This window comes from Narcine bancroftii, chromosome 6 (genome assembly GCF_036971445.1).
Source record: "Narcine bancroftii isolate sNarBan1 chromosome 6, sNarBan1.hap1, whole genome shotgun sequence".
Classification (NCBI taxonomy): domain Eukaryota; kingdom Metazoa; phylum Chordata; class Chondrichthyes; order Torpediniformes; family Narcinidae; genus Narcine; species Narcine bancroftii.
In genome coordinates this window covers 193,724,380-193,853,654 of record NC_091474.1, presented here as the reverse complement: position 1 = coordinate 193,853,654, position 129,275 = coordinate 193,724,380, and the positions used below count along the sequence as shown (strand labels likewise).

The following is a 129,275-nucleotide window of genomic DNA, read 5'->3' as shown; positions in this document are numbered from 1 at the left end:
CTTCACTCAGAGAGTGGTCTCTGGATGGAATAATCTTCCAGAGGAAATAGTTGAGGCAGAGTCAATTCTTTCATTTAAGAGGAGGCCGGATATATAAATGGATAAGAGGGGGTTGGAGGGTTATGGATGGAGAAAAGGCAGGGGAATCTAGTGGAGTTGTTTGAGTAAACTGGTGTGGACTTGAAGAGCTGAGATGGCCTGTTTCCATGTCATAAACTGTTATATGGAGAGTTCATCTGGGGGGCCACTGACTGAAGTTCAAGTTGAAACTGAAAGAGAGGAAGCAGATCTGGATCTTGCAGAAGCACGTCATACTTGATAGACTTATGTTTGATTATGATATTTTGATTGGGGGGCAGATTCTTTTTTATTTCTGCTCCTTTCCTCCATGGATTTGTGCCACTAATGGCGAGGGTCACTTCTCGTTAACTAAGGGAGTTAGTGCCAACCTTATTGGCACTTTTGGGTTTTTTTTGTACTTTTTTTCTCTTTTTCTCCTTTTTTTATTATTATTTAGTGTTTCCTACTTTCTTTCTGGTAGATGTTGAGTTCTGTGGTTGGGTTGAGGAGTGGAGGCCTCTTGAGGTGGAAAAGGGAGCTCTTTATTTTTTAAATGTTTATCACTATGTCAAAACAAAGTCTGAATTATGTAACTTTTAATGTGAATGGACTCAATAACCCAATTAAAAGGAAGAGAGTTTTGGCTCATCTTAAGAAATTAAAGACAGATATTGCCTTTTTGCAAAAAACTCACTTAACAGAAAAAGAACTTAAAAAATTGGAAAGAGAATGGGTAGGTCAGTTGTTTCCATCTTCATTTAATTCTGAGGCCCGAGGTGTAGCTATTTTAAGAAGTAAAAATTTACTATTTAAGTTACAATCGATAATTACAGATCCTTTCAGAAGATTTGTAATGACAAACTGACAAATTTACTCAGAATCTTGGATTTTTATGAATATTTATTCTCCAAATGCTGACGATGATAAATTTATATCTGATGTATTTTTTTCATTTGGCACAAATTGATGGGAATATATTGGTTGGTGGAGATTTTAATTGCTGTTTAGATCCAATTTTAGATTTAAAAAAAATGACGTCCATGGTGCCTCCTTATGTCTGGCAGTCCCAGACCATCCGGTAGACTCAGTGCCCGATGTACAAAAATAACAGATGGAGCTTGTCTTCACCGTCTTTTATCACAGCTGCAGAGGCCATGAGGAATCTTTCTAAGCAGTGGCACCAGAGAGTGAATTTGTCGGCTGCTTCAGGTTCTGTCGGGTCGATTTCTAAGTATTTGTCTGTGTTTCGAGGAAAACAAAATCTTGCTAATAAAATTGATGAATGATCTCATATGACTCATTTACGCAGTAAATGACAATCGATATATTTTCACACCTGGTGGGGTCATGGGTTCCATCTAGTTCCAAAGTGTAATAGGTGTTGCCTACTTTCTCCACTAAACCCTCTGTCACCACACAGCTGAGTGACTTATGAGTTCACTTTGCATGTCGTGACAGGTGTATGTGTTGTGGCGAGGGATTGTTTACACAGCCTCAGCCAATTCAGGGTCCTTTTTAACTGTGTAGTCCAGTAAGGAGAGGAAAGGTCCACTTCCCCACTCCAACATATTATCAAAAGCCTCTATCTTCCCTCATAAAGGCAATTGGTTTTCCATTTTAAAATCTGAGAACATTGATGACAGAGGAAACAGAATACTACTTCTTTTGCAGTTGCTCTGAGATGATAAGTTTTGAAATCTCCTTTCCAGTAGTGATGTGCCTCTCCCACTCCTTCCACTGAGTATAGCAAGATAGATGCTCCTTTGAGGATGCATGTTAATGAAATCCCCAATTTCTTTCCACAGCATTTTCCTAGTTACGAAAGCCCGTACTCTCAAAGGCATCTGACCTCCGAGTAGGCCAGACAGGTGATAGCAAAAACAAAATGCTGCACCAGCCTTGATACTGTATTCAAGCCAGTCTCAGTTGTGATACCAAGCGAATGTGCTGAGAGGGTAATTCTGTAAGACCATCTGACGTCACGAGCGCAAGTAAAATTTTTCTGATCCTATTTTAGTTTGTGTGTTTTTATAAATTCATTTAGAGTTAGAGATTATAATGAATGTGTATTTTAATGAAAACTGTTTTGTGTGTTTTGCTGGTGGGTGCAGCAGTGCGTTGTTGGGGGGGGGATCATCTTGTATTCATATGTGTGAGTTCTTAAGACAACACATGGATGAAGGAAAAGGTTCTTTACTTTAAAGTTGTTGTAAACAGCATGAGGCATCTAACATTGTGGTGTAGATAAAAGCTCACACTCGACTGGAGGGAGAGCTAACGCTTTTATTAGCTTACAGCACAGGTAGGGTTCATGAACAGGCTTCAGAACCCGGGTTATATACGGGCCCTTGGGGCAGGAACCAGGAGGCGGGACCAGTCGTCAGTACAGTACACTTCTAGTGAATCCTAGTTCACTACATTCACCCCTTCCTTCAGAATTAAGGGTCTGTGGATGAAGAGAACAAGGATCAGAAACTGGTAATGGACACAGAAGAGAAATATTTACAATACTATTTACAGATTCAGGTGGTCCGAGGGTCTGGAGATCCTGGATGAGCGCCTTAGCACTGGGGGGCCTTGAGCTCCTCGAGTCTCCTGGTCCATCTGTAATAGGCTGGGACTCTGGCTCGACGATAGAGGGGGCTTCACTCTCCTCCTGAACTGGGTCCCCTGAGGCCCTGGGTGGGGGTGGGAAGAAAAGCTAGGTAGCTCATGGGGGCACCTGAGGCAACGGATCCTCTGTTTCGGCGGGTGCCAGATCCCTGATGGAGACTGTGTCTTCCTTGCCTTCTGGGTATTCCATGTAGAGGTACGTGGGGTTGGCATGGAACAGTTTCACCCTTTCCACCAGGGAATCGGTCTTGCTTCTCCTCATGTGCTTCTTGAGAAGGACCAGATCAGGACTAGTGAGCCAAGCTGGGAGTGTAGTTCCTGATGCCGACCTTCCGTCAAATGTAAATATGAGCTCATGAGGAGTAGCATTGGTTGCAGTGCAGAGTAGCAACCGAATTGAGTGGAGCGAGATGGGGAGTAAGGCCTTTTTGCTTCAGGGCAAGTTTGACAGCCTTTCAGATTGTGATGTTTTTTTTACAACCTGCTTGTTCCCCTGGGGGTTGTAATTGGTAGTCCTGCTGGTGCAATCCCCCTCACCAGCAGTTACTTGATGCAGCTCACAGCTCATGAAGGCTGAGCCCCAGTCACTATGAATATAGCTGAATAGTGTGGAAATAGAGTCTTGAGCCTTCGTAATGGATGAGGCGGACATGTCTGGGCACGGGATGGTGAATGGTAAGCAGGAGTACACATCGATGACTGAGAGAAAGTAGGTGTTCCTGTCTGTGGAGGGGAGAGGATCCTTAAAATCAATGCTGAACCATTTGAAGGACCTGGCAAGACCTGGTCATTTCTCTGATGTCTTCTATTGAGTAAGGCAAATTGTGGGACTTGAGGGTGACGCCTGGATGGCAGAGCTCATTGTGTATGGTTTGCAGTAGACTGGTGTATGCAGAGGCTGGAGGGTCATTAAGGGCTCCTAGCTGGTAGGGCATGTCACGTTCCTGGACATGAATGTGACAGAGGGCTCATCTGTGGAGGTGGAGGATAAATCGAACAATTTGCAATTATTAAATTAATCAAGGAAAGTAATTAAATTATGTCATTAATTGAAGGTCATTATACCCCTTGTAAGAATATTGTTAAATTTAAATGGTCCAATGAAATTAAAAAATTTACTTATTAAAGATGATAAAAAATGTAATAATTTACATGAATTATTTATCTTTATTTTATAAATTTGAGAATGATTTAAATTAATGGAAACTCAGATCAATTTATTTGTATTAAAATCAATATGTTTCCTAAATTACAATTTTTTTTCAATCTATTCCTTGTAAAGTACCTCAAAGGATTTTTATTGATTTCAATTTTATAGTTAGGAAGTATTTATTGAAAGATAAAATGCCTAGAGTATCTTTACAAAAATGATTATCTTTACAAAAATGATTTAGGAGGTTTACAACTTCCAAATTTTCAATATTATAATAAGGTAGCACAATTAAAGTTTGTTAATAGAAGGTTTGATTTGGAAACTCGATTGGTATGGGCAGATATTGAATTAGATCAAATTAATGAGAATAAGAAGGATTAATTTGTTTATAAATGGAATTTGAAGTTGTCATGTAAAAATAATTCAGCAATTTTGATGGAATAAGATAAATGAAGAGATAAGTACACGTTAGTAAAGTTTGTATCAGAATAAACATTTTCCTTTTATGGTTAATAATTATCTTTTCAAAATATGGGATCAAAAAGGTATTAAATTTGTACATGATTGTTATTAAACAGGTTATTTTATTACATTTCAAGGATTGAAGGAAAAGTATGAAATGCCATTAAATACTCTTTTCTTTGTTGTTATCAAGTTAGAGCTTTGTTGATGGATCAATTTGGGAACACTAAGAGGTTGCCCAAACAGACTAATTTTGAAATTTTAATTACGGATGGTAGGAAAAATTTTTTTCAGAAATGTATGCATTATTACAGATAAAATGTTTAAGCCAGATTTACAAAAATCTAGGTTAAAATGGGAAAAAGATTTAGGAATTACAAATTACTCAGGAGGATTGGAGAAATTTCTGTAAAGATAATATGACAAAAATAGAGAATGTAAGATTACAGATTAGTTCATTATAATTTTATAACCAGTTATATTTAACTCCTGTAAAATTAATGAGATAAAATTTACTTTCTATGGATTAATATTTGAGATGTCAGAAAGAAAAAGGAACATTTTTGCATTCTACATGGTCTTGTGAAGAGGTGAAACATTTTTTGGATGCGGTTTAAGGAACTTTAAAAAAATATTTTTAAAGTTAAATTCTCAATGGATTCTCAATATTTTTGTGAAATAATATTTAAAAATTTTTGTTTGGAATTAAGATTAAATTTCAAATAGCATTTTTGAGAATAGCATTAGCAGTTGTGAGAAAATGTATTGCGATTACTTGGAAAAATGATATAGAGTTGAATTTACTTCGATGGCATACAGAATTGAGATCTTGTATACCAGTTGGCAAAATAACATATACCTTGCAAGATAATTATTTTTTTCTATTGGGCAGTTTGGAGCCCATATTTGGATTATATGGGTTTAAGATTTTGAATACTCCTGCCTTGGTGTGGTGAGATGTCTCAATCCACGATACTTTATTATATCTTTTTTCTCTTCTTTTTCTGTCTTTTTAGAAGGTGTAGTTAGGGGAGAGTTTAGGGGTGGTTTTATGCAAGGGGTATATAAAGTGGAGGGTTTTTTGAGTAAGGAGGAGGGGGTTTTCATGTATTTTATATTTTGTATTAAGTTTATGAACTTTATGTATCATGGTTTAAAATTTTTTTTAAAAGTCTTTTTTTAAAAAAGTGAAGTGTGTGATTATTCCTCGCTAACCTCCAATGTGGGATTTTGTCAAAGGCCTTATTAAAGTCCATGTAGACATCATCCACAGCCATTATTTCATTAATTTTTCTGGTAGCCTCCTTGGAAAAAACACTTTAAGATTTGTTAAAAATGACTTACCGCGCACGAAGCCATGTTGACTATCCCTAATCAGTCCTTGACTATGCAGATATTAATATATCCAATCTCTTAGAATAGCCATTTCAACAATTTTTTGATGGTTTTGGCAACCTCAGACTCTGTTGAAAGTTTATGGGCCCCCTTCCCTGTGATGCAGTCAAATTTTCATTTCTTCCATACTTCTCTCCGACTGACAAAACAAAAATGAAAAAAAAAAATTATTCGGTGTGCTGGAAATAAAACAAGGTTTTCACATAAATGTGCTGTGTCCACCAGGAGAGCCTTAGGACTCCATTTGAGAATGCTGTCTTAGATCACCTTCCCTGCTAGTGATGTCAGGCTCTCCAGCCTATAATTTCCTGGGTTATTTTTGGAGCCTTTATTTAAACAATTTGGCAATATAAGCTACCCAACAATCCTCTGGCACCTTCAAAATAACATTTTAAATATATCTGCCAATGTTTGCACAATGTTTGCACTAGCCTCCCTCAAGGTCCAAGAGAATATCTTGTCAGGCCCAGGGGATCTATCCACCTTTATTCACTTTAAGACAGCAATCATCTCCTCATCTTCAATCTGGAAAAAGTTCCATGACCTCACTGCTTGTATGCCTGACGTCCATAGACTCTGTGTCAGTTTCCTGAGTAAATACAGATGCAAAAACTCCATTTAAAATTGCCCCCATCTATTCTGATTCCATGCACATCCAGACACTCTGATCTACAAAAGGATGAATTTTGTCCCTTACTATCCTTTTGCTTTTAACATACCTGTTGAAGCCCATTGCGTTGTCCTTCACCTTGTTGGCCAAACCAATCTCATCTCTTATTTTAGCCATCCTGATTTCCCTTAAATCTTTTCCTTGCATTTTTATACACCTTGTTACAAGCCCAAAGGATCCCAAAACCCAGCAGCAACAGATATTCACCAGGACAAGTAGTTACTTAAACAAAAGTTGTTTTTAATTATTTTTAAACATGAAAACAGAATCAAACTTTAACTTATCACTATTAACTTAACTAACCCAACTTAACCCCCTTTTAATTCTAAGTGCATGTGTATGTAATGTGTGTGTGAATTTAAGAAAGGTTCTTTGGTTTACAGTTCAGTCTCACTTCTCATTCTTCCAAGTTCTCTGGTTGCAGGTAATTCTTATACTGTGCACAGAGTTTAACATGTATAAAGTTCACCAGGCTTTGGTGCTTGAAAGGTAAATATTTACCACTCAGGAAGTTTTTTTGTAGATTTCCAGAGAGATTTGTTGTTCCATGATTTCCACAACTGAGGTACCATCATTAGTCACCTCAATGAATTGCTGATGAAACTTGCCCCATCAGGGTTCTCCAGATGATGACCTCTTTCTTTCAGGCTACCACAGAGTTCTTTTTTGTTCTTCTTTCCAAGAGAAACATCAGACAAATAGCACTTCCAGCCACCCGCCACTCTGGAGCTTCTGTTTCAGTTCCATCAAGCTTCTCCTGGCTTATTACAGCTTTCTGTGTCACGCACAGTGAAAGACTCACTTCTCCCTCTTTCTATCTGAGATTCAAACTGCCAGAAGCATGTCATTCTCTCTCTCACTTGCAAAATCCCTGATCTTCTCCAGCAAACAATAGGAGCCAGTCTTCTGGTCCATCTGTTGTTTTAGGTAAACAATAACCTCTGAATTACCTCTGAGTGAGCACTTTGCAGAGAGGTCAAAAGCCTTGCAAAAATGTCCAAAACAGACAACCTGGCTCTGGTTGTTCTTCCAAGACAATAGACCATTCATTTCATGACATATTCAATTAGCACCTACTTGTAAAATATGCATAGCATTCTCCATAGTTTCTGTAAAGTCACTGAATATGAATTCTTCAGTATTTCAAATAAGATCTGTTTTAAAGTGTGTGTATGTATGTAACCTACTCTAATTTTTAACCAATTTATCTCCCAAAAAACATTCCCAAATATTCCATCACAGCCCCAAGTACCACATTTGCTCCATTTTGTCAAAACCTGCTATGCACCTTTTCTTCTTTACTAGACCCCAAATATCCATTGAAAACCAAGGCTCCTTATGTCTATAAATTTTGCCTTTAATTTTGGCAGGAACAAACAAAATGCTGTACTCTTTAAAATGTCACCTTTGAAGGCCTCTCATTTTCTGAGCATCTCCTTGCCAAAAAACAATCAAGCCCAATCTATGTTTTCTCAATCCATTACCATTTCCTTAAAATTGGCTTTTCTTCACTTTAGAATCTCAACCCAATGACCAGACCTATCCTTATCCATAATTATCTTGAAACTAACAGTATTCTGATCACAGGACTAAAAGCGTTCCCCTACTCATACCTCTGTCACCTATCGTGTCTCATTCCCCAATAGGAAATCCAGTATTGCACTCTCTTCAGTTGGTACATTGATGTATTGATTTAGAAAATGCTCCTGAACACATTTGACAAAACTCCAAGCCATCCAGCACTTTTACATTATGGGAGATGCAGTCAATATGTGAAAAGTTAAAATCACCTACTTTCACAACTTTGTTTCCTGCAGCTGTCTGCTAGATCTTGGCAGATTTGCTCCTTCAATTCTCGCCAACTGTTGTGTGGTCTATAATACAACCCTATAAGTTTGGTCATACCTTTCCCATTCCTTAGTTGCACCCATTCAGCCTCATAGACTAGCCCTCTAGTCTGTCCTGACTGAGCAGAGCTGTGACATTTTTTCTGACAAGCAACACTATCCTTCCCCATATCATTCCTCTTCTCTATAAACTATGAAACAACAGAAGCCACGAAACACAGAGCTGCCAGTCCTGCCCCTCCTAATGGCCACAATGCCATAATTCCACATGCCAAGAATATTCCTTACATTGAAATAGATGCACCCGAGAACATTATTTCCACCACACCCAACCCTTTGACCTGCCTTTATACACAGTCTTAACATCATATTTTTCTTCCTCAACTCCACTTTCTACTCAGCACTCTGGTGGCCACCCCCGTGCAAAACTAGTTTAAACCTCTTGGAGGAGCACTAGCAAACTTTTACATAGGGATTATTAATCCCCCTCCAGTTCCGATGCAAACCTTCCCTGGAAGAGAGGCGAATGATGCAGAAACCTGAAGCCCTCCCTCCTGCACAATCTCTTTAGCCATGTGTAAAGCTGCACTATCTTCCTATTTCTAACCTCAAAAGTACGGCACAGGTAGCAATCCTCATCTTCCATCTGGGCACTCTCCAACCAGATGGCATTAGTTTCCATTAAGAACCTCCCCCCACCTCTTCTTCCCCGTCTCTTTCCCTCTAGTTCTATCACTCTCCTTCCTCTGTTTCCTTTCAGAGCCAAAATCAATTCTCACCCTTCCTCTTATATCCAATTAACACCTTTAACTGTTGGTCTGTACTCCTCCCCCTCTATTCTTCTCCCTTTCTCTTAAGACTTTAATTAAGATGCCTCTCTGCTTTTTGCATATACATTGAAGAAAGACTTAGGCCCGAAACGTTGGTGATATATCTTTATCTCAGATGGGCACTGCAAGGTCGGTTGAGTTCCTCCAGCATTTCTGTGTATTTTTACGACAACCTCAGTGTTTGCAGACTTTCGTGTTTCACAGCTATCCTGAGATCACAACCCTGGAGGTCCTGTGCTTCAACCTCACACCTGAATCCCTGAACTCTCTTTGCAGGACCACATCATCCTTCCTACCCATGTCATTGGTACCCACTTGAAGCATGACAACTGGCTGCTCATCTCCTGCTTGAGAATGTTGTGAACTCAATCTGAGATATCCTGGACCTGGCACCTGGGAGGGAGCATACCATCCGGATTCTCGATATCTTTTACAGAGACTCTTCTCTGTGCCCAATCCTCTATCATCACAGCTTGTCTTTTTTCCTCCCTCCCTTTGTTAACCTCAGGGCCAGAGTTTGTGGCAGAGATCTGTCCACTGTGTCTTATCCCTGGTAGGTCATCCCCCTCAAAAAGATATCTAAAATGGTCAACGTTATTGAGGGGAATGGCCACGTGAGTAGCCTGCACTGACTGCCTTTTCTCTTTCCCTCTTCTTATTGTCACTCAGCTGTCTTCCTCCTGCCTCCTTGGTGTGATTGCTTCACTGTAACCCCTTTCTGTCACCCTTTCAGGCTCTTGAACGATTTGGAGTTCATTCAACTCCAGCTTCAATTCCCTAATACAGTCTGCAAGAAACTCCAGATGGATACACTTCTTACAGATGAAGTCATCAGGGATACTATTGGTCTCCCAAACTGTCCACATTCTGCAAGAGGAGCATGTCCCTGCCCTGGCTGCCATTCCCACTGTCAATTAAATAGAGAGAAAATAAGTTGGAAAAACCTGTCCTTACCTGTGCCACCTTGCTGAATCCTTTTGTTCCTCAACAAAGTTGTCCTTACCTAAACTCCTGCACCACCACCTCTGCTCACCGAAACCTCTCAAACCAAAGCCTTTAACTCACCACTCCTACACTTGGCCACTCACACACTGGCCACTCCAAAAATGGCCTCTCCACATGAGCTTCCTTTCTTTTTATTTGCTGCTGGCTCTATCTGTATCTGTATCACAGACTCCAACCAATCACTGAGGTACTCCCTACAATTTATTTAAACTCACCTGAAACAAATCACAGCTCCTGTCATTCACCATTTGAAGTTCTTGTCTGCTTTTATTTAAACTCACCTGAAACAAAGCTCAGCTCCCGACACTTACCAGTTGCAGAGGTTCTTGCTCCTTTCTTTTTTTAAAACCCCATCTCCACAAAAAACTTTTAAAATGGCAGGGTATGCAAACCAATATCAGCTTACTCAGCTGTCCTAACATTTTCAGTTCTGAGGCCCAATTTACTTCAATCAGCTCTGAAGGGCAAATCATGTCATTTATCTGTTTGACACTGGACTCAAATCAGAGATCAGAATACTGTAACATACAATCTGTACAAGAAACTCCATGGGTTGAGCAGCATCAGTGGGGGACAAAAAAGGTCCACATTTCTGGTGAGAATCCTTCAGTCTGGTTGAAGTCCAGTGAATTCTAGAAATAGTGCCAAATTGAATACTAAGTACAATTTTCTGCTGTTATTAGTTATAACAATTAAAACCATAACTTGCCGTATTTGAACATCATAAAAGAACTAACCCCCCAACCCTCCATTTTTAGTGTGAGATTTCAAGAAAAAAATGTTAGTGTTTTTACCTCATTCAATTTGCTTGGGGTCCCATCACTCACTCCCACTTACTGCCACCTACCCCTGTGCCTCATTCAATCTGTTTGGGGAGCTGTGCTCATCAAACAAACCCTGAGTGACTGGAGGGAGAAAGTGAGCAGCAGGAGGGAGAGAGAGAGAGTGGCAGACTGGAAGGCAGGAGAGAGCAAGCCTTCTCACCAGGGGAAGTGAGCAGCGGCGACTCTGGAAAGCATGGGTGAGTAGCTTGAGCACTTTCCTCCTGTCACCATCTTGCAAAATAGTGGTACCAACATGTTACCTTTACATATAGGATCCGGGTGGTTTTTGAGGTGATTTCTTTGGGGAAAAAAGGGGTCTTATAAGCTGTCAAATACGGCAATTCAAAAGAACCAAATGTAGCTCAGTATAACAGCTTGCCAATCCTTATTTATACAAACTGATTTTTAAAGGCATACAATGAATGAAATTCAAGGCTCATGACATCTTAATCTAACTATTTTTTTTTAAACCTCAAGTATTGAAATTAATATCTTAGCATTCAATGTCTCAAAACATGGCATTCTTTGTAACTTTGAATCACAGGTTATGAAGGGAAGGGGGAGAAAATGAGAGTGATGGTGATGGGGGATTCAATAGTCAGAGATTCTGTGAACAAGATTGAAATTCCTGGGTGGTATGTTGCCTCCTGGGTGCCTGAATTAGGGTCTTCTCAGATCTATGGCATTCTTAAAGGGGAGAGCAAGCAGCCAGATGTCAAGATACACATTCGTATCAATGATATAGGTTGGGAATAGGAGGAAGCCCTGCAAAACGAATATAGGTGTTAGAACACACATGTTTTTAAAAAGAAATTGGACCTCTGAGGTCGTAATCTCTGGGTTACTGTCAGTGCCATGTGCCAGTAGGAGAATGAAGCAAAAGGACACATGGCTGAGCATTTTGTGCAGGAAGAGACACCCTTCAATCCAAACTATTGAGCTTTTTTTTCTGAGGTAGAGGTGACCTGTACAAGAGAGACAGGTTACATCTGAATTAGAGTGGGGCGGGGAGGGGGGGGGGATATTTTGCAGCTTCATCCAAGAAGCTTTAAACTAGTCTGGCGGGGGAGGGGGAAGTGGGGTTGGGATTCAAGATGGAGAAGGATTGTAAAGGTTGAAGAGAGTGAGGAAGGCAAAGGAAGTGGGTTGGAGCAAAATAGATGATGGGGGACAAGTGTTGAGGTAAGACAGGTACACATCACTATGCTTATTTTAACACAAAAAAGCCTGATGCAGGGAGCAGATGAGCTCAGGGCAAGGACAGGGACAGAACAACGGGATATTGTAGCCATAACAGAGACATGGATGGAGTTGGTCCAGGAAAGGCAGTTCAATGTTGTGCTGTTGCAAGTGTTATCAGAAAAGTGGGAAGAGAGGCGGAAGGTTGCAATATCAGTCACAGTAGTCTTTAGAGTGGATAAACAAGAAAATCTGCAGATGTTGGGGTTGGGTACAATCTATAAAAATGCTGAGGGATGGGGTGGGTGTGTGGCACGATAGTGTAGGTTGGAGATGTGAAAATATGCCTCTCCCGGTAGAATTAATTAAAACCTGAATTGAAAAAACTTAAAAAAAAAGATAGTGAGATTTGTTTTGAACTTAACTACAATGGCTACAAAGAAATCAAAGGCTCAAATTGCAAAGAAAATGACTATTAAAGAGGTCAGTATGATTGAAGAAACGGGGCCTACCTTATCGATGGAGCCTGCAGACTTGTCTTCTCTCCTTCCCAGATCGACCCAAGCTGTGATGGCTAAAATCAACATTACTCCTTTGCCGGTTCTCCGTCCGGGGAGCTGACGAAGATGGCGCTGGAGTTCAGAAGCGGATCCTTGAACTTCAGCATCGCAAGAACAACTGTGCACGTGCGAAACTTCACACATGCGCATAACAGAATCGACATCTTTGTATGAAGTAACTGAGCCAGCTAAGCCTGTGTCTGCTAGCGTTGCTAGCCAGACTCGGGCCAAACAGAATGCTCATATGCAAGAAAGACCGATCCCAAGGCCAAGTGAGAAAGAAGAGGGAAGATCAGAGGAGGAAAAAATGTTTGAAGAACTGGAGGGAGCAGGACCATCATATCGTGGAGAGGGGCCCCAACTTGTACAAGGTATGGAAGGAGAGAAATTTGAATTTTCTCAGACTAAACCCCAAAGTGCAGATCCCTCAGTTCAATTTTCTGTACTTTTGGATCAAATTAAAACAAGGATTAGCCATATGGATTTGCAGTTTATTTTCCTGCAACATCAAAATCTAATACACAATTTCAATACCTTAAAGGTGAAACAAATTTTATTATCGTTGAAATGGCAAAATATGCTAAAACTGTGGATAAAGTTAAAGCGAAAGTTCAGAAAATTGAAGAAGATATTTAAGATTATCATTTTGATGTAGAACAGTGTAAAGATACAGTTAATAAAATGGGGTTTATCCTTTCCTTTTGAAATGGATCATGCAAATAATTGTAATTTTAATACATTCAAAAGTCATACAGGAGATCCTGCTGTCTACCATGTCCGAGCTGTTGTGGCCTTAGACAACCTTTTTTTAAACCACATCATCAAATTATGTCACCACAAATAAACCTATCTGATTTCTCCTTAAAACCAAATTCTCCAATCCAGGCAACATCCAGATGAATCTTCCATCACGTTGTCAATTTACTTATCATGTCACTTACATTCTCATCCGAATTTTTAATGTATGTGACAAACAACAGTGGACCTAGAAATGATCCCTGCAGCTTACCACTGGTCTCAGCCCTCCAGACTGAAAACCACCTTTCCTCTCCTTCCACCAAACCAATTTTTCAAGTTCAAATTTATTGTCATCTGATGTACATTTTCAACCAGACAAAACAGTATTTCTCTGGTTCTCTGGATCACAGTGCGTGCGCACAGTTAAAAAAAAAAATACACCACATAAAAACAAATTATACATAGAAATATAATATGAACTATGTATAAATATTCTGGAATAATTTGCTCAATTTCATTAATAATAGGCCCAAGTTTACAGGATATCATTCATCAATCTCATAGCCTGCTGGAAAAACCTAATTCCCAGCCTGGAAGTCCTGTGGTTGGAACGATCCCCAATTTTTCTTGTGCCCAATTGGCATGTTCACCTTGGATCCTTGTGATCCAACTTTATGGACCAGCCAACAGGCAGGACCTTGTCAAACATCTTGATAGAGTCCATATAAACAATGACCACTACCCCTGTATTTAGTAAACCCTTGTGAGAGTATCTGCCTCCATCATCTACATTTTCTTAGATAGCATGGTTCAGGTTCTAACCACTGTGTGGAAAAGAGATTACCCCTTAGATCCCTTCTAAACCTCTCATCTTATTTCTATTACCTCATTTTAAGCTTTGGGGAAATGATGCTCACTCTCTACCCTTTCTATGCATTAAATAATATTGTTACCTGTCAGGTCATCCCTCAACCTCACTTGCTCCTGGGAAACTAAAGCCAATGTAGCAGCCCACGCACTGAGAAATTGACTAGCCCACAAAATGGCCGATGAACGTGGTGACTGCGCGGAACTAGGAGTGACACCAACCGTCATCCCAGGTGACCCATGCACGGCAATCCCCAGCCGGCACTCAGATTTCGTGGGCCCTGACATCAGCACCTGGGGCCCATGTAAGCAAGATGGCCAAAGCAATAAGCTAGTCTCCTTTTCCAAGGCTTTGGCGAGTGCGTTGTTCTTCTCCATGCTTGCATAGAGGAAATACTACATTGGTGACCCCAACAGGTCCAACCAGCAGTTGGACTTGAAGATGACGGATCAAGCAGAGCCAGCGACCATCCATGTGGTCTCACTCAGGCTCTCAACGTTTTTGGTGTCGCATCCGCACGTGTTGTTTGAGCAGGCCAAGGCTCAGTTCCAACTTTGAAACAGTGCCACCACCAACACCCGCTACTTCTACATTGTGAACGCTCTCTATCACGACACAGCAGCAAGTCATAGATTTCCTACGGCAGCCTCTGGAGAAAGACAAATATGTGGCCCTCAAAGAGCTGTTAAACTACACATTCGGGCTCTCGTGGTGCAAGCGCACTGTGCGATTGCTGCATATGAATGCACTGGGGACAGGGCCCTGTTCATGCTGAGTGAGATGCTCGCTCTAACCAAGGACCATAGCCTTGCCTGCTCTTAGAGCAGAACTTTCTGGAGCAGCTGCCCAAGGATATCTGACTCTTGCTCATGGATAAGGACTTTAGCAACCCCCCCCGCCCCCCGTCTACTGAAGGATCACGGCCCGGGCGAACATGCTCTGGAGAGTGAAGGTCATCTGCGCACTGTCATAGACCACATCAGCAGGCACACGAACAGGCGCAAGTCAGTGGAGATGCAAGTTAATACCCCAGAACAGTTCTGCTTCCACTACAAGCGATGGGGCGCGGAAGCCCGTCAATGTCGCCCATCCTACAGGTTTCTGGGAAATGCTCTGGCCAACTGTCATTGATGGCTGCACCGGTTGGCCAACATGATAACCTCATCTATATCTGGGATTCCTTGCCGAGCAGACATTTCCAGGTCGACATTTGTGCCGAGATGAGTGTCCTACCCCCCGCAGGCCTTGACACCCATATCGGAAAGTAGGGCCCAGCAGCCATCACCTCCTCCATCTGGGCTTTTGGGACCTGCACCATTCCCCTTCATTTCGGAAACACCTGCTTTACATGAACCTTTACCCTTGCGACAATGGCGCAAACACTCCTGGGGGATGACTTCCTTTGGGCCCATTGCTTGGTGCACACCAGAACTTTTCAGACTCTTCCTCTGGGGGAAGCCAAGCTACCTGGCCCCCACCTTGATTCTATAACACTTTCGGGCAATGAATTTGCTCGCATCCTGGTGGAGTTCCCCTCGATAGTGGTGCTACAGTTCTCTGCAGCAGAGCTAAAGTACGGGGTAAGGCCCACCCCCCCCCCCCCCCCCCCCCCGTTCCACACCAGGGTGTGCCGACTCCCTCCTGAAAAGCTCAGCCCAGTAAAGGAGGTGTTTAAGAAAATGGAGGAGCTGGAGATTGTGCAATGCTCTTACAGTCCCTGGGTCTCCCCTCTCCACAACAGACACTTGTCCAATGTGTCAAAACTTACCATATTCAGCACATCGTGGGGAAAAGCAACATGGTAGCTGATGCTCTGTCACGCACCGTGATCGAGTCAGTATGTGCCCTGTCCCAAGGGACCCTGAGATCCCCATGTATAGGACAGCCATCTCTGGCCTCTGGGTACTGTGCAACATCTCTATTGGAAGCCCCCACCCCATTGTTCTGACTTCATGGAGGTGACATGTTTTCGATGCCATCCACAACCTGGTGTACCCTGCAATCCATGCTATGGTCAAAATGGTGGCTAGCAGGTTTGTCTGGCATGGCCTCTGTAAACAGGTCAGCGAGTGGGCCAAAACCTGCATGAAGTGTCAGTCCTCCAAAGTGCAGGTTTACATGAGAGCGCCCACACACTCTTGAACCAGCGTGGTGTAGGTTCAGCCATGTACACATCAACATAGTGGGGCTACTACCAGTTTCCCATTGGATGAGATACCTCTTGACCATGGTTGACCGCTCCACAAGAAGGCTGGACACAATCCTGCTGGCTGATACAACCAAAGAAACCTGCACCAGGGCACCCATCGACACATGGGTGTCTAGACAGGGTGACAGAGCACCTAACCTCAGATGGGGGGGGGGGGGGGGAGAACAATTCTGGGCAGCACTGGCTAACAGTTTGGGGACACAGCTCCACCACATCATGGTGCATCACCTGCAGGCCCATGGGCTGGTGGAATGCTTCCACAGGCACCTCAAGGCAGTACTGATGGCCTACTTCATTGGGTTCCATCTTGGTGGAAAAACCGTCTTGGACCCAGTTGGGGATTCATACCACACCTAAGGAAGGCTTTAATGCTTTGATGGCAGAGATGGTCCACAGTGCCCTTTTAATAATTTCCAGGGATTTCCTGGCCCCCGATAAATGCCCAGAAGACCCTATGTCAACCCTTGAGAACTTGCAGTGAAAACTGAGATCCCTAGTCCTTGCAGCAACCCCCACCACACAGCCAGTACAAACATAATGTCCTCAAGGACTTAAAGACATGTCAGTATGTATTCGTGAGAAGGGGAGCACACTGGCTGCCTCTACAATGACCCTACAGGGACAACAGTTCCACCTTCATCCTCAACATTGGCAGTAAGGAGACTTTTACCATCGACTGCCTGAAGCCAGCATATCTGGACTGTAATGAGCTGGTCTCCATCATGATGCAGGGTCAGACAGCCATGTCAATGGCCCAATCCCCAGGTTTGGGGAGGGCTCGTATAGTGGCCCATGCAGAGACATAGCCCACAAAATGGCTAACGAATGTGGCAACTGCGCAGACCTGGTGGTGTGACACCGCCCATCATCCCAGGTGCCAGCAGGAAGATGGAAACTTGTGGGAACACCGGCCAATCACAGGCTGATACTTCTGATGACGCAGGGCCCTGACATCAGCACCTGGGCCCCATATAAACATGTCCAGAGCAATAAATCCATCTCCTTTTCCGCTTTGGTGTGCGTCCTTCTCCACGCTCGTGTAGTGATTGCTACACCAGCCTATTTTAACATTCTTCCATTGTGTTAAAACTCAATTACATGTAAAAATGTCAAGTAAAAATGAAAAAAAAAATTGGCTCACCTGCACCTGAGGAATGATGGATTTTCCTCCTAAACATTGTGAAAGTTTCTCACACATGCTCGGAGATCTACCAGATAATCATGCATGTCTAACCTGGGATTTCATTCCTTTTAGAAAAGTGGAATGGTGGCAAAAGAGAAGCAATTTACATTTGACTAAATTGAGTTGCATTCCTTTCATTTAAAAGAAAATGTGTAACTAATTTTTGAATGTCTGGCCATTGAGGAATTTCTGTGGCAGTCCTTATTCAACCCTGCCCTGTGCCAACATTTGCAGTTAGTGCAACACTATTACAATGCCAGTGTGCCAGGTTTGAACACAACCCTGTCGATAAGAAGTTTGTACGTTCTCCATGAGACTGTGTGGAATTTCCCTGTGTGCTTCGGTTTCCTCCAAAATATATGGGGTTAGTTGATGATGGGCAGCTTGGCTGGAGTTGGCTTCTACCATGTTGTAAATAAATTTAACAAAATGTATTTAATAATCTACATCTAGATGTTCCAATTCTGCTAGGGGTTGGAGATAGCTGTTCAAGAAGTTATCACATGAAGATGTTCCATGCAATCCACAGTGTTAATTACAAACTAGCAGTGAGTGAGATGGTTCCACACTGCCAGTACGTTCTGAGGCAATATAATGGAGATGGGAAATCTACAAGAAACTATAAAAATAAAGTGTATCAGATATAGTCATTATCACTTACATCATATATATTTAATGTTCTTGATTTGTCTGTGCGGTAAAGAAAATGGTTAAAAAAACACCATCAAACTTTATATACTGAGCTCCCAGGCTTGTAAACTGAGATTCCAGTTTCTTGCCCATTTTTTCAATTTCAACTCTGCAGTTGTACAGACTAGTTTTTTTTTCCAAATGGTACACCCATACTTTCATAAATAAAACCACAAAGAGCTGGAAATATTCAAGAAGCTAGACAACATCAGGGGAGACTGAAACAGAGTTAGCACTTATTTATGGGCCATTGAACTAAAATATTGATTTATGATTACATCATTAACCTTTCTCTCTTAAGTTTTTCATTTTAGATTTCCAGTATTTGCATTTTTAACCATTTCTCACATTTTTGTTCTTTTACATGTTTGTGTTCAAAAAATATGAAAGAACTATCTCATAATTTTACCTCTTTCACTCATCATAGAAATACATTAACCATGTCATTGCTCTCTAAATTTATTAAAATTGCCATGTCAATAGCCAGGAAATGTATAGCAGTAACATGGAAACCCGATTCCCTACTTCACATTTATCATTGGATCATGGAAGTCCCTGGATCTTCCCCTTGAGATTACTTATAGTCTTATATCTAGTCTTAGGAATAGATATAGCAGGTTTACTGAAAATTGGCAAGCTTATTTAGATTTCTTAAATGCCCAAATTGTATAATTTATTTTGATTTTTGTCAATTAGTATACTCATTAGAAATTTAATACTTTTAAAATGATGTGACTCTATGAGATGTTGAACCTTGCTCCTGTTGCTTTTTCTTCTCTAATTTTTTTTCTTTTTATCTCCTATTCCTTGCTGTCTATCTCCTTCTTTTGAATCTGGGAGAAGAGGGACTTTATGAATGTTTTTATGACTTTATATTTGATGCCTTATTGTTATATTAATGGAGCCCTATATTCTTTATTTTCTTAAAACTTTACTAAAATATATTTTTAAAAAAACCATGTCGTTTCCGACTTTTAACTTCCCTCTAAAAGTTGATCCCCTTGATCTTCTGCTTTGCTTGGGTCTATCCCATAGAAATCAGATTACACTTAGGATTCCAGTTTGACAAATGGGCTTGCAGTTTAAATAAAACTCTGATGAAAGGTCATCAAGCTGAAACATCCCATTTTGCATTGCACAGGAATAATTATGCCCATCTGTATCATGTATCCTCAGAAAATGCCAGTACTAATAAAAAAAAATCTGAAAAGTCTTATAAAAAAGCCAAGGCTATCAAAAGTTCTAACTATAATGATACAAACTAACTTAAAACAAAGCCTCTCCCCTTGCATTTTGGTTTCTTGGTTTGCAAATTAGAATGAACTAAGTTGTGAATGCCATACTGATAACTCATGTTATTATTTCTTCAATCCATCACATTTAATAATAGGTTTGCCTTCAACACCTTCTTGAGTGAGCAAAGACACTCAAACTCCTGATCAATTTCCGGAAGAGGTTACTCAAGTCAATAATATAAATGAGCATCTCCCACTGAAGTAACCAGTATCTGACCAAACTGAGAAATAGATATTCATACTCATTGTGCGAATTAAAAATCAGATTTGTAAGATTCAGAAAGCCTAACTTGAAACAGTTATATGCTATCAGATACAAGCACAGTGGAAACTAAAAGAGAAATCCCTTCAGTGGATTACTGAGAACAAGAGATACAAAATAAATTGATTTATTACTGCATGCAGGAATTTGAGCTATACCGTTTAACTTTTAAACATAATGTTACGACCCCAGAGGACTCCAAACGTCAACAGAACTTCACCAAGACAATGGTTACTTAAACAAAAATGCTTTGAAGTTTCTTCAAACATCAATTTTTAATTTATTACCATTAACAACTTAACCCCCTTCTAAGTGCACGTGTATGTAATGTGTATGTGTTCAGGAAAGTTCTATTTCACTGTCCAATCATTGACTTTTCATTTCTCCAAGTTCATTGTTATCAGGCAATTTTATAAACTGTGCACAGAATTTAACATTTATGATGCTCACCAGGCTCTTGTGGTTTAACTTAAATTGTTACTGCAAAAGGTGGTCTTTGGTGATTTCAGAGATATTAGTTGTTTGTTAGACACACACAAACTGATCTCCTTCAACCAACCACTTCAGTGTCCCCTCATGGGTTTTTCCACATATCCTCTTCTTCCAGTTACCACAAAAAGTTCTTAATTTTCCCCTTTCAGGAGAAACATATTAACCAGGCATATCCTCTTGTTAGGAACTCAAAACCTGTCTTCAAATGGGGTCTTTACTAAGTCTCTCAATTTTGCAGCCTTCATCTGCTGCAGTAAACTGACCATCTCTCCCTCTCTCCAAAAGAATAACATGTTAATTTTTCCTCTCTGCAAAACCAAGTGACCCCTCTTAAAATAGCAAATTTCAACCAGACTTGTATCGCTGGCACTGGCAAAAGATGAATCAGTTTCTGAACCTGGACATCCAGTTCCTTTAAAGACAATAGTCCATTTTGATTCCACATCAGTCCAATTAACACCTACTTGTGAAGTCTGCATTAGTGCTCTTCAAAGTCATTGTAAATATGGAGTCTCAAGCATGCTACAAGCATGGAGGGAAAATATAGAACTTACCTTTCATGGAGCAGCCTTAAAAAGCTGCTCCTGCGCCGCATTCATGTTGAGTGGTGCCTTGTAGTGCCCTCTGGAGCCGAGGCGACTGATGCTGCAGCGCTACCTGTCATAAATACACGCAAGCAATGGCTGTCTTCCTTACCCATAATCTCTCATGCAGCTGGAACCGCTCTGTTTCACAGAACAGTTCCAGCTGCATGGGGGCTTATGGGTAGGGAACACGACCATTGCTCTGCTGCATTTTGAGCTGCAGAGAGCGGCCCTGAAGGCCAAAGCGGCCCGGTGGGGCTGTCACAGCCCGCACAGGCTGCTCCCCTGAGGGTTCCTATCAGCCCCCACTACCCTGATGGCACCTGTCCACCGCCCCTGCCTTGAGGGGGTCATGGAGAGGGGTGAGTAGGGAGATGGGTCGCGGGCTGACGATGTCATCAGTCAGCCCCTAACCAGCTGCTTGCGCTCCGCTGATTATCCTTCCCCGAGAAGAGTTGCATTCAGTGCCTTGTAGCTGGCTACAGCATATTCAGAAAGATAAGTCTCCCGACGTAAGAGTGGAGAACCTCCGCCTTTACAGTTGGCCATTTTCTTTCTTGAAAGAGACTTCTGTTTAAGCATAGCTCTTGCATTTCAAATGAGATGTCTTTTGTAAAATGCTAATATTTGTTTGTAAATTGTACTGAAACTAATACCTAAACTAAACCCTCACAATCTGTACCTTTTTAATATATATTTTATCATTATTTAATTAATCCATTCTGTAACTCTATTATCTGCACTAGTTGATAATGCATGATAGCAGGGACTTCAGTGGAACTGAATATTTGAGCAAAGTATTAGATACTGATGCTATTGTGCCAACAGTGCCAACTGAGGATGATTTTCCAGGCATATATAACAAATTATGTGAGCTTGCAGGCGCCTCAGATTGAAGAGACTGCCATCCGTGCGGTACCGGATGTAAACAGCGTCTTCATTGTTGGGGTCTTTCATGGCTTGGTTCAGCATCATGCTGAAGAAGAGTGAAAAGAGGGTTGGTGCGAGAACACAGCCTTGCTTCACGCCATTGTTAATGGAGAAGGGTTCAGAGAGCTCATTGCTGTATCTGACCCGACCTTGTTGGTTTTCGTGCAGTTGGATAATCATGTTGAGGAACTTTGGGGGACATCCGATGCGCTCTAGTATTTGCCAAAGCCCTTTCCTGCTCACGGTGTCGAAGGCTTTGGTGAGGTCAACAAAGGTTGACACACCAAGAGACAAGAGAAACTTGTCCGTGAACTACTCTTTGCAGATGATGCCGCTTTAGTTGCCCATTCAGAGCCAGCTCTTCAGCGCTTGACGTCCTGCTTTGCGGAAACTGCCAAAATGTTTGGCCTGGAAGTCAGCCTGAAGAAAACTGAGGTCCTCCATCAGCCAGCCCCCCCACATCTCCATCGGGCACACAAAACTCAAAACGGTCAATCAGTTTACCTATCTCGGCTGCACCATTTCATCAGATGCAAGGATCGACAATGAGATAGACAACAGACTCGCCAAGGCAAATAGCGCCTTTGGAAGACTACACAAAAGAGTCTGGAAAAACAACCAACTGAAAAACCTCACAAAGATAAGCGTATACAGAGCCGTTGTCATACCCACACTCCTGTTCGGCTCCGAATCATGGGTCCCCTACCGGCACCACCTACGGCTCCTAGAACGCTTCCACCAGCGTTGTCTCCGCTCCATCCTCAACATCCATTGGAGCGCTCACACCCCTAACGTCGAGGTACTCGAGATGGCAGAGGTCGACAGCATCGAGTCCACGCTGCTGAAGATCCAGCTGCGCTGGATGGGTCACGTCTCCAGAATGGAGGACCATCGCCTTCCCAAGATCGTATTATATGGCGAGCTCTCCACTGGCCACCGTGACAGAGGTGCACCAAAGAAAAGGTACAAGGACTGCCTAAAGAAATCTCTTGGTGCCTGCCACATTGACCACCGCCAGTGGGCTGATAACGCCTCAAACCGTGCATCTTGGCGCCTCACAGTTTGGCGGGCAGCAGCCTCCTTTGAAGAAGACCGCAGAGCCCACCTCACTGACAAAAGGCAAAGGAGGAAAAACCCAACACCCAACCCCAACCAACCAATTTTCCCTTGCAACCGCTGCAATCGTGTCTGCCTGTCCCGCATCGGACTGGTCAGCCACAAACGAGCCTGCAGCTGACGTGGACTTTTTACCCCCTCCATAAATCTTCGTCCGCGAAGCCAAGCCAAAGTAATAAGTAAAGTAAAGTAAGTAATAACAAATTATACTTTTATGGTCAGATGAAGCTTCCTATCACATTGTATTACTTACAAAATATAATCTACATCACCAGAGATCTTTGGAAAGTTGGTCCTGTGTTAGAACAGGGCATGATGTACTATGGATACTATAATTAGCAATATAATTATTTACAACCTTGATCTAAGGAAATTTGTTAGTTTCCTTTTGGTTATTCATCAAGTGTATCTTTCACAATTTACAAATATACAGGAAATCTAAAACACTGTGCCTTAAACATGGTGAAGACTGGTTTGCATTTCCTACAAGTTGCCAAATGGCACTCAACAAAAAGTCAACCTTTCTCCCATTTCCTCCTCAAATTCACTGCCCCACATCCACCACTCCCACCCATATAATAGGTCTTTCTTAATCCAACAAACTCTCCTGCTCCCTTCAACTCCCCAAGTGCAGGCAACCTGGTGGACAAAGCAACAAGGACAGTCAAAGATGAGAGAAATGTGTGAGTTTCTTCATAACTCTAGAATTCAAACAAATATAAATATTTGTCTTTTGAATTCACCTATTATTATTTTGCTTCTATAATTTCCCTTTAACAGAACAGTAATCTCAGAAGAAACCTTTTGGTTGGATTTTCAGGAAAGATGTATGACATTGATTCCACAACATAGCCCTCAAAAATATAGGGAAACATTAATCAAATTTATGTTTTATAAGCAAACTATTTGGATTCCAAAACATCAAATGCTGGTAACAAGAAGTCTACATCATTTGTGGAAAGAACATTAATGGTGAAGATCAGTGTTTTTTTCCCAGATTTTTAAACTGCAGCTTTTTTTTGTTCTTCAATACTTTGTTGTGGCAAATATTTTTTAGTGATCTATCATCAGAACGAGAGGGGCCGAGATGGCCTGTTTCTGTATTGTAATTGATATATGGTAATTGGAAAAGTTCTTATGCATTTTAATATTTATTCTAGCTAGAAAACTGTAAAGTGCATTTTCAATTTTTATTTCAGATTTTCAGCATTCACAAAATGTTGCTTTTGTACATTTTTTTTTCTATCTACATTGGCTGCCAACAATTTATTTCAACTTTATTTATTTACTTCATTCAAACAGAAAGAACAGCATCTGAGAGGCTTTTAGTAGAATGGGGTTGTTTAAAGAAGTGCAGAAAATCAGATCTTATATTTTGTGAGAAAATTAGCTCATTTCTGTGCAGGTGCATTAACAGAAGTATAGCAATGCTTACAGCATTACCAGTCTACGTTATGATTATTTTTAAGAAATGCTTGACTAAGATACAAAGCAATTTTGCAATTTGGAATAATTTATTTCTGCAATAAAAAAGTGAAGAATATCCAAATAACTGTGGTAATATGAACAGATTAGTGAGAGTCCACCTGAGCAGATGTAGTAAAAATTTTACTCCTTTCTCTGGATCTTAAATATACTAGATCAGTGTTTCTCAATCTGTGATAAAGCAAACCCTGGGCAATCCATGGGTTTGTTACTGGTTTTCCAAGATGCAAAAAATAATTGAGAAACACTGTGCTAGACAATGATATTTCCAAGTATTACAGTAAAATCCCTGGTATATGGGACCTAAGGGGATTGGTTGATGCAGATAAGTGAATTTCTCGGTTACCTGAGACTGCATGTTGCGTGAATTGAGAACGGTGAGGCGCGCCAATTTTAAACTTCTAATTTTTTTTAAATTTATTATTTTCCGAATTTCTGGATAACACGGATTTTACTCTATTTGTTTCTTACAATTCAAAATAGATATGACACAATCATTTTATTAAACCAATTGTTGAAGTTAATCAAGATGGATGTGCAGCTGAGTGGCAGTTTATCTGTTGTTTAATATATAAATGGCATTTTAAAATATCGTAATTACAACTCTTTAATGCACAAATTAATTGGCAAATTTAGCCATTCTAGAAGATCCTACTTCCAAAATAATTTCACTCTTCTGTCACCAAAGTCTTTCTGGCTTTCAGTACAAGATCTTTCACAAATGGAGTTAATTCCTGCAGCTCCTTTCGAACCGCCTCTACGTCATATTCGGTATCTTTCTCAACGTTGCTGCATTCACCGAAATCCTCGTCTCCTCCTTTGTCTTTTCTGTGTTGATCTATGAGTTGTTTCACTACTAGACCTTGATACTTCACAAGGAGTTTGTATTGATCCTAAGGAGAAAAAAAACCACACCCACTTCGTTTGCACTTTTGTTTGGTTAAAGCTGCTTTCCTGACCAAACCTTCAAGGTGTCCTCTGATATGATTTTTGTGATCATAAATTTTAATAAACAAACTCATTTTCATTTAAGAATTGCATTGTATAACATTATAGGCTTTAGTGTTCAGAGACTTGAGAGAACTCAGGCGCAGGTACACCTGTCCCAAGGTGGTCTTCCAGTCCAGATCTTCCTCTCCTCTCCACCACCATCATCTCAGCCCTCACCCACATCCCTTCCTTTTGCTGCTCTTCTGCCATGACCCCCTCTGCCCCAGATGCAACAAACATAGAAACCCCCCATCCTCCAGAATTTCCAACACTTATTAAAGGATCCCACCACCAGACACATTTTCCCCTTTCCTCCCCTCTCTGCTCTCTCCATGATTCCCTCATACAACAACCCCCCCCCCCCCCCAACATCTTCCCCTGTGGCCGCAGGAAGTTCAATACTTGAGCCACCTTCTCCTTCACCATGGTCTGGGGCCCCAAACAGGCCTTTCAAGTGAAGTAACACTTCACTTGCATATCCACAGGACTGATTTACTGCATCTGGTGCTACTTTTACTTTGGAGAGACTGGTCGTAAATTGGGAGATTGCTTCGCTGAGCACCTCCGCTACAGTAACCTCCCAATAGCCAACCAGTTCAATTCTGAGTCACACTCCCATACTCACATGGCTGTCCATGACCTTAGGTACTATCCTATCAAGTCCACCTGCAGATTGGAGGAACACCACCTTATTTTCCATCTGGGCACTTTCCAGCCAGATGGCATTTACATAGACTTTTCTGGTTTCTGCTAATCTGCTCGCCCTTTTTCTCATCCCCCTTTCCAGTTTTTCCAGTTCTCCTCCCTCACCCAGCCATTCCTCCTCCCTTCTCTACCTATCACCTTCTGCCTCCCCCCCCCCACCCTTTTGTTTGGATACCCTGATGAAGGGCTCAAGCCCAAAACTTCAGTTGTGTATTTTTACCGTTGCTACATAAAGGTCACTGTTTGACCAGTTGAGTTTCTCCAGTATTTTGCATTTTTACTTCAACCAAGTGTCTACAGATTTTCGTGATTTACACCTGTCACTGGATTTTACCAAGTCTAATAGTGGAGCCTGATTATGCTTGTATTCTGTTGACTTCACCTCTCCAAACCTACATCAGCCAGCTTACATTTAAAAAATATTAAAAAATTTCCAAGCTTTGATGCAAGGCAAGATGCCAAATGATGACCCCTGCAGATTCACAAGAGAAGTGTTGCTTCACTTGAAAGGACAGTTTGAAGTCTCGAATGGTGGTGAGGGAGGACATCACAGATATTCTGGAATGGAAGAGCTCATCCTGGGAGCAGATGCAATGGAGACAGAGGAATTAGGAGAAAAGATTAAAATCCTTACAGAGGACAGGGTGTGAAGAGGTATACAGGTAGTCCTAAACTTACGACTGTGGTTCCTTCTGACTGACCAGTCGATTCTCAAAATGAATGTACGTCAGAAATTCACTGTATCCATTTTATCGTTTGTCAAAAACAACATGGGAGCCACAAAAGCCAGCTCTCACAAGAGGATGGCCACCAGCCAGCTTTCTTAAGAGATTGGCACTCCTGCTTTGTGTTATTTACCATAGATAGGCCCCTACTTTCACCCCAAAAGCATACATTTTATATAATGTATATTTTGTCTTTATTTTTTTTTAAAAAGAAAATTTTGATTGTATGTACGGAAGGCCATAAGTGTCATAGGATACAAGTTGGGGACTACCTGTAGCTCAGGTAACTGTGGACGTTGGTGGGTTTGTAGAAAATATCCACAGAGAGTTTGTCCTCAGAGATGAGACAGAGAGATTGAGAAAGGGGAGACAGTTGACAGAGATGGACCAAGTGAATAGGAGGTCAGGGTGAAACCTAGCAGCAGAATACATAAAGTTGATGAGCTTATCATGGAGCATGAGACAGCACCAAAGTAGTCATTAATGTAGTAGCGAAAGAGTTGAGGAGCCTTGCTATATAGGCTTGTAGCATGGATTGCTCCACATTGCCAACCAAAAGCCAGGCATAGATGGGACCCATTCAGGTACTCATGTCTACACCTTTGTCTTGGAAAAAGTTGAATGAGTCAAAGGAGAAGTTATTATAAGGGTGAGAAAAAGTTCTGCCAGGCAGAAGAGGGTGGTTGTGGAGGGGGACTGGTTGGGTAAGAAACAAAGAGCTTTGAGACCTTCAGTATGGGAGACAGAGGTGCAGAGATTAGGTGTCCATGGTGAAAATGAGGCCGAGTTCAGGGAACCCATTTTTATTGCTTCATGCCTGTAAACCAATTGTTAACCTTTCCTCTACCTATGCCAAAACTAAGAGAGGCATCTTGTTGCTGGTCAAGAATTCCTCAAAACATCTCTCATAAATGCTCCAGACAACTTCTCCTTCATAAAGCCACAATAACTTTGATTACATTTCAATTTTCCAAAGGTACAGTACTGCTATTATTTCTTGCATAATTAATTCCAAAATGTTTCCAAAAATAGATGTTAGACCAATTATCCTACAGTTGCCCACTTCCTTGCCTCTCTTTATCAATAGGGTTGTGACATTGACAGTTTCCAACTGTTTGGAACATCTCCAAAATTTAAGGACCTTTGGTAAATTACCAGTGCATTCACTATCCCAGTCGCTATTTCTTTTAGGATCCTAGGGAAATTAAAAACCTTTAGACATTTTGGAGTCAAAGACGTTCCCGATGAGCTGAACACCTTCTATGCCTGCTTTGAGAAGAATAATTGAACAGTGCTAACTAGAATCCTTGAAAAGGCTGAGGACCCTGTGATATCGGTCTCTGAAGGTGACGTCAGAACATCATTCAAGAGGGTGAATCCTCACAAAGCGTCAAGCCCTGACGGTGTACTTGGCAGGATACTGAAAATCTGCGCCAAGCAACTAGCTTGAGCATTCGTGGACATTTTCAAGCTCTCATTATGGCAGTCAGAGGTTCCTATCTGCTTCCAAGAAAAGTAATGTGAGCTGCCTCAATGACTACTGCCCAGTAGCACTAACTTCTACGGTGGTGAAATGCTTTGAGAGGCTGGCCAGAATTAACATGTACCTAAGCAAAGATCTGGTCCCACTGCAATTCACCTGTCAGCACAATTGCTCCATAGCAGATGCGATATCGCTGGCTCTCCACTCAGCTCTGGATCACCTCGAAAACAGCAATTCATACATACGGCTGCACTTCATCAACTCCAGCTTGCCTTCAATACCATTATTCCCTCAGTGTTGGTCAAGAAGGTACAAACTCTTGCCCTCTGTACCTCCCTCTGCAACTGGATCCTTGACTTTCTCATTGGAAGGCTACAGTCAGTACGAATTGGAAACAACATCTCCTCCTCATTGATTATCAACATAGGTGCACCGCAAAGATGTATGCTTAGCCCACGGCACTACTCATTATACTCCCATAACTGTGTGGCCAGGCACAATTCCAATGCCATCTACAAGTTTTCTGATGACACCAGTTATTGACAGAATCACAAACAGCAATGAAGAAGTGTACAGGAGGGAGGGAGATCAGCTCGTTGAATGGTAATGACAACAACAACCTTGTGCCCAAAGTCAGGAAGAAGTCAGGGGAACACAACCCAGACCTCATCGAGGGTTCAGTCGTGGAGAGGGTCAAGAACTTCAAATTCCTGGATGTCAACGTCTCGGAGGATCTGTCCTGGAGCCTCCACGTTGATACAATCATAAAGAAGGCTGGCCAGCGGCTATACTATGTGAGGTGTCTAAGGAGATTTGGTATGTCACCGAAGACTCTCATAAACATTTACAGGCGTACTGTGGAGAGCATTCCAGCTGGTGCATCATTATCTGGTTTGGAGGCACCATCTCTCAGGACAAGAATAAACTCCAAAGGGTTGTCAACTCAGCCTGCAACATCACAGGCACCAGACTTCATTCCATCGAGGACATCTACATGAGGTGGTGTCTTAAATAAGCAGCCTCTATCCTCAAAGACCCCCACCACCCAGGCCATGCCCTTCACTCTACTACCATTGAGAAAAAGGTACAGGAGCCTAAAGACGAGTACTCAACAGCACAAGGACAGCTTCTTCCCCACTGCCATCAGATTCGTGAATAATCAATGAACCAAGGACACGGCCTTACTTTTCGTGCACTTTTTTATAGAAATGTCATAAGATGCTTATAATATGAATGTTTACACTGTGATCCTGCTGCAGAAACAATGAATTTCAGGACTTGTTTATGACAATAAATTCTGATTCTTTTTCCAGAACCTAACTTGTAGAATATTTCTGGCATTTTCTGTTTCTACTTTTGATCCATTAGTTTATCTAATATTATTTCTCTTGTGATGTGAGAGTATTTAATTCTTTGCCAGTGTAATTCAAAATATGTTGAACATTTCTTTGTTCCTTCAACTATTTCACTTGCCTCATTCTCTCTGGAGTGTGTTCACATGGATTTCTCTCCTTTTACATTCTCTTGTCTGATATTCAGATCCTCAAAAACATTACAAATTGATTAGAAAGTACTCTTGCAACTTGCTGCTAAGAATTGTGACAAAAAATTAGTACCGACTTGATGAAATACACAAAAACGTTGTAGAAACTCAGCTGATCGTGAAGCATCCATCGAAAGCAAAGGGTAGTTGACATTTAGAGCCTGAGCCTTTCTTTAGGAGGGCTGAAAATCTGGCAGATGCCCGGTTTAAGAAGGATGGGGAGGAGAGGGAAGGGAAAGCGGGGAATACCGGCAGGAAGAGGCAAGAGCTAAGAGGTGATAGGAGGAGGGCAAAGGGCTGAGAAATTTTCTCTCTGAGAGAAGGGGTAGGAGCTGGAGGAAAGGAGAAAGGAGGATGGGGAAAAGAGAGAGAGATCTGGGAGGGACAAGTGACATTAGAGAGATCGATATTGATGCTGTCTGGTTGGAGACTACTGAGATAGAATACAAGGAGGGCCTGGTTTGATGAAATCTGAGTTATACTAGCAGCACTCAGATGCGGAAAAATTAATACATAAAAAAATAAAGAGCATCATGCAATACATACAATTGCAAAAAGAAATTAGCAATTTGAAAACATTCAACACTTGGTGAAGTTACCTCGGGAATCCTATTGCTGACAAAACTGATAATCTGAGGTACACATTTGCCAGGCGCATGGAGCATGTGCTGCGTTGAGAGCTGGAACAACAGAACTGATGTCAGGTGCAGAACTAGTGCTGGGTCCTCAGTGGCTTTGACTTGTTCAAGTAATGCTTGCCTGTGTTGGAACAAGACTTGCCTAGGGCAAGAGGGCATATTGGATGAGTCAGCTTGGATTTCAAAGTCATGTCAGCATAAAATTAAGATCTGGCCTTGTTCTGAGCAATTTGCAACACAGCCCAAATCCAAAATGGTAAATACTGATCACATTTTCAATTATAAACATTCCTAAAATATTAAGAGTTACGATTTGGAATAGTTGAATAATTGAGAGATAAATATATTTCCCTCCTTAAATAAATACATCTGAATCCAATGGAGATGTTCATTTAGGAGATTTTTAAAAGTTCCTAGAAATTGATTTTAGAGATTTTTAATGGATGCTATGCTTTGTGTTAATGCTGACTTGAAAAACGTTAGAAGAATTTCAGACTAAGAATTTCTTACTGAAGTTTTTCCTCCTTTAAAAGTATTAAAACATGACCTGAACATTACACTGAGTGCAATTGTTTACAGTATTCACACAATGAGCCTGACAACATAGGCCTATGCTTTTAGTGACATTTCTACATGATATAGGGGAGGTAGGGAGAGAAGTAAGATGTTAATGTGAATATTACATGCTGATGATAAAGGATATAGTTGTGGCATTTTGACCTAATTCTGTTATTAATTTTAAAGTGAACACCAAACACATTCATGATGTCATTATGCACAGGGAATCAGGAAGGCAAATGAAACGTGTGTGGGTGATTGACACCTAAATGTATCGAGTCCAATTTGCTAATGGGTGGGACTTCACAGGAAATGGATGCAAACACTTCAACAGGAAAATACCGCATTGATGAATGACATGTGCAAAAATGTCCAATTTCTAAGCAACTGATGTTATTTATTATTTTCTTCTAAAGAATTTACAGTCAGAATTACCCAAGTAAAATTGCTCCAAAATCATGGCAACATACATTTCTAGAATTCATAATTTTGTAATGTGAAAAATTTTCTTTGAATTTTACCTTTCTTTCTTTTTATCTCCCCGTCTGAGCATAATTCCACAAACTTCTGTTACATCATCCAAAATGGAAAGAAACTCTTCAATACACTGAAGGGGGGGGGGGGGGGGGAAACAGTCAACCAAAAGTCTTTATTAACTCAATCAGAAAATTTCATCTGAAGGAGTTGGTACGATGACCTACCAGGGCAAAGTCACAGTGACTAGATCTCTGGCACTGAGCCTGGCCCAGTGGCTCAGAAGGGAGAAAGGGAGAGCGGTAGTGAAATGGGATTCAATAGTTGGAGGAGCGGACAGGAGATTCCAGAGACACAAAAGAGATGGTTGTTCCCTCTGAGGTGCTATGGTCAGGAACATCTCAGATTGGACTACTGCATCTTGAAAAGGATGGGTGAGCAGCCAGAAGTCGTGGTACATATAATCAATGACATGTGAAAAATAGGACCTGAAGAGCAAATACAGTGAGGTAGGTAGGTAGGATGCAGAAAGACAGGACCACAAGGGTAGTCATCTCAGGATTGCTGCATGTGCCACACTCCAGTGAGCATAAGAATAGGATGATATGGCAGATGAATTTGTGGGTATATAATTAGTGCAGGAGGCAGGGTTTCAGGATTAATAGGATCTGCACAAAAAAGACAGGTTACATCTGAACTGGAAAGGGATCAATATCCTGGCAGAGAAGTTTGTGGGAGCTGTTGGAGAAGGTTTAAACTTGTTTGGCAGGGGAATGGGAACCAGAAATTATAGGTCAGGGAACAGAGGAATTGAAGGAAAGGTTGATACAATGTGCAGTGTGAATATGATGAAGGACAGGCAGTGAAAGGAGCATAAATGTCGTCAATTGGAAGGAATGAAATGTGTTTACTTCAATGCAAGAATTATTAGGAATAAGTGAGATGAACAGAGCATAGATCAGTACGTGGAATTACAATATTGTGGCCATTACATTTCCATCAATTCAGTGGCCGACACAAGGACAGGATTGGCTGTTGCAGGTACCAGGACTTCAATGTTTCAAGAGGGATAGGAAGGGAGTAAAGATGGCGGCAGTGGGAGGGGGGAAGAATGTATCATTACTAATGAGAAATAATATCACAGCTACAGAAAGAGGACACTGTGGAGGAAATATCTACTGCAATGGTTGTCAACCTTTTTCTTTCCACTCACATACCACTTTAAATATTCCCTGTGCCATAGGTGTTCTGTGATTACTAAGGGATTGCTTAAGGTGGTATGTGGGTGGAAAGAAAAAGTGTGAAAAGCACTGTTTTAATCGTACCTAATTGACTTCGTTATGTGCATGGTTTCATAACTCCAAAGGAAATGGGCCAATGACAATTTTTTCTCAAGCAAAATATTTCAGTATCAATTGGGTCTAGAGCAGTGATTCTCAACCTTCCCTTCCCACTTACATAGCACCTTAAGCAATCTCTTATTAATCACAGAGCAATGATGGCATGGGAATTACTTAAAGTGGTATGTGAGTGGAAAGAAAAAGGTTGAGAACCACTGGTCTACTGAGCCAGTGTGGTTGAACAACAGAAGCAGGAAGGGAGCAATCACTCTATTGGGAGTAGTCCATATATTGGGAGGCCCCGATATAGCCTTCAGACATTGAGGAGCAGATAAGTAGGCAGATTCTGGAATGGGCTGAGGACAGACACATCTGTGTGGGAATGGTGAGGGGAATTAAAATAGTTGCCAATTGGAAGTCCTAGTTTGGACCAACAGATGCACAGCATATGTTCAGCGATGGGATGTCTGTCTTCTTCTATTTATACAGGAGAAAGAGCAGAGGTGAAAGAAGAGGCCAGCAACAGGTAACCTCATTGTAATTTTGTAAGTACCTTCATGATTTCATCAGGGTTGCTATGATTACCATCTTAGATCGCTCAATGCTTTCTTCAGCACTTCCAATTCATTCACAAGCTCTCTATTCGTCTATCTGCATGTACCTCAAAATCCATCACTATTGTTAACACTTAACTGCCTCCTCAATTTTGAGGCAAATAGGGTTGGACAATAAATGCTGGTGTTGTCAACTTGTAAATGAATAATAAAATGATTTCGGAAAGAAAGACAAAATGCCCAACACCATCTCCCCATGATTGGGATAATCATCAGAATCATGGGAATAATGTTAGGTAGGGTATGCCTTGGCATCCTTTAGGATCCCTTATATTCTACCTAAATTTCACATTCATATATGGTGCGTTTTATACCATTTAACTACAGTTTTTTATGCATGCCCCGATAAAAAAATGTTAATTCTTATCTCTCCTGTCTACTTCAGGTAAAATGAAAGCAGAGTACAAAGCTCCAATGTAGAGATTGTGACCCCAGAATGTAACTAAACAATTAACAGCTCAGACAACACCACTACACATTCTTGACAAGGCAGCTAGATGATCTGACTTGACAGTCACTGAATGATATTGCACAAGGGCAAAAGCAAGGGCAGACAGGTGAAAACAGGATGACAGTGGAAACAATCTAATGGAGGGATTGCTTGCAGGCTTGCTCTGGCATTCAGAGGGAGATATAAATGGAACAATCTACACAAAACCCTACATATTAAGAGTTTCTTACTAAAGATTGCACACGACACAATACCAGCAGAGCCAGCTGCAAAATAAATGATTGAAAAGTACTTACTAAATAAAAGCAGCAGAAGAAACAAAACTTACTTTGCCATTCAGTGAATTATGAAGCTTCAAGAGAGGACCTCTCGATTCCTCAGCTAGTTTTGCCAAAATTTTCAATCTGAGCTGGACATGAAAAAGCATACAACTTTAGCTCCAGTAGGTGCAAAGAGTAAGAATGCTTTGTTCAAATAGTTGCCAATTTCTCCTTACCTCAGATGTTATTGAAGTGTAAGTTTCCACTGCCATCATTAGATCTCCAGCCATGAAATTGAAAAGGAGGTTGGATACATCAGTACAAATGGTCTTCAATAAATGTTTTTCTAGTTGAACTTGTGCATCATCTATGGCATAACCAACAAAGGATGCACAATTAGAGTAAATGGGATGAACAAGCCGATGAGTTTTATTGAGAATTTGAAAGTCAACATGTTTAGTAAACAACCACACTTGCTGTTTATATCATGCCAAATGGCCACATCAATAGTTCTTAGATGATAAAAAATTAGAAAGCATAATGTAGGGATTACATGATTAATAGGATAAATGGTAAATAGGAAAGGGAATCTCGCACACTAAATTCCTTCCTTTTGATAGGGTGTACATCATCTTAAAATACTTCAAAAGATATTGGAAAGTGTAAGGAAAGATTTGATAGTTGTGATCAAGAGTTATAAATTCAGAGACATACACAACGAGAATAGGCTCTTCAGCCCATCTCATACATGCCAACTAAGTTGCCTTCCTGAGCTGGTCATATTTGCCTTTGAACTTGCATAACCAGACGATAAGTGAACTCGGGAAAAAAAAGAATGGGTAAAGAAGTGGCAAATAGAATAAAGCATAGAGAAGAGTATGGTCATTAAGTTTGGTAGAAGGAATTTTTAATTTAAAAAAATTTAATCATACAGCATAACGACCCTCGAGCTAATGCCTCTCAATTACTCCAATTGATCTTCATACACTTTGAACAGTGGGAGGAAACTGCAGCCACTGTGGAAAAGCCTTGGAGACACAGGGAGAACATACAAACTTCTTACAGACAGCTAGTATTGCTGGCGCTGTAACAACATTACACTAACCTCTACACTAACCATGCAGAATTAAGTAATTATTTTCTAAATAGGGAGAAAATTCAGAAAGCAGGATTACCTAAAGATTAACTTACAGGTTGAGTCAGTAGTGAGGAAGGCAAATGCAATGTTAGCATTCATGTAGAGAGGACTAAAATGTAAAGGCAAGGATGGAATTCTGAGGCAGACCACAAATGGAGTATTGCGAGTTGTTGGGCTCTATATCTAAGGATGTTCCAGCATTGGAAAGGTTCCAGAAGAGGTTTACAAGAATTATCTTGGGGATGAGAGGGCTAATGTTTGATGGTTTTAAGCTTATACTCGCTAGGCCTGGATAAACGATGCAGAGAGCATGTTTCCAGTAGTGGGAGAGTCTAGGACTATAGGACACAGCCTCAGAATAAAGGGACGTCCCTTGAAAACAGAAATGAGGAGGAACCCTTTTTGCCATAGGATTGAAAATATATGGAATTTGTTGTCAGACAAATGGGAGAGCAGTCCTGATGACCAAATGTCCTAATTCTGCTCCGACGTCTTATGGTTATATGAAAAAGAAACTAAGTAGTTCCTTTCAGAGTGTGTACCAGGAGTAAGGAACAAAATTTAAAAAGTGGACCGCACAGTTGTAATTAATGATTAAACAATTTGCAAAGAGATAAGAACAGGGGTTCTATTTTTTACAGGAAATAAAAACAGAAAATTCTGGTTAGGCGACTTCTGTGGAAGGATGGGCCAGTGTGAGACAAAATGAAATGTTAACTTTTGTTTTTCAGACCTGCTATGTATTTGTAGCATTTTGAAGATTAAAAAATACAAATACTAGAAATCTGAAATTAATTAGAAATTGCAGTTCATAGATTCTGGAACTGTTTCCACAAGGGAGAAAGTAGCAAATGTAACTGTTATCTAAGAAAGGAGAGAGAGAGAGATGAGTGGGGCATTTTTTTAAAATAGAGTGGTAGGTGCCTGGAATAGGCTCCTAGGAGTAGTGACGGAAGCAGATAAAATAGTACCATTTAAAAGGCTTCAAGTCAGATACATTATTATGGCGCAGACCAACAGCAATAGAAATTCACCTAGTGTTATTTTTTAAAACAATATATTTATTAATAATTACTAATAATATTACATCTTACTTAAATCTACCTCAACTATGCATGAATATGCGAGTGTGTGTGTGTAAAATATGCAAACCATTACAGCTTTGGCACAATTCTGGAAAGTCATTCCCAAAGTTCAGTCTTAGAAATCCTGTATTGAAACTCAGACTTTTAAACTGATGCTCAGAAGTAATTATGAAGGAGGTGAAAAATTGAATTATCAGACAACTGAAAGCTCACGGATCCTTGTCGAGTTGCTTCCAGAGAAATGTTCTTTCATATGAAGGATTGTCACAATTCCCTTTATCCTTGCACAAAGGAAAAGAAACGTGTGACTTCAACGAGGCTTCCAAAACCCAGTCAAAATGACCATCACAATGGTCACGATCCAATGCAAGAATTCTCCCGTTTCCTTTATCCAGATATGGGTCGATCAAAATGACCATTACAATGGTCACGATCCAATGCAAGAATTCTCCCGTTTCCTTTATCCAGATATGGGTCGATCAAAATGACCATTACAATGGTCACGATCCAATGCAAGAATTCTCCTGTTTCCTTTATCTAGATATGGGTCGATCAAAATGACCATTACAATGGTCATGGTGTTCAATAATTCCCCAGACAAGGAGAATAGTAGAAATGCCCATTTCCACACAGAGTCATTCTGCCTCTGTGTTTATCAGATGGCTGGCTGATCAGTACTGAATTCTGTTTCTTTAATGTGTCCCAATCACATGACTCATAATTACATGACCCTCTCTCACCATCTGTTTCCCCTGAATAAGCAACCATTGTTGAGAGCATCAACCTTGTTTATAGTTTGGACCTGATGGTGTCATGCAGTCTGTAAATGTTGTGAAAACTGTGAATGTTTGCAGCCTGCTACAACACCCAAATCACTATATAAAACATGAGCTTGTAATAACATGAATATGTAGAGAATAGAGGCTTATGTATCATGCACAAGTATTTAATTTGGGCATCTTTGTTTGGTGCAGATATGATGGGCTGAAGGGCCTGTTCCTGTGCTGCAAATTGAAAAAAAATCAATCACATATTAGGAATACATCACCAAGATGTTTGGTGTTCCTTTACTTGTAGATTCAGAGATTAATAACCCTGTATTTATTGCACATGCAAAGATCAGTTATAACTATACATAATAGAAATGCTTAAAGGTCAAAGCAAAAGGTTTATCCATGATTCCGGGTTTTTTTTTTTAAACAACATTAAATTAGTCTGAAAATGACTGATCTGTCAGACACCGGCAAGTTTTCTATTATTAATTCACCAATCTTACAGCTTGTATATGTCCTCTAGAAGCCGATTACTATGTTCCTCAGTTTTGTCTATAGTTCCATAGTTTGGAAACTGTAAATTTAGAAACTGTGTAGACATAGCTACAAGATCATCTGAAATGTCAAGTATCACTTTGCCTTTACAAAAGTTGCTTAATCCAGAAAGGAGGTGATCTTCTAGTTCAATTAAGACAATCTAAAAGTGAAATCATTAAGTGATTTTTCAAAGAGTCATTCAAAAGCCCATGCATATTGGATCAAATTAAGGTGTCAAAAATAATTGATAGATTCATTAGGTATTCACAGGATATTATTAGTGTCATGAAATAGGAATTAATTTGTTCATTTTCAAAGGAGTGGTTCTTTGTTGATATTTTGTTGGGGTTAATTGGGCAGCATGGACTTGTGGCTGAAATGGCCTGTTACTGTGCTGTATGCCTAAATTTAAAATAAAATAGAAAAGTAGAGCAAGAGAAGGCATTCAGCCTTTTGAGCCTTTTCCACCATTCAATAAGTTCATGACAGATCGCATAATTCGAGTACCCAATTCCCGCTTTCTCTCCATGCCCCTCAATACCTTTATCCAATGGGGGCACATCCAACTCCCTTTTGAATATATCTGATGAACTGGCCTAAACAACTTTCTGTGACACAAGTCTGAGTGAAGAGATTTTTCCTCACCTCAATTCTAAATGGCTTACCCTCTTATCTGCAGACTGTGACCCCTTGTTCTGGATTTCTCCAACATCGGGAACAGTCTTCCCTTATTTAATCTGACTTGTCCTGTTATAATTTTATTTTTCAGTGAGGTCCCCTTCATTCTTCTAAATTCCAATAAATATAACCCTAATGTATCCAGTTTTTCTTCAGTCATCAATTCTGCCATCCCAGACATGAGGAAGATGAACCTTTACTGCACTCCCTCAATAGCAAGAATGACCTTAAGATTAGGAAACCAAAACTCAACACAATACTTATGGTGTGGTCTCAGCTAGGCCCTATACAACATTAGAATTCATAATTTAAAAAAAAATCACAATCATACAGTTTAAATACAAAATAATCCCATTTTCACTGGCTAATATTGCAGCACAAATCACCCACAGGACCACACCAAATTTTTGTATTATGTAAGCCGTTGCAAGAACATTTCCACAAATCCCCAGATTCCATTGGAACATCTTATTAATTTGATTGAAAGCACATCATAGAGCATTAATGCAGTTGGATTTTACCTGCAAAGAGTTTGGCTCCTTTCTCAAACAGCTTTATATTGTTATGGAATTGTGAGACCTCCTCCTGTAGTTCTTTTACAGTCTTTTTCCGTCTAGCCCCTGAAGTAGAGGAGGCACTGGATGTGAACACTGAATGTAAAACTTCCTGATAGCTTTTATTTAATGGTCTGTTAAAAGAAATGCATGGTAAATCTCAGTCTGGAAGAACATACGCAGAAATATATAAATTTTCATTAATAGTGCAATTTCACTTTATTATTATAACCAATATAGATAAAGTGTAATGAATTTCTCAAAACTGTTAACCAAAAGCCAAAACTGATAGTTAAAAATCACTGATTTGAGAGTCAAATCATCCAGACATATAAAAACAGACCCACAAATCATAGTGATTCTCTGTGAATACTTGAGAATTCAGTTTTTATTCTTTTATTATTAACCCCCTCCAACTCTCTCCTTTTTTTGAAGGCCTTCCTTAAAATCAAACATTTGACCACCTGTCTACCATCTTTTCACTTGGCTCAGTATCAGTTTTTTTCTGGTATTACCATGAAGCACCTTTGATGTGTGAATCTAACAGTATTCAATATTGTAAAACAAACTGCCCGGGTGGTGAGATTTCCGACACTTCCCATTTAAAGTGAACCACAGGATCATACAGAACAGAAATAGGTCATTTGTTTCATTGTGTCTGAGCTGGTTATTAAGCGCGCATCTTATAACTTATATGTCTGTAGTCTCCCATGCCATAGCATTTCAAATGCTCATTTAAATACAGTACATCCTGAATGTTGTGTGAGTTCTTGCCACCAGTGTCTCCTCAGGTAATATGGTCAAGATTCCGACCACCACTGGATAATAAAAAAATCTTCAAATCTTTTAAAATTCTGACCCTGGTTTTGCCAGGCAGAAATTTTTTTTTTTACCACTGTTTATATTAGCCATGACCCTCATGATTTTGTATACTTCAATTCAGATACCTGCAAGGAAAACAAACCCAGCTTTTCCAGTCTCTCCTCATAGCTGTAATGCTCCATCCTAGGCAATTCTCCATAAGTTGGCCGAAGGCTTGATAGTATGGCCAGGTAGTTAATATTGTTTGGGTCACCTTGAAGAAGGGCTCAGGCCTGAAACGTTGGTTATATATCTTTACCTCCTCGGAACACTGCGTGAATTGCTGAGTTCCTCCACCATTTTTTTTTTTTTACTACAATTATACTTCTGCAGACTTGTGTTTCACTTCATGGCTTACTTTTTACCATCTAGATCACACATGTCAAACTCTGGCCCGCGGGCCAAATAAATATTTAGTTCGGCCCTCGACTTAGTCCAAGTTTTTAATTTTGGCCCTCCGTGAATTTGAGTTTGACACCTCTGATCTAGATCATTTCAATTACAGAGTTAAAATCTCACATCTATTTTTTTGCTTCCCCCCAACCTTAATGACAGATATCAAAAAGTATATCTATAATGTTGTTCATTGTTGATCTGCAGCTGGGAGAAATTGCAAATGTATGAAAATAAAATACTATATTGCTTGCAAACTGACATGAAGGACACCCAAAGATCATGTATGGCACTACATGAATGCATATTTCTTTCTCTGATAATATCAGACTCTCTTTTTCACATTACATTCAGAAAGACCATGGTCACCTGCTGAGACACCAGTCAACAGTTTAGGACCTTCTACTTTCTTTCAGTAGATGAAGCTGACGTAAGCATTTGACAGCCAGCATGGGATGTTAAGAATTGAAAAAACTACAATTTCCATCTCAATCTTCCAGTAATGTCAATTTCCCTTTCAGGCTCCCAGTCCGTAATTCATTCCAATAATCACAGATCAAGTGCTCAAGTTGGTTTTGAATGTAGGTGAACAGTACATGCAAATGACACTTTGCCATCTGTTGTGCTTTTACCTGATTAAGTGCTCTGCGAGTTCACTTATCAGTTCCGCTGGACACTCCTGATTGTGGTTCTTCAAAATGTTTTCAATTTGACCTTTTGGCATGAAAGTCACTTCCTTTGGCTTGTGTTTACCTACAAAGCCAAGAAGAAAACCTAAATCATTAGTGCAAAGCTCAGCACCATCCTCCAATTGTTGCTTATATTTTCAGTTTCCTTTGCATGATAACTTCTACTTTCTGGTCAATAAAAACTGCACTTCCCGGGGCTAATACTGAAGTACTGTTACAGAAAGCTCTAGTGCAATGTCTAGAAACTGTCAGCATTCATTTGGGTGCATTAGTCTATCCTTATGCAACACCCCAATGATCAATTTGGCCATAGACTTCTTGTTTACATATTCACCAACGCCTGAAGCCCTGGCACTGGTTGTCATTGAGGGAACATCAGATGCTTCCTTTGCGTGTTGCACCATCCCAGAACATGCAAGACCAAGAGTAATGTGGAATCCATAAGACTGTAAGAAAAATAGTCCAATCAGACAGGTTATCAACTGAGAAAATTTGAGAGGTAATAATGGAAAGCAAAGAGGATCTCAAGATTAGTGGGAACTGGTGCTGATAATGAAATTTGACAGGTGAATTTAAAATAAACAAAGAATACAGAAAACACTGAAAAATATCAGGAGCAGGCCTTCAAGCATGCTCCCTCTTTCAATACGATTATGGCTATTCCTTAATATCAGTACCATATTAACAAGAGTTATTCTCTTCTGATGATCCTTGGGTCTAGAAATCTTTCTACCTCATCACATTCAAAGATTTAGCATCTAAAGCCTTCTGCAAATCAGAATTCCAGTTTCAGTGCTTCACTGAGTGAATAAATTCCTTTTAGCCTCAGTGCCAAATGTTTTACTGAGAATATGATCCTTGATTCAAAACTGCCTCCAACCAAGGAATGCATCCTCCCTGAATCAAGCCTTTTAAAATTTTTAAATTTTACTGAATACAGGTGAAGATGACTTCATCTTGTCACATTAATAAAATGATCTTCATCATGAACAATTTTAATTAAATTTTTATTCATCCTGAACAGGAAACCAACAGAAATCATTATCTTTAGTACTGAAACATTTAATAATTTGATATACTGGTTCCAAGATGAAGTCAACCTTTGAGATAGTAAATTTTCATTAAAAAAGTATAATAAATATTTGCAAATTAAACCTTAGAAAGCACCTAAAGGCAACTAAATTATGGCAAACCAAAGTAAATATTAGAAATTTAGTTGGTAATTCACTAGGATAACAAATAAAGAAGATTTGTTAATAATTAGATTTCACACACACAAACCTGGACTTGGTGTCTCTTCATCACTATCCTCATCTTTCTTTCCCCTCTTCTTGCTCTTTCTGGTCTTGATTTCTCTTGCATTGCCACCACCTCCTGCTCGGGTACTTCCAGTCCCTTCTGGTGGAGCATGATTGAAATGCAGATGTTAAATCAGCGTCAGCAGGAGAATGAACGTTTGTCTTCTCTGCTTTGGGGATCATATGAATTCAAGCAGCTTTGAACCATTCCTCCCATGTTACACCACCACAGCATCCCCAGATTGCTGTCCATTATGTTTTATGCTTGTTCAGTTGCAGAGAAGTTCTATTTGGATGTTAGATTTGAGGGAACAGGGGCTGAAGGGACATGTAACAATATGTCATTAGCATTCAAGTATCATCCTTAACTAGGTAGGCCCTTCCAAATTGCCATGTAAAATGAGGTTAACTGGCCAATTTGCTTAGTGAAAGGGTCCAACCGAGTCAGCCCAGTCAAAACCCAACCGGGCCCCAGTCCTATCTCAAAGGTGGTCAGGGAACTCAGTGAAACTTATCCGGGCGTTCTATTCCAGTGATTTGTAAGGGGTAATGGCAGACCCGGTTACTCCGGTGACCTCAGCGCTTGTGTGCACGCATCACAGGGAAACCCCTGGCTGACTCAATGCAGGATGCCGTCATGGTGCTGCCTTGATGTGCTGCTGCTGTGAACGTGGGCGAGGGGAAGAAGGTACGTGATTTCCCGCTGCTGCAAATGGGCAGAGGTGCTGCCACAATCACTGGCAGAGTGGTTCTCATGGCGTGGGGAATTATGGGTAAGGAGGATGGCCATTGCTCCTGCACTCCCACACAGCCATTGGCGCAAACCGGAGTGGAACATCGTGGCAGCATCCCACCCCATAAGTGGCAATGGCACGTTGTGACACCCCCTCCTCGATCATGGCAGCTCTCAACAATGGCACTTCGTGACAGCACCCCCACCGCGTTTGCAGCAGATCGCTGGGGGTGGGGGTGGGGGTAGGGGGCAGTGAACGACAGCTGGGAGCAGGGGAGTGACTACAAGCCAGAAGCTCTGGGGGACCAACGGCCAGGAGTGCGGGGGTGGGACAGCTGGGAGCAGGGAAAAACTGACACGTGGTGGAACGGCTGGGAGCAGGGAAAACTGACATGGGGTGGGGGAGGGGGAGAGATGGGGGGCATTTAGGAGAACTTTATACAGAAATGGATTCACTGTGTGGCTGCCTGTTACTGCGTGACGTGTCACTTACCATGTCATCGCAGGGGGCGGCATCCTCTTAAAATCATCGAGTTGGTGATTTAACAGTTAGGTTAGGCTGCAATTTAAAAATGACCCAGTAATTTCACCCGGATCCCAGGAGGGCTACCCAGGTGCTGCAATTTGAAAGCGCCTAGAATGTGGCAGTGTGCTGTAAACAAGACCTGGAGTTGCAGCAAGGAAATCAAATTAAAGGCATCTTCCATTAATGAGGAACTCTAAACTAGAATGGACAAATTCAATGTCATATCAGATTAAACAGAGGGAAAGGAAGATGTGAAAACAGCCTGGTATTAAAAAATTACTTGAAACAAAATATTTTTATCTTTACAAACCCTGACAACAAAGTCTGAAACATGAGATTGCACATTCATAGCTAACATCAGAGAGGTGAATGGCAGCATTTAATTCTCTTGCAACAGATCAGAAAAAAATCCATTTCAGTCACTGAGCCTATGTCTGAACTAAGTCCATTCCCATATTGTAACTCCCTATGCACAGATAACTTTTCTCCACATTTTCCTTGTCCCTTTTCACCCCATTAAAAAAAAATCTATGCTTTTTGTTTTTTGAGTTAGGAATATCTGTAACAGCTTCTTTATCCCATCTAAACCAGAGATGATCTTAGACACCTCATCATTATCTTCCTTACCTTCTTTGCTCCAAGAAGCAGCAATGAAGTTTCTCCAACTCAGCACAACAATTGAAATTCTTCACCCTAGGCCCAGTTTAGTTAATCTTCACTGTAGTCAAACTCTTGTTTTGGAATAAGTTCACCATAATTTCCCTGCTTTTGTTCTCTCTGGCTCAATTTAGGAATCCCAAGGTCCTACAGTACATTTTGATATCTGCCCTTCAACTTTCAAGAATTTATGCACAGCCAGTATTCCTCAATAACTGCACATCCTTTAGAACTTTGTCTTTTAGTCTCTATTGTGTTTCTTCTAAATGTATCGCTTCATATTTCTGTGTAACATTTATTCTGCCAATTCGGCCAGCCTTTCTTTCTGTGTGGCTGCAGTCTTTCATTATCCCCCCTCCATCTCCCTTACTTCCAAGCTTCCTTTCAACCCAAAATTTAGTTTTAGAAGAGTGCTAACATTTGAAAAGGCATGATTTAGTTTTGTGCTGACTATAACTGATGCATACAATTCCATTGAAGCAACTGTACTTATTTCAGAGCTGAGCCAGGCATTGTATTGCTTCTTGCATGAAGCTAAAGGCAACTTTTCTCCACTCGAGCAACAGTTTTAAATTCCATCCACTGTGCAGTTTCTCTAGTATTTATACATAAATACATACTAATTATTTTGCTTCAATTATTTTGACTAGAGAATCTCTGCAGTGACTCAAATTTGGTTTTGTGTTCTAGCTGGCCCTAATCCTGGTCCTCTAAGGGTTTCAGATTCTGATAAAGAATGCCCAAAGGAAACCACCTTGATTACTTCAAAGAATATTAACATTGCAAACAAGGAAAAATTGGTTACCCATGAGAAAACAAGGATGTGTTGTCCTTCAATATCTGCAACAAACATATTAATTTACAGGCTTTAATCTAACATAATTTAAATATTGTTGTTTTAACTGTTAAGAGAGGACATGGCTTTAGGGTGAAAAGAGAAAGGTTTAGGGGAAACATTTGGGGAAACTTCTTCACTCAGAGTAATGGGAGTGTGGAACGAGTTGCCATCTGACGTGGTAAATGCGGGTTCACTCTTAAGTTTTAAGAATAAATTGGATAGATACATGGATGGGAGAGGTCTGAAGGGTTATGGACTGAGTGCAGGTCGATGGCTAGTAGAATATTTCAGCACAGACTAGAAGGGCCGAATGGCCTGTTTTCTGTGCTGTAGTGTTCTATGTGCCTGGAGGCAGAGGAAGTTGGGTTTTGCTTTAGTATTCACAAAAGGACGTGTGGTGGACATGTTGAGATTAAGGAAGAGGAAGTGTTGGATCTTCTTAAAAACATTAAGATTGATAAGACCCCACAGGGCTGGATGTGATATGTCCCAGGTGGTTGTGGGAAGTGAGAGAAGAGACAGCTGGAGCACTAGCTATGATCTTTGAGTCCTCTTCGGCAGCAGAGGAGGTGTCAGAGGATTAGAAAATGGCAAAAGTAGTCCACTTATTTAAAAAAGGTAATAGGGAGAATCCTGGGAATTAACAGTCTTATCAGTGGTGAGCAAACTATTGAGAAAGGATTCTTAAGGATAGGATCTTTGAGCATTTGGAGAAGAACAGTCCATTCAAGGATAGCCAGCATGGCTTTGTGAAGGGAAGGTGACACTCATGAGCCTAATTGAGTTTTTTGAGAAGGTAACAAAAGAAATGATGAGGTTAACTTAAGGCAGAAGATGTGCTCTACATGGATTTTTGTAAGGCATTTGACAAGGTCTCCCATGAAGGACTCATTCAGAAAATCATGAGGCATGGGATCCATGGAACCTTGGCTGTGTGGATAAAAAAATTGGCTTGCAGGAAGAAAATAAAGTATTCTGCCTGGAGGTCAGTGACTAATAGAGTACTGCAAGGATCTATTTTGGGATCCCTGCTCTTTGTGATTTTTATAAATGACCTGGATGAAGAGGCAGAAGGATGGGTCAGTAAGATTGTGGATGATGCAAAGGTTGGAGGAGTTGTGGATGGAGCTGAAGATTGTCAAAGGTTCCAAAAGGATATAGACATGATGCAGGGTTGGGCAGAAAAGTAACAGGTGGAGCTCAGTCCACATAAGTGTAAGGTGATGCATTTTGGAAGGACAAGCCAGAAGGTTGAGTACAGGGTTAATGGTCAGTTGCTTAACATTGTGGATAAACAATGGGATCTTGGGATGCAAATCCATACATCCATCAAGGTTGCCGCGCAGTTTGATAGGATAGTTAAGAAGGCCTATGGAATGTTGGGCTTCATTAATAGGGGGACTGAATTCAAGATTAGAGACTTCATGTTGCAGGTCTACAAATCTCTGGTGACTCCACCCTTTAGAGTATTGTGTTCAGTTCTGGTCACTTCAATACAGGAAGGATGTGGAAACTATGGAGAAACTGCAGAGGAGATTTACCAGGATGATACCTGGATTGAAAAATAAGCCTTATGAAGCAAGGTTAGCAGAGCTGGGACTTTTTTCTTTGGCACAAAGAAGGATGAGACAAGACTTAATAGAGGTCTATAAGATTATGAGAGGAATAGATACGGTGGACAGCCAGTACATGTTTCCCAGGAATAGCAAGCACCAGAGGACATGAGTACAACGTAAAGGGAGGCAGAAAGTTTAGCGGAGACAACATGGTAAGTTGCGGGTGCCTGGAATGTTTTGTCAGGGATGCTAGTGGTGGCTAAATCATTAGGGGCATTTAAGAGACTCCTAGACAGGAACATGGATGAAAGAAAAATAGAGGGTTACGAGGTAGGGAGAGTTTAGTTTTTTTTTTTAAGGACCATATGGGCGGCACAACATTGAGGGCTGAGTGGCCTGTAATGTGCTGTAGTGTTCTATGTTAATTATAAACCTACCTGATGTTTTCTTCCTCCTGTCCTCTCGTTTGTCCTTTTTAACTGAAATCATACTTTCTGCAATAATAGCTGCTTGCTTCAGGTCCTCTTCTGTTAGCACATGGGCATGATTGTTTTGCATCTCCTGACAAGATGGATAAAAGTAGCATTAAAAAAAATGTGTTCAAATAAAAAAACACAAAGGGAAAGATGTCCACCAAAGCATGTCCATACCACAAATTCAAGGGAACAGATGTCAACCAAATTCATGCAGGAAAAATAAAAATAAACAGCATTTATAAATAGTAGCCAATGGACTTAAAGCCAGCAGCTTGAGGTATTATTTCATTCACATATAAAAAAAGTAATTTCTACTTCACCAATGAAGATTTGAAAATCAGTCGTTAGTTTGCCGTATATACAAGTGGATAGACTGGGATTGAACACAACTAGGATCACGGCCTGGGCGTATACCACCACAGCTCTGAAATTTTCAGCTATGGACTGAATTGTAAGAAGCATTTAACATAGAAGATAAGATAGGAGCAGGAGTAGATCATTCGACCCTTCGAGCCTGCTCCGCCATTCAACGAGATCATGGCTGATCTTAAAGTTCAGTACCCCGTCCCCGCCTTCTCTCCGTAACCTTTAATACCCTTATACTGAAGAAATAGATCTAATTCCCTCTTAAATAGATTTAATGAACCTGCCTCTACTGCCCTCTGTGGCAATGAATTCCACAGATTCACAACCCTCTGGTTAAAGAAATTCCTCCTCATCTCAGTCCTAAATGGTTTGCCTATTATCCTCAAACCATGGCCCCGGGTTCTGGATTTTCCCATCATTGGAAACATCCCATCTGCATCCATTCTGTCCAGTTCTGCCAGAATTTTATATGTCTCTATGAGATCCCCTCTCAATCTTCTAAACTCCAGCGAGTACAATCCCAATTTGCGCAATCTTTCCTCATAAGTCATTCCTGCCATTCCAGGTATCAGCCTGGTGAATTGCCTCTGCACTCCCTCCATTGCAAGAACATCCTTCCTTAGATAAGGTGACCAAAACTGCACACAATACTCCAGGTGGGGTCTCACCAAGGCCTTGTACAGCTGCAGTAAGGTATCCTTGTTCCTATACTCAAACCCTCTTGATATGAAGGCCAACATACCATTTGCCTTTTTAACCGCCTGCTGTACCTGCATGCTCGCCTTCAGAGACTGATGTACAAGTACCCCTAGGTCTCTCTGCACTTCCCCATCTCTTAATCTATTGCCATTCAAATAGTAATCTGCCCTCCGGTTTTTTAACATCTTCAATTCAACTTTTTTAAAATTCACGAGTGCAAAGGTTAAAAGCTTGTGTTTTTTGATTCTTTGTTAATTTTGTGCCTGTTTCTTTAAGAGAACTATTGTTTGTAGTGTTACCATAGTGACTAAGAAGATGTAATATGTCATAATATGCGCCCAGACTAATGACTTGCTCATTATTCAACCAGATATGAAGGAAGTGTGAACACAAGAAATTTTTCTTTGAATTTTATTTTGCATCTCTTTAAATACATTTTTATGTATTTCTTTAAAGTTTGTGTATTACTCCAAGCTATTATCTCTACATATCGTTTTTATCATTATACAGTAAATACTTTCTTATTCATCATAATGAAAGTCTTAATGTGAAGCAATGCAAAATTTTTAACCGTTTTGTCAATGAATTAAAGCTACATAAAATAAAGCCACAGAGTTTGCTTTGTTGGATTAAAGAGATTGAAATTCAGAATATCGTAGCTCACGCCTTGGAGGATGACACTTTGAAATGAGGATATATTAGAATAAGGAAAGCGTCGTCTATACGAGTCCCTGAGTAGAGAGTGGGAGGGCAAAGTGGCTAATAAATAAGGCTGAACAGGGGTGGCACGGTTGGCTTAGCAGTTAGTGCAACGCTGTAAGGAATTTGTACGTTTGGATGGGTTTCCACGTATTGGGCGTTGTAGGTTAATTGGGTGCAATTAGGTGCTACAGGCTCGTGAGCCAAACTGGCCTGTTACCGCGCTATATGTCTAAATTTAAAATTAAATTAAAAAATTCAAACAGGTGTGAATCATCAGTGTGAGGGAAGAATCAATGCGCAACATTGGAAGAAGTTCAGGAGAATCACTGTTTTATTTGGGAGAACTGTGCGAGTCTCTGGGTAATTGGAAGAGGTTAGGTTTAAAAAAAAAGTTAAATTCCCATAAGGGAAGATAATGACACCTTGTTGACTTCAACTCAAAACTGATAGCCAGATGAGCAATTTTGATTAAATGGAAAGATAACACTCCACCTACCCATATACAATGGTTAAATGATATTATGCCTTATTTAAGTTCAGAAAAAAATTAGATATGCTATTAAAGATTTAAATGTTAATTTCCTAAAGACATGGGGCCCTTTTATGGACCATACTATAATCTAAAGTTTTAGGGTTGTTATAAGCTTTGATGCTGCGCTGTCAATTTCCAGGTTATCACCACTTGATACCCACACGTTATTTTTTCCCCCCAGCCTTAAATAGTGGTAGGGGTTTTGAATTAACAGTTTTATTTTTATTTTTGTTGTAATTTGTATTTCAATATATAATTATATAGTTTTATTTTTGTATTACTCCAATCTTCAATACAAATATCTTAAAAATAAAGAATAGGGGTGGCACAGTTTATGTAGCAGTTAGCGCAACGCTATTACAGTGCCAGTGAACCATGTTTGAAACAGACTCTGTCTGTTCTGAGTTAGTATGCTCTCACTATTTCGGTTAATTAGGCAGAACGGGTTCGTGGGCCAGAAAGGCCTGTTATCGTGTTCTATATCTAAATTTAATTTAAAATAAACTTACCTGTGAAAGTAAGATTAACTACAAGTCATATTTCATAATAAATAGATTGCAGAGACACATTCTACTGATATGGTGGATGACTCAAGTGTGGGAAGTGCAACTAGTATGGGGAAAGGGCAATTATGTTTCAGAAGTGTCAACAAATTTATAGATTGTGATTTAAAGGCTGCACAAGGTGTGTTATTCTGCATGTAAATAAGAAATCCATTTCCCAGCATGCACAGCACACGGTTGGGCAGAAACCGGAAGTGACGTATGATGGGGATTGCAGGCGTCGTTGGTTGGTTGCGCCTGGAAATCATTTCAGACAGTTTGAGGAAAATAAGTCGGTTAAGCACTAAAGCCACTTAAAGTTGTTCTTCTTGAAAGAACAAGCATTACACTGGTTTCAGAAATGTCTGAATGAGTAAGAGAAGATAATAGTTTGTAAAGGTTAAAGGGGAAAAGTTTAAGGGGAACTTCTTCACACAGAGAGTGGTGGGATGCCGGCTCAATTTTAACATTTAAGAAGAATACATGGATGGGAGAAGTTTGGAGGGCTACTGGCAGAGTGCAGGTCAGTGGGACTAGGAAAAAAAAATGGTTCAGCACAGAATAGAGGGGCCGAAGTGGCCCTGTTTCTGTGCTGTAATTGTTCTAAGGTTAGTGTGGATAAGTCCTTCAACACCAATGCAGTTTACTGGCAATCTAGCCGATAATTGGAAATGCTTCAAACAGCGATTCAACATTTATTTAGAAGCTGGTGGAATGGGAGTGACTGATGGAAAATGGAAAGTGTCTATGTTTCTGAACATGATGGGTCATCTAGAAAAGTTTTCAAATTGATGAGACAGCTTTTACATTGGACACTTTGATGGCAGAATTTGAGGAGTATTTAGTTCTAAGTAAAAACGTCATGTTTGAGAGATTCAAGTTTTTATTCTGTGACCGAAAATAGGGTATGAGCTTTGACCAATACTTAGCTGAGCTTCACACACTGAGTAAGTCCTGTGAATTTGGAGATTAGAAAAATTCACTCATTAAAGACAGAATAGTTTGCAGAATCCCAGATAATGGACAAAGAAAGACTATGGTATGAAAAAGATTTGACTCTGGATAAGGCTGAGAATATGTGTATGGCAGTGGAGACCACACAAGCACAAGCTAAGGAGCTGCACAAGGAATTTCCCAAAGCAACAACAAAACAGTGTTAAGCTTAATGCAGCAGATGCAGAGATGGACATATTCCAAAGATGTGTCCTGCCTATGGAACATCCTGCTATAAATGTGGGAAGAAGAATTATTTTGCAAAGTGCTTCCAAATAGGGGATACCAAGAGAAAGGTATACACAGCGGACAAAGAAATGGAGGAATTCTTCGTGGATTCACTGCAGACAGCTGCTCCTGGCAAAATGGAATGGATTGTTCCAGTGACTGTGAATGAGACAGTAATTCCATTTAAGCTCGACAACGGAGCCCACGTGAATCTGTTATCTATAAAAAGAGCAAGATTTATCCTGTGAAATTAAAATTAATGACATGTTACACTGGAGAGAACATTCCAGTAAAAAAGGGCTGTACAGTGACCTTCAAACACAAACGGCAACATCTAAGCTCACAGCTACTAATTGTAGAAAGGAGAGTATGGACAATATTAGGTCTGCATGCATGTAAAGAGCACGACCTGGTGAAAAGTGTTTTTATAGTGGCTTCACAGACCAAAGATAAACACACAACATTCATGGAAGAGTATGCAGATGTCTTTGAGGGGCTTGGATGTCTACCTGGCATACACAAGGTCCATGTAGATGAGACAGTGGTTCTGGTTGTCCATGCATGCAGGAAAGTTCCATTTCCACTTAGAGACAAATTTAAACAAGAACTAGCAAGCATGGAACAGATGAAAATCAAAGAGAAAATTGAAGAACTTAAAAAGTGGGTCAGCTCACTGGTCATCGTGCAAAAGAAAAATTGAGCATTGCGTACATGTCTGGACCCAAGAGATCTCAAAAAGGCCATCAAGAGAGAGCATTTTAAATTGCCGACATGGGGGGAAATCATGCCCTGGTTTGCAGGTGCCAAGTGGTTTAGCAAGTTTGACACGCCATCGGGGTTTTGGAAGATGAAGGATGATGAGGCAAGTTCATGACTATGCGCTTTCAATATTCCACAATATTGCTTTCTTTGGCTACCATATGGGATCTTGTCCGGATCAGAAGTCTACCATAAAACCATCCACATGATCTTTGAAAGTATACCTGGAGTTGAGACCATGAGACATCATTGTATGGAGGTCCACCAAGGAGGAACATGTTATGCAATTTAGGCAAGTGCTTGACATGACGTGAAATGTCAATTTGAAATTAAAGAGAACTCTGAATTTGGCATAAAGACATTGGCCTTTATAGGAGATGTCATATCTGAGCAGGGAGTGAAGCTAATCCAAGACATCAGCCATTGAGAATTTTGCGAGGCCCCAAACCAAAGAGAAGGCGGGACGTTTCTTAGGGATGATGACTTACTGGCTAAATTCATCCCTTGTCTGTTGACTGTGTCAGCTCAGCACCACTTAGATTACTCCTTGAGCACAAAAATGAGTGGATATGATTATACAAGAAAGAAGAATGCTTCTAGGCTCTCAAAAAAAAAATCCTAACATAAGAGCCTGTCCTAAAATTTTATGATTCAGATAGATGCACCAGGATCTTGGCTGATGCATTCCGACGTGGCCTTGAAGCAGTACAGCAACATGAGGACACATGGCAACCTATGGCCTATGCATCAAGGGCTTTAACAAGTGCAGAAGCCAACTATGCACAGATAAAGAAAGAGCTTATGCATGTGAAAGGTTCTATCAATATATTTTTGGACAAGATTTTGAAGCGGTGACAGACCACAAATCACTGGTCTCAATTATGTCTGAATGACTGTCCCATGAGAATACAGCACATGTTGATAAGGCTGCAGAAATATGATGTGAAAATGATCTACACACCAGGAAAATAGTTGTTTGCAGCTGAAGCACTGTCTTGCGCAGTTGACAAGAAAGAACAGAGCAACCAAGATACAGACCTACATTGACATGACCTACATTGACATCACCTCATTTCCAGTATGCTGGGAAAGAACAGAGCAGATTAGGAAAGCAACAGAGACAGATGAAACAATGAAAGAACTCAAAGACACAGAAAGGATGCAGCAGCTAAGAATGACTGTCCAGTGGGTATTCGGGATTACTGGGCATGCAGAGATGAACTCTCAGTTGTGAAAGATAGAGTCTTCAAAGGAAACAGGCTTGTGATTCCAGTATTTCTATGCAAGGAAATGCTCCAGAAAATACACAAAGGACATATTGAGGAAAAATGCAAACACAGAACATGAGAGGTGACGAACTGGCCAAGAATGATCCAAGACGTAAGCCAGACCATTACTTCATGCGAAATATGCCTTACCTATAGACTAAAGCAGCAAGCAAAACCGCTTACACCACATCCTGTATCAGACAGCCCATACTTTGTTTGACTATAATGGGAAGAGTCATTTAGCAGTAACAGTCTATTTTTCCAATTAACCAAAGGTAACAACACTGCAGTCAACACCTAGCAGCTATTGCTTTCATGAAAAGTGTGCTTGCGGGGCATTGATTTCCTTGAGAAGTAGTATCAGACGATGGTCCACAATTTTGAGCAGTGAATACGAGTCCTTTGCCAATACTTGGGGGTTTTGCATGCAACTTCAAGCCCATATCACCCAAAATGTCAAATGGCCTTGCAGAGAGTTCTGTGAAAGTGCATGACGGATGAGAGGATTTCCACAGAAGTCTAATGATTTACAGAAGTACGCCACTACAGAATGGCCTTTCTCCAGCCCAAATGCTGATGGGTCGATGCATACGGACCAACCTTCCAATGCGTGAAAATCTGTTGATGGTCAAAGGACTACTCAAGGTCAAACACAGGCTAAAATGGAAGAGAAAACAAAACAGAAACAATATCATGACAAGATTGTGAAAAGCCTACTGGTCCTGAAGCCTTGAGTTCAACTGCAAATCTGAAATCACAATTCTGGCACGTGGGCCTTGCCACAAGTATATGCAAGAGGAAATATATCCATATTCCTACCATATCCAGACAGAGGGAGGGACACCTCTGAGAAGGAAACGCGTGGATCTACTACCACAAGCTCCAACCCATAGTTGTGACTTGTCACCTGTCAGTACACAAAAGAGTCCAGCACAGGAAGAAAAGGAACATGGGGTTCAGAGTCCACAGAAAGACACTTAAGTCTAACACAGCAAATGCAAGGAGTACACTGGTGGAAGCACATCACAGACCAAAAAGGACTGTTAAACCACCTCAGAGATTGAAAGCTGCTGAGTGGAAAAAGATTGGCTACAAAATGTAGATACTTTTGTTATGTAGACATAGTATTGTTTATTTTAAAGAGGAAAAGCATATTATGATGTGTGTAAAGACTACATTTCCCAGCATACAATGTGCGTCATGGGCAGAAACCAGGAGTGACATATGACAGGGGTCGCAGGCAATGTTGGTTGGTTGTCGTTGAAGTCGGTTGAAGCAACTCAAGGAAAATAGTCGGTTAAGAGTTAAACCCATGTAAAGTTGTTCTTCTTGAAAGAACAAGCATAACACAAACCAGTGGAAGTTTCCTACTATCACTCCACCAGAATAATTTGCCATTTATGGAGAGTGACAATAATTCTGTATTACCATGTAGCTGTACTCACACGTGATTCTTCTTTGGCTTGGCTTCGCAGACGAAGATTTATGGAGGGGGTAAATGTCCACGTCAGCTGCAGGCTCGTTTGTGGCTGACAAGTCCGATGCGGTTGCAGGGGAAAATTGGTTGGTTGGGGTTGGGTGTTGGGTTTTTCCTCCTTTGCCTTTTGTCAGTGAGGTGGGCTCTGCGGTCTTCTTCAAAGGAGGTTGCTGCCCGCCAAACTGTGAGGCGCCAAGATGCACGGTTTGAGGCGATATCAGCCCACTGGCGGTGGTCAATGTGGCAGGCACCAGAGATTTCTTTAGGCAGTCCTTGTACCTTTTCTTTGGTGCACCTCTGTCACGGTGGCCAGTGGAGAGCTCGCCATATAACACGATCTTGGGAAGGCGATGGTCCTCCATTCTGGAGACGTGACCCACCCAGCGCAGCTGGATCTTCAGCAGCGTGGACTCGATGCTGTCGACCTCTGCCATCTCGAGTACTTCGACGTTAGGGATGAAAGCGCTCCAATGAATGTTGAGGATGGAATGGAGACGATGCTGGTGGAAGCGTTCTAGGAGCCGTAGGTGATACCGGTAGAGGACCCATGATTCGGAGCCGAACAGGAGTGTGGGTATGACAACGGCTCTGTATACGCTTATCTTTGTGAGGTTTTTCAGTTGGTTGTTTTTCCAGACTCTTTTGTGTAGTCTTCCAAAGGCGCTATTTGCCTTGGCAAGTCTGTTGTCTATCTCGTTGTCGATCCTTGCATCTGATGAAATGGTGCAGCCGAGATAGGTAAACTGGTTCAGTGCTTGACGTCCTGTTTTGCGGAAACTGCCAAAATGTTTGGCCTGGAAGTCAGCCTAAAGAAAACTGAGGGCCTCCATCAGCCAGCTCCCCACCATGACTACCAGCCCCCCCACATCTCCATCGGGCACACAAAACTCAAAACAGTCACACGTGATAATCTACATTAAAATAGCTAAGACTGTAAGAAGCTTTAAAGAGAAAAATGTGCTTTGAACAGAAGTAAAAGAATGGGATTTTTAAAAAATGGTGAAAAAAATATCATTGCAAGGAAGACTCACAAAGCAGGGACAAACAAAGCTGGGACAAACAAAGCAGGGACAAACAAAGCAGGGACAAACAAAGCAGGGACAAACAAAGCAGGGACAAACAAAGCAGGGACAAACAAAGCAGGGACAAACAAAGCAGGGACAAACAAAGCAGGGACAAACAAAGCAGGGACAAACAAAGCAGGGACAAACAAAGCAGGGACAAACAAAGCAGGGACAAACAAAGCAGGGACAAACAAAGCAGGGACAAACAAAGCAGGGACAAACAAAGCAGGGACAAACAAAGCAGGGACAAACAAAGCAGGGACAAACAAAGCAGGGGCAAACAAAGCAGGGGCAAACAAAGCAGGGGCAAACAAAGCAGGGACAAACAAAGCAGGGACAAACAAAGCAGGGACAAACAAAGCAGGGACAAACAAAGCAGGGACAAACAAAGCAGGGACAAACAAAGCAGGGACAAACAAAGCAGGGACAAACAAAGCAGGGACAAACAAAGCAGGGACAAACAAAGCAGGGACAAACAAAGCAGGGACAAACAAAGCAGGGACAAACAAAGCAGGGACAAACAAAGCAGGGACAAACAAAGCAGGGACAAACAAAGCAGGGACAAACAAAGCAGGGACAAATCCAGGTGGATGGGCTGAGGGTTGAAATTCCAGGCTCGCATCAATACCTCTGCTGCTATGTGTGAAATGTGGGGAAGAATGTGATTAATAAACATACCTTGAAGTTCATGTCAACAAGTCATCATTAGAAAATAGAACTGGAATAATGTTCTTTAAAACCACAAGCTCCTTTTTGATTATATTCTGCTGGCTCTAAAGTTGAAATGATTAATATTTTACCTTTTCAGCCTGGTGTTGCATCATCTGCTCAAAAGGTGCTGCACAGCTGCTGATGAACTGCTCACTGACCACAATGGTATCACCAAAGATCCTGGAAGCAGACTGTTTGTTCATTGTCCTCATCAATTGCTGGAGCAAAATGGAGGCATCTTCTACAGAGAATGAACTGGGCAACAGTGGCTGTGTACAGAACAGCACAGATTCAAACATTGTTGGTGGGCCTTATACAAAAGGTAGTAAACTTTACATTTAATTTATTAATTTTGTCCTATGATTACATTTACCTGATCCACAAAGGAGAAATGTTGGTCAAACTTTCATAAGATTATTGCACTAGTATTTCATTTATCAATGTTCTTCATGAACAACTGGATCTGGAGCAAGAGCAGTCCACTCAGTCCTTTGAACTTGCTCTACCAATCAATCCAATTATGGCTGCTCTGATTGTATTCTCAACCCCAAATTTTCACCTAACCCTAGTTAATTTTCATCAACTCTTTTCAAGTGTCTATCCATGTATCCCTGACTGGGAAAAATAATCTTCTGGATAATCACAGGACAATATTTTTCTGGGAAATTGAGAGAGGGAAACTAATACTAGATATCTGTTTAGAAATAAAACCTGGCCCAATCTCATTCATGTGGACTCAGGCCTAGTTCCAGCCTAAATGAAGCCAGAGATTTAGTGAAACTATTAGAAAATAATTTCCTTACCCAAACACAACTCATCCTAAACTGGGGAGTATAATTGTTTTGATATTGACCCAATCATTGCCAAACATATATTCAGGTCCTTTTGAGCTCAGGTCAGCAAACTGTGTTCTAACTCATCTTCTCTGGTGGAAAGTAATTCACAGTAAGTGAATATGTAACCACTTACACTAAACATCTCACAAATAAAACTTCAAAACTAGAAGTTCCTCATTACTTCAACAAATAACAATTTCTCTTATCCTTCAGACAGGCTAACCCCTGCAACTAATTTATGGTAGCAGTTTCTTAATTAAAAGTTTTAGTTGATATGCTTACTTGAATTTTTTTCAACACTGGAAAAAAACCTCACAAATTTCATTGTTTCAGGTGCAATTATATACAGTTGGCTTATTGAATGGGGTGGGGGGAGTAATAAATTACAGTAAACCTACAATTATCGAGTATCTATTGTTTGAAAATCCCATGTCATTGGAGCTGTGCCATTGCACTGTCTTACCAGTCTCCAAAGGTGCCAGATTAGTAGTTATTACACCTTTACAAGTAAGATACAAACTATCCACATTTGACACAGCAAGAGGAGATTAAAAATGATGGAACATGTTAGGCTGGTGAGATGGAGTTAGCTGGGGACTGGTGAAGGCAACAGAGAGTTAAAAACTTGATTCATGCTTCCTACTGTGAACAGAACTTCATTGAGTCAGTTTATTAACAAAGGACCAATAAATGTCTAATCAATGCAAATATTGAAACTAGTCTTACTTTATAAAATAAAGTTTAAAAAGTTTAATAATTACTGAAATATGAGCTTCAATTTTCTATAAAATGCTCTTTGTTCCTTCATCTTTAATCAAAAATTGGTGTTTTTATAATGCACTGTTATATTTTAACAACTTAATTTGGTCTCTGAAGTACACCATTTTGTTTGAAGTTTAATTTATTTTTCCTCATTTCTAATTTGGAAAATATTCATAACACTAGTGTGTTTGAGAAACAGTACCTGTATATCCACCCACGTGCCAGATCGGAGAGCCTCCTCTACTGAAGCTTCTACCTGATCCACAATCGTCTGACCAACACATACAGCTTTTAACATGGTCATTGACGATGATTTATATCGCCTTTTTATAAAATTTATTGGGTCTGGAATTCCTAGCCTGCACAAAGTGTCAAAGTCTAGAACAGAAGAAACAAAAATTATTTCCTTGAAAGAATATACTATCTAAAAACAAACTACACTTCATGATACAAGTGGGGTTAACCAACAATACTCTCATACTGTTACAATATTTTCTATCAATAAATATCACGATCAACAGAATCATTCTTGAAATGATTGGGTCAAACTCAACAGGATTGCAATCAAATACGTAGTGGTATTTACTGCAGCTTGCCTTTAAAAATCCCATTCTATTTGAGAGACATCTTACTCTAGTTTATGAAATTAGAAATAAACCAACAACATGTTGTTTGGATAGTTGTTTTTATTCCATAAATTGGACTTCCATTCAGTGAAACTGAAAACTGCAGCAAAGTCAACCAATGTGAATTCAAAAAAATGTTGAACTTTCACTCTCATCATTGCCTCCAAACATTTAATCAAAGCTACTGATTTTGTAACTACAGGTAGTCACCCACTTATGACCATAATTGGGACAGAAGGATTGGTCATAACTCAGATTGGAGTTACCCACCACACATGGCTTAATGAGGTGCTACAGCAATTTAAAAAAATAAGATTTTCAACAAATGAACCTTTTATGAAAAATCTCAATGTATGCACAGTAAATTTAATAAAGATACTCAACATATGAACTTATAGTAAATAATAAAGAACCTCAACATATATACAGTACTCTTAGTACAAAATATGTACCTGTATAGTAGTTTTAATAAAGATTGCCAACATTTGAACTTTAATCAGAAGTCTCTTTATCTGAACTTGATCCCATCACGGCACTTGTACTGGTACTTGTCCACATTGAAAATTTACTCTAGTTGATAACCGTCATCAAAGATGAACTCATCCAGACTTGCAATAAAAAATTTTTGACGGCTCCTTCATCTGCATTTGCTGCTTCACCTGAGATTGTATACTGTGCAAGCAAGGGATAGGTTTTTCCTGTTGTTTGCCATATTTCTAGCGTGCCTACAGAATGGCGACTGTGCACATGACCTTATGTAGCTCTATGTCGAGCATGCGCAGATAGGTATTTTTAAAAAATTTCGGACATATGTGTGGGTGGATGTAACTCATGTTGGTCGGAAGTTGAGGACTACCTGTACTAGTATCAAAAAGAATAGGAGGTCACTCCAAGAACAGGAAGACCGAAGACCCAGGGATATGTAAGGTTAATGTTCTTGTGAACTGTCTGTCAATGGATTATTCCACAAGTCAGAAGCAAACAATTTCAATAAACCTGATCATTTTTTGTCTTCCCCTGTATAGTTAGTGATACAGATTCAGAATATCCCATATCCAAGGGCTAATTTCGATAGTCAAAAGAAAAGATTTTCTTGTCAATTTCCAAAGCAAATCTCTTTGTGACCTTTCTCCGTGAACTGGCAGCCTGTGCTCTTAAACATGAGAGATAGCAGATGCTGGAATCTGGAGCAAAATACAAACTGCTGGGGGAACTCAGTGGGTTGAGCAGCATCAGTGGGGGGGAAAATAATTATCAACATTTCTTGCCAGAACCCTTCAATAAGACAAGAGTGCAGAGGGGAAGATAGCTAGATAGGAGGGGTTTCACAGGACTGGTGGACAGGGAGGGGTGTAAACACGATCGGTAGACACGAGATAAAAGGGAGAGAAATAAGTCATCAACTTAATTTATCATTCATACCATGCTTGCATGATAAGATGAGATAGCGTTTTTCCAGGACTAAAGAGCATACTTACATAGACACAAGTTAGGAAAGCAGTTAACACATTAAAATATTAAGGTATTAAGTCGTATACACTGAAAGTCCATGGCGCACTATGCACATCCGCACTGGGAATTCAGGAGCCTGATGGCTTGGGGGAAAAGCTGTTTCCCACTCTGGACGTAAGAGCCTGAGGGCTTCAGTACCTCCTGCCAGATGGCAAAGGGAGAAAAGTTTACATGAGGCATATGTGGAGTCCCTCACAATATTTATTGCTTTCCGCCTGCATCGTGTGTAGTAGATGTTCTTCATACTAGGAAGAGGTTCCCCAATGGTCTTTTCTGCTGACTTCACTTTCCTCTGCAGGGTCTTGCGGTCCAAGGTGGTACAGCTTTCAAACCAGGCGGTGATAAAGTTGCATAGGATGCTCTCAATACATCCTCTGTAGATTGTAGTGAGGATAGAGAGTGCGAGATGAACTTTCCTCAGCCTTTCGCAGGAAGCAGAGGCACTGCTGGGCTTTCTTGGCTATGGACCTGGTGTTAAGGGACCAGGTGGGGTTTCAACCAGGTGCACACCGAGGAACTTGATACTCTTCACAACCTCAACCATAGATCCATCAAATGGTCAGGGGAGCATGATCTCCCCAGGCCTTCCTGAAGTCAACAACCATCTCTTTTGTTTTTTGGGTTTTTTTTTTATATAAATGCTCAGATACAGGTCGTTTGCTCTGCATCAGTTTGTTAGTGTCTGCACTTCGTCTCTGTATGCAGCTCCTCATTCTTATTGATAAGGCCCCACCACTGTCATGTCATCAGTGAACTTGATGATGTGATTCGAGGTGTGTTTGGCTGCACAATCGTGGGTCAGCAGAATAAACAGCAGTGGACTAAGCACGCAGCTTTGGGGGGCCCCCAGTATTCAGGGTGATAGCTTTGGAGGGGCTGTTTCCAATCTGCTGTGAAGTAAGGCGAGTCAATCAGGGTGGGATGGTGTTGAAGTGTGGTGGTGGGGGGGGGGGGGGGGGGGTAGAAGGGATGGAGGAAGTGAGGTGATGAGGATACAAGGGATACCAATGCAAGTATCTGATAACAAGGGGACAATAGTGGTATCATGGGAAACAAGATGGCAGACATTGGTGTCTAATTACAGCCATGTTTCATTTACAACAAAGAAGTATTTGTGAAGACTGGTTGGCTATTGAATTAACTATTTGCTACCCCTGTTTTACAATCATGAAGATGTTTGCATTTTGTACTTTCCTAATCTGAAATTAAAAAAAGGTGATAGGAGATTTCGCATAAAGTCAGATTGCTGAAAGTTCCATCAACTGACTAAAAAAACTGCTTGTCGTGTGTTGATCTGTTAAGCCTGATTTCAAACATTTTTATAGTTTAACATTCAAAAGTTTATTTGTTAAAAATCAACATTTAAATACTTAATCCATTCAATGGGTGATTGGGCAATAAAAGATGCCGGCGCTGCCGTAATGGCAGTACTGCCGTGTCCGTGAGGAGAAGCAGAGATGACATTAAGGGCCGGTGACCACGGCAGTGGACAAATGAGGAGCTATGTGGCTGAAGAGCATAAAGGCAGTGGGTTGTTGGTGACTCGAGGCGAGGAACCCATGAAGGCTATGGGCTGCTGGGAAAATGCAGTCAAAGGATTCACACCAAGTGGCGGCTTGCTGGAAACTGGGTGAATGGGTACCAGGTATTGGAAATGGGATGCGAGAGGGTGCCATGGGCGAGAGACGCTTCCAAGGGACCTCAGGCACTGAAGGCTTCCTTATCGTAAAGGGGATTTGGATCTGAAGCTCGGGTTGCCGAGGATTTTGGTCTGTGTGGCAGCAGAGGCTACAAGATCTCAGATTGTAATATTACATCTTTTTTATTACATGACCATAAAAGATTCTTGAAAAAAAGATTGCTCTACAGGGCTATTGTTTCTCAACCACGACTATACCTCAGCAATGTTGGTAATAGATTAAGTACTTTAAGTACAGTAAAATCCCCATTATCTGACACCTAAAGAGATTGTGGATGGTGGAAATGTGAATACACCTAATACTAATAAAAATAAAGAGTCTTACTAGGCAGGGATAGGGAGACACTTTTGGAGAGTCACCCCAGTGGTAAGCAGCATCGACGCAACCCGGCTCACTTCCACGTCAGCATCCCTGTCAGGCCCTCGGCATACCTTCCTCCTAATGACAACCTGACTCACCTCCACACAATTGATGATAAGTGAAAAGAATTCACACACATTGAGGGGTATTTGTTTTGTGAAGGACATACATCTTTGCGCACTGATACACAGTAAAAATTCCTTCATCGTTTAGAAATTAGAAACAAAGAGAATAACTGAAAACTTTTCTGTTGAAGTTTTGAAAAGATTCAAAATTGGAAATTAACATAATTCATCTCTAAATAATGGTTTAGCCAACAACACATGGTTGCATTGTTAGTTTTCTGTCAAGTCTGCAACTCAGAGATGAAGAAACTCCTATTCAGTTAACAGCAATTTTGCAAGGTTTCATTTCAGCACATATCATACAGGGTGAATTTTTACCCTGTTGGTCTCATGAAATGGAGGAAAAGCATAACCTGCATTATCATACCACTTCTGGGTTGGACCATTTAAAGTTAATCCAAATCTGGTCCAAATTGATCTGAATTACACTTCACAAATGACTATAAATAATTTCAAAAGCCTAAATATCAAAGTTAATTAATATTGAAATGTTAAAACAATTACCCAAATAGCCGTTTTGTTTGTAAAAAGAATCCACCCAGTTATTTTGCGTTCTTGAGTAGATATCAGGGACATAGATAGAATTATCCTGTCTGCCACCAATCACTGCTCCATTTAAACGACCACTGCTAATAAACTCTTCAAGAAAAGCTGTAAAAAGAGTAAGGTAAACAAGAAATCTGCAGATACTGAGGTCTAGTGCAGGGCACAAAAGTGCTGGAGAAATTCTGAAGGTCATGCGTATCCATAGAAAGCAAAAGGCCCTTATCCTAACCTGTGGAGTTTCTCAAACACTTATGTACTGCACTGTTAAAATAGTAATCCACTCAGACAGTGATTTGGAAAAAAAATAATAATCCACCATGATTTACACTTTAAGAATGTAAAACATCAGCAAAATAGAAAGATAAATATAGCAAAAACTTCATGGCATTTGAAAATAACTTTGGGGTGCATTTTATATGATGGGCTTGTCAGTGTCGCATACATCATTGTAAATGAATTTTTAAAATTGAGCAAATTTGATTATCAAAAATTCACTAATTGTACAAATATATTTATTGGTCATCAAATAAGCAAGCAATATCCTTTTAATCTACATCAATTTGCATGAACTCCAAAATTTTACCTCAGAAACATGCATAAACTTTGAACATACCCATTTTTGCTCAAGTCTGCATCAATTTTTGCTTCATGATATAAAATGTGACTGCGGCCATTACAGTGTTTCTTGAACATCGGGGCTTTTAACAAATGCACTTCAATATGTTGTTAGGATACTGTCCCACAAATGATTGCGATGAACAATTAAAGTTCAACTCGATTTGAATCATTCAATTGTGCTTACCACAAATTTGGACAGTCCAACAAAGGCAAATAGAAGCCAGACAGAATCTATCACATCTGTCTTCTGCCTCAGTTTTATTCCTGTTCACCTTCATCCTGGTAAATCCCATTAGGATTCATTCAAATGAGAGGCTGAACAATAGTCGTTCTGTTCGGAAGCATAGTTATTTATATAAACCTGCTTGATTTGACTTATCTCCAATATGAACAGATTCATATCAGAGAATCTTTTTTAAGCCTTCAGTGAGATTTTGTAGTCACAAACTAAAGGAAAAGATGACTCACTTAAACTTCCATGTTGGGCCTGCACTAGAATGATGAACAAAGCTCAACTAACACTGTAATGACATTACAGCTGCATATTCCTTCATAATAACTGAAGGAATCAGTTGCAGAAAACAATGACTATAGAGTGCAGATGATAAAAACATGGCTTTTAAAATGAATCCACATCTCCCATTGCGTTATCTTTTTATGGCTGTGTTATTATAAGTATTTAAAGTGGAGGTTGATAAATTTTTGGGGGTACAGGAACCTGGCACAGAAGAATGGTGGAGGCCAAGGGGAGATCAGCTGTTCTCACAATGAATGGTGGTGGCCAAGTTGCCTGCTCCTTCTGGTATTTTCTTGTGTTCAAATTATTATTTCTAATTAGCTCTTAAATCTGAATGCACAAGATGCAATGTAGTTAATAGGAATGGGAACTGAAATACAAAGAATTGGCAAGCTGCTTATTCTAGCAGCATCTTCAGTTGCTGATGTACAGTATACATTTCCTGCATTATTCAAATTCCTGCATTAGCAACATAAAATATACCATGGCTAAACTACTCGACATAACAAGGTTCAGGAGGTAAAGGGGAAACATGCACTTCAAAGCAATTTTTAAATGTGTTTTAGTTAACAGTTTTCCTCCTAATTTTTATTCATCATTCTATCGCATTCGCGGTCCATTCACTAGAGTACAAGGTAAAATGGGGCAGCAAGACAGACCCTCCAGATGCAATCCTTGTCAAGTGCAAGTGATGATTCTGATGGAGGGTGGAGTGGGGGCACTGCATACTTTTGGGTGTCTATGAACAAGATTAAATGTCTGTTCCTTTATGCATAGTATGCATGACAAACTCAAAAGGAAAACTGCAGATTTTATTGCTATAAGCAATTAGAACATGAAAATCATCACATTTCATAATGTTCTGCATGATAGATTTTTTTGCATACGCTTTATTTAACGTGAGGTTATTTTTTTTTTGCAAGTGATCTAGTAGACAATCACATTGTAACTGTAATGGATTTACCTGCACACAATTACCTAAAGCTATTAAGGTGGGGGGGGGGGTTAGGGGGAGGGGGAAGAGGGAGGGAGAGCTGATATAGGATATAGCTTTTTGTTATATCCAAGGACACTTTGCAAATACAGGTATGTGCCACAACATGTCCACGACATGTTCCGTGAAATTTGGCATTATGCAATGTAGACATTGTGTGAAAACCTTACAATATACTTATCAAAGCTATATGGGATATTATAGTGTACCTGTAAACTTTTTATTTGTAAGTAGGGATCAGTGTGGGGACCGCACAGGGCTGTGGGGAGAGAGGACAGTGGATTCAGTGTGGGAACTGACACAGGGCAGTGGGGAGAGAGCGGGGCAGTGGGATCAGTTTGGGTATGCAGTATACAATTTCCTATAGCTAACAAATGCTTTTTCTAAACTGCTGCAGACTTGCTCACGGTAGCTGAATAATTATGGGACCACGAACATATATGTGGTCGGATTTTGCCTGAATGATGTTAAGTGGTGCATACTTGTATCTGGTTTGAGTGGATTAGAGGTCCCTCTATTGATTAAAAAAAACAGGTGCTGCAGCCTCTCCATGATTTTGTAAAGCAGCTTAAATGCACGATGCAGGAAGAAGTAACAAATGTTTATTGCAAAGTAAATTCTGTAGGGTGTGAGGTCCAAAATGTGGAATTAAACAGGTCTTAGCTGGTTAACTTCCTCAATCTACTTTACCATTATGGAGGAAAAAAACACTATTGCAAGTGCAAGTAGGAGAAAAGAGCTTCGGGATTCAAACTAACAGTTCTGGGAATCATGAAGAGTTAAAGGAAGGGTCGTGGTCTTTGGCAGAGAGAGATTGGAGATGGTGGTGTATCACATATAGGGGGCCTTGCTCACCCTGCAAAGGTTGCAATTTGTTTATTTCCTTTCAAATTAAAGTAGGTTGAGCCTACTCAGTCAGATAACACTGGACAACAAATGTTTTCTAAAAGGTTTGCTTCCTGAAAAAAAAAATTGGGGATTATGATAGACAACTTCAAGCTGAACACAAAGATAATTTCAGATTTGCTGTACCACGTAGAAATTTGGAGAAACATTACATTAATTTTTATTGAACTTAGCATGTTTAATCGCATAATGACGCTGACACATTGCATTAGTTCAACAGATCTAAAAATATTTTGCCGCTGATTTTCATTTGTACTCAGCATCTGATGCCTCTTGTGTCAGTGCCCAACAATAGCTGGCCAGCAGTGATGGATGCAAATTACCCTGATACTACTTTTCCATGGTCACAATGTCCTGGTGAAACCTTTCACCATGTTCATCACTGACTGCACCAAGATCAGCAGGAAGAAGTCCAAGTGCGAAAGCAGAAAATGAATTTTCAATGACATATTGGACTTCATGGTTTTGTCTGCTTGAAGCAGGATGTCAGTCAGCTGGATGTAGTTTGGTTGCCAAGAAAATTCTCAACAACATCTTTAAAAGCCTTCCAAGCATACTCAGGCCAAAGACAATAGGCCCTTTCAGGTGGCCTGAATACCCCAGTGTAAAGCCACATAATCTCCCCCCTTGCTGCTAAACACAACGTGAATGCAGCAGAAGCACCTCCAAGCCACCATCGCCAACCCTCCTCCAGGAGGGACAATCGGCGGAGCTCCGGAAGGTATAATCAGCGGAGCACCGGGCTCTGCCGAGGCACTTGAATGTGCAGCCGCTGTAAGCAGCTGCCTGGGGCGGGCTATCAGCCGGCGACGCAACTCCATTCTGCCTGACAGCCCCGCCCCACTGGGGAGGGGAGGTTGGCAGGGGCCATCGGGGCAGGGCACGTTGGGGCAGGGGTGGTCAGCGGGGTATGTCACAACCCGGCTGGTCACTCCTGTGGCTCAAAATGCAGCCTAGCAATGTCAGTCTTCCCTACCCATAATCCCCCATGCAGCTGGAACTGTTGTGGGAAACACAGAACGGTTCCACCTGCATGGGGGATTATGGGTAGGGAAGACGGCCATTGCTATCCCGCATATTTATGACGGGTGGTGCTTTGGCACCAGTGGCCCCGCCTCCATCAGATCTGGGGGCACTACAAGGTGCCTCTGGATATGAATAGGCCCTTCAGGTGGACCAGGCAAAGCTGCAAGCAGCTTTTTAGGGATGCTACCTGAAACGTGAGTCCGCAAGTTAAGTCAAGGCGGATGATCCACTTGAAAGGGCCTAAAATTTGCATAGCACTTGCACTGAGTGCATGCCCAGGCATGCTTGGACTAACCAAAAGAGACCGCTTTATGGGCAATATACTAGTAGACAAGATATGACAGGAAATCACGAAAATAGGTAATATCTTAAAAAAAGTACATGATAGAAAAATGTTAAGGTGATTTTTGTGATCTGCAGCCCAAAATCCATAAAATACACCCATGTGTTCAGGAAACAAAATGTTATCCAGTGTAATCTTTCAGTTTCTCTAAAACAGGGATTCCCAACCTTTTTGTTCCTCTGTATCCCTTGGACATTTTTATAGGTTCCCGTGTACCCCTAAAAATTAAGGATTAAAAAAAACACAACTTTGTGCAATCTGACTGCAGATTACCACACCATATATTGTACAGTAGTGGTTATTCTCTCAGATCCAATGTACCCCCTGAAAAGTGCAAATGTACCACTGGGGGTACATGTACCCAGGATCGGAACCCCTGCTCTAAAACATTCGACAAAGTAATTATAGAAGTGGTATTTTGCAGGGTGATGCCTGCTGTAGGATGTCACCAAGCAAGTCTGAACACTTCTGAGGCATGATGTGTCTGGAAAATAGAGAAGGAAAACTGCAGACATTGCAGCAAGTGTCTAATTGCTGTAAGTGATTAGGATGTTTTCAAAAATACCATCATATTTTAAAAATATTGTTCTGCCTTCTGGGCATTTTCTGCACATGCTTTACTGTATTATTTTTATTGAAAGTATATCAATAGGTTGTCATACTATAAGTGCAGTGTCTTTACCTGCATGGAACGACGTCAAAATAACTTTCCAAAAAACATTTTAAAATAATGCATTACAAAATATAAATCCACAGAAAACTTACAATAAAGGAGATGATCCTGAAATTTATACTGAGATATCAGAGAGCTTATTGGTGTTGGCCTGTTGAATAAGAACAATTAACAACACCATTTTAAAAAAATATTAAATATTGAAACATGTATTTTGTTTCAAAACTTGAATATTTCCAAAATTTACAGAAATGTTTAATAAATTATTTTATAAATAATTAGAGATCATAGAACAACATCTCAAAAGAAAAATAGACCTAAATAGGTCTGACATGATGCTCTGGTGAGGTCTCAGTGGTTTGGAAGATGGCGAGTGTCATGCCACTATTTAAAAAATGATGGATCTATAGGCCAGTTAGTTTAACACTACTGATTTGGAAGCTATCATTAAAGAAGGAATAGTGAAGATTTTGGAGCGAAATAAATCCATCAAGCAGACATCAGCGGGGATTCAGCAAAGGCAGGTCCCAATTGATGACCTTACTGCAGTTCTTTGAGGATGTAATGAGCGCAGAGAATAGAGGGGAGCAGATGGCCATTGTTTACTTGAATTTCCAAAAGGCATCTGATAAGGTGCTACATAAAAGACTTGCACATAAGATAAAGACGTACAGAGTTGGGGAAGATGTATTAGTGTGGATAGAAGATTGGTTAATCAATAAAGAGAGTTGGAACACAGGGGTGTTTTCCTGGTTGTTAATCTGTGCCGCAGGGGTCGATGCTGGGCCCGCAACCGTTCACGATATACAGTAATTATTTTAAAGAGGGGACAGTGTGTAATGTATCTAAGTTTGAGGATAATACTAAAATGAGTGGAAAAGCAAATTGTGCAGAGAATACAGAGTCTGCAGAGATATAGATAGGTTAATTGAGTGGGCAAGGGCCTGGCAGATGGAATATAATGTTGGTAAATGTGAGGTTATTCACTTCGGAAGGAAAAATGGCAAGTGATTGCAGTATGCTGCTGTACAGAAGGTCTTGGGAGTGCACGAATCCCAAAGGTTGGCTTGGAGGTGCAGCAGGCTATCAAGAAGGCAAGTGGTCTTCATTGCTATAGGGATTGAATTTAGGAGCAGGGAGGTTATGCTGCCACAGTACAAGGTACTGGTGAGGTCTCATCTGAAGTACTGTGAGCAATTTGTACTTGAGGAAGGATGGCTTTGGAGGCAATCCAGAGGAGGTTCACCAGATTGATTCCAGAAAATGAGGGGGTTAGTCAATGAGGAGAGATTGAGACATCTGGGGCTGCGGTCAGTTGAATTTAGAAGAATGAGTGAGGATCTCATGGAAACGTATAAAACTATGAAAGGTGGGGGAGACTAGAACGAGGGGATATAGCCTCAAGATCTAGGGCAGTGGGTGGAGATGAGGAAGAATTGCTTTTTCTAGAGGGTGGTAAATCTATGGAATTCACTGCTCAATGAAACAGTGGAGGCAATCTCAGTAATATAAAGATATGATTGAATAGATTTTTACTAAGTAGGGGAATAAAGGGATGCAAAAAAAAAGGCAGGTAGGTGGAGATGATCCTATGATAAGATCAGACCAGATCAGACGTGGCAGAGCAGGCTCGACAGGACAGATAGTCTATTCTTTTTCCTATAATTATTAATGAGTTTAAGGGTAGGAAAATAATGTTTTCAATAAAAATTAGATATCCAAGTGTCTAAGCAAGTATATATACAGGAAGGAGAATGCATAACAAGCGTACTTATCAAAAATAAAACCATGTGCATTATTTTGCAGTAATGTTACAAAGAACTCATGTGAACAACAATGTGAAAACAGATAAGTATTTATAAGTATTTTTTCATGTACCTGCAGCTTCCTTTCACTACAGATTCATACACTCTACAAAAGTAGCATTTTTTAAATTCCAAAGTACCTCCAGTACATGTACTGGAAATATATATTTATCACTTTATCAATTTTTGTACCATTTTTTTCCAAATGTAGTATTTTGGCTGGACCTTTAACCCACCTTGTTGTTGCTGGGCAGTTAGATGCAAAGTAAATACAGTAGAAATCCAAAAATCCAGATGCCAGGAATCTAGACCACACGTGACTCCAGACTTTGAAAACTCTATTTTAAAATTTAGCAGGTGTGCATGTGTGTGCATGCATAACTTCTGAATTCATTTGTATGCTGTATTCTTTTTTTTACAAAGTTAATTTTTAAACATAATTTCAAGCATTTTCATGCAGTTTTTTTTTTACATTTAATTTTTTTTTAAACTGCTCATTTTGATAAATGAAGCATGTTGTATTTGCTAATGAATAAACTATCAACATTTACCTGTTTATCTCTTCTTCATTCTCCTCAAATTTGCATTTTAAAAGTATTACCCGAGAATCTGGAAAATCCAAAAATCCAGATTGACCCAATCCCCAAGCAGTCTGGATTATCAGACTTCTACTGTAGCTAGGAATGGGAAAGTATGCACTTTATCCAATAGTATTTAGATTAAGCAAGTACATATGGTCAGATCATATCCTTAAAAAAATATTTAGATCAACTAACATAGAACCAAGTAAATATAGCATGGATGTAAAATCTGTTCATTTTATAAGGTCTCTTGCTCAAAATGTTAATTCATTCCTTTTATTTAAACTAACAATGGATAAATAAGTATGATCACTTGATCCATACCTAGTTACTGCACTGAAAAGTCCACGAATCCGGGCCTTGTGTTTAGCTACGAAAGCATCTGTGAAAATGACACTTCGATCATAAATGTCCATCTGTCCATTAATAATTCTTCCAAGACGCCTTGACAATTCCTTTAAAATATGGGCAAAAACATATAAATTCAAAGGCAGAAGTAAAAGTTTTCATAAAATTATGACTTCTTAAAAATTCTTGTAGTGACAACTTTCAGGACTATTTCACTGAATCTCAAGTTCATTTGTCATCCAATTGTACAAGTATAACCTGATGAAACAGTGTTCCCCAGTCCACAGTGCAGAATAGTGCAAAACACACACATAGATATAACACATGTACAGACACACACACCCACAGTACATATAGTATTATTCGGATTTCAAGCAACCAACCAAAAATTTGCAGTAAATAAATAGGTAAAAATAAAACAATGTTTAAAATTGATGTCCCCTAATGATCCGTTCACCAATCACACAAAACACAATCTCAAGCAACCGGCAAATTCACTTAGCTAGAATCTACCAATCCCTATAGGTATTGGATAGTGGGGGTTTTACTGTGTATTTCAAAAAATATTCCGAATAAGTAAGTCACAGAGAATTGTTTTAAGCAGTCTCACTGCTCGAGGGTAGAAACTATACCTCAGCCTCATGGTTCTGGCTCTAATACACTTTTTTTGAATATTTTATTTAAGATCAACACATATAACCATATAACCACTTACAGCACAGAACAGGCCAGTTCGGCCCGACTAGTCCATGCCGTAGCAAATCCCCACCCTCCTAGTCCCACTGACCAGCACCCGGTCCATACCCCTCTAGTCCCCTCCTATCCATGTAACGATCCAGTCTTTCCTTAAATGTAACCGATGATCCCGCCTCGACCACGTCTGCCGGAAGCTCATTCCACATCCCCACCACCCTCTGCGTAAAGAAATTTCCCCTCATGTTCCCCTTATAATTTTCCCCCTTCAATCTTAAACCATGTCCTCTAGTTTGAATCTCCCCCTTTCTTAATTGAAAAAGCCTATCCACATTTACTCTGTCTGTCCCTTTTAAAATCTTAAACACCTCTATCAAGTCCCCTCTCAATCTTCTATGCTCCAGAGAAAAAAGCCCCAGTCTGCACAACCTTTCCCTGTAACTCAGACCCTGAAATCCTGTCAACATTCTCGTGAACCTTCTCTGCACTCTCTCTATTTTGTTTATATCTTTCCTATAATTTGGTGACAAAAACTGTACATAGTACTCCAAATTTGCCTCACCAATGCCTTGTACAATTTCATCATAACCTCCCTACTCTTGAATTCAATACTCCGATTTATGAAGGCCAACATTCCAAATGCCTTCTTCACCACACCATCTACCTGAGTATCAGCCTTGAGGGTACTATTTACCATAACTCCTAAATCCCTTTGTTGCTCTGCACTCCTCAATTGTCTACCATTCAATGTATATGACCTATTTAAATTTGCCTTTCCAAAATGCAGCACCTCACATTTATCTGTATTAAATTCCATCAGCCATTTCTCAGCCCACCCCTCCAGCCTTCCTAAATCACCTTTTAATTTACGGTAATCTACCTCACTGTCCACAACACCACCAATCTTTGTGTCATCCGCAAACTTGCTTATCCAATTCTCTACCCCTACATCCAGATCATTAATATATATAACAAATAATAGTGGACCCAGGACCGAACCCTGAGGAACTCCACTAGTCACCGGCCTCCAATTGGACAAACAATTTTCTACCACTACTCTTTGACACCTTCCATCCAACCACTGCTAAATCCATTTCACTACCTCCTTATTTATACCTAATGCCTCCACCTTTTTTCCTAACCTCCTGTGGGGAACTTTGTCAAAAGCTTTACTAAAGTCCAAATAGACAACATCCACAGCTTTCCCTTCATCAACCTTTTTTGTAACCCCCTCGAAGAACTCAATCAGGTTTGTCAAGCATGATCTACCCCTGACAAAACCATGCTGATTACTCCCTATCAATCTTTGTACCTCCAAAAATTTGTAAGTAGCATCCCTCAACACTTTCCATCAACTTGCCCACCACAGACGTCAGACTTACAGGACTATAATTCCCAGGTTTGCATTTGGATCCTTTCTTAAACAGAGGAACCACATGCGTCACCCTCCAATCCTTTGGTACCACCCCCGTGGCCAGTGACATCCTAAATATCTCTGTTAATGGCCCCACTAACTGTCCACTAGCCTCCCTGAGTGTCCTAGGGAATATTTTGTCCGGTCCGGGAGATTTATCCACCTTTATCTTTTTTAACACAGCCATCACTACCTCCTCGGTTATCCTTATATGCTTCATGACCTCCCCACTATTTTTCTTTACTTCAACTGGTTCAACATTTTTTTCCCTAGTGAATACCGAGGCAAAGAAATCATTCAAAATTTCCCCCATTTCCTCAGACTTCTCACTCAGCCTACCCTCGCTATCTACAAGGGGTCCAATTTTATCTCTCACTAATCTTTTACTTTTAATGTACTTATAGAAACCTTTTGGATTTATTTCTACTCTGTCAGCCAAAGCCTCTTCATGCCTTTTTTTGGCCTATCTAATTTCTTTCTTAAGATTCCTTCTACACTCCTTGTAGTCCTCCTTCAACTTCTCAACTCCCTGCTCTTTATACCTCTTGTACACCTCCCTTTTTCTCCTAACCAAATTTCCAATATTCCTCGAAAACCAAGCCTCCCTATGACTTCCAGCCTTTCCTTTGATCCAGACTGGGACATAACTACTCTGTACCCTCAAAATTTCTTTTTTGAATATCCTTCATTTTTCATTAACATCCTTACCTGAAAATATCCTGTCCCACTCAATACTCCCCAAATCCCTTCTTATTCCTACGAAATTTGCTCTTTTCCAACTACCCTAAAACTAACAGAATTATGATCACTAGACCCAATTGGTTCTCCAACATTAATGTCCGCTACCTGACCTAGCTCGTTCCCTAACAGGAGATCCAGTATTACACCATCCCGAGTCGGTTCTTCTACTAACTGATTTAGAAAACAATCCTGAACACATTTAACGAACTCCAGCCCATCCAGCCCTCTAACCGTATGGGTATCCCAATCAATGTGTGGGAAGTTAAAATCTCCCATGATCACTACCCTATGATTTTCACACATATACGTTATGTCCCTACAAATTTGTTCCTCTAATTCCCTTGGCCCATTTGGTGGTCTGTAATATACCCCTATTAGCACCCTCTTGCCTCCTCCACCCCTCAATTCCACCCAAACAGACTCACTGGTTGATCCCTCCATACCATCCTGCCATCTCACGGCAGTAATGTCCTCCCTAACAAGCAGAGCAACTCCTCCTCCTTTTTTACCCCTGATCTATCACATCTAAAACAAATGTATCCCGGAACATTAAGTTGCCAGTCCTGCCCCTCCTGTAGCCAGGTCTCACTAATTGCCACAATATCGTGACCCCAAGTATCTATCCATGCTCTCAGCTCATCTACCTTGTTCACTATGCTTCTATAACAAGTACTGAAAAACCCAGCACTACCTTGCTCCATTTTACGTGTCATGGCTAAGCCATAAATATATAACAAATAGAAAAAACTTCACATTATTACAAAGTTATTGATTAAATACATGTTGATTAAGATAAGGAAGATAAAAGACAGAAACCCATCTAAACCCTAATTAAACCTTCCATCCCAATCTCTTCTACTCACCACTAAAAATACTAATTATAAAAAAATCATCTAAATTATGAAAATACATAATTAATATGATTATATATTAAATTTGATTGCTTTAGGAAATGCTCAAAGATCCCAAAAACATTTCACAAGAAAACATTATTTATTTTTAAAGGGAAGACTTCTCTGGTCCAGAGGATTCAAAGGAATTATTTATAATTTCAAACCTAATTTTTGAGCATATGGGATCCAAATCTGTAACAATATGGAACATTTACTTCTCAAATCATATGTAATTTTTTCATAATGGAATACACTTTGAATCTCTGTTTGCCATCTTCCTAATGATAATGAAACATCTGATTTCCAAGTGATAGCAATATATTTCCTTGCTATCACCAAAGCTGATTTAATAAATTTCAACTGAAAATCTGATAAACGTAATTTAGGAGTTATGTTTTCAAAATTTCCCATCAAAAATAACTCAGGGTTCAATGGAAAAACAACACCTGTAACTCGTTGCAAAAACTTACTAATAGAAATCGGAAAAGGTTTAACTTTTGAACAAGACCATGTGGAATGAATAAAAGTTCCAATACCTTCATCATATCCTAAACATTGATCCGATATATTTGATTTCCATCTATTCAATTTCTGAGGTGTAATATATAACTGATGTAAAACATTATAATGGTGTAATCTATATCTTACATTAATTGTATTAGATATTACCTCTTTACATAAGTTTTACCAAATTTATTGATCTATTGATGAATTTAAATATTGTTCCCATCTTTATCCTGACTTAAACAAACCCAATTTAGGTGCTTTCCCTTGTAATATCATACATGCTATTGAAATAAACTTTTTAACAATTCCATCTACAATCAACTGTTTTAAATCTATAGAATATTTTAATACCACATCTGGTCCTAATTTCTCTCTTAAATAAGATCTCAATTGAAAATAATAAAAAAGAGAATTATGTGGGATATCATATTTAATTCTTAACTGATCAAATGACATCAATCTACCACTCTCATAACAATCTCCTATTTTAGAAATTCTTTTAGTATACCAAATATTTAAGAAAAGGTTATCTTTTTAAAAAATTATGATTATTAATTAATGGTGTTTTTGATGACAAAAGACCCATCATTTTCTAACTTAACCTTATATCAAATATTAATCAAATTTTTCAATAATGGAGCATCTCTGTCAGCAACCATTAACCTTGTTCCCATTTATAAATAAATTCCTCAGGTATACTTTCTCCAGTTTTATTTAACTTAATTTCCACCCATGACGGTTTAATATTTCCATATAATGAAGCAAGAAATGTTAATTGTGCTGCTTTATAATAATTCTTAAAATTAGGAAGTTGTAATCCACATAATTCATATTTCCATGTTAATTTTTCTAATGATATTCTTGCTATCTTACCTTTCCAAAGAAATTTCCTTACTTGTTTATTTAAATCCTGAAAACATTTTTGTGGTATGGAAATTGGTAAAGTCTGAAACAAATATTGAATTCTTGGAAAAATATTCATTTTAATACAATTATCCCTTCCAATTAAAGTTATAGGTAAATTTATCAATTTTTTCAAATCTTCATTTATATTCTTAAATAATGGAATATAATTTATATAAATTTTTCAAGTTGTTATCTGTACGTATTCCTAAATATTTAATCCCAATATCAGTCCAATTAAATATCTTTTTTGACATTGTGAATAATCACCTTGTACTAATTCCATGACTTCACTTTTATCCCAATTTATTTTATAATCTGAAACTCTTCCATAATCTACCAATTGTTTATAAAGTCAAGGTAATGATAATTGGGGTTGAGTTAAATCTGCAAATAGACTAATCTTATGCTCAGTTTGATTTACCATAAAACTTTTCAACTGCTGTATCATGCAGATCATTTGTTCAAGATATTCTATCACCAAAGCAAACAAAGCTGGAGATAAGGGACATCCCTGACTATTTGATCTAGTCAAATTAAATGATTGTGATATCTGGTCCTGAGCTTCACTTTTGCAATCCAAAAATATTAAAATAATTCAGATTAAATACAACAAGTTTAATTATTAAAAAAAAGAAAGACAAACAAAAATTCCCACCCAATAAGTACTGAAAAACCCAGCACTACCTTGCTCCATTTTACGTGTCATGGCTAAGCCATAAAAACACATGCAACCCACCAGAAACTAACTTAACACATCCCCCGATCCCCGCGGGAAAAAAAACTTGATTTAATCAACCACAATTCCATCTAGCATAAGAATAGATAATATCAATTCTTCATCCATCAAAAAAGAAAAAAAATCCCTGTATATTAAATTCATTGTAACAAATCCATGTCTTCTGTTACTTGAACTTTAGACAAGCTCTGAGCATATTCTTCAGCTTGAACAAAATGTGTAAAAAAACATTCTGTTGACCTGGTATAAAAAATGTCAAAGTAGCAGGATAAATTTGTAACCTTCAACATACAAAACTTTTTAAACTGGATTAAATTCTTTCCTTTCCTTTAACAAAGTTTGGCTCAAATCTGGATAAAAGGTCCATAGTCCTTAGCCCTTTTCATCGCCAAACCTAAGAGCCTCTCTATCCTGGTAATTCAGAAATCTAACCAGGATAGATCAGATCTCTGGTTTGGACCTGATTTTGGTCTTAAAGCTCTATGGGCTCTTTCAATTAAAATCTTGTCTTCAAAATGTTCCTTTCCAAAAATCTTCTGTATTCATTCTTGGAACAAAAAACAAATCATGTCGTCTCCTTCTTTACCTTCGGATAATCCTACTAGTTCAACATTATTTCTTCCACTTTAATTTTCCAGAATATTGACTTTCTCCAACAATTTTTCATTCATCGAGATTAGTCATCGAATCTTCAGACATATTAGATCTTCAATAAGCTGCACTTCCTCTTGAACATCTTGAACCTTATTTTCCAACTTATCCATCCTTTGTGTAACATTATTCATCACCTTCAATGCATTATCCACTTTAACTGTCAAATCTATTTTAACTTGCTTCAATTCTTCAGACAATTTAAAATTATTTTCTAAAGACAAATTAATTTTAATTTGAAATTCATAAATGTTTGATTCAATCTTACTTATTTCTTTCTTAAAGTATTTTTCTTCCCTTTGGTCTGTTCCTCTTATGAACTTGATGCATCTTCTCCACTTTCATACTTTTCTGAAGCTTCTTCCACTATGCTTTTGACTCCTTCATGTTTTGAAGTTGACACCTTGGACTATTCCTTTAATGCCCGACTTCTTGTTCATGCTCAATGCAGTTTTTGTTTATCCTCTGCCGCCATCTTTATGGGTTGACGCAAAGAAGGCTCTGGAGGAAGGTCCTTCTCCTGGATCCTCTCTGGCGGATCCAGAAAATACTGCAGTGGCCTACTTCAATGCTATGGTAGGCCCAGTTTCTTTTTTCTTCTGACTTAGGTTAACTTAGGTGTTTTTTTTTTTTCTTTCTTAGGTGACATCTTAAACATTTAGATGTTTTATACTAACTTTAAAATAATTTTCTTTAAAAAAAAAATTTCTAAATACTTTTTTTTTTAACTAATCCAATGGGAATTGTGAGGTTGCGTGTCACCCCTCACGACATCACGTGACATCCCCTCTAATAGTTCTGTATCCTTTTTTATGACAGAAGTAGCTGGAAGAAGCAGCGGGCAGAGTGGTATGGTGCCTCCCTGACGAGCCCTCTTTAAACAATGATTCCAGTAAATCCCATCGATGGGAGGGGAAAGAAACCTCAATGATCCATCTGCTGCTTTTATGGTCCTGTAGACTGACCTTTGATCCGAGGCCCTCCATCAATGGTTTTCAAACTTTTTCTTTCCACTCACATACTACCTTCAGTAATCCCTATGTCACTGGTGCTCTGTGATTAGTAAGGGATTACTGAAGGAGGTATGTGAATGGGGGAAAAAAAGGGTGAGAGCTCTAGAAAGCCAGAAGTCAACCAAACCAATGATGCTTCCCTCAAACAGTGCTAGCAGTTCCCTCAAACAGTGCTTCTGAACATATATTCAGTTGTGCAAGGCATGGGGAGACTAAATCTTTATATGGTCTTTGGAGGTAAAGAATGACTTGTGTTTCAATATTATATCTGATACAAGTTCATGCAATTTGCAGTCACTATTGGGCAATGCATGTGCAAGGTCATTAACTAAAGATTGAGAACCAAAATGTCATTACTGGTTTCAATTCAACTTGTCATCATCTGTCTCTGCGGAATATTTCTGATGAGCATCAGTTAGATTTATATTTTTGTCCTCAACCGTGAAATCAGTGTGAGTCATTCACTACAAACACTCACGGATGCATCAGGTTCCATTTTCCAATTGAACTGACACCTGCGGTTAAAAATAACTTGCCATCAAGCTGGTCTAAAAATCCTCTCACAGCTCCATCTACAGGCAATACTAGCAGCTCCTTGGAGATGTAAGCACTTCAATGCAGGTATTTCTCACACCAAGTGTAATCTTGACAAAAATAGTACAAAGTCTAGATTAAAAAAACTATGGGGACAAGCAAGCAATTGAGAACTTGAGTTACCAAAATAAGGAAAATCAATTTATCCTTCATATTTTGTATCCTGGTTATGCATAGGAACAGCAGATTTGCCACATCTTCCAATTTTATAATACTAATTACCATATATTTTGGCTTACAAGTCGAGTTGTGAAACTCTTTAAAAAAAAAATTCTCAAAAGGGGTTGGGGGATCGACTTATACTTCAGACGTCAATTTGGAGTACAATTCAATGCTGGAAACACCTTGCTGCTGGTGCCACTGCTCCCCAACACCTCCCCAGTTGTGCGCCGCCACAACAACTCCTATCTGGGACCCTGAGGTAGTCATTATCACTCCTGCCTGGTAGGTTGAGATTCCTACTCTCACCAGGAGCACAATATCGGCGCTCTAGCTCCGTGGGCTGTCACTGCTGCTGCCTGGTAGGCCGAGGTTTTTTTTAAAAACTTGCTTAATTTACAGCTTTGTTACTTGCGATTGAGGTGATTTAAAAATATAGGGTTGTTTCTGGGAGGCCTGGACAGCCTGAAAAATGGGGGTTGACTTATATGCTGGATACACCATAAAACCCTTCAAATTAGGTTGAAAAATGGGGGTTGACTTAGAGCTGGTTGACTTGTTCGCCAAAATATATGGTATTCTATTCTTTGGCTCAAGATTCACTTATTTTTATCAAATAAATCTTCTGATTAAGGGTCATCAACCTGAAACATTAATCGTGTTTCTCTCTTTATAGTCAATCTTATTTCCACAGAATTGGGTTTTCACTTTGATCAGATTTCTTATTGCTGATAACATTTTTCATTGAAAAGTCAATAAAGTTCTTCAGATTCTGGAAATCTTCAATAAAAACTGAAAAATACTGAAAATCTTCAGCTCCTTTTTGATGGTCCAAGTTATGGGCCATTATGCTGTAGTTAGGGTATCATCTACATAATGTTCTTCTGTGTGTGGTCATGTCACTTTTGCTTTATTTTTAGATTTTATTCCATTTGTAACTGATTACTCCAAATTATAGAATTCTTTGTAACACATGCTGTCAGTTAGACAGAAAAACTGGTAGTATTTAAAGCAAATTCAAAAGGAAGTTATCAGTGAACCTTTTACAGTCTTATTGCTGTATATCAGTCATTGTGATATTTTATATACAGGTATACCTCTACTTTATGAAAGTAGAGCGTTCCTATGAAACCTTTCGTAAGCCCATTCACTACTATTGAAGGCTATTTTTGTAAAAGCGAAAACCCATTCAAATTTCTTTCAGATAGTGAACACAGGTTTCTTTGTAATTTGCACAAAACGAGTATTTGTAAAGCGGGGTATACCTGTATCATGAAATATTAACCACTCACCACCATTAGAAATTCCGCAGGAAGGTCATACAATTTACAGAGTTCTGCGATTGTCACATGTCCAGCTTCTTGCAGTTTGTCATTTACCTCCTCTGCCATCTGATCCAGGTATGCTCTGGTTTAAAAGATGATAATATTAACTTGTCTTACAAGGTATCTTAGATTTAAAATAACCAGTTGACACCAGGTAAATATGTCAAACAAATGTGGACATCTGCTATGCCGAATTATGATTGAACAATTAAATAAAAAATGCAATATTATTTGTTTTCATGTTCAAAATTCAATACTGTTAGCTCAATGTTGTGGGAGGAAACATAAAAGCCTATTGGGCAATTTTATATTTAATGGCTGGTTGACAATTGGTGATATTAAACCAACAGTCAGTTTTGCATCTGCTGAATTTCCATTCCCATGGAAGCAAGCATCAAGAAGAAAAACATGTTGTCTTTGGTATTTGCCACAAACTACAATACTTTGATGTCAGCTTGATTGTCACACTCAACAACTGTAAGGTTAAATTGTTTGACAACCCTTCACCCAATTTATGCTTTAAATCTTAAATTCGCTCCATTACAAACATTTTACTTACACCTTCTTAAAATCACCCATCTCTACCCTGACTGTGAATGACGTAACAATGAAACTTTGAAGATTTTTGATACCCTCAGACTTATTTGAATCAGTGCTGCCATGGCTTATCTTCCATCCAAAACTTCAGTTAACCCAAAATTCTCCTGCTCCGATCCAATTCTTTATTATGCATTATCTTTTTCACCACACCATCTTTATAACTAATGTTAACTTCTATATCCTTGTGCCACAAAATGAATGTTTTTGCCCTTCTATTTAAATCCTGCTATGGCTTTGTCATTTAAACATTCCCCAATAGTACAAACACTATGACATGCGCTTTATTCTTTGATCCTTGCCTTGATGTGTACATCTTCTTCCCTTCGCCTCATTTCCTAACACATTGTTCCTCCCTGAACTTCCCAAAACTCTATTGCTTTCTACGTGGAATACCCATCTTTTCCCTAACCCTATGTCGAGGGAGCTATATAAACTAATTTCAACAGAAGCTGACCTTGCCCATGAGGAATAGTAAACCAATGGGATGGATGGAGGCCAAGATGTTTGATGGACCCATATAGATGTTCCAGATGGGCAATGCACAGACCACTGATAACATCTAAATGGATGCTGTAAGTTTTTCAAAAGAACATAGCTGAATGTCAGGTCAAAGGCTGGGTATGGAAAAGGTGGTGGGGGGTGGGATTGGAAGAGAGATCAGGGTTATAATCAAGAAGGTAAGTTTGGGATTATGCAGACAATTGGGGTAGTTGAGGAGTATTGATGATTTGATGGTCTAAGAATCATTATAGGGCCATTATACACTGCACCCTGAACAGAAATCACATAAATGGTGCAAGAATGACTCATTCCCAGTAGTGACCAGTTGAATTTTTGGAGTGATATGAAAAGATTGTAAATAGTTATTAATGCATAGTTATTAATGCATACCATTCCAGAGAAAAATATTAATTTTCAACTTCAAATGGAGAGGGGACAAAGTGTTCTGCCATTAAAGTTTTAGGCTATGGTACTCCACTGCAACAGATGTGCAAGGAACCAAGGGAATCGGGTAGAGGGGAACAATACATAGGTGGTAGTAAGAAAAAAACTGTTTGCAATGCGAGGATGCTGTATGTATGCTATTAGTATGTTGATTGAGTAAGAATCCAAAGTCTATAACAGGGATAGGCAAAACATGTAGGAGTATAGGTAAGAGTTGAGATGTTCCAAACCTTCAGAAAGAAGTCAGATTTCTGACTGTTAATGGATAAAAACCTTGAAGAAAGGTTCATAAGTGCAGGAGAGCCAGTATCAAGGGCAGAGAACATGTTAATGTTCATGTCAACTGATTGACCAAGAGTAGTAAAATGTATTGTCAGGATTTGGAGGGAATAGTGGGCTTGGGGGGCAGAATTAAATTTAAATGCTGGAAGGGGCGATGACAGGAAAATTCCCAAGTTTGGATTTGGGAAATTACTTGAGTGATGGTTTAAGAAGTCAGAAAGAGAAAAAGCATGTAAGCAGGCCCATCGTCTCATCAACCAGCTACACTCTGGTGGCAATCTCCAGTGGCCAATTAACCAACCTGAGCACCAGGAGAAAACTCACTTAATCACAGTAGAACATGCAAATATATAGACAGCATCCAAGGTCAGGAATGAATCCTGGTCTCTGGTGACGTGTGGCAGCAGCTGTACTCATTGAACTCTCGGGGTGAATGAAACAGAAGAGAAAATGTGCTTCTGAAATCCAATTTACCGGTATTTTAATTCATGAAAATCTTTATATTGTTTTAGATCAAAGATACATGCTAAGGGTAAAATGGTGCCAATACTCACTCATTAATTAGCTGGCCTAATACAAGTTGGACTTCTCGACTTGATTTAACAATGTCATTTGCTTTGCTCTCGATGTATATTATATCCACGTTAAGAATCTAAGAAAATATAGAAAATCCTTAATATTGGTTTAGACTATGTAATCTATTAAAATAACATGAATTATTTCATTATTTCATACAGAATTATTCTGAATTTCAAGAGATGTGTCGTGAGAAAAAAAACTGGCTATGGAGATGCAATACTTGAAGAACAATCCTAAATGAATGAAGGACAGAGAGGTTAAGACTGAGCCTTGACATCTAAGATTTCGCATTACATCACAAGAGCTTATCAGGTCTCAACATTAATTGCATCAAAATGATGCAAAATCCAACAGGAAAACCTTATCATCCATCAGAAAACGCTTAATAAGTTCTTACTCTTCAGGTAAATAATGATAATAATATATTTGTGTTCCCAAGGTACAATGTGAGATTGCTCAAGATTTTTCTTGCATTAATTGCAGGTTGTTCAAGGGACAATTGAACATATTATTTTTATAGCAAGTTAATCACTCAATTATGAGTTGTGTACTAGGTTGAAGACTACATTACATTATGGGAAATATTGAATCACCATAGTTTTTACATGCAATAAATACAGTAAATCCCTGGCATCCGGCACCTGTGGGTTTGGAAGATGCTGTATAAGTGAATTTTATGGTTGATTGAGATTACGTGTTGCGTGGATTGGTGAATAAAAAGCAAAGTGTGCCAATTTTATATTTTTTTTACTATTTACTTTATGCAATATTTTTGCTGGTTGCTTGAATTCTGGACAACAGGGTTTTTATTCTATACATTTTGTCAAAAACATCCTGGCATATACATGTCAATTTGTTTTCTCTCTTATGTCCATTTGATAGTTGGTACTCATTTTTATAAGGGTGCAAGCATTTCATTGTCTAATTTAAAGATATGGTATTCAAAAAACAGACACGATGTACATTTTGGAGAAAATAAATAAGCATTATAAAGGGTAAAGAAAATAGCTGGTGGAATCCTATGCAAGGAAATTGTCCTTAAATGATATGTCAAAATTGTATAAGACGGGAAGAGAACAAACTGAGGAAATTCCTTTGTGCGAATAGCCATGCGTAAACCAAGAAAGCAAAATGGCCACAGAAGTCAACATGAGACAAGTAAAATATGGTAGATAAAGAATTTAAAAAGAACAGAGGGAAGAAGGGACAGAAAGAAGAATGAAATTATAATTGTTTATTGTAATATGCACAAGCACAATGTACAAATACATCAAAATTCAATTTATTGTCATGTAATAAAAAGTCATAATACACAAAATTGCCTTTTGTCAGCTGTAAGGCAGATTCACTATTGGCAGAAATTGCCGAAAGCACCTCCTATAGTCAGAGAAAGAGAAGCAAAAGTGAGTTCCCAAGAGTCACTGAGTGTTGTGCATTTGCTTCCAGCATTTCCACAGCCACAGAGTCCAGTCCAAACCATCAGCAGCCCGAGTTCCAGATCTGAACTTTTGATGATTAGGAACTCTTGAGCGCCCTTGGCACCCTCTTGCAATCCTGGTTCTGATACCTGGTAGCCCTTCATCCAGTTTTGAGCCAATCTCCAGCAGTCTGCCGTCTAGTGTGAGTCCCTCAACTGTAGTCATCAACAGCCCACCGCCTGTGTAGGTTCCTAATCTCAAGTTACCAACAGCCCACTGCCTGTGTAGGTTCCTAATCTCAAGTTACCAACAGCCCACCGCCTGTGTAGGTTCCTAATCTCAAATTACCCACAGCCCACCGCCTGTGTAGGTTCCTAATATCAAGTTACCAGCAGCCCACCGCCTGTGTAGGTTCCTAATCTCAAGTTACCAACAGCCCACCGCCTGTGTAGGTTCCTAATCTCGTTACCAACAGCCCACCGCCTGTGTAGGTTCCTAATCTCAAGTTACCAACAGCCCACCGCCTGTGTATGTTCCTAATCTCGTTACCAACAGCCCACTGCCTGTGTAGGTTCCTAAACTCAAGTTACCAACAGCCCACTGCCTGTGTAGGTTCCTAATCTCAAGTTACCAACAGCCCACCGCCTGTGTAGGTTCCTAATCTCAAATTACCAACAGCCCACCGCCTGTGTAGGTTCCTAATCTCAAGATACCAGCAGACCACCGCATGTGTAGGTTCATAATCTCAAGTTACCAACAGCCCAATGCCTGTGTAGGTTCCTAATGTCAAGTTACCAGCAGACCACCGCCTGTGTAGGTTCCTAATCTCAAGTTACCAACAGCTCAATGTCTGTGTAGGTTCCTAATCTCAAGTTACCAACAGCCCACCGCCTGTGTAGGTTCCTAATATCAAGTTACCAACATCCCACCGCCTGTGTAGGTTCCTAATCTCAAGTTACCAGCAGCCCACCGCCTGTGTAGGTTCCTAATCTCAAGTTACCAACAGCCCACCGCCTGTGTAGGTTCCTAAACTCGTTACCAACAGCCCAACGCCTGTGTAGGTTCCTAATCTCAAGTTACCAACATCCCACTGCCTGTGTAGGTTCCTAATCTCAAGTTACCAGCAGCCCACCGCCTGTGTAGGTTCCTAATCTCAAATTACCAACAGCCCACCGCCTGTGTAGGTTCCTAATCTCAAGTTACCAACAGCCCACCGCCTGTGTAGGTTCCTAATCTCAAGTTACCCACAGCCCACCGCCTGTGTAGGTTCCTAATATCAAGTTACCAGCAGCCCACCGCCTGTGTAGATTCCTAATCTCAAGTTACCAACAGCCCACCGCCTGTGTAGGTTCCTAATCTCAAGCTACCAACAGCCAACCGCCTGTGTAGGTTCCTAATCTCAAATTACCAACAGCCCACCTCCTGTGTAGGTTCCTAATCTCAAGTTACCAGCAGACCACCGCCTGTGTAGGTTCCTAATCTCAAGTTACCAATAGCCAAATGCCTGTGTAGGTTCCTAATCTCAAGTTACCAACAGCCCACCGCCTGTGTAGGTTCCTAATCTCAAATTACCAACAGCCCACCGCCTGTGTAGGTTCCTAATCTCAAGATACCAGCAGACCACCGCATGTGTAGGTTCATAATCTCAAGTTACCAACAGCCCAATGCCTGTGTAGGTTCCTAATGTCAAGTTACCAGCAGACCACCGCCTGTGTAGGTTCCTAATCTCAAGTTACCAACAGCTCAATGTCTGTGTAGGTTCCTAATCTCAAGTTACCAACAGCCCACCGCCTGTGTAGGTTCCTAATATCAAGTTACCAACATTCCACCGCCTGTGTAGGTTCCTAATCTCAAGTTACCAGCAGCCCACCGCCTGTGTAGGTTCCTAATCTCAAGTTACAAACAGCCCACCGCCTGTGTAGGTTCCTAAACTCGTTACCAACAGCCCAACGCCTGTGTAGGTTCCTAATCTCAAGTTACCAACATTCCACTGCCTGTGTAGGTTCCTAATCTCAAGTTACCAGCAGCCCACCGCCTGTGTAGGTTCCTAATCTCAAGTTACCAACAGCCCACCGCCTGTGTAGGTTCCTAATCTCAAGTTACCAACAGCCCACCGCCTGTGTAGGTTCCTAATCTCAAGTTACCAACAGCCCACCGCCTGTGTAGGTTCCTAATCTCAAGTTACCAACAGCCCACCGCCTGTGTATGTTCCTAATCTCGTTACCAACAGCCCACTGCCTGTGTAGGTTCCTAAACTCAAGTTACCAACAGCCCACTGCCTGTGTAGGTTCCTAATCTCAAGTTACCAACAGCCCACCGCCTGTGTAGGTTCCTAATCTCAAATTACCAACAGCCCACCGCCTGTGTAGGTTCCTAATCTCAAGATACCAGCAGACCACCGCATGTGTAGGTTCATAATCTCAAGTTACCAACAGCCCAATGCCTGTGTAGGTTCCTAATGTCAAGTTACCAGCAGACCACCGCCTGTGTAGTTTCCTAATCTCAAGTTACCAACAGCTCAATGTCTGTGTAGGTTCCTAATCTCAAGTTACCAACATCCCACCGCCTGTGTAGGTTCCTAATCTCAAGTTACCAGCAGCCCACCGCCTATGTAGGTTCCTAATCTCAAGTTACCAACAGCCCACCGCCTGTGTAGGTTCCTAAACTCGTTACCAACAGCCCAACGCCTGTGTAGGTTCCTAATCTCAAGTTACCAACATCCCACTGCCTGTGTAGGTTCCTAATCTCAAGTTACCAGCAGCCCACCGCCTGTGTAGGTTCCTAATCTCAAGTTACCAACAGCCCACCGCCTGTGTAGGTTCCTAATCTCAAGTTACCAACAGCCCATCGCCTGTGTAGGTTCCTAATCTCAAGTTACCAACAGCCCACCGCCTGTGTAGGTTCCTAATCTCAAGTTACCAACAGCCCACCGCCTGTGTAGGTTCCTAATCTCAAGTTATCAACAGCTCAATGTCTGTGTAGGTTCCTAATCTCAAGTTACCAACAGCCCACCGCCTGTGTAGGTTCCTAATATCAAGTTACCAACATCCCACCGCCTGTGTAGGTTCCTAATCTCAAGTTACCAGCAGCCCACCGCCTGTGTAGGTTCCTAATCTCAAGTTACCAACAGCCCACCGCCTGTGTAGGTTCCTAAACTCGTTACCAACAGCCCAACGCCTGTGTAGGTTCCTAATCTCAAGTTACCAACATCCCACTGCCTGTGTAGGTTCCTAATCTCAAGTTACCAGCAGCCCACCGCTTGTGTAGGTTCCTAATCTCAAGTTACCAACAGCCCACCGCCTGTGTAGGTTCCTAATCTCAAGTTACCAACAGCCCACCGCCTGTGTAGGTTCCTAATCTCAAGTTACCAACAGCCCACCGCCTGTGTAGGTTCCTAATCTCAAGTTACCAACAGCCCACCGCCTGTGTATGTTCCTAATCTCGTTACCAACAGCCCACTGCCTGTGTAGGTTCCTAAACTCAAGTTACCAACAGCCCACTGCCTGTGTAGGTTCCTAATCTCAAGTTACCAACAGCCAAATGCCTGTGTAGGTTCCTAATCTCAAGTTACCAACAGCCCACCGCCTGTGTAGGTTCCTAATCTCAAATTACCAACAGCCCACCGCCTGTGTAGGTTCCTAATCTCAAGATACCAGCAGACCACCGCATGTGTAGGTTCATAATCTCAAGTTACCAACAGCCCAATGCCTGTGTAGGTTCCTAATGTCAAGTTACCAGCAGACCACCGCCTGTGTAGGTTTCTAATGTTGTTACCAACAGCCCACCGCCTGTGTAGGTTCCTAATCTCAAGTTACCAGCAGACCACCGCCTGTGTATGTTCCTAATCTCAAGTTACCAACAGCCCACAGCCTGTGTAGGTTCCTAATCTCAGGTTACCAACAGCCCACCGCCTGTGTAGGTTCCTAATCTCAAGTTACCAACAGCCCACCGCCTGTGTAGGTTCCTAATCTCAAGTTACCAACAGCCCACAGCCTGTGTAGGTTCCTAATCTCAAGTTACCAACAGCCCACAGCCTGTGTAGGTTCCTAATCTCAAGTTACCAACAGCCCACTGCCTGTGTAGGTTCCTAATCTCAAGTTACCAGCAGACCACCGCCTGTGTATGTTCCTAATCTCAAGTTACCAACAGCCCACAGCCTGTGTAGGTTCCTAATCTCAAATTACCAACAGCCCACCGCCTTTGTAGGTTCCTAATCTCAAGTTACCAACAGCCCACTGCCTGTGTAGGTTTCTAATGTCGTTACCAACAGCCCACCGCCTGTGTAGGTTCCTAATCTCAAGTTACCAGCAGACCACCGCCTGTGTATGTTCCTAATCTCAAGTTACCAACAGCCCACAGCCTGTGTAGGTTCCTAATCTCAGGTTACCAACAGCCCACCGCCTGTGTAGGTTCCTAATCTCAAGTTACCAACAGCCCACCGCCTGTGTAGGTTCCTAATCTCAAGTTACCAACAGCCCACAGCCTGTGTAGGTTCCTAATCTCAAGTTACCAACAGCCCACAGCCTGTGTAGGTTCCTAATCTCAAGTTACCAACAGCCCACAGCCTGTGTAGGTTCCTAATCTCAAGTTACCAACAGCCCACCTCCTGCGTAGGTTCCTAATCTCAAGTTACCAACAGCCCACCGCCTGTGTAGGTTCCTAATCTCAAGTTACCAACAGCCCACCGCCTGTGTAGGTTCCTAATCTCAAGTTACCATCAGATCACCGCCTGTGTAGGTTCCTAATCTCAAGTTACCAACAGCCCACCGTCTGTGTGTACTTCAGCTGCAGAGCCCCTCACCGTTGTGGTCATCCTCATGTGGATTGTCTCCTCTGTTTCTTCTCAGATGGAGGGGAGATCTCCCCATTTTCTGGTGCCCTACACTAGTCGTCAGCTTCCCTGGAGTCTGCAATCCCTTGTGTCTGCTGTTGATCATAGGCATTGCCATCTTGGCCATCAGTGGTCATGGGATTTTAAATAAAACTACTGTCGGCTCCTTTAACAGGATTTTCAAAGCCTGTACAGAGCTGACGGCCATCAGTCTGGGTGGTTGGACCCCGCTGAACTGCTGTGTCTCTGCTCCTCACTCTCTGTGGGTCCGTACCAGGGACAGTGCTGCCATTACAGCAACTCTGGCAGTGTCGCCATCTTTTTTTTTCTTACTTGGTGCAGCCAAACAGGTATGTAAGATACACCAACTAAAATAACATAAATTACCAAATACCCAAGGCAGGAAACAAATAGATGAAGGGATAAAATAAAGATAAATTTTGTATTGTCTTTTGTCTTTTAAACGGTGTATTAATGTATGTGTATTACTTGGGCATTGTAAGAGTGAGTCTCAGTCAACTGAAAATTTGCATATCCGACATCCACGATCCCCACAGGTGCTGGATCCCCATAGGTGCCAGATAATATATTTAAAGTATAGACTGTAATCTAGAAATCCTTCCTCTAATCTATTACCATCATTGCTGAGGTGTAGTCCTGGTTGAGAAACAATAGCTCTGTAGAACGATCTTTTGTTTAAGAGTCTTTTATTGTCATGTAATAAAAAAGATGGCAATTATACAAAATTGGCATCAGTAGAAACTGTCAAATGGTGCTAGGTCCAAGTCTTTGGATCAGCTTCAGCCAGAGTTGGTGAAGGGTGACTCAATTTTCAAAAATCGGGTGTGGTACTGTCCGCATCGAAGAAGTCACCTCATCTTCCCAAGTGTACTCAGTGCAGGAACTATGGTGATGTGCTAGCTTGGCAGGAGCAGGGAATTTGGGCTCTACAATTGTAAAACGTCTGGGTGGTCGGGAATGGTGGTGGGGAGGAGTTGGACCCGAAAGTGGCAGTTGGGAAGTGTCGGATCCAGTGGCAGCAGTGGAGATTACGCTTGACCATTGACTAATGTGATCCTCATTCTGATTGAGAATGTTAAGTATCAACACTTATGCTTGCAAATGTCTTTACATTAGGGAAATGGATGAACAATAAAACTGACACAGCGAATTTACGATTATGTCCATTTTGAGATACGACTGGTTGGTCAGAACAGAACACGGTGGTAAGTCAGGGACTTCAGTATTCACATTCCCATTTAAAAAAAAGAAAAAAAGTGGTGCTACAATACCGTAGTACAGTGACATACCATCAACTGTTTTGAGTTAGGAGCTGATGTGGTCTATAACCGACCTCTGGAAGAACCTGAATGATATACAGGTACACAATCCTTTATCCGGAACCCTTGGGGGACAGTGTGTTCCGAATTTTGGATTTTTCCGTATTTTGGAAAGCCAGATTTAAACCCACCCGAATTGTGCTGCTGTATCCATCCCCACCCCCCTTCCAATTGCACTGCCATCTCCCCCCCCTTGCCCACCCGACTCATGCTGCCAGTCTCTCCCCTCCCCCCTCGACCGCCCGACTCGCGCTGCCGGTCTCCCTAGCGCTGCTGGTCTCCCCCCACTCGACTGCCCAACTCGCCCTGCCGGTCTCTCCCCCCTTGACCGCCTATCTCGTGCTGCCGGTCTCACCTCCCCTCAACCACCCAACTCGCGTTGCCGGTCTCCCCCCCCTTCAATCGCCCGACTTGCACTGCTGTCTCTCTCCCCAGTTGATGGATTTTGGAGCTTTCCAGATGTTAGATGTCCGGATAAAGAATTGTGTACCTGTATGTCTTTATGAAACAGTGGGGAATACAGGTACATGATCCTTTATCCAGACATCAAAAATCCGGAAAGCTGCAAAATCTGGCAAGTCGGGCAGGAGACTGGCAGCGCGAGTTGGGCATGAGTTGGGTGGGCAAGGGGGGGGGGGGGGAGATGGCAGTGCAATTGGAAGGGGGGTGGGGGTGGATACAGCAGCACAATTGGGCCCAAAGGTACCAAATTTCTGTGCGACACTTCCAGCAGGCAACCATTTAGAGGTGCCAGATCTTCAATACTTTGCATGGGTTAGCCCATCTTTCCATCCAGGCAACCACTCAACTAATCGCAGATTGCTTCATGTAGCATGGCCTACGCAAACAGGTCGGACACTGGGCCAGAAAGTGCACACATTGCCAGACCTCCACGTTCCAGAGGTACTTAAAGACTGCTGCAACCTTTCTAGTGAACACACAAGAGTCTGAGCTTGTGCACATGGATATCATCGGCCCACTACCTGACTTGAGAGGAGCAAGGTACCTATTTACAATGGCATACAGGTTCACGAGGTGGCCATAAGACGTCCTAATCACTGAGACATCATCAGAAACATGCTCCAGGTCGCTGATCACAATCTAAGTGGCAAGGTTTGGGTTCCCCGCCCACATCACCTCAGAGGGGCACAGTTCACCTTGTCTCTGTGGTTAGTGGCAGCGCAGCTACAAAGAATCCAGCTCCACCAAACGACTGTATGCCACCCTCAATTAAATGGCCTAGTGGAATGTTTCCAGAGGCACCTGAAGTCAGCCTGATGGCACACCTCCAAGGGCCAACTGGGTAGACAAACTCCCCTGGGTGCTACTGGGCATCTGCACAGCACCCAAGAAAGACCCAGCAGGATCATCCGCCGAACTATTTTCCAGGGCACCACTTACAGTGTAGAAATGTAGAAGGTTGTGTTCATAGGATAAATGTAGAAGTTGCGTTTATAAGATAGCTACAAAAATAATTTATAAGAAAATCAGCATAAATTTTACTCAGTCAGAAGCTTCCCACAGAATAGGTTAACAAATCTCTCAGGCAGGAATCAATTCTCACCTCTTCTACAGAACCCCCAGGCTCCAGATATCTTGATGCCTATCTGTTATCTTTTAACACAATAGTGCTAACTGACTACTGATAGAGCCAACAAACTGTCAAAAGGCAGCCCATTCATAAATTGGTTTCTCTCCCAAATGCAGTTGGGATGTAAATTATCAAAGGCTGCAATAAGCATCCAGCAACACTGATGGTGCCACTCAGGCCCTGGATGACATTGTTTCTGCCTAGAAGTTTTGCCCTCCACTGTTAACTTTAATAATTTAAGATGAGAGTGACCATTTGCACGTGTTAATATCCTGCATCAGAGAAGGATATTGGTGTGTACTGAGAACAACCCTTCCAGACTTGTACACAAGGATGTCTCTCTCTTAATTACGACTTGTACAAAGTATAAATGATTGACACAAACCATTTCCCAGTCTCTAGGAGGGGGATATGCAAAATGCAAAACATAAGTTGTAACAATGCGTTCAAAGAAATTATATCCAATTTATATGCAGGAAAATGCCTTAAATATTGTACCCTGTGACTGTGTTCTTTGAATGAAACCAAACAGTCTTATAGGCACTTTCAGGTGGCCGAATTCCCCCAATTTAAAGCCGCATATTATGCCCATATGCGGCTGTCAGGAGGCCACTTGAAAGCGCAGGAGGCATATGCGAGGCGAACTTTGTAATCCTCCTCCAGGAGGGATAATCGCCAGACCACTGAGGTGTGCCGTCATTCCCCCCTCCTCCCACCTGAATGCAGCCACCTGAAAGCAGCTGCTAAAAGGATGACACAATCAGCTGGTGAGTGCCTGACAGTCTCCGAGGCGCTTTCAGATGGCTAGCACTGCACTTTCAGCGCTGCCACCTGACGACCATTCCACAGGTCTGAATCCGCTTTTGCAGGTGCATTCTTGGCGGAGAATGCACCTGAAGAAGCCTTTAGTGAAGTGACCGTGTCTACCCAACACTAAGGACTGCTCATTCCCGCTAGCTTTATTTGAATAAAGTCCGTTTGAGTTGTTCTGCATAGCCTGGTTGTACTTTTTGTTTCTCGACAGGATAAAGTCTGTTTGAGTTCTGAATAGCCTGGTTGTACTTTTTGTATCTTGACAGGAGCGTGGCTATCACAACAGTACATGGCGAATTCGTGCCTGCACCCTATGGCCAAAGGACACTCCACCAGAGGTCCTGGCCAGACTTTGAGAGAGACTCAGAACACTGGGTCTGGTGCCGATGTCCCACTATGGGGAAAGGCCCTCCTTCATACCCAAAGACCTGCAGCAGAGTGAGGATGTGTTCATCCGCAAGGAGCACACAGACCACCCCTGCAGCAACCATATGAAAGACCCTTCAAAGTGGTACATCATAATGGGGCAACTTGTGTTTTGGATGTGGGTAGCCAGGAAAAAACATTTATCATAGACTGCCTCAAGCCGGAACATCTGGCTATTGAGCACCCAGTCATGGTCCCACCAATCAAGAGGCAAGGGCAGCCAAGTAAAACAGACAAGTGTACGAAGTGTGGTTTCAGCATTTCCTATCACCGGTTCTGTGGCGGCTCACTCACGTGGCAGGCAAACAGCGCCAGCAGTCGCGGCCGAGTCCGCAGTCAGAGACATACTTGGGAGCTGAGTATGGGGCAAAACAATGGACAGGAAGTTGACATAACTTCCACCCTGCACGAGCACCGAGACCGCTGGGACCAACATGGACCTTTTAAGTGTGGAAGTTTGAAACAGTAAATCAGTTGGCTTGAAACTCTACTTGACTCAGTGTGTTTCTTCCAGCCGCAGTGGCCGATAGTGACATATCTATACTAATCCCATTTATAGCACTTGGTCCATAGCTTAGATATACAGTATTAAGTACTGTTAGAAAAGGAAAACAATCTTCAACATTTAAAGTAAAGAAAGGGAGAGTTTATTTTCAATTTTCGGGTTTTCAGCCCAAATTAGTCTTTTTCCAACTATTATATCAAATCTAGGTCCTGAATGTACAGCAATTTGGCATCAACAATACTTTTACTGTTTCAATTTTCTGAGGATTAGTCAGTATTAAAAAGATTATAGATGCCATACGTCAAATAAAACAAAACTAGACATTGAATATGTGCAAGTAAAATACAATTGAGAAGATTTTAAGTGAAAAATATTTACTCACATGCTGTAGATCCACAATATTTATCCTGCCTGAAAAGTAAGGGAGATATTTAAATAGTTAATTTATAATACGTATAATAATTAAAACATTATTGTTCTCTTCTTAAAATAAAGGCTTTACCCAAATATACTATATAGCTTTTCTAATACTGTATAATATAGGTTTTGAAAATGTTCCCAGTTTCATCATGCATGCAAATTGCAAACTCACCTCCATGAACGTACAGCTCATCCCGTATCTCTTTGGCAATTTGAGCTGGAGTGATATACTCCTTACCATCCAGTGTGTGTATCACATCCAATTGTTTGTCTGCTATCAATTTAGCAACAATTTCAACACAGTTTCGTTCAGATAACCTACATAAATAAAATGAGATTATGAATGTAAGTTGAAAAGTAAAAACATGTCTTTCATTTAAAAATAAACCTTTATGCCTGGTCAGAAGCTAGCAAATGAAAAATACTATTCTGTATAAAGTAAAGCAGAGGTTGATATCACTGTAGTTTATAATCATATACTTGTGAAGCAACAGGTGTGTGGAGGGTGTGAAGGAATGGAGCACCAAGGAGAAAGCTAAGCAATCATATGGCATGTGTTCAAACTCCACAAAGAGTACACCTAGACAGGTCAAAACCAGGTCACCAGACTGTGAGGCTAAAATTGTAATAGCAAAACAGTACAGGTAATTTCTTATGCGTTAGGACTTTAGATTCAATGATTATAATTTATTGCTTAGAGTCAGGTGTAGAGATATACAATTAAAATCTTTGTTTTGTGTCCTATCCAGGTAAGTCAGCCATCCTTGAGCGAAACAGATAATGTAAAATAAAACAGAAGTCCGAGCACAGCATTACAAAGAAAAATGTTCAGTTCAAAACAGAACAAGGGCAACATCATTTTACTAAGGAGAGGTCCGTTAAATGGTCTGACAACAGCAGGAAAGAAACTGACCTTTAATCTGGTGCTGTTTTCAAACTCCAGTTGGGAGGGGGAAAAGTGTGAGATTGGAGTAGAATGGGTCTTTTAACATGCTGGTTGCTTTCTCAAACAGTAAGTGTAGATGGGGAAACAAAAAGTTTCTCCTCACCTTAGTCTTAAGTTGTTTAACCTTATCGTTAGATTGTCACCCTTTGTTCGAGACTTCCCCAACATTAGGAACACTCTTCCTGCATCTAACGTGTCTCATCCAGTCCGAATTTTATGTGTCTTAATGAGAATCGCTTTCGTTTCTCTGAATTCCAATGAATATAACCTTGCTCTATCCAGTCTTTCTGGATATGTTAGTTTTACTATCCCAGGAATCAGACTGGTGAAACTTTCTGCTTCGGTTTTCCTCCCACCTTCCAAAAATGTATAGGGTTGGTAGGTTAATTGAGCACCAGGCATCAATGGCCGAAATCAGCTTCTATCACGTTGTAAATATAAAATTTAATGTACTGGCCTCATCAACTTCAAAACAAGATTGTCCATCAAAACTCAACACAATGCTCAAGGTGTGGTGTCACCAAGGCCCTATATAACTGCAGAATAACTTCTTTGCTTTGACGTTCAAAACATCTCCTAATAAAGACCAATATGCTATTTACTTTTATCACTGCCTGTTGTACCTGCATTCCAACCTTTAATGACAGGTATACCAAAAAACCCTGGTCTTGTTGCATCTCTCCTTTTTTCTAATTTGTCATCAACCAGATAATAATTCGCCTTCCTGTTACTGCCACCAAAGTGGATAACCTCACATTTATCTGTTATATTGCATCTGCTTGAACTTTTCCATTCTACTAATCTGCCCAAGCCAGCATGCAACCTTTTGGAATTTTCCTAATAGCTCACATTGTCATCCAGCTTAATTGCACCTGCAAATTTAGTGTTAATACATTCAATTCATTTGTCTAGGTCGTTAACATTTTTGCAGTGAAACTTGCGATTCCCCATTCGTAACTGCCTACCAATCTGAAAGGATCCCATTAGATACTATGTGCAGTGCACAAAATATGGCAGATCATACAGCATCCACAGGAAGTAAAAGCAGATGACAATTCAGGCCTTAGCCCTTTGTCAGAAATGTTGAAAAGCAGATACCTGAATATAAAGGTGGGGGTAGGGGATGGAAAGGGCAAGGAGGGGAGGGGAGCAGAGGGGTAAGAAGGAAAGCTTTCTGATAGAATGACTGAAGGAGTTGGGCTGCTGAAGGGAGACAGAAGGAAGACCCTCAATAGAGAGAAACAAAGGAGGGGATTAATGGATATTGGTGAAGTCAATATTGATGCTGTCTGCTGGAGATTGCTGAGATGGAATACAAGGTGTTTTCCCTCCAATTTGTGGGTGAGCACAACTCAGCAGTGCAGGCGACCATAGACAAACTTATCAGTGTGGCAATGGTGTGTGGAATTAAAGCGGTTGAACCCTGTAGCCTACCAAGTAGTTTTTGATCCACGTTAATACATTATCTCATGTTCTCTAATTTTGCACACCAATCTCTTTGGCTGGACCTTACCAAATGTCTTTTGAATGTTCAAATATCACAAGATATAAGAGCAGAAGTAGGCCCATCAAGTCTGCCCTGCCATTCTAATCATGAGCTGATCCATCCACCCACTCAGCCCCACTCCCTGGCTCTCTCTGCATAACCTTTGATGCCCTGACCATCAAAGGTTAGCCAATCTCTGCCTTAAATACATGCAATGACCTCACTTCCACAGCCACTTGTGGCAACAAGTTCCGCAGACTCACAACCCTCTGACTAAAGAAATGTTTCCACAATGCTGAAATTTTGCCCTCTTTTCCTCGAATTGCCTTCCACAGGGAACATCCTTGTCACATCTACATTTTGCAGGGCTTTCAGCATTCAAAATGCTTCTATGAGGTTCTCCCCTCATCTTTCTGTTCTCCAACAAGTCCAGTCCAAGAGCTGACAATCATTTCTCATACACTAACCCTTTCATTCCTGGTATAATTCTAGTAAATCTCTGAACCCTCTCCAACGCCAGCTCGTCTTTTTGCAAATATGGCCCAAAAACTGTACACACTACTCCAAGAGAGGTCTCACTATAGAGTCTTAACATTACATCCCTGTTCTTATATGCTATCCCTCTAGAAATGAATGTCAACATTACATTTGCCTTCTTCGCCACTAACTCAATCTGGAGGTCAACCTTTAGGGTATCCTGCACGAGGTCTCCCAAGTCCTTTGCACTTAGGAACTTTGAATTTTCTCATCTAAATCATCTGCCCATCTATTTCTTCTACCAAAGTGTATGACTGTACACTTTCCAACATTGCATTTCATCCCTCACCTCTCTGCCCATTCTCCTAATTTATCCAAGTCTCTCTGCAGCCTTTCTGTATCCTCAGCACCACCCCCTCCCCCCACCTATCTTGGTATCACCTGCAAATTTAGACATAAAGCCATCTATTTCATAATCCAAATCATTTAAATACAACATAAAAAGTGGCCCCCAACACCAACGCCTATGGAACACCGCTGGTAACCAGTAGCCAACTAGAATAGGATCCCTTTATTCCCACTCCCTGTTTCCTGCTGATCAGTCAATGCTCTATCCATGTGAGTACCTTTCCATGGGCCCTCATCTTGTGGAGCAGCCATATTGTTGAAGGCCTTTTAAAAGTCCAAATATACAACATCCACTGCAACTCCTGTTTATCCTACTTTTGATCTCTTCAAAAATTAGCAAGAGGTTTGTCATTGTTACGTACCAGACCAGCAGCAACAGAAATTCACCAAGACAATGGCATCTTCAATACAATAAATTTTATTAATAACTTCTATTATTAAACACTTTTTACTTAACTCTAAACTTAGTGTGTGTGTGTGTGTGTGTGTGTGTGTGTGTGTGTGTGTGTGTGTGTGTGTGTGTGTGTGTGTGTGTGTGTGTGTGTGTGTGTGTCTGTGTCTGTTTGTGGTGGGGGGGGGGGTTGCTCTCCAAACCATTATAGTTTAGGCAAGATCGTAAAATTATCAATTTTTAAAGTTCAGCCAGTTTTGTGTTGAAACTCAGATTCTTTAAATTGTTGCTCAAAAGTAATTGCAGAGTAGGTGTGAGGCTTTAGATTGCTCCAAACTCACAACATTCTTGTAGAATTGTTTCTTCAAACAAATGATTTCTCTCTCTTGCATGAAGGTTACAGAACTTGTGTTTTCTTCCATAAGATTTCACAAACTCAGGTTCGAGTCTGACAAAGTAACCATCACAATGGTTATGATCCAGAAACAAGAATGATCTTGCTTTCTTTTATCCAGAATTGTGTTAGTCACAAGTGGCTATTTAAGCAGCACTTCCCTCTCTCTTGACCAAGAGTAACAGCAAACTGGCTATCCTTTCCAAAGCCATTGCAATTCTGTGCTCCTCGCTTGACAAGAAGAGTGCTACACGAATAATACCTCTGACCAAAGGCTACTGCATTTTTTCACCTCAGATGTTTTTTGGTGCAATATTAAAATGCAGTTTTTCAAAGGCCTTTAATCACATGACATGACCTCACTGCTGGTTTCCATTTGAAGTTTATCTCTTCCAAAGGTTTATGAGCTAAATGCTTCCGATCTACTGAAGCCACAAGCACAAGCCTTTGTGTGCATAGGTCATTGAAGCAAAAACTGGCTTGTTTGAACAAATGCTTCTGAATTTCCATTCTAACAACATAGGGAAACAAACTAGATGTCCTCCTTGAACATACACCATTATTCCAGCAATTTCAATGAACAATCGCTTCGTTTTATTGTGTTGTTTACCATAGTTATCATCTATGAAAATGACTTCTCCCTGAGTATAATTGTGTGTGTCTGTACATTTGACCCCATTTTTCCAGCCCATAATTCCTTTACTAATAAATATATATAACTAAAGATTAATAATACAATTCCGTCACAGTCAGGCATGATTTTCTTTTAAGGAAACCATGCTGATTATGCCTATCTTTTCATGCCCCTCCAGGTATTCCATAATCTCAACCCTGACAATTGACTCCAACAGCTTCCCAACCACCAATGTCAGGCTAATAGGTCTACAATTTCCCTTCTTAAACAGCGGAGGGCCATCCGCGATCCTCCAGTCCATTGGAACCATGCCAGGCTCCTGATTCCTGAAAAATTATTACCAATGCCTCCACAATCTCTATGGCTACCTCCTTCAGAACCCGAGGGTGCATTCCACGTGATCCAGTACACTCATCTTCCCTTAGCTTGCCAAGTACCTTCTCTTTCGTGATCATGACCGCACTACTTCTCTTCCAAGAAAACCATGAGAGTCTGTTATGTTCTAATGTCTTCCACAGTGATCCAAAATATTCATTCAGTTTTTCTGCCATCTTCTTGTCTCCTATTACAATTTCCCCAGTGTCATTTTCTATTAGTCCTAGGTCTATTTTGATCACTTTTTTTACTCTGTATATTTTTAAAGAAACTTTTAGTATCCTCTTTGGTATTACTTGTAAACCTCTTTCATAATTCATCTTTTTCTTCCTAATCACCTTCTTAGTTGTCTTCTCCAAATTTACCAGTCCACTCTCTTCCTACTCATTTTTGCCCGCTCTTTTGCTTTTACTAGTTCACTGTTGTCTACTCTACTGGTTACATCTTCAAAGAAATTCCCTAAGATATGATTTCCCTTTCATAAATTCATGCTGACTTGGATTAAAACCTCTCACTCTTCTCCAAATATGCTCCAAAGTTAACTCTCTTTGGAACTGTGATGATCGCAGCGCTGCCTTTTTGAATCATTGGTTGTGCACTCTTTTTCATTTTAATTTGGTTAAAAAGTCAAATCTTTTACAGATCATTTTCCTGGTTTATTATCCAGACTGGGTTTGCCCACTGTGAGAGATGAGTAAACTTGACATAAAAATATGAAAGATGGGGAAACTAGTGCAGACATGTGGAGTGATGGATTAAACCAGTATGAACAGTCTAAGCATGGAAATTAGGATGCAGGAAGCAGAGTCAGCCTATGTAAGATAAGAACCTTCTAGTCCTTTCGACAGGATCAGTGAGCCCACGGTATGAATAAGATAAGGAGAGGAATAATAGAATGTAGGAAGTTGAGATAGTCTGGATGAGATAAGGGTCTCCTAACCCTAGACAGAAGTACCAAGTTCTACATATATAATTAGTAAGCCATACACAGGTTTATCAAGTTATGCATATTTAATTAGTAAACCCTAGACAGGATTAGCGAACTCTGCATATGAAGGGACTGTAGCTCTGAGAGTTGGAAAGGTGTGAATGGGGACAAGGGCAAGGTTGTGAATAAGGACAATGGGGATAATGACATGAGAAGACACCGACAGGATACCCCCTGGTCCTCCAAGTCCACTGAAACTGCACATAGGCAGGAAGGATTGCCTAGCCAAACCCATCCAGGGGGCAGAAGAATGTAAGGGGGAGGGTATTCTGATACTGAAATTCACTGTATAAAAGTTGGGTGAGCCCCAGTGTATGTGTGTATTCCCAGGGTAAGGGGAAGCACCCAACTTTGCATTGTTGTTATAATAAATGTTCTTTGTTCTCAATTTTGGTCTCGAGCAATTTCTGTTAAGGTATTTCTATTTCTAACACCCACCAATGTGGAGACATTGCACGACAGTCCCTCATCAAGTGTCCCACTGGTGGTAGTGTCATAATAATGATGTGAAAAGATGAAATTTTACATTTTTGCCAGACACACACAATAATGGGTGCACCAGGTGGACACTTGAGATTTGGAGAATGCTCAGGCAAAATTGGGAGTTATTGGGATTTAATTTTCCCAGATGCATGCAGTCGAAAACTAATTTAATTTACATGCAAATCATGTCCTGCCCCTCTCGCCTTGGGAAGCTGGGTCCCTATGTAAAAGGGCCGCGGGCTGAATCTGCCCTTTTCCACAGACCGTGAGTTGTGCAAAAAGAGCCTATACGGGGTTTATAAAGAATGCATTCTGATTCCATAGGAAAGAACTGGAAATTGCAAGGAGAATGCCTCACCTGTGCACAAGACCCTTGCAGAGATGAAACAGGTGGAGGTGACATTTGTAGCTCCATAAATGTTTTATTTAAAGCGGAAAATGTAATACAAGGGGTCTTCGATCAACTTTCATGATCATTCACGTTAGTGGGTTAGCAGCCAGCCTAAGGCTCCGTCACGGAAATGACCGTGAGGCCTTCAGTGCAGGATGCATGGCTGGTTAAAAAAAAACTCGCGGGGAGTCGTCGGCAGCGGGAGCAAATGGCTCCAGGATGGCGAGGGAGAATCCCCTCCCCCACCCCCACTCCCACCCAGGCCTGACCCGTCGAACTGAGCCAGAAACCGCCTCCAGGGCTCGCCACTCTACCTCTGCACGGTGCTGGCAAACTGCGCTCTCTGGAAGTCGGCCGCCAGCCGTCGGATTTCAGCCCAGTCTGCCGCCATTCGCCCGTCAGCCGCGTTGCGGCTCGCGCTCCGGGCCACGGCCCAGTGTCCAACGTCCCCGGGACTCGACGCTTCGCCCCTGCGCTCGCTCGCGCTCTGCTGCTGCCCCGCTCTCTGCAGCCTCCACGTCAACACTGCCCTGCCAATGGACGGCCACGCAGCGCACACATTCCCATCAGCGTTTTCGAGTTGCGAAGGGTAAATTGCGATGGTTCCCGAATATTTCTCGTGCAATGTCGTTCGATCCAATTGCACCTCATTAAAAAAAAGATGTCAGCGCTGGAGAGAAATTCTGGAAGATCCAGTCCCTCAGCATTGTGGCATTCCGCCTCCAACTTTAACAGTGGTCAGAGAGGCAGCTGCCCACTGTCTCAAAGTGAGGCCCTTTTTACACAGAGACTGCCCTAATCACGGTCTGTGTAAACGGGCAATCTGAAAGGCAGAGTCAGCATGCAAGCCACTGTCCTTTTACACAGGGATCCAGCTTCCCAAGGCGAGAGGGGCAGGACATGATTGACAGCAGCGCCGCCTCCTGCTGGAATGTATCATGATGATTTTGACCAGGTCCACGATCATTTGCAATGATTTGCATTAGGATTGGCTGTTTTTTTTAAAAAAAACACTGGCATTTATCCAAAAAAAAACTTTGCTTGACCTAATAACTCCCATTGGCCAATTCAGCCAATGGTGCACCCATTTGTGGAGCAATTCACGTTATTGTTTATTTTCCTGTATAAACTTGATTTATTTTAAATAAAGTCTTCAAAAAAAAAGCAAATTTATAGATGGTGTTGTCATACAGAGCCGCACATTCATAAGTGTAGAGCGAGAATTTACAGCTTATTCTAAGAAATATTAACTAAAACTTGTCTCAGTTGGTAGATATTTAGTGCATTCCTGCTGGCTCTGAATAATGTTCAGTCTCTTGGTTTTTCTTTGCTGTTGTACTCTGTCCATTGCAACAGAAAAGAAGAGACTGGGTGCAGATTGGGGGAAATTACTTGTTGAGCACCTTTGCTCATCTACTACAACAGCAAGGACCTCCCAGTGGTGAACCACTTCATTTCCACATCCCATTGCCATAATGACATGTCCAAGTATAGCTTCAGATATTGCCAGGTTGAGGCCATTTGCAAATTAGAGTAATATTCTGTCTTGGCTGTCTCCAACCACAGCACCAATATCAACCTACAATTTCCAATAAACCCCTACTTCTGGTCTCACTTTTCCTCATCCCTTGCACAGACCTTCCTATTTGCAGCTTGTCACTCCCTTCCTTGCTTTCAGAGAGTATCTATCTCAGCCCTCTGCCCCCTACCACTATCACCTCTCAGTTCCTTTCTCTTCTTCCCCTCTACCTTTTGGGTGCTCCTCTCCACACTGAACCCCCATCTTATTCGGCATTATCCACCAAGGCAGCTACTGTCAGAGGTGGAGCAAAGTCGTACATCTTCCTGCTTAAACAGTTGAGCACTGAAACCAGTTTGAAAGGGGGATGGTTGATGATGTTCCTCCATATGCCATTTGGCTTCAAATTCAGCACAGACTTTCCAAAGACTAATGGACTCAGTGGGGCACAACCTGGATTTCATTTTTATCTAGTTAAATGACATCCTTATCACCAGTGGTTCACTATAGGAGCACGTAACACACCTGCAGATGTTCTGCCATTGAGTGAGTGACTACAGCCTTGCCATCAATGCAGCAAAATGTCAGTTTGGCCTGACGGCCATCAATTTCCTTGGGCACTACATCGATCAACACTAGGTAGTCACTCTTCCATCAAAGGTTGAGGCCATTTGTAAGTTCGCCAAGCCAACTACGGTCAAATGTTTGCAGGAGTTCAATGGGATGGTCAACTTTAACATTGGCTCATGCCATCAGATGCCAGAATCATGCGACCTCTTTCAAGCTGCTGTCTGATCAGACCAAAAAGCTCAGCTGGGATGTGGAGTCTACGGCAGCTTTTAACCAGCCCAAAGATGCTCTGACCAATGCCACCCTTCTAGTGTATCTGTGTGTTGATGTGCCAACTATCCTCAGTTGAAGCATCCAACATGGCCATTGGTGGTGTTCTGGAGCAGCTGATTGATGGACATTGGAGACCACTCACTTCCTTCAGCAGACACAAGGGGCCTGAGGCAGAAGTATAGTGTATTCAACAGAGAGTTGCTAGCCCTCCACCTTGTTGTAAACCATTTCCACTATTTTCTCAAGAACAGGATTTCGATCTTCACCGATCACAAACCCTTCACTTTTGCCTTCGCCTAGGTGTTGACCTATAGCTATCAAGCACATTTCCGGCAAGAACAACTTCATGGCTGATGCTCTGGCCTCTGTGCCCTCCCGGGCCTCTGTGCCCTCCCGGGCCTCTGTGCCCTCCCGGGCCTCTGTGCCCTCCCGGGCCTCTGTGCCCTCCCGGGCCTCTGTGCCCTCCCGGGCCTCTGTGCCCTCCCGGGCCTCTGTGCCCTCCCGGGCCTCTGTGCCCTCCCGGGCCTCTGTGCCCTCCCGGGCCTCTGTGCCCTCCCGGGCCTCTGTGCCCTCCCGGGCCTCTGTGCCCTCCCGGGCCTCTGTGCCCTCCCGGGCCTCTGTGCCCTCCCGGGCCTCTGTGCCCTCCCGGGCCTCTGTGCCCTCCCGGGCCTCTGTGCCCTCCCGGGCCTCTGTGCCCTCCCGGGCCTCTGTGCCCTCCCGGGCCTCTGTGCCCTCCCGGGCCTCTGTGCCCTCCCGGGCCTCTGTGCCCTCCCGGGCCTCTGTGCCCTCCCGGGCCTCTGTGCCCTCCCGGGCCTCTGTGCCCTCCCGGGCCTCTGTGCCCTCCCGGGCCTCTGTGCCCTCCCGGGCCTCTGTGCCCTCCCGGGCCTCTGTGCCCTCCCGGGCCTCTGTGCCCTCCCGGGCCTCTGTGCCCTCCCGGGCCTCTGTGCCCTCCCGGGCCTCTGTGCCCTCCCGGGCCTCTGTGCCCTCCCGGGCCTCTGTGCCCTCCCGGGCCTCTGTGCCCTCCCGGGCCTCTGTGCCCTCCCGGGCCTCTGTGCCCTCCCGGGCCTCTGTGCCCTCCCGGGCCTCTGTGCCCTCCCGGGCCTCTGTGCCCTCCCGGGCCTCTGTGCCCTCCCGGGCCTCTGTGCCCTCCCGGGCCTCTGTGCCCTCCCGGGCCTCTGTGCCCTCCCGGGCCTCTGTGCCCTCCCGGGCCTCTGTGCCCTCCCGGGCCTCTGTGCCCTCCCGGGCCTCTGTGCCCTCCCGGGCCTCTGTGCCCTCCCGGGCCTCTGTGCCCTCCCGGGCCTCTGTGCCCTCCCGGGCCTCTGTGCCCTCCCGGGCCTCTGTGCCCTCCCGGGCCTCTGTGCCCTCCCGGGCCTCTGTGCCCTCCCGGGCCTCTGTGCCCTCCCGGGCCTCTGTGCCCTCCCGGGCCTCTGTGCCCTCCCGGGCCTCTGTGCCCTCCCGGGCCTCTGTGCCCTCCCGGGCCTCTGTGCCCTCGCAGTGGCCCAGCGGCAGGATGGTGAGATACCTGCCTACTGCACTACAGTCTCAGGGCTACAGTTGGAATACGTGCATTTTGGGCCATTCAAAGCAACACTTCTTTGTTATATGTCCACTGGATGACATAGGCCCATCGTTCCTGCTGCGTGGAGGCTTCACGACTTTGACACACTACATGGGTTGGCCCACCCATCCGTCTGGGTAACAACTCAACTGGTCGCGGACACATTTGTCTGGCATGGTCTGCATAAACAGATCGGCCACTGGGCCAGCACTGTCAGACATCCAAGGTGAAAGCCCCTCTTCAATCGTTCCTGCTGACACATGGATGATTTAACCATGACTGCACGGACATTGTTGGGCTGCTGCCAGTTTCCAGAGGCACCACATGCTTGTTCATAATGGTGGACAGGTTCACTAAATGGCTGGAAGCAGTCCTGCTCTTCAATGTTTCCATGATATCCTGTGCCAGGGCCCTCATTGCCAGCTGGATAGCCTGTTTCAGCCTTCCTTCAAATGTCACATCATATAAGGGGACACTGTTCATGTCAGGCATATGGGCAGTGCTTGCACAGCTCTGAGGGACACCATGGCCTACCACCCACAGTCTAATGGCCTGGTGGGAAGATTCCATCAGCATTTGAAGACTGCCCTCATAGCGCAGCTCTGAGGCCTGGATTGGGTGGATGAGCAGGCTTAGGTGCTCCTTGGCATCTACGTAACACTGAAGGAGGATTTGACCATGTCCTCCTCTGAGCCCATTGATGATGCCCCACTGACCATCCTGAGAGAGCAACTTGTGGCCAGGAGTAAACACCTATGGTACTGGTAATGCAACTTCGTGAGAAGGTGTGCACTTTGGCCCCTGTCCCAACCTCATGCTACAGTCCAGCTCTGTCCTATGTCCTGAAGGATCTCAAAGACTGTGGGTACCTCTTCATAAGGAGAGGTGTGCACAGGATGCCCCTTTAGTGCCCATACGAGGGATGTACAAGGTGTTACGACACAATGGGACCACACACCTTTTGGACATTTGGGGCAGGCAGGAAATGTCCATGGTCGACCTCCTCAAACCGCCACATCTTGACCTCGACCAACCAGTAACTATTCCAGCCCCACGGCGGAAAGGTTGGTCTCCCAAATGTATGAACTCTTTACAGACTGTAGACTTGGCATCTCTAAACACTGGACTGGGGGTGGGGGGGGGGTGCAGGGGGAATCGTGTAGTGAGCTGCACTGATCTGCAAGTGAACTACATCACTGAGGTGCAGGCTTACACTGGGTTTACATCACAATGGTTCCGTTGGGATGGGGGGGCGTAAACGATCATGGGAGTCATGCTGATAAGCTCTTGGAGAGTTTCAATAAACTCGTTTCGTTTAACTCACTCACAGCTTCCGTGTATTTTTTTAATTTCGTTCACTGCACAGCACACAGTCCTTGATTTATACTCTTCCTAGTTTTAAAGTTTAGGCTTTAACTAATTATATTAGCATCTTCCAGCCATCTTTGCTGATCTATCTATACAATTAAGCCGCACAATTAAGATACCTATCAGATTTTTACCAAACAAGGGAAAAGCCAGATTGGACTAGATTAGAACTAGATAAAATAGGGGAAAAGATACCTGAACACATATTATATAAATGGGATGAAAAATTGGTACAACGTAGGAGTTCTCCAGTATTACATCATCTACTCAATATTTGGAAGAAGATCCATGTAGAAAGGAATAAAACAAATTACCAATTACCAAAACTAATAATGACGCAAAATCAGTTACTCCCTTTTACAATAGATAACCTTTCCTTTAAAGAATGGGAGAAAAAAGGGATCAAAAGAATAGAAAATTGTTTTTCAGGAAATAGATTATTATCCTTTGAACAAATGAAAGATAAATACAATATAACTCAAGATACAATGCTGGCATATTACCAATTGAGATCCTACTTGAAGGACAAATCAGGAAGCAGTCTGAGGTTACCAGAGGGAAGTAACTTTGACTATGTGATTACAGATACAATGATAATCAAAAGATTTATAACAAATATGTATATTAAACTGCAAGAAAAGGAGAATGAGGAAACAAATGGTAAAACTAAACAAAAATGGGAACAAGATTTAAATATAAAGATAAAAAAGGAAACATGGGTGAAGTTATGTTCTGGGACGATGAGAAATACAATAAATACAAGGTTACGTATGATACAATATAACTGGATACACAGGCTATATATTACACCTCAAAAGTTAAATAAATGGGACTCAACAGTATCTGACAGATGTTTTCGTTGTAAAAAATAAATGAGAACAACAATTCATGCAATCTGGACATGTGAGAAAGTAGAAAAATTTTGGGAAGATCTAAACCAGATACTAAATAAAATTACAGAAAACAATATACCAAAAAATCCAGAGATCTTCCTCCTAAGTAACATAAAAAATAAAATATTTTGAATTGATTTGGATGGTGCACAAAAAAGATTTGTTAAGATAGCTCTAGCCGTAGCAAAAAAATGTATTATGTCAACCTGGAAATTGGAAGATAATTTGAAAATACAATAATGGTATATAGAAATGAATAAATGTATTCCATTTGAAAAAATAACATATAGTTTAAGAAATAATATTGAAATATTTGAACAAATATGGGAGCCTTACATGAAACACAATAGAGAAAACCTACCGGGGACATTCACTACCTAAATTAACGAAAGGAGAAGGAAATGAAAAGAATTGACTCAGTGGAATTTCTTGTTTAATTTTATTGAATGACAACATTGTCTGACTGGTTTAATATATCTTAGATTTTGTACTTTAAATGGATGGGGGGGAGGTAGGGAGGGTGGGATGGGAGGAGGGAACGGGGGGAGAAAATGACACTGTATATATTTGAAAAGGAAAATGTATGTATCATGGTCAATGTGGTTTATGGTGTGAAAAATAAAAATTTTTAAAAAAAAGTATGTATTTTAAGTTATTTTGCTACAAATAGCAATGACATCAGATATGATAACCAGTCCCTTTCAATTGCAAATATTCAACTTGAAAGGCTATTGCTAGCTTATTTAAAGTATGTATTTTATTCTGAAACTATTCCACCGCAAAATATTTTCTCAAATAACAAGAAAGTTCACATTTTTGAAAACAAAAAAAAAATTACATTAAGCAAAAGCAATTCCGTTCCATAGGTATTGACATTCACTGCAGACCTACTTCAGGATTTAGTTCCAAAACCATTTTTCCAAACTGGAGATGGATTTATATTCTTTATGTTGCTGAACATTTTCACAGACAGAACAAGCATGTTCGTCCCAGAAACTCGTCATCTTCACTTTATAATATTTTCTCCATTTGAAGTAGTTCATGTATAAATCTTTATTGCCATCCAGCATATGAAGGTAATTGGCCAGTTCTTTAGGTGAGAGAAAGTCATCCACGTGAATGAAGGAATCGGCTGGAATGTAATTTTCATAATTTTCCCTGGATGGGCCCAGGACCACAGGGACACTACCTGCAAGTAGAGCATTGTACAGTTTTTCAGTGATGTAATCTTTATGGATCGAGTTTTCAAATGCCAAGTAGAACTTACAATTTGATATCGTTGGGATCAATTGATCATCACTGAAGCGATGCCAGAGAAATCGACCGTAAATGACAATTTTCATGTATTTGCGGAGCATATTGTAATATTTCACTCTAGTATGTTCTGTGTCCCAATTGCTTATAATCCAACATGTTAGGATATTTTTTCTTGGCAATTTAAAGTCCAATGGAACTTTGCTCTTTGTCAAAGATCCATAAGGCACTTGGATATCTGAATCACGTCGATAAGTTAAGGACAAGTTGAAGAGATGATCAAGACCGTACTTTTTTGGAGTGTAACTGGGTGACTCCAAGTTCATCCAAACCCATTTCTGGAAAGCTGGCCGTGGTAGAAAAGGGAGATTAGCCAAGTCCCTTCTAATGTCCCAATGATGAATGAGGATAGCATGAGATTTGTAATACATTTTCCTATCCACAGTTAAGTAACAGTCTTTGATGTTAAATTTTGAGTTGCAAGAATTGAGTTCAAATGCCTGACCAAAAGGCCACAGCCAAATAAGCACAATAGCTTCATTCTTTGAGGAAAAAATGTTGAGTGTTGTGCGTCCATTTTCCCAGCTGTGTAATGGTTTCATATACAGCAAAAGCAAGATTAAGAAGCAGCTCATAGCGATGATGGAATGTAAAAGAGTTTGCAACCTTCCTTTATTTGGTGCTGTTACCATATTGTGTCCTGTAAAATAAAAATAATTGAGGATCACAGGCATATCTTGTCTTTCGAAGAATAAGATGTTCAACTTCAACAAAAAAGGGGCGGCACAGTTGGCGTGGGTCGGCACAGTTGGCGTCGTGGTTAGTGCAACGCCTTTATGACCCCAGTGATCGGGACTGGGGATTTGAATCCTGTACTGTCTGTAAGGAGTTTGTATGTTCTTCCCATATCTGCGTGGGTTTTCCCCAGGGGCTCGGGTTTCCACCCACCATTCAAAAACGTACTGGGGTGCAGGTCAATCGGGTGTAATTGGGCGGCATAGGCGGCGTGGACCAAAATGGCTTGTTACCATGCTGTATATCTAAATTTAAAAGAATTATTGATTCAGTTTATTCTCAGGATATGGGTATCACAAGCAACACAACCTAATTGTTTTGAGAAAGTGATAGCTAAATACCTCGCTACATGATTTATCAGGGTAGTTGGGGTGATACGCTGCTAATTTAAGTAAGATAATTTTTAAAAAGAACCAGGTAAATTGCATTTATAACCTCAAGAGTGTCTCAAATCCTCAGCAGTCAAAAATGTATTGTTCTAGCATTTAAAATGTTTAGTAAGCTTCCACAAAGATAAGTCTGGTTTCCACCTGTTTACAACTCAACACGTTTCTTTGCTGATGCATTGGTATTCCTCTGTGTGGAACACTAACAATAATAAGCAGGTAAAGTATACTCTGGGTGGTGGATTTCAGTGCCATTATCAAGGATTATTTGGCAACACCATCACTGGCTGAGTAGGCAGAGACCCGATAGACATAGCTGCCAGACTGCATTTGCAACAAATTAACATGATGGATAACTCTACTCGACATTTATAGCCAAGTCTGCAGAAATAACTTATTTAACCCTAAATAACCTAACATTAATCGTTCAGGAGGCTACTGAAGAATTGATTTTATGGCCTTCACATCTAAAAAAATTGATCAAGCTTCATCCCAATGCACCATGAGGAATTAATCATCTGCTGAAGATGATGTCTATGCATAGACACCACAGGATGGAGATTAATTGGACTACAAAATGGCATGTATTTGTCCAACTTTAACAGTCTGTTTCTAGCTCTGAGACCTTTTCTTCTGGTTTCCAACAAGATTTACAAATCAACACAAAAGCAACAACCATAGTTCCACTGATCTTGGTTTTGTTTCCAATGTTCTTCAAAACTATCACTAGCCTATCAGAACACAAAGAAACTTAGAGCATTTCCCTATCAAAATCTTTTTGATGTGATGATTGTCAAACAACAAACATTTGCTGCAACTGTATAGGATATTGGTGAGGTCACACCTGGAACACTCTACGCCACTATCCTTTCCTTACTTGAGAAAGGATATACTGGCTTTGGAGATGGTGCAGATGAGATATTACTTTTAAATAACTGTCACGCTCATCCTCCTGCTGAAGAACGTATGAATGGAAACATTTTTGTATGTTATCTCCCTCCAAACGTGTTATCCAAAATGTTGTATAGACATTATTTCATATTAAAATTTACAAACGTTGATAGCACAAAACTGGAATTTCAGAAGAAATATTCACTCAATGATGCTATTTACAATATTAGTTGTGCTAGGGATTCTGTGAAGCCTGAAACATTAAGGAGATGCTGGCAAAATTTGTGACCACTTGTAATATTTGACGAAAGATCCAATGAGGAAGATGAGTTAAGGGGTTTTCAACTTGTGGGATGAGAGAAAAAAAAAACTTTATGATGAAGTGTGTGAGGTTCATCGACTGCTTGTGGGGAAAAACATACCATTGTCACAAAGTGACCTTGATGAATGGCTTAATGTGGATTAAGATACTCCCATGATTCTCAACAGCTTGTATTATCTCTTCCATATTAAATATGAAAACCATAATACAAGCTGTTGAGAATCATGGAAAATAAAATCAAGCAGAGGAGGAAAGTGATGGAGGTTGAAGAGATTGTAAAAGGGTCTTGTAAAAATATTATTGCAGCTTTTGAAATTGTTATTGCCTTTGCAGAACAGCAACCTTTCTCCACTTCTCAGCATATTATGCAGCTGAACACCATGCAAAACCTGTCATTGCATGAGAGGAGATGGTCCTTCAAACAAGCTGATCTTTGATTGGTATTCAAGAAGGCAGCCCAAAAGGCATCCAGTGCATCTGCTCATACTGATCCACAGCCATCCACACGTTATCTACTAATATTGATGACCTTTTAGTTGATGATCGTGATTTGTATTTTTAATCGTTAATTAAAAAAGGTTTATTACGTTCAAGAAGCAAGTGAAGTTTGCTCAGTGTAAATGGTTAGTACGACACTGTTACAGTGCCAGCGACCAGAGTTCGAATTTAAATTTTGTAAATTCCAGGAATGACCTGATTAAAGTGAACTTTACATAATTAAAGACTACAATGGAATACAGTACCCCATATCAGAAAGACTTGGGATCAGATGTTTTTTGGGCTTTTTCAGATTTTGGAACAATGGAACTAAACAGCACAGTAGCAACCACAGAATATCTGCATTAGCAGTTAAACAGCAATGACAAACAATGGTAGGCTATTTGAGTGTCGCCATGATGCCACAAGTTTCACACTTACACCACTGTTCAGTTTCACCAACAGCTTGAATTTCTGTTCTATGGATAAACATAAATACCTCCTCCTTTTTTCTTATCACAGTGGTGTCTGCAGGTCTCTGTTATGTCCTCGTACCATCGGAGGTCTTAATAAACACTAAGAAGTTTAACAGCACTTTCCTCTACTCACATTAGGTTACTGGTCATGTAGTGATACAATGTCACACTGAGCATGCTCACCACTCAAGTGTGATGTGGCTCTTACAGTCTTGCAAGTGTTCATTCTCCAGCATAAAATAGTCCCAAGTTTCCTCAGTATATAACAGTGAATATACCCAAATTTAGAACAAAAATGTACTATGCACTCCTGAATGAAAGTGCAAAGCCAGGGTTGCAGAAGTCCAGGCAAAGATGGGAGTCAGACTTGGGTGTGGTGATTTCAGAAGGAAGCTGGCCAGATTGATGTAAGGACATGTAGCGTAGATAAATGTCGACTGGAGGAAGAACTAACACTTTCATTAGTTTACAACACAGGTAGGGTTCATGAACAGGCTTCAGAGGGGTTCAGGGGTCAGGTGGGAAACCAGGGTTATATATGGGCTCCCAGGGGAGGAGCCGGGAGGCAGGACCAAACGTAAGTACAAGACACTTCTAGTGAATCCCAGTTCACTACAGGACAGCATGACAGAAAATAAAGTTTTGGAGAGAGGTTTTCTGGTCTAAAAATGCCATTTTTCTGGCAGTATAACAGGTTGAAAACTCTCTGGTTTAATATTGTTTGGCCTGTGACTCCTTATATTTTTCTGTATGTGATCCACAACCAAAACGTTTTGGCCATCTCTGATTTAAACAAAACCATAAAGATCTGATGCAAGGATCGACAACGAGATAGACAACAGACTCGCCAAGGCAAATAGTGCCTTTGGAAGACTACACAAAAGAGTCTGGAAAAACAACCAACTGAAAAACCTCACAAAGATTAGCCGTTGTCATACCCACACTCCTGTTCGGCTCCGAATCATGGGTCCTCTACCGGCATCACCTACGGCTCCTAGAACGCTTCCACCAGCGTTGTCTCCGCTCCATCCTCAACATTCATTGGAGCGACTTCATCCCTAAAATCGAAGTACTCGAGATGGGAGAAGCCGACAGCATTGAGTCCACAGCAACGAGATCCAGCTGCACTGGGTGGGTCACGTCTCCAGAATGGAGGACCATCGCCTTCCCAAGATCGTGTTATATGGCGAGCTCACCACTGGCCACCGTGACAGAGGTGCACCAAAGAAGAGGTACAAGGACTGCCTAAAGAAATCTCTTGGTGCCTGCCACATTGACCACCGCCAGTGGGCTGATATCGTCTCAAACCGTACATCTTGGCGCCTCACAGTTCGCCGGGCAGCAACCTCCTTTGAAGAAGACCGCAGAGCCCACCTCACTGACAAAAGACAAAGGAGGAAAAACCCAACACCCAACCCCAACCAATCAATTTTCCCCTGCAACCGCTGCAACCTTGTCTGCCTGTCCCTCATCGGACTTGTCAGCCACAAACGAGCCTGCAGCTGACGTGGACATTTACCCCCTCCATAAATCTTCGTCCGCGAAGCCAAGCCAAAGAAAGAAGAAAAAGAGAAAGCTAAATATATGAGAAATGCATATATTGTGAAGTAGCTAAATCATTGCCTGTTTTTAAGCAGGAATTATATTAGCCACCACTCTTTGAGGACATTGTTTAGGGTACTTATGAGATATGGGACAAAGAGAAGATGAAGGAAAAGTCCACCCCTGAATTTATCTGGAAATCTTCGAGTTCTGGTAATTCTTATTAATTACTAAAAACTCTGGGTAACCTCCAGAGACTAGCCAGGTATGGTTCTGATTAAAGACCAGCAACTTAAAATGGTAACTGTGTTTCCTATGTAAATATTGTAATCAACACTTCCCTGCATTCCTAGTATTTTCTATTTTGATTTAATTATTACCAATGTGCAAAATATTGCAGGTGCTAAAAATCTAAAACAGAAACAATGTATGGAAATATTCAGTTGGCCAGACAGTATTTATGTAGAGAGAAAAAGAGCCCAATCATTGACCTGATAAATTAACTTTTTACTTCTTTGCTCAAGATCTGCATGGCCTGATGAATATTTCCAGGATTTTCTATTTTCAATCTTATTTAACAGTAAGAGTGTTACCCATGCAATGCTTAAATAGCAAAAGAAACATTCAAATTAAGTTAAATGCATAAAAGTGTTGGAGAAACTCAGATGCCAGAAATGCATGGTGTAGTAAACAGGCAATTTGCTTGAGAGAATTGGTTCCAATTCTGGAGAAACAGAAAGGCAATGTATTGAGACAGGCTCTACTTAAGACAAATCAAATAACTAGTGCATGAAACAAGAAAGTTTGCAGACACTGCAATTGAGAAACTCAGCAGGTCCTGTAACGTCCATAAGGGGCAGAGATATATAACCAATGTTTCAGTGTTTAAGATTTTAAAAGGGACAGACAGAGTAAATGTGGATAGGCTTTTTCAATTAAGAAAGGGGGAGATTCAAACTAGAGGACATGGTTTAAGATTGAAGGGGGAAAATTATAAGGGGAACATGAGGGGAAATTACTTTACGCAGAGGGTGGTGGGGATGTGGAATGAGCTTCCGGCAGACGTGGTCGAGGCGAGATCATTGGTTACATTTAAGGAAAGACGATCGTTACATGGATAGGAGGGCACTAGAGGGGTATGGACTGGTTCCTAGTCAGTGGGACTAGGAGGGTGTGGATTTGCTACGGCATGGACTAGTAGGGCCGAACTGGCCTGTTCTGTGCTGTAAGTGGTTATATGGTTATATGGTTATATGGCCTGTGCTCTTCATCAAAGTATGAGCAAAAACCAGGCAGTATCCTAAATAAAAAAAGGTATGGGTGGAGGGAAGAAGGAGCAGGGTGAACATGGATAGGAGGGCAGGTCTGAAAAGCTGAGAATTGATTGGGGAAGGGGTTGAGCTTGAGGAAAGGGGATAAAGGAAAAGAGAGAGAGAAGGGGGTGAGAAGCTAGTGGAAAGGAGACAGGGAAACAAGAAGGGAGAACCCTCAACCCTCTTTATAATTTTTTTTCCCAAAAAATATACATAACATTTTAAATATACAATATATTAAACCTTTTCTCACAAACACATTTAAAAAAAAATAGTCCCTCCCTCCCACCCCCCCACCCTTCCATACATACAAATCTGTTCCCATCAGAGCTTACATATATTTTAAGTATATAAGAGTGCAGTTGAGGAAATGACGTTTTTGTACATATATATAAAATATTGTGGCGATGCACGATTGCGACAGCAAATTGGCCCCGCTTGTCATGTGCAGTTGGTGGGGCAGCTGTGGTAAGGATGGCATTGTGGGACTATCTCTTCTGGTCCAGAGTGGAAGCGTATGCGTACTTGCGTCTTCGTGACACCAATGCTGGGACATTAGGGGTGGGACCAGAGACTGGCTTAAAGGCTACTGTGTGGAATTCAAAATAAAACAGTTGTGATACCAGAGCTTGCAGCCTGTTTGTCTCTTCGCTGCGCTCGCTCAAAACCTGCGAGTTTCCACATCCTGAAGACTCGATACAATGGAACCAGCAGCTGCAGGCACTGTTGCATTGAAGCTGCAAATGTTTTGGACAAACAGGCCCTGCACTTGGTTTGACAAAGCAGAGGCCCAGTTCCATATCAAACAGATAACCTCTGATTTGACAAGATAATTCTACTTCATCAGCTTGCTTGACCAGGAAGCCACCTCTCAAATTGATGACCTCATCCAGGTTCCGCCAGAGGAAGGTAAACACATGGCTCTGAAAAACTTCCTCATTAGCATGTACGGCCTCTCACGATGTGATAGAGCCGCCAGGCTCCTGCATTTGGATGGCCTAAGCGATAGGACCCTGTCCGCCCTCATGGATGAGATGCTCACACTGGTGGAAGAGAACAAGCCCAGCCTCATGTTTGAGCTGATTCTCCTCGAGCAGATGCCCGAGGACATCAAGCTCCTGTTGGCCGATGTGGACTTCAGCGACCCGTGCAAGGTTGCAGCATGAGCAGATGTTCTCTACCATTCCAAGCACGAAGCCATAGACTCGGTCAGCTGCGTTACATGGCCATCATCAAAGACAACACTAAATCCAGTCCACCACCTAGGCAGGCCCCGCGCCACCAGAGAGCAGAAAGGTCTGATTCCAAATGGTGTTTCTACCACCAACGTTGGGGTGCATCTGCATTCAGGTGCCACCAGCCATGCTTATTCCTGGGAAATGATGGGGCCAGCTGCCGTTAATGGCTGGCTGACTGAACAGCCTTCTCCATGTCTGGGACAGCATCTCAGGCCACAGTTCCTCGTGGACACGGGGCGGAGATAAGTGACATACCCCCTACAGCACTAGAGAAGTGCACAAGACCCCACGGACCGTCCCTGCACGCTGCCACTAACACTGCCATCAGAACCTTGGGAAAAAGATGAATTCCTGTCCATTTCAGTGACTTCATTCAAAAAAAGTAAGGTTGAATGTGGTGGCACATGGTACTGCGAGCATGTCCTCTCTGGGCTGGGCAGGCTGGCCTGTCTTCTGTACCTGTAGCCCCTCCCCATGAGATCCCCTAATAAAGGTTGAGAGCCCTAGACTCCTCCCTCATACGTGCCTTGAACGTGAGCCAGCAGCAGATAGGGACATGCCCGGGTTTTCTGATTAATAAAGCCTTTGACTGCTTGCTTCGTGTCTGCAGGTGGTCATTGATCGCGCTACACACACATATGCTGGAGGAACTCAGCCGACCTTACAGCATCCATGTAAGGTAAAGATATTGTAATGTTTAATGGTGCTATTAGCAGGTCTTTTATTTTGAAACCACTAGAAGTGTGACCAGAGGCTTTTATGTTGAAATATTGGGAAACTGAAACCAGAGTGAGGCTGGCAGCCTATGTGATGCCTGTGTAATGGTGGATGCAGAACCTCACATGCAGACCTTGAAACAATGAATAAACAGTGCTGAAGTTCCCAGAAAACTGTGTAAACCTGGCCTTATTTACAGTAGGCAGAAAGCTACAACGTGGTGTCAGAGTGATAAGGAACCCACTTGGGAAAAAAGGTTGAGAAAATAATGGAAGCCTTCGGTGTTCCTATCCTAAGGTTGGACTGGGAATCACCCAACCTACCTGATGCATGGCAACCATTGAAGCAGCATACCGAGCTCATGTTTGCAGGCCCAATCAGAGGGAGAATGGAGGAGGAGAAATGCAGTTCCTCCTGCTGTGGATCGGGGACAAAGGACGGGACATAAGCAATGCTTGGACAGTGAGTGAGGGCGATGCAAAAGTGCTAAAAACATGACGGATTTTCTGCATACCTCACGCCGAAAGCTAATCCCATATTCGCCAGGTACAAATTCCACGAGAAGAGATGGGAGTGGTGAGTCATTCGAGCATTTCGTGACTGAGCTCAAACTGCTTGTTAAAGACTGCAACAATGCAAATAGTGAAGAAATGGTCAGGGACCATATAGTATTTGCTACCAACTCACCTAGAGTAAGAGAGAAGTTGCTTAGTCAGGGGCCGGAGCTCACGCTGGATAAGGCAATTGATATAGCTCACTCCTATGAGCTAGCGCAGGTGCAGCTCAAAGCCATGGCTAGTGAGAGCAGTGAAGTGCATGCATTGCACCACAAGGCAGGAAAGTCAGGTACAGCAAAAAATGCCAGCAGGGAAAACAAAAGCCTGAAGACATTTAATAAAGCATGTAGTGCGTGCTGAGGACATCACATCAAGCTAGCAGATGCCCAGCAATGGGAAAACAGTGCTTAAAGTGCCAAAAACTCAACCACTTTGCAAGGGCATGTAAATCAAATTCCCATACTTCAAAAAGAAAAGGACACTGTCAAAAAGGGAAATGAATATTTTTGACTCAGAGCTGTTTGTGGACACTGTTGCGTCAGAGAGGGAAGATGAGGATAGTATGTATGCAGACATAGGTCTGGGACAACAGAATTAAAAAAAAAAGACTTTCAAATTGGACTCTGGAGCACAAACAAGTGTGATACCTGGAAAAGACTTTTACAAGCTCATGCCCAGCACACCACTAATGACAAGCGTAAGCTACTTGACTGCAGAGGGCATCCGCTGAAAGTGAACAGCTACTGCAACCTAGTAGGAAGATACAAGAATAAGTCAACCACCCAGAAGTTCTACATCGTAGACTGCAACGACCTACCCATCCTCGGCTACAGAGTGTGTAAAGCCCTGGGACTCCTCAAGGTGGAGTTACCGACACCAGTGAGGAAGAGTGCAATATACTGAATGAGTATGCATATGTTTTCAAAGGCATCGGTGAATTCCAGGGTGAGTGCAGTTTCAGGGTAGACCCTAGCGTAGCACCAGTGGTTTGTCCACCATGGAGAGTACTATTTGCCCTAAGAGAACGCTTATGAACAGAGTTAGACAACATGGAAAGGGATGGCATAATCTGTAAAGTGAATGAGCCTACCCTGTGGGTTAATGCCCTGGTAATGTGTGAAAAGCCAAAAACACACAAGCTCTGAGTATGCCCAGACCCTTTGAACAAAGCAATACTATGACCATACTATCCCCTACCCACACTTGAGGACGTATCATCCAAGATGGTTGGAGCAAAATACTTCAGCATCTTAGATGCAAGATTGGGCTATAGGGCTATCAAACTCAGGGAGGAATTGTCCCTGCTCACTACATTCAACTCCATCTATAGCAGATAGTGCTTTCTCAGACTGCCCTTGGGCATTGCGTCTGCCCAGGAAGAGTTCCAGAGGAGGGTAGACGAAACATATGAGGGCCTCAGTGGAGTGGCTGGCATCGTGGACGACATCATCGTGTTCACAAAGATAAGAGAGGAGCATGACCGTAACCTCAGAGCTATGCTCAGCCAGACCAGAGAGAGAAGGGTGCGGCTAAACCCGGACAAATGTCGCATCTGTGCACCCAAAGTGAACTACTTTGGACATAAACTTACAGCTGATGGCCTGAAATCAGACCCTTTTAAGGTGAAAGCTGTCAGGGACATGCAGCCGCCATAAAATGAGGCAGAGCTGGAGACGATCCTCGGCGTGATGAATTACCGCACCAGATTTGCTCCCAACCTAGCCAAGGTGAGTGCACCACTCAGACACCTGCTAAGACGTGACACAGAGTTCAAATGGTATGCAACCCATGAGAAAGCGTTTCAACAGATAAAGGACACTATCACAGTGGAACTGGGGCCAGTGTTAGCCTATTTCGACCCTGAAAAGGAAGTGACACTCCAAGTGGATGCGTCAAAAAATGGCCTGGGTGCAGCCATCATGCAGGAAGGCAGACCGGTTGCATATGCATCAAAGCTGCTTAATAACATGGAAAAAAACTACGTCCAAATCAAAAAGGAGCTCTATGCAGTCCTATATGGGTGTAAGAGATTCCACGAATACACCTAGAAGCAATGCATAACTGTGGAATCAGACCACAAGCCATTAGAGACAATACTCTGCAAGCCACTAGCCCTCGCACCACCATGTCTACAGCGTGTGATACTCGTGCTGCAGAAATCCAGCATAACACTTATCCACAGACCGGGCAAAGAGATCCTGGTAGCCGACACACTGTCAAGAAAATCCATGGATGATGAGGACGTTTCACTCTCTGAGGCTATGGAGACCCAGGTACACACAGTCATCAGTGCAGCTCCTGTGAGGGAAGACTGGCTAGGTGACATTAAGGCAGCCACAGCCCAGGACGAGCAGCTATCCACCTTCAAGCAGGTTATTCGGTCAGGCTGGCTGGAGAGGAGGAAAAGGTATCACCCACAAATCAACGAGTACTGGACTCACCATGACGAGATCACAGAGACTGATGGAATCCTTCTAAAGGGTGAGAAGATGATTATTCCACAGAAGCTCAGAACAGATATGCTACAGCACATACACAAGGGACATTTCGGAGTGGAGAAAAGCAAACATAGGGCTAGGGACATAATGTTTTGGCCAGGTATGAGTCAACAGATAGAGAAACAGTGATGAAGTGTGACATATGCCAAACACACCACAACACCAACACCAAGGAACCCATGCTCCCACAGATGGTTCCAGGGAACCCATGGCAGGATGTAGCAACAGATCTATTCACCTGGAACTCTGAGAACATCATCATATGTGAGTACCTCAGCTGATACTTTGAAATTGAACGTCTGCACTCCATCACCTCAGCTGCTGTAATCCACAAAATGAAAACAGTGTTTGCTAGACACAGCTTACCAAAATAGATCATTAGCGACAATGGGCCGTGTTACAACTCACGGGAATTTCAACAGTTTGCAGAGTCATGGGGTTTCCAGCATGTCACTTCAAGCCCGCATTATCCCCAGAGCATTGGGCTAGCCGAAAAGACTGTCCAAACCTCAAAGCAGATCCTCACAAAGGCCAGAGAGGTCAAGAAAGACCCATACCTCAGCCTGCTGGAGTATAGGAACACACTGGTCGATGGCCTCAAATCTCCAGCCCAAATCCTGTTGAGCTGCAGGCTGCGCTCCATCTTACCAACAACAACACTACAGTTACAACCTCAGGTAGCCCCTCAGGGAACAGTGCAGGCAAGTAGAGAGAACTGCCAGAAACAGCAGTGTGACCAGTCTGCTCGGCCACTGTCAACACTACACGCCGGACCACACATCCGCTTCCAGCAGGAAGATGGTATGTGAAAACCAGCCACATTCGGGAGTCACGTGATGGAGTAGTGGCCGGTCAGGGAATTCCAGCCCTCTCCGGAAAAGTTTAAAAAAAAACACACAAAACACAAAGGTACAAGATTAAAATTTAAAACAAAGTAAAAATAAAGGGGGAGAAGAAAATGGCAGCGAAGAGAGAAAAGTCGAAAACAACGGGAATAAGAGAAGAAGAAAGAACGTCGGAAGAAGAAGGTGAAGGTCTTACCTGTCCGAGGAGGCCCGCCGCGGAGAGAGAAGCCTGCTCCCTCAGGTCAGTGGAAGTCCCGGGCTCGGGACTACAAAAATGGCTCGCAGAGCTGAGTAAAAGTACGCAACCGTGCATGCGCGAGGAGTCACGCATGCGCGATGCGCATGAAAAAAAACACACTGACGGGAGGGGGGAACAGCTGCGGAGTCGATCTTCACAGCTGAGAGAGACACCTGCAGCACAGCAGCAGGTGCAGAACACAGACAATAACAACAACAAGAAAGAAGAGGGTAAAAAGAAAACAAGGAAACAACAGATGGTCAACCCAGAGGAAGAAGAAGAACAGAAAGAAATGGAAGAAGAGAAAGGCAAGACAATGGATATATCTTTTTATAAAGAATATATGGAATCAGTGAAAGAATGGCAATTACAAGAATTTAATGAGATAAAAAGAAGAATTAAGAATGCAGAAGAAAAAATGAATAAAATAGAAATGGTCATATCAGAGATAGGAAAAAGAGTGGATAATTTGGAAAAACGAGAAATAATCGTAGAAATGGAAGTAGAGGACTTAAAAGAGAAATTAGAAGAATCTAATTAAAAAGTTAAAGAGGCACATGAGCTGTTAGCTCAGAAGATGGATATAATGGAAAACTATAATAGAAGAAATAATATAAAGATAGTGGGCCTTAAGGAAGATGAAGAAGGCAAGAATATGAGAGAATTTATAAAAGATTGGATCCCCAGGGTCCTCGGAAGACCAGAATTACAGGAAGAAATGGAAATAGAGAGGGCACATAGAACATTAGCCCCGAAACCACAACCACAACAAAAACCAAGATCCATTCTAGTAAAATTCCTAAAATATACAACAAGAGAAAATATATTGGAGAAAGCAATGAAGAAAATAAGAGAAGACAAAAAGTCACTGGAATACAAAGGTCAAAAATTTTTTTTCTATCCAGACACAAGTTTTGAACTCCTGAAGAAGAGGAAGGAGTTCAATACAGCAAAAACGATCTTATGGAAAAAAGGATATAAATTTATGTTAAAGTACCCAGCGGTACTTAAAATAGTTATTCCAGGGCAACAAAACAGACTATTTGCAGAACAACTACAAAACAAGCAGAGAGATGAAGACATGTAATGAGAGTAAAAATGACCATGATCTATATGTATGTGTGTATATGGGTATATATAGATGTGTATGTATATGTGTGTATACATGAATGTATCCGTATTTAGAGGAAAATATATAGAGTATAGATAAGAATTAATAAGGGAATGAAAGGGAATAGAGGGAATAAGGAGGGAATTAAAAGAGTGACCTTTGTTACATATGAAAATTGAAATCTTTTCCGGGGGGCGGGGGGGGTGGGGTTGGGTGGGGAGGAGTTACGGTCACTGCAAAATCAGTTGACGTTTGTGAGTGAATTCGCAAATCCAAATGGAGAGGGGAGATGTGGTTGCCCGACAAGGGATAAAGGGCAACTCAGGAGGGGGATGGGAGAATGGCGTTAAAGAAGTTTTAAATAGGAGAATAAGGAAAATGTTTGATGTTTTAGAAATGTTGTCTCATAAAGTGTTCAAAACAAGAAAGCAGAAATGGATAAGAAGGAAAGGTGATGATGGAGAAATGGAAAGGGAAGATAAACAAAGTATGAAATGGCTACGTTGAACTATATGACTTTAAATATTAACGGAATACATAACCAAATCAAAAGGAAGAAACTGCTAAATTTACTGAAAAAAGAAAAAATTGATATAGCATTTGTGCAAGAAACACATTTAACTGAATTGGAGCACAAGAAATTAAAGAGAGATTGGGTAGGACATGTAACAGCAGCGTCGTATAATTCAAAAGCAAGAGGAGTAGCTATATTAATCAGTAAAAATATACCAATTAAAATAGAAGAGGAAATAATAGATCCAGCAGGGAGATATGTAATGATAAAATATCAGATATATTCGGAGTTTTGGAATCTACTCAATGTATATTCACCTAACGAAGAAGATCAAAAGTTTATGCAAGATATTTTTTTGAAGATAGCAGATACGCAAGGGAACATATTAATAGGAGGGGATTTCAACCTTAATTTGGATTCAAATATGGATAAAACTGGGAAAAAAATTAACAGAAAGAACAAAGTAACCAAATGTATAATTAAATCGATGCAAGAAATGCAACTTTTGGATATATGGAGGAAACAACACCCAAAGGAAAAGGAATATTCATATTATTCGGGTAGACATAAAACATACTCAAGAATAGACCTATTTCTGTTATCAGCTCGTATGCAAGATAGAGTAAGAAAAACAGAATATAAAGCTAGAATATTATCGGACCATTCACCCTTGATATTGACAATAGAGTTAGAGGACATCTCTCCAAGAATGTATAGATGGAGATTAAACTCCATGCTACTTAAAAGGCAGGATTTTAGAGAATTCATTGAAAGACAAATTGAAATGTACTTTGAAATAAATACGGAATCAGTGAAAGATAAGTTTATACTATGGGATGCAATGAAAGCGTTCATTAGAGGGCAAATAATAAATTATGTAACCAAGATGAAGGACTATAATCAGGAAACAGAGCAGTTGGAAAGGGAAATAGTAAATATAGAAAAAGAATTAGCAATGAAGGAAGATACAACTAAAAGAAGAGAATTGGCAGATAAAAAAATAAAATATGAAACACTACAAACATATAAGGTGGAGAAGAACATAATGAAGACAAAACAGAAATATTATGAACTAGGGGAAAAAACGCACAAAATTCTAGCATGGCAGCTTAAGACAGAACAAGCTAAGAAAATGGTATTGGCATCAAGGAAAAAAGACAAACAAATCACATATAATCCAACGGAGATCAATGAAAGCTTTAGAGAATTCTATGAACAATTATACCAAACTGAAAACGAAGGGAAAGAAAGCAAAATAGATGAATTTTTAACTAAAATTGAACTACCAAAATTACAAATAGAGGAACAAAATAAATTAACAGAACCATTAGAAATAGCAGAAATACGAGAGATAATAAAAAAACTACCAAATAAGAAAACACCAGGAGAGGATGGATTCCCAATAGAATTCTATAAAACATTTAAAGATTTATTAATTCCTCCCCTCCTGGAAGTAATCAACCAGATTGATAAAACACAAAGCTTACCAGATTCACGTAAAACAGCAATAATTACAGTAATACCAAAGCAAGGGAAAGATCCACTCGCACCAGCATCATATAGACCAATATCATTACTTAACACAGATTATAAGATAATAGCTAAACTATTAGCAAACAGATTAGCAGATTATGTACCTAAAATGGTAAATCTAGACCAAACTGGATTTATTAAAAAAAGACACACAACAGACAATATTTGTAAATTTATTAACTTAATTCATGCAATAGAAGGGAGTAAAGCGCCAACAGTAGCAGTTGCTTTAGACGCAGAGAAGGCCTTTGACAGAGTAGAATGGAATTATTTATTCAAAGTATTGCAAACATTCAGTTTACCAGAGAAGTAGATTAATTGGATTAAAGCATTATATAAGGGGCCATTGGCGAAAGTGACAGTAAATGGATATATATCAAAGCAATTTAACTTAAGCAGGTCAACACGGCAGGGATGCCCACTATCACCCTTATTGTTCGCGTTAGCTATAAAACCACTAGCAGAATTAATAAGAACAGAAAATAATATAAAAGGGATAAAAATAAAAGACAAGGAATATAAAATCAGTTTATTTGCGGATGATGTTATAGTATACTTAACAGAACCAGAACTATCAATAAAAGAATTATATAAGAAATTGAAGGAATATGGAGAAGTGTCGGGTTACAAGATTAACGTAAATAAAAGTGAAGCAATGCCAATAAATAATGCGGATTTCTCAAAATTTAAGAAGGAATCACCATTCAGATGGCAAATGCAAGCAATAAGATACCAAGGTATACAAATAAATAAAAATCTCGGCCATCTATATAAACTCAATTATTATCCACTAATGAAAAAATTACAGGGCGATTTAGAGCATTGGAAAGATTTACCATTAACACTAATAGGAAGGATAAACTGTATTAAAATGAACATTTTCCCAAGGATATTATACCTATTTCAGGCATTGCCAATATACTTGACAGAGAAATTCTTCAAGGAGTTAAAGAAAATAATAAGAAAATTTTTATGGAAAGGGGGGAAACCGAGGATAGCGCTAGATAAATTAACAGAATGGTATAAACAAGGAGGCTTACATCTGCCAAACTTAAAAAATTATTATAGAGCCGCACAATTAAGATACCTATCAGATTTTTACCAAACAAGGGAAAAGCCAGATTGGACTAGATTAGATAAAATAGGGGAAAAGATACCTGAACACATATTATATAAATGGGATGAAAAATTGGTACAACGTAGGAGTTCTCCAGTATTACATCATCTACTCAATATATGGAAGAAGATTCATGTAGAAAGGAATAAAACAAATTACCAATTACCAAAGATAATATTGACGCAAAATCAGTTACTCCCTTTTACAATAGATAACCTTTCCTTTAAAGAATGGGAGAAAAAAGGGATCAAAAGAATAGAAAATTGTTTTTCAGGAAATAGATTATTATCCTTTGAACAAATGAAAGATAAATACAATAAAACTCAAGATACAATGCTGGCATATTACCAATTGAGATCCTACTTGAAGGACAAATCAGGAAGCAGTCTGAGGTTACCAGAGGGAAGTAACTTTGAATATGTGATTACAGATACAATGATAATCAAAAGATTTATAACAAATATGTATATTAAACTGCAAGAAAAGGAGAATGAGGAAACAAATGGTAAAACTAAACAAAAATGGGAACAAGATTTAAATATAAAGATAAAAAAGGAAACATGGGAGAAGTTGTGTTCTGGAACGATGAGAAATACAATAAATACGAGGTTACGTATGATACAATATAACTGGATACACAGGCTATACATTACACCTCAAAAGTTAAATAAATGGGACCCAACAGTATCTGACAGATGTTTTCATTGTAAAAAAGAAATGGGAACAACAATTCATGCAATCTGGACATGTGAGAAAGTAGAAAAATTTTGGGAAGATCTAAACCAGATATTAAATAAAATTACAGAAAACAATATACCAAAAAACCCAGAGATCTTCCTCCTAAGTAACATAAAAAACAAAAAATTTGGACTTGATTTGGATGGTGCAGAAAAAAGATTTGTTAAGATAGCTCTAGCCGTAGCAAAAAAATGTATTATGTCAACCTGGAAATTGGAAGATAATTTGAAAATACAATAATGGTATATAGAAATGAATAAATGTATTCCATTAGAAAAAATAACATATAGTTTAAGAAATAATATTGAAATATTTGAACAAATATGGGAGCCTTACATGAAACACAATAGAGAAAACCTACCGGGGACATTTACCACCTAAATTAATGAAAGGAGAAGGAAATGAAAGGAATTGACTCAGTGGAATTTCTTGTTTATTTTTATTGAATGACAACATTGTTTGATTGGTTTAATGTATCTTAGATTTTGTACTTTAAATGGATGGGGGGGGGAGGTAGGGAGGGTAGGATGGGAGGAGGGAGGGGGAGAAAATGACACTATATATTTGAAAAGGAAAATGTATGTATCATGGTCAATGTGGTTTATGGTGTGAAAAATAAAAAAATTTAAAAAAAAACAGCCACAGTCATCCAAACCGCGGAAACCCCACGAAGCTACCACATCGAAACCAGCGATGGACAGACCTTCAGGTGCAACCGATGGCATCTTCTTGACACCCGAGATGATAAGCCCACACCCGACCTACAGCAGCCAGAGATCAGCGAGGACAACCTGATCACTGGACCAGGTGATGACCTGATCACTGGACAAGACAAACCAGGGGAACAGCAACCTCCCTGATTCAGTGTGTGAACCAGATCACTCTGGGTTTTATTCCCGCACAGGGTATGGTCATGCCATTAAGCCAAGGCAAGTCCTTGACTTATAAATGACTGAAAGGGTGCACGAAGAATGCTGCCCTATGAAAAAATAAAAGCTGTTATGTGACCTGTTGCATTTACCTGCTTTGTGACTTGTATACTACATACTATGTGATTTGTTACACTTACCAATTGGGGAAAAAAAGGGTTTGTAGTGCACAAGAAGATTGTACCAAGACATTTTTGTTGAAGTGAGATGTAATGTTTAATGGTGCTATTAGCAGGTCTTTTATTTTGAAACCACTAGAAGTGTGCCCAGGGGCTTTTATGTTGAAACATTGGGACACTGAAACCAGAGTGAGGTTAGCACTCTATGTGATGCCTTTGTAATGGTGGATGCAGAACCTCATATGCGGAGCGTGAAACAATGAATAAACAGTGCTGAAGCTCCCAGAAAACTGTGTAAACCTGGCCTTATTTACAGTAGGCAGAAAGCTACAACAGATTTAATACTGATGTTTCAGGCCTGAGCCCTTCTTCAAGGAATAAACCTTGAAGAAGGGCTCAAGCCCAAAACGTCAATAATATATCTTTACCTTTTATGGACGCTGCAAGATCGGCTAAGTTCTTACAGCATTTTTATGGGTTTTTACTTGTGGTGGTACACCACCAGCCTACTGCAGGGGCAACTTCTGTAACTGCAGGAGTGTAAGGGGACAGGACAACACCTGGCCGTCTGCCAATCAGTTGGCCTGAATGGATCAAGCCCCACCCGGTCACATGTCAATCACCCTCTGGGCTATCAGCCTGTGCCAGCCTCCTGAGGCCTCACACTGAGTTGCTGCAGCCACAGCCAGCCTGGCTCAGTGGAGGTTTTTGTGGATTAAAGCCTGTTGTTCAGTCTTTACCTTGTGTGTGTCTGATTCTGTCCAACATTGCACCACATTACTACAAACACAGCAGCTGCAGACTTTCAAGTATCACTCAATTTATTGTTAGAGACAATGTTCTAAGGGACCACTTAAAAATGGACAATGGGCAGCAGTTGGCCCATGAACTATAGTTTGATCACCCCAGTTTAAATGTTTTTGTTTAATTGTTCATGCAATTTATGAAAAAAAATATACAAAATTCAATTCATTGTCATTGCAATAATTTGCTTTTGTCTGCTGCAAGGCCGACAGATTCGCCATGGGCAGAAATTGCCCGAAGCGCCTCTTACAGTCAGAGAGAGAGAAGCAAAAGAGAGTCCCCCCAGAGTCTCTGAGTGTCCGTAAATTCACTTAGAGTGCTTTTGCAGCCTCCACAGCCACAAAGAGTCCAGTCCAAACTATTGGCAACCCTAGCTCGAGATCTGAACCTCTGACATAATCAGGAACCCTTCAGCATCCCCTTGCATCCTGGTTCCGATACCTGGTACCCCTTCAGCCAGTTTCGAGCCAGTCTCCAGCAGTCCACAGCACTGGAATGCAGAAATGTAAAGCTGTGTTCCCTTGGAGAAAATTACGTACAACTAAAGGAAAAAATGTAACACTTTCTTGAAAATTTGGCAACCATACCTAAATTCCATAGGAGCACAATTATAGTGTGGACCATCATGGCCTTGCCACCCTACCTTCCCCATCTATCCCTCAATTGATGGGTAGCTCATCTCATCCCAACCAGGAAAAGTCAAGAAAAAGAAATCAGCCTGAACATTGGCCGTCGTGAAGTGACAACCCCATAAACCTCCGATATATGTTTCATACCTTTGTTGTGAACATCCTGAATGTTGTGTGTAACTGTGGTTGGTTAAGTGTTAAATGTGGAGGGTGTAAGGGGGAGAGGGAAGGGGACAGAAAAAGCTTGAAGTCTACAGAAAATCTTGTATAGAATTGTATAGAATTGTATAGAATTGTCAACATTAACATCAATAATATTGATAACTGAGTTTAAGTTTGGAAAATCATAAATAAAATATTAAAAAAAGAATGATGGGCAGATAGCATGGATTTGGGAGACTGATAAATGGAAGAAGATAGAGGATTGAGGGAGGAGGTGGTAGGAAAACATGGAGCTAGGAGAGGATGGTGAAGAGAGCTGCTGAAGGAAGGAGATTGATGAAAATAATATCAGGGAGGGATGGTGGCTTGATCTGAACAGTGGGGGAGGTGATATGGTGAGAGGATTGCTAGGGGAAAAAAACAGTAGCAAAGGGCTGGAATGAAAGAGGTGTTTGGAAGTATCTCCAGTGGCTGCAAGATCCATTGTGTCACACTTGTCTGGTGTTTGGATTGATGCTGTTAATTAAAATATTTGGTATAACTTATTTTGAGCTATTTTGACTACCTATCTGCAATTGTATTTTATACCCTCGTATTTCATGTGTATTAGGAGTGGTCGTTACTGTCATGTGACGGCACTTCTCCCTACCTAGTCAGAGGACACATCAGCTACCAATCAAGCTCCTGTTCCGCCCCACCTATCAGCACACACCTTGATGTTGTCCTATGTTAATGACCTGTCCTACACTCTCCAGCCTGCCTGTACTTGACCTTAGGTCATTTGCTGCCATAATTAGATTAGCCTGCTGACACCTGTTGGAATATAGGGGTTAATCAATCATAGAAAATATGTAGAATATGTGCTTATTCAGTTTGTTGACATGAATCCAGT

General features: G+C 41.1%; 2 protein-coding genes across 6 annotated transcripts; both read right to left on the bottom strand.

The window, feature by feature from the left end:
* Positions 1–24,141: 24,141 nt before the first annotated feature.
* ufl1 (UFM1-specific ligase 1) lies at positions 24,142–101,888 on the bottom strand. Of its 5 annotated transcripts, XM_069887101.1 has the most exons (20): positions 101,312–101,887; positions 94,197–94,342; positions 93,987–94,015; positions 82,656–82,753; positions 80,242–80,356; positions 70,619–70,749; positions 68,001–68,059; positions 62,790–62,936; positions 58,165–58,340; positions 56,454–56,633; positions 46,985–47,108; positions 42,221–42,337; positions 40,883–41,003; positions 38,964–39,130; positions 34,468–34,598; positions 34,300–34,380; positions 31,614–31,699; positions 30,496–30,676; positions 29,827–29,895; positions 25,256–25,343 (listed from the first exon to the last, which is right to left on the bottom strand). In XM_069887101.1, exons 1-19 carry the CDS (start codon positions 101,386–101,388, stop codon positions 29,848–29,850), a joined length of 2,214 nt encoding a protein of 737 aa, XP_069743202.1. In that variant the 5' UTR covers positions 101,389–101,887; the 3' UTR covers positions 25,256–25,343; positions 29,827–29,847. The 5 variants fall into 5 exon arrangements, with proteins under 5 accessions (XP_069743201.1, XP_069743203.1, XP_069743204.1 ...); XM_069887100.1 differs by lacking the exon at positions 29,827–29,895 and having other exon boundaries at positions 24,142–25,343; XM_069887103.1 differs by lacking the exon at positions 29,827–29,895 and having other exon boundaries at positions 25,230–25,343; positions 30,496–30,576; positions 101,312–101,888.
* A 6,070-nt stretch (positions 101,889–107,958) lies between these two features.
* LOC138737703 (4-galactosyl-N-acetylglucosaminide 3-alpha-L-fucosyltransferase 9-like) lies at positions 107,959–111,866 on the bottom strand. Its single transcript, XM_069888300.1, has 2 exons — positions 111,803–111,866; positions 107,959–109,132 (listed from the first exon to the last, which is right to left on the bottom strand). The coding sequence occupies exon 2, from the start codon at positions 109,122–109,124 to the stop codon at positions 108,078–108,080; it is 1,047 nt and encodes a 348-aa protein (XP_069744401.1). The 5' UTR covers positions 109,125–109,132; positions 111,803–111,866; the 3' UTR covers positions 107,959–108,077.
* Between the last annotated feature and the right edge of the window lie 17,409 nt (positions 111,867–129,275).

Bases quoted from the DNA above. Each gene is read 5' to 3' on its own strand.
- ufl1 (XM_069887100.1), bottom strand. From the start codon at position 101,388: ATGGCGGCAGACTGGGCTGAAATCCGACGGCTGGCGGCCGACTTCCAG. The intron at 68,060-70,618 runs GTATGGATCAAG...CTTATTCAACAG, and splicing joins CTTTTCAGTGCAGTAACTAG to GCCAACACCAATAAGCTCTC. The intron at 41,004-42,220 runs GTTTGTGTGTGT...TTGGCTTTGTAG, and splicing joins TGAAGAGACACCAAGTCCAG to GTAAACACAAGCCAAAGGAA.
- LOC138737703 (XM_069888300.1), bottom strand. From the start codon at position 109,124: ATGGTAACAGCACCAAATAAAGGAAGGTTGCAAACTCTTTTACATTCC.